The sequence below is a fragment of the Talpa europaea genome (assembly GCF_964194135.1).
Source record: "Talpa europaea genome assembly, chromosome: X".
In the NCBI taxonomy this organism is placed as follows: Eukaryota; Metazoa; Chordata; class Mammalia; order Eulipotyphla; family Talpidae; genus Talpa; species Talpa europaea.
Window position 1 is genome coordinate 66,542,220 of NC_140081.1, and position 122,062 is coordinate 66,664,281.

The 122,062-nt window shown below is 47.6% G+C and overlaps 1 protein-coding gene across 1 annotated transcript; it reads left to right on the top strand.

The window, feature by feature from the left end:
- Window positions 1–61,165: 61,165 nt before the first annotated feature.
- On the top strand, window positions 61,166–120,673 carry FRMPD3 (FERM and PDZ domain containing 3; the record flags this gene model as incomplete). Its single annotated transcript, XM_084259096.1, has 14 exons — window positions 61,166–61,316; window positions 64,367–64,469; window positions 68,006–68,051; window positions 76,948–77,052; window positions 81,758–81,865; window positions 84,916–85,047; window positions 86,435–86,554; window positions 92,091–92,227; window positions 92,515–92,641; window positions 94,739–94,828; window positions 96,445–96,624; window positions 105,763–105,907; window positions 115,238–116,059; window positions 117,561–120,673. Exons 1-14 carry the CDS (start codon window positions 61,169–61,171, stop codon window positions 120,671–120,673), a joined length of 5,376 nt encoding a protein of 1,791 aa, XP_084115222.1. The 5' UTR covers window positions 61,166–61,168.
- Window positions 120,674–122,062: the final 1,389 nt, after the last annotated feature.

The following is a 122,062-nucleotide window of genomic DNA, read 5'->3' on the forward strand; positions in this document are numbered from 1 at the left end:
TGTCTAAAAATCACATGGTAGGGGGACACTTGTTAAAGTGTAGGTTCTTGGGTTCCACCCACCTGTGCATATGATTTAGTAGATCTGGGAGCTGTTGTCAAGGAATATGCATTTTAACAAGCTCCCCCAAGTGACTCAGACCTACTCGGGCTGCTTGAGAAACACAGCCCCTCATGGACCTTCCACTCTAACCAAATTTCTTTCCTTCCATCTTTGGTATATATATTTTTTTACATCTATGCTTGTTCATACCATTCTGCTTACCAGGAATGCCTATGCCCTTCTCCTCTCCCATACCACTATGCCTGTCCTTCAACTCTACATCCAAACTCATCTCCTCTATGAAGTCTTCTCTCATCATTCTAGACTGCAGTGATCTCTCTCCCTCCTCTCAACCACTCATGTACTTACCTTCTCTAAGAATACATTTAGCACGTTGTTGATACACCCCACTATTACTGCTTGAGTCATTAATTCATATAATCTTCACATACAAATGTGTTTTCTTATGTGTATGTCTTGTCTACATACACATAGTAGGTATCCAATAAGCATTTGTTGCACTGGATCAAATGCTTGTTGATTCAGATTAGAGAGGAAGTGTATCATATCTCCTGAACATCTGTCTCATAAACATGTATCAAACATCCAGTATGTACAAGGCGCTGTGTTAGTTGCTAGACTGAATATAAAGACTCTCTTGTCTTCCTCAGTTATCTTTGCATTTACAGTGCCTACTATGTATAAGAAACCTTAGATATTTGTTTTATTTATTCAACAAAAAAATGAGTAAGTGAAGAGATGAAGTTCAGACTGGAATAAATTGAGTACGGTTGTAGGGCAGCGGTGTCATATAGAAATGAAATGGAGGTGGAAGGTAAAGCTAAGAAGGTATTCTGGGATATAGTGGATGACTGCTGTTTTGGTTTTTAGTATGAACATTTCTCAAAAAATAGAAAAAGAGTATATTAACCTCATATACCCATTATCTACGTTAAGTAGTTATCAGGACATTAGCATATTTATTTAATCCACCCTATTTTTTTTTCCTTTGCTCCAGTACAATAAAATATAAGCATCAGTCATGTCGTTTCACCCCAGTATTTCTTGGTGCATGTCTAAAAAAGTGGATGTTTCCACATATGACCACAGTGCCATTAACACATCAAAGAGAAATAACAATAATGCTTTTGTGGTATCTGTTACCCAGTCCATAATGAAATGTTCTCAATTGTCTCAAAACATGATTTACCAAGTTGACTTATTAGAATCAAGATCCACACATTACATCTCATTGCTATGTCCCCTCTCTTTGTCTTAGTCAAGAGCTCAAGTTAGGTATTCTGTCCCCCATTCAGGCCCCTCCATCTATTTGCTTCTTATTGTTGTTTAGCTTGTTCCACTATCCCCTGTATCTCCTGTAAAGGGAAGTTAGCTCTAGTCTTGATTAGATCCAGGCTCATTTTTCATTCTCCTTCCCCTTTGGCAGATTGATTAAATGGGGGCCATCGTGGAGATATGAAGACCACATAGGAGGTTTTTAAAAGAGCTGGGGGAAGGAGAAAGGAGAGGGATGGATGGATTTGGGAGGTAGAAGAAACTGGACTGACCTACCAATTGGATGGTAGGGTGAGGAGAGAAAATCACAACTGATTCTGAGGCTTTGAGCTGAGTAATGGGTGTAGGGGAAGAGTAGTGCTACCATCCAATGTGAAGCATGGATTTTTAATGAGAGCAGCAGAAATCATGGTTAGATTAAATGAGGAATTTTCAGTAATAAGCTACCTCTGTTTTTCCCAGATATCTTTCCCAGAAAACTTTTGATTAATGATACAACTAGAAATTTGGGTCCTCCAGATAAAATTCAGAAAGGGATTCCTTATTTTTTGTTAACTTCCAAATAATTAAATGGCCAGCCCCAGAGCCTTGGGAGGAGGGATGGTATGTACACCAATGATTACAGAAAAGATAGTACTGGTAGCCGTTGTGCGCATCACTGCCCACTGGCCATTGCATCATGGGAATCAGTCTCCAGTCCAGGATGGAGGACTGGAGGATGCCAGAGCATAGGCTTTCTGTGGACCCAGTCAATGTGCACAGCTCAAGACCCAAGTTCTTCCTTGGTGTTCCATGAAGTCTTCATCTCACACCTACTTCTTCATCCAGTATGGAGACTGCAGCCTCTTAGACGCTCAGTGGACCGTGGCAACAGTGATCTGCCAAAGTCAGCCTCCCCAGGATATTCACTGGGCTCTGAGAAAATTCAGCACAAACTTGCTTCAACTGTTGAATCAGATCCGGTGAGAACTACTCTCAGTTCCTTCCTATAGTATTCTCATTCATAAAACCTTCTCTCCTACCTTCTTCTCCCAGTTCATCTTTCTGCATGCTTTCCCTTCTGCTCCCCCCTCCCTGCTCTGACTCTTCAGCATACATTTATTCTCTCGAGTTAATCAAACACTGGCCCCTGCAGCCCGTTGTGTCTCAAATTGATCACTTAAGCAGCATTATTGATCGCCCGAAAGCCTTGGGAGGCGGGAGTATACTGAAAGCTAGAGATCCGAAGGCCGATTGGCTGGCTAAGCCTCTCTGACTGGCCTCAGCTCCTCAACAACCTGAAACATCGGCTCCTCAACAACCTGAAACATCTTTTGCGAATGGGGAGGGAAGGAGCAGAGGAGATCCTCATAGAGCCTTCATTCATCCCTTCCTTCCTTCCTTCTGGATCTATGGAGTGATGCTAGGTCTAGCCCCATGGTAAATCTTACAGTAGGAAGGGGAAAACACAGACCCTGCTCTTTAGAAATTCACAATTTAACAAGAGAATAATGCGTATTTCTATGAAGCAACTTAAGAATAATACAGTTTGGGAAAAAATTACATAGCACATTATGCGCTCTAAACAGAAGCACTGTAGGATTCGGGACACAGAGAGTGAGCACTGTGGGCTGCAGAGGAGGGAGAAGCCTTCCCAGAAGAGCTTGAACTTGAGTTACATTTGGAATAATGGGAGAGAATGAGATTGCTGACTAGAAAAGGAGCCGGTTTCCAAGGGGGAGGCGCAGTTTGGAGAAAAGGCAGAGAGAGGGTCATGGTGTGACCCCTGAGAGCGAAGGGGTGTGATCAGAGGAAAGTGTGGATGCGGACGTGCAGTGAGGAAACAGGAGTTACTGGGCAGTGGGTCCCGAGATTTGCAATTTCTATGATGTCAGAATGGGGAATTTGGATCCGGGGCAATGTTGGAGGACTATGGGACAGGCACACAAGTGTTCGGGGATGGCTTGTGGTGTGATAAGAAGCCAGCTGGGTTGGCGTTTGGAGGGATCGGAACCAGTGTATAAGCCATTGCAGCAGTCCGCGTGACCCGTGATTGGGGTGGTGGCAGTGAGCGTCGCACGGAAGATCAGACCCAAAGGCATTTACATTGGCAAGACTGGAAACTACCAAGGAGATGCTCTGCACTTGTTTCAGCCACCCCCGTCTCTGAGCCTTGATGCTGACACATTCTTTACCCCTTTCCTTCAAAGCCTTCAAGGGGCAAAACTTCACTGGAGAGACAGTGACAACAGGATAATCGGCTGGTCAGTTTGGGAAGGGGGAGAGTACCGACCCCAAGTAAAATTGATTTGCCCCTGGGCGTTCAGTGCCAGGAAGGCGTCATGGACATGGCTGCAGAATAGAGGGTCTAAAGGACATCTGAGCTGGCGTGCTCCCCAACAGGGAAGCTGGAGGCAAGGACTCGCTGTTTCAAGGCCCAAAGAGCTCTAAGACTGAGAGCAAGGAGACATCTGCCCATTTTCCTGGTAGAATCAGTTTGAAAACTCCTCTCAGCACTTGGGATTGTCCCAGTGGAGGTTACACCTGTGCCAGGGCATGGCAAGAACTGCCATGGCACTTTAATGCCGGCTGGAGCCCTGTTGTTACAGCTGGTATGAGGGAAAGAGTGAGGAGTCCACAGGCGGGTGGGAGACTGATGGTAGAGACCTCTGCTTGCTCATTTGCTTCCCCCACCTGTTCTCCCTTCCCTGCCCAGCCTGCTGAGTTTTAGTCCCGGTGAGGTCTGGGCCAAGTCCTGCATCCCAGGGTGGGAGAAGAGTAGAGAACTGAAGATACGGGGTATTTGTGAGATTTTAGCCCCCTTCCTCTTACTGGTTCTTTTTGTGGGAGGGATTGATTCCTTCTAAAGAGTGTCAGTCTGTCCAGGCTTGGGGCTCCTAATTACCCAGGGAGCTCAGCACTGGGGGCAGGACCACCCAAACAGGCTTCTCATTGCTTGTGATCCAATCCTACTGGGAAAACAGATGAACAGATGGCTAGACTGGTGGATGACACACACACACACACACACACACACACACACTCTCTCTCTCTCTCTCTCTCTCTCTCACACACACACACACACACAGCATAGGCTGTCCAGTGGCAATCTCCAACATTTCCCTGCCAAAGATACCAGTTCTGACTTCTGTCCAATGCTCTGCTGGCTGGTTTGAGTTAGGGGTGGTAGTCAGGGAGGAAGGTGGCTGAGAAGTGTGCAGGTAGGTATCTTGAGTGGAAATGCTGACAGATGTGGGAGACTGGCAAGAGGGTGTCAGTCACGCACTGGTGTGGCTGTCCCATTACTATTTTTCACATGGAAAAGCCCTTCTGAAGGTGGAAAGAAAGGGGTGTGGTGGTATAGCTGACTTAGGAGACAACCAGGTAAGTGGCAAGACCCCTCTCAGTTGGAAATCCTGCTGCAATCTGCACTTACTGTTTTCTCCCAAGTTTTGTTCCTTCACTGATACATTTCCCCCCCGTAGCAGTTACTCTCTTCTAACCAGACCCAAGGAAGGCAGAGGCAGATGTTTTTCCAGTTGACATAGGGGGGAACTGAGATATCTGATTATTGTTTAATGGGACTTGCCTCCCATCCTGTATCATGATGGCCAGCAGTCTGGATCTTGTTTTTATGGGCTGAAAACCAGCCCATAACAGGACTGGCGAGGGCGCTGTGTGCTGCACCGGTTCCGCAGCCACCGTTGGTGAAATCACAGAGATTGCAGATATGATTAATAAAGCCAGTGTTGTTCCATATTCATCTCTTCACCTACAGTCGAGCTGCAATCTTTCTAATATGGAGGGAAATCACTCACAGACAGAAAAAGGAGGGGGGATTTTTAAACAGACCCACCAGTCTGCTGTTGCCACACAATTTAGAGTCTGTCACCTGCAAAGTCCAAATCAGAATTGGCTGTTGGGTCTGCTTTTTTTCCCTTTTTTTTTTTTTTTCTGCCTCTCTAGAGGTTTCTACACTCAGTCTAAATACAGCTTGTTCTGCTTTAGAATTCTGGGTGATTGCTGGAAATGATAAAGGCTGGCCTTTAACCTGAGCTCCAGTTCCATTTCATTATTACCGTTAAGGACGGTTTCTCTTTGGAGTTTACCATCACTTTAAATTCACCACAGTGAAAGCCAAACTCTGGGTCTGCTCTCCAGCCTCACTCTCATAGCTGATCTCCTGCCCCCAGCACTTCCCAGGATCCCTGTCTCTAGCAGTGACACCCTCCCACTGGCAATAGCCCAGGGGCTGAGCCTGGGAATCACTCATCCCTTCCCACCACCCTGTCTCGGCAATGCTTTGCTCATGAGAGCCTCATGGAGTCATGCCTTCCTGCCCATGCCACTGCCACCATCAAGGCCCATACTCTCATGAGCTCACACCTGGATCTCTGCAGCAGCCTCCTAACTGGTCTCCTCACCCAGCCCCCTGCCTCCACCAAGTGATCCTTCAATGCTGCTGCCAAAGGAATCTCCTTAAAACATCTTTCATCATGTCACTTCCCTGCTCAAGAGCCTCTAATAGCTCCTTTTTGCTTACTATATCAAATAGAAACTCCTCTCCCTGGTATTCGAGGCCTGCCTTCCACAACAGCTGAACTTCGCCATGTATCTGGAGATAGGTGGAATCCCTCTGATTTATTTCTTCCTGACCCTCAAACCTCTCTAGTCTCCTTACTCTCTCTGCTCTGCTGTACCCCAGTCAGAGTTTAGCCCTCTCTCTGCATTCACCTTCTTGCTGTTCCCCAGTTTGCTGTGGTCCCCTTTTCTCCACCTCTGCAAATCCTTCCGTATCATCCTCTGACAAGCTCAAGTCCAGCGTGTGCTGGGAAGCCTTTCCCCATCATTCTAGCCTTTGTTGGGCTTTTTTTAAATTATAAAATTTCCCTGATTGTCTATAATATAGTAGAAAATTTTGAGCATACAGAAAAGATAGGGGAAAAATGAGTCACCCACAATTCCCCCTCTTCCAATTTTGGGTTCCAAATGGATTTTTCTGTAATTTAACCCTGGATTACACTGTTTTGTGTTGCTGTGACTTCCTGTATGTGTACCTTCTCCTCAGCTAGGGGGGTGAGCTTTTCAGGGACCTCAGATCCATGTGTCATGCAGCGCCATGCCAAATGCTAGTGTGGTCGTCCTCTTCACTGCCCTTCCCATGGGCCCCTTGTGGGACTCAACAAACATTGATTAGCGGAAAGAGGGGAGATTAGCTGTACATCATCCAGTCTCCCCACCTCCCACAATGCCCTGGCATTCCACTGCCTCTGATGACACAACCCCCTTGTGTAGTGCTCACTCCCCACCCCCTCAGGCAACCTGTGGCTTTGAGGTGGGAGCCTAAATTAATTCACTCGTGGCCAGAATGACCTTTTCCTAATACTTTGGCATTAACTGGCAAGAATCAACAGTTGCCCCCTCTGTCTGTCATAGCAAATCAAAATCTCTCATCCTGCCCTTCAAAGACCATCTGTCAATTCACTTTTCTTCCCTTTCTCCTCTCACCAAGGTTTCCCATCTCGGGAAGATCTCATGGTTTCCCTAATCAACCCCTTCCCTGAGCCAAGGCAACCAGTGTGCCATATCCTCAAAAACTGACTTCCCTGACGTAAGGGTGCCCACGAGGAGAGTATGTACTACCTACCATCCCCCTTGCTCAGTTCTAGACAGCCCAGCCTAGTCCCTCAACCTTGTGTCTTCCCTGTTTCTCTCAACCCCTGAGGTTCAGGACCCCATCAACGTCAGATTCACGGTACCATCTTCTCGGCCCTTGGGTAATCATTTAGCCTGAAAATACTGCTGCTGGCTATTACGTTATTGCAGCGGAGTGTTCCCAGCTCCTTTCCACCTGGGTTCCGTGAACAGCACAGGACAGGGTGCATGCTCTAAAGTCGGCCTTCGCCCTTACTCTAGTTCATGGTTTTGAAGTACAGTTTCAACACTTCTGAATCGGAAATGCTGCTTACAGTCCGCGGTGCTTTGCAGTTTAGTTGGTAGCAACTTTTCTTTCTCAGGGAATCCTAAGAAAATGTTGCCTCTAACATCTCATTAGTGAAAGGCAGCACGGTAAGTCGGCGCTGGCCGTCAAGGCTAGGTTCTTGGGAACTGCGAATTTAAGTGAAAGATAGAAGAGGCAAGGAAGTCCTCCCATACTGTCTTTCAGTGTGGGCCAGGGCTTTTGCTGGTTTCTTTGTTTTTAATCTCTTTAAAGTGATAACAGAAATAACATTGAACAAAAGGACATTATTCGGGGACCAGTTATATTCAGTTACTTCCCCTCTCAGGATGGTTGTTGTGAGGAGCCAAAGATAATGTTTATATAGCATGAAGCACAGGGCCTGACACTTTGGTGGAGGCTCAATAAATATCAGCTGTTGTAATTCCCCAACTTTATAAACTATAAACCCCTCAAGGGCAGGGGCCTGTTTTTCTCCCCCTTTTCTAGCAGGTGTGACTTGAAGGGTGGAAAAGGTTCCCTTTCCAAAAATAACTCCTTTATTAGACTGCCAAAGAGTGGAAATTTCAACATTAATCACTCCTTTGAGTTAAGGCATTATCTCCTGAAGACCTCTGTTAAAATGCAAATATGTCACTGGGGAAGGTAACGCATTAATTCATTAGCATTCATGATCCCATTAGTGCAGATTAGTTTATCAGATTAACTAGCTGGTGCCGAGTCAGCCCTAGTAAGGGGGCTGCTAGGATGGATGACAGGAGGTGGCAATGGGGGAATGAGAGGCCAGGCAGTCAGGAGCTCATGGCCGCTTCACATCTGCTCTTGCCTCTGGGAGTTGATTTGTCAGCAAGATTGTGACTCTGGTCTCTGCTAAGCTAGGAAGGCTCTCTGTGACAGACACACAAACTCATGGAGGGAGGAGTGTGAGCTTGGGGGGATGGTCCTTGTGGATCATCTGGTTCAGCCCCCCTCAGTTAATGGGAGGCATTTGCTGCCTCCTAAGGTAGCCCATTACGTGGCTGAACAAGTTGAAGTACAAGTCTTGGCAACGGAGCTGGAAGCAGTCTTTCACTATATCCTTTTCTCCCTCTTCCTTTTGGCAGACACGTTCAAATATCTGAATATAGACATCACTCAGGTCTGCCTTTTGACTTTCGTTTTACTTTGGCTAAGTTGCTACCCAGTTTGCTCAGTGACGTCTTCTCCCACCCCTCTGGTTCTTGTCAGGTTGGTCAAGCAATCAAATTAACGTCAGGCAGATTAGTAGGAGAAAAGAGCAAATATAATTACATACATATGGAGAATCTACAGGGATGTAATTTCTTAAGTGGGGTCAAAATGAGGGTTGTTATCCTGGGCTAAGGAATGGGACAGGGACCAGGGGCTTCAGGAGGAGAAGAGGGGGACTTACATGACCAAAGGACCCGGTGCTCTGTAATTACATCTTTGCCCAGCCAGTAGAAGGGTTATTTCTGGCAGTAACCCAAAATCTGGGTAATACCCCCCAATTCTCATTTTTCTAGATAATTAACAGGGTGGTAAAAGACTTCTCTTGAGCCTGCTGGGCTCAACTGACCTCAACTTGAAATTATCCACATGCTAAAGTGACATGTCTTGGGGCCTCCCTGGTGGTGCAAGGGATACATGTGAGCACTATGAAGAAATCCGCAGCCACTGCAGCATGAGTTTGATCCCTGGCCAGGGAACTACCCATATGGTACAGCAGACCTCTGCTGTCTTGCCCACTACTGCTCCCCTCAGCAGTGTATTGCAGTCGATCCACCTGTTCTGCTTCCCACTCCAGCTCTGGTGAATCCTCTCACCACCCCCCACCTCTGGCCTGTACCCCAGTTCTTGTATGCATAAATAAAATAAAATCTTTTTTAAAAAAAACAAAAAGCAAAGTGACATGTCTTGGGAAGGCCTGGTCTGGACATCTTGGGGAGTCCTACCTTCAGCAGTTGCATGTCTTCCCCAGGGTTTATAACTTTCAACAGAGATCAGGACCTAGAAAAGGCCTTTTGACCTTATAGCATCTGAATTGCTCTCCTTTGCTAACACTCTTAATTTGTGATGCTGCCTCTTTGGGGTCCTGTACAGAACTGAATGCCTGGGGCACTCCACCCAGCACAAGGACAGTCGACACGATGCTTTTGTAAGCACCTTGCATGGCACTGCTCTCATCTTTGGAGACCTCTTAGTTCAGTAGACAAAAATGCCTCATTCTCAGGTAGCTGCCCTCACCATGACTAAGTCTTTTTACTCCAAAGAGCAGTTTGCTGCCCTCCTCGGCTCATACAAAGAGAGGTAGTAGAGGTCCCTTATGGGGACCTGTCTGGGCAGGCTACTTAGTAGGCAGCAGAAGGGCAGTGTGACTGGGCACAGCCCTTGAAATGCCCCCATTTTCCCACTTCTGTGTTCTGTAGAGAAATGGTTGGTTCACACACCAACCACAGTGTGAGAGAGAGGCCGGGTGCTCACGGCTAGTCCTGCTTGATGCAGCAACACAGAGGGCTTTAGGAGATGGAGTTTGGGGCACTTGTGGTATCAGAAGAGAATGAGGTCAGATGCTTCAGGAAGAACCAGCTGTTCAACAGTGTGTCAACATGAGAAATAGACAAGTTTGGGGGAGACAGGCTCCCCTCTCTTCTCTCCATAGCACTCACCCAGAGACAGCATACAATGACTTAAGTATTAAAGGCCTTTCAGATGGTATGGCGTTAGAACAGGTCAGTCTGTAAGAGACAATCACCTTGAAAGTGTGACCTAAGACAGCCATACCAACAGGGGCCTCTGGCCCAAAAATCACTCCTCTGTTATCTGGTGGTTGACCCAGTCTTAGCATCACTATTTCTGCTTCATGGTCAGCATGCCTGACTGTCCCACCACCGTTGTCTCTCCTTTAGGTACAGGTATTAAAGACTGGGATGAATGTGCAATTGTGTTCTCCGAGAGGGAAAATACATCAAATAAAACACTAGTCCTGTAAGCTGCTGGACAAAAGGAAAAAAAAAAAAAAAAGATTCCTCACCAAGGCCAAATAAACCTTGAGAAATGCTATGTCACCCTCTTAACTCTTCACAGTGCACGTTATTAGCATATTAAAGGCACTGAGAAGTCCCTCTGTAGAGCAACTTGCTGACATAGCTTAATGCTTCCCAGCACAGATCACCATCCTTCTCTTTCTCCTCAAATGTGATCTATTAGCATCCATTCAACAGCTTTGGAGAATGCAACTTTCAGCCATGGCCCACTGTTTCGTACCGGGATGCACAGAAACCTTGATGCGCCCAAGGTCTTATAGAAAGGGAACAGGAATGGGTGAGACTCCGGGGACAGGGAGAAAGCACTGAGAGTCTGAGAGAGGGGACCTCAAATGGCAGTGAAAGGAGATCAGCTCTGCCAGCCCAGAGCTTGCCCCTAACCGGCCATGGTAGATGCTGTGCTCTCATCTCTGAGCCACCAGTGAGCAGAGCAGAGCCGCTTTGACCAGGCCAGGGCCTGCAAGGCCATTTGTGGTCATTGGCTTCTCAGCTGGGGTCTTTCCACTTCCATTCCTTACCTGCTGCTCTGCGTTCCCTCCCTGGGCCTCCGGCACAGGTTGATCCCTTTCACTGGGGTCTTGTTCTTTCCTCTCACCTTCAGAGGGAATGAGGAAGCTTTGGAGTTTTCTGCTGCCAAAGAGAGGAATGAGAGGATGGAGTAGGGATAAAGGGAAGGCAAGGAAAAGAATGTGGTCTCTCCTGCAGGATCAGGGCAAGCCTGTATTGTCTCTTGCAGGCAGCACAATCTGGCCTTTCTGTAGCCATCTCTGGGCCTTGGAAGGTAACAAAGATCCCTGTGGAAGCAGAGAATACTCCCATCTTTCTCTAAGAGAATCTAGGAGCTGGAGCTGAGGGTTAGAAAGACAGGCGGGGTACCCTGTGGGAACCAGAGGATCAGAACCGAGAGGAAGTCCAGCTGATACCTGTTGAGATTGTCTCAGGTTGGAGAACGAGGAAGCAGGTGGGCATGAATGTGCACAGAGAAGGTACACTGATCAGACATGTGTAATGCACATGCCTGTGTGTGTGACGGTAACATGAAAGGTTGTTGACTCTCCCCAAATGAGGAGGTGCAGGCAACACCTGGACTTTTGCAGGGGAGCACACCTGGATGACGGAAGTGGCTTGTCAGAAGGGAAAAGGGATAATAACTCAGTAATGCAATAGGCCTTTCATCATCAATGAAGCAGAGGACATGGGGCTGGGCCATTTCCTTCCAACACAGGGTGCAGGAGCATGAGTAAGCGTGGGTATGTGCAGGCACCTCAGAGGAAAAACCCTGCACAAGACCTCTCAGTGGATCTGTTTGAACTCCCACCCCCTCCCCCAGTGACCTACAGTCTGGGAAGGGTTTGCTGGTACTAGACCCCCCCACCAAAGATCTGATCTTGTCTACTTTGAATGCCTCTAATTCCAATGACTCAACCTCCTCACTAGGCAGTTTATTCTGCCACCTAACTGCATTAAGGTTAGGAAATGGACTATTTTCCTCTCACTAGATTCTTTCTATTTTTAGATATGAAGACCCCAGGCTCCTGTGCTCGCTCACTCGCTTGTTGCTCGTTCTCTCTCTCTCTCCCTTTTTCTCTCCCTCTCTCCTTTCCTCTCCTCTCCTCTCCAGAGCCACCCCCCCCCCAAAGAGTGCTTTTAGCTTCAAAATGTCCTAATCACCTTGCAGTTTGGCTACCAGAGGCCCCCTCCTGATCCAGGACCCAGATTTCCTTTTTCCTAACATATGTGGGCTTCAGCTTTTGCCTGTCTGTACGGCCCCTTCCTTTCAGCTTCTCTCCTTTTGATTTCTCTGTACCTTCTCCTCTGCAATGACTCTCTCTGCTTGCCAGAAACTGCAGAAAACCTGCCAAATTCCCCACCCCCTCTTCAGGCCTCCTTAGATCTCCCTATTAGAAAGTTCCAGACTACTATGTTATGCAGGTAAGAAAGAAAAAAAAGCCCACCCCATGCTACATCTCCCTATCCCTGGCAGCCTAGTAAAACGGGGGGGTTGTGTTAAATGGAGACACGAAGACCGTGAGGCAGGAGGTCCCAACAATTTGACTCCGCAGGTGTGTTCTCAGGCTTCATTCATGTCCGGTGTTATGCTGGATGCTGCGGGACACTGAATGCCATGACATGGGCCTTGCCCATGGGACATTTGTTCTCTAGCTAGGGAAAAACACACAAACGAACTTCCAGGTGGAACATCTCTTTCATTCAATCAACAAATATTCAATGAGTACCAGTTTTTGGTGCCAGAGAATAATGGCGAACAGGACAGACAAAAGCTCTGCCACTGTGGAGCATACGTGTTTATAAAGCAAACAGATACATCATCACGACTTGTATTGGCAAGTGCCAGCAAGGAAACAAGGAGCCTGGTTGGAGTGTGACAAAGAGCTACTTTAACAGGGCCAGTTCTCTGCAGATGTGACATTTGACTTGTGAATTGACTGGCCTGAGGACTGTCCACACGGTGTGCCTCAGACACAGAAATGGCACGGGCAGGAGGAAACAGGAAAGACTTTTGAGAGCAGATTTTTTTTTAAATTTTTTTAGGAGATGGAATTTGGCTGGATACAGTGCATAGCACAGATCTTTGGTCACTACCTTTGCTGCCTTGGCCTCATGCTGGCAAAACTCAAGCGCGCTTTCACTAGGGTTAAGAACGTGACGTGTTCTCGTTGAAATCTGAGGTGACCACTGTAAGAGGAAGGATTTCTCCTGATGATCTGACTCTAAAACCCTTTCTATATATACCCAACCTAGTAAATTCTAAGAAATATTGAGACTTCTAAGTAGGACAAAATCAGGAAGTTAGTTTATGGATTTGGAGGGGCTGGGGGACTAGGGCATTATTTTTGCTAGAAATACAAGTTGCACTGTGGAGAAGAGAGAAATGAGTAGGGTGGGGTCACATTATAGTAAAGGCCCTAAAGAAGACTCTGGGCCTGATTCAGTAGGCAGCGGCAAACTACTGTCAGGTGTTGAGTGTGGAAATGAAAGGCAGACAAAAAAGGGAAGAAAGGAAAGGTCTAGATGCTTTCTGGTAACTAGACTCTCTCCTCCTACCCAATACATGTGGGCTCCCCTTGAGGAACATGGGTCTGAGCACGGGTTTAAATCCCAGCTCTGGGGCCTCCCTGATGGTGCAGGGATTAAGCACCACACTATGAAGCAATTCGCAGCCTCTGCAGCTCCATCCCCGACCAGCCAGGGAGCAACCCACATGGTGCAGCAGACCTCTCCTGACTCGCCTGCTGCTCCCCTCAGCAGTGTATTTCAATCAGCCTGCCTGTTCTGTTCCCCACTCTGTCTCTGGTGGATCCTCTCACCCCCCTTCCCCACAACTCTGGCCTGTATCCCAGCTCTTGTATGCATAAATAAATAAATCTTTAAAATAAATAAATAAATAAATCCCAGCTCTGCCACTTATGACTCTGAACGTGGATGAGTTGTTTACCTCCTCTGTGCCGCAGTTTCCTTCTCTCTCGAATGTGGTTATTGCTAGGATTCAATGAGTTAATCATTATAAAGTGCTTAGAATAGTGCCTGATGTTAAATTAGCATTTGTAAACTTTTAGGTACCATTATCTAAGGAGGAAATGGATATGAGGGGGTAGAATCTGGATACCACCATAAATCCTGAATCATTTTAGTCCCAGTTTGATTATCTAGATATTCTGAGAAGTTGTGAGCATTGCCTGGGCTCAGACCCAGTGTATACAAAGTAAGGGTGGATCTCTGCCCCTGCATTAGCCGTCTAGCAGCATCTAAAACCTCTACTGTTTCTTAGTGGCAATCTAGAGACAGGCATTTTCAACCGAGCGAGGTATCTTGTTTTCAGTTTTTAAAAAATGAACATTAAAAAAAAAATGAACATTAGGTCATCAGCCATTGTCACCTGGAATAAAGCAGAGCTTCGAGGGAATGGAACACAGGAGGGTATATTAGTTTTCTATTGCTGTGTAACATATGATCCCCGAACTTAGCCATTCAAAACAGCAAACGTTTATCATAGTACATTTTCTGTGGATCAGAAGTCTGGGTGCAGCTGAGTTAGGTGGTTGTGGCTCAAGGCCACTCATGAGACTGCGGTCAAGCTGTAGGTCAGGCTTGCAGTAATTGCAGATTCAACTGGGGCTGAAGGCTCTGTTTCCAGACTCGCTTCAGTACTTTCAGTTCCTGCCATGGCACATGGGCCTCTCCATTAGGCTGCCCACAACATGGCAGCTTACTTCCTCTACTATGATTGATGAGAGAGACGCACACAGGGAGAGGGGGGAGCAGAGAGAGAAAGACACAGACACTAAGGGCAGGCCAGCCCAAGGTAGAAGCCACAGTCTTTTTATAACCTTTTCTTAAATATTATGTCCCATCACTTGTTAGGTCTGCACACCCTCGGCGGGAGGGAATACAAAAGGTGTGAATATCAGGAGGTGGAGATTGGGCCTCCCCAGTGGCGCAGCAGGTTGAGTGCCACTCTGCGAAGCTGTTCCCAGCCTCTGCAGCACTGGTTTGATTCCCCACCGGCCAGGGAGAGACCACATGGCGTGGCAGACCTCTACTGCCCCACCCACTGCTCCCCTCAGCAGTGTCTTCGGTCGTTCTGCCCCCACTCTGTCTCTGGTGAATTCTCTCACCCTCCCACGCTTCTGGTCTGTATCCCAGTTCTTGTATATATAAATAAATAAATAAATAAATATTTTTTTTAAAAAGGAGGTGGAGATTATTGTGGGCCATTTAGGGACTGTCTTCTGTAGATGGTTAAGATTGATGGTAGGAGGTAAAAATGCGCTAGTGATGTGGAAACTTGGAATACCCTGACTAATTGGGGTCATCATAAATAGCTGCTGGACTTGGTGATTGCCAAAGATGTTGGTTACCAAAGGGGCAAAGACAAGAACCAAAAGGTAGGGTGGATGATACCTCAGGTGTTTGATCCACATTTGGAGTTGCCAAATATCTGGGAACCCTCCTCAGCCCCAGGCCCAAATTTCTGCAGAAGTATCAGCCTCTCTTGCCCCTACCCACAGGCCCAGCCCATTTGGGCGTGGCCAGGGAGAAAGGAAGGAGCTGGGGAGAGGCCCGGGGAAGCCCAATGGCAGCAGAAGCAAGAGAGGGGAATGCAGGTTCAGCAACCGCATTTGTTTGCAGTTGGGAAAATTGTTAATTTTAGCTTCACACAAGGGGCTGAAGCAGGAGGGTTTGTCATTTCTGCTGAGCTAGCCCTTGGCTGCCTCCCACAGGCCATTGCCGCCTTGTCAGCTCCAAGACTGTTTGCAGGGTGGTGAGCTTGGCTAGCTAGCAGTAAAGAAAGGCTGCTTGGGCAATGGGTTCTGTTGGGCCTAATGGGTCTCAGTCCTTGGGTAAAGGGTCCCAGCCAGACCTAGGCAAAACAGTGCTGTGGGCCAGCAACTGCCTACTGGCATCTTCTCCCTTTTATCACCCTTCTGTTCCCATCCTGGCCTACCACTTCCTGATTTTGTGGCCTAGGGCAAGTTGCACCTTCATTTCCTCCCCTGCAAAATGGAGATACATAGTCTCTAGCTTACAGGGTTGTTCTGAGGAATCGGTGGCTCATGTAGGTAAAGCACCAATAAATGGCAGCTGCTATTGTTTATATGCCAAGCTCTGACTCGGGGCACCCAGCCCAAATCAGGCAGGTATCTGTCAGTGCCAGGACCCTGCTTCCCCAGCCAATTGGAAAAACTTTCTGAGAGTGAACGTTTGGGTCTTTGTGTGGATTTACATGGGTTAGGCATTATCATAATCGCCAGTTTATATAAGTAGAAACTGAGGCTTAGAGAGGTAAAACGAATTGCTCAGGGGCACACAGCTAATAACAAGTGGCAAAGCTGAAACCTAACCCAGATCCCTCATAGTCCCAATTCTGCCTTTCTTCTACTCTACCCATACTTGGTTGGCCCTGAACATTATTTCAGGATGGCATCTTGGCTAGACAGCAGGGTCAGAGGCTTGCTACAAAGATAGAAGGCTTTGGGTCCAGATCATACGACCTCTTGCAACCCTACAAACTTGACCTTGAAGTACAGTTTCTACCCCATCTTCACATGGCTGAGCCAGGAGTAGAGGTTCTAATTTGTGTAATGACAGTTTTCCACCCTCAGCACCCATATACACACATACTTTAATATCAAATAACCAGTGTCCTTTCAAACACATTTCTGAGATCAAGAAACAGGCAAGCAGGCATAGAGGGAGTATTTGAAGACTTACTCAAAATGCTAAGCTCTGAGAGCACTGTCATCCTTGCAGATGCAGTTCCCCTCTCCTAGTTACCAAGGGAAACCCCAGCAGGTCCCTGCAGCAGGACCTGGGCATCTGGCCTGGCCATAACTTGCCCTAGCTTCACGGCTCAGGGCAGACTCTCCTTTATCTACAAATAACTGCAGAGAAGGAAGAACTCATGTAACCCTTGGCGCTTGAAGCAAGGAATTAAGAATGGAGAAGCTTTCACAATTGTGGTTCCTCGGGAGAAAGGGAAGATGAGAAATGTGCAGATCTCAAAGCTAGAAGGAGAATAAAAGAAGACAAAGCGCAAGGATTGAAAGAAAAACTAAGGGAAAGAGAAGAGGAAATCAAGGAAGAGGAGTTTGAGAGACATGAAGGAATGGAGGAACGAAATAAGGACAAATACTGAAAGGGTGGGCCTCAGAATTGTCATAGAGGAAGAGCATGGGGACAGCAATCTCATGGATAGAGGGTTGAAGAACTGTGTCTGGGAGCTGCCGTTGCACATGGCCTCTACTGAGTTTGAATATTTCTTAGGGGTAGCTTGCAGGAAGCAACTACTTGTTAGAGCTTAATGAGAATGGATGGTTCTTCCTTTAGCCACCCATGGCATCCTGCCACTACCGGGCAACATTTATAAAGTGCCTACTGTGTGCTGGAGGAGATGAGATTGAACCAAATCAAATAGCAGGAAGTAAAGAAAGAGAAAAAAAAATAAAAAAGGTTCGTGGAGTCTGCAACAGGTTCAAGTACCCTTAAGGGAATAGGCAGGCAGGGGTAGTGCGGGAGGCGTTTGTTCAGAAGCCTAAGGACAACAAGCTGACTAAATGAATGCCTGGTATTTGAGATTCCCCAAAGACGAGTATATTCCAGAACCTTATTTTAGAGGACTATCAGTCCCACCTCTACCAACAGCAGGGCCAGCTCTGAATTTAGTGTAAGGACTCCCCAAAGAGGAGTATATTCCAGAATCTTGCTTTGGAGAACTATCAGACCCACCTCTACCAATAGCAGGGCCAGCTCTGAATTTAAAGTAAGGACACCAAATGTGTGTTTGTGTGTGTGCATATGTGCAAGCACACGTGCCAGAGGGGAAGATTTTTCTGCTATACAGCGGCATTGCACATCCATGGGTAACACACACGTGTGTGAGGGGAATTATGTTCTCTCTCTGCTATCTTGATACCAGTGGGCCTTCCTTTGGCCTGTGAAGGCCAATTTAACACCAGCTCTCTCTCCTCTGCGAACGCCCTTCAAATGTCTGTTCTACTCTGTGGAAGAGGAGCCCTAGCTGGGAATGTGTTTTTGTTTCCTGTGGTTCCTTTTTCCTCTGCCCCAATCTTAGCCTGAGATGCTATTTCCTCCACAACATCCAAAGGGAGAAGCAATCATTGGTTTGAGAAGAATCTCTGAGCCAATGAAATGCCAGCTCAGCCATTGTTTCCAGATGCCTAGAAGAGAATTAGCCATAGATGGAGCAAAACCTCTGCTGACTGGAATATTTAGGAATGGGCAAATAATCATGCAGTTTTCTGGTGAATTGAGAGTTTTCATTTTTGAAATTCTCTCTAAAGTAGGAGGCCTCCTTCTTGCCTTAGAATGTAAAGCCCTATGAAATAGATGTTTAGCATCACAGGATGATGGTATGGGAGAGCAGTCAGAACACTAAATTCTAGAAGTTGGAGGATGTGGGTTCCACTCCCAATGCTGCCATACTCAAGTGTCACTTCGGGCGAAGATTTATCCTTTCTGAGCCTTACCCTCTCATCTGTAAAATGGAGTGGTGTCATTTTTATAGGATGGAGAAAATATAGGTGACAATGTGCACTGAAACCAGACTATCCCCTGGAAGTAACTTCCGTGAATTATTACCTTATGCAGGATTATTTTATTATCCTTTGCCTCTTTCTCAAAACAACTGAATGAAAAAAAAATGTATATAACCAATGGATGTGTCGGAAGATTGGATTTTTGTTGACTGAAATTTCACCATTTGTCCCATTTCCTCACCAGAATGTTAGTTAACCCCTACAAACACTGTATCTGCCCCAAGCCACCTGAACCCCCTCACTCCCAGTTTAGTTCCAAGCACCTTACAGTGCCTAGTCACGCTTGGTGCTGGTGCCAGTGTCCATGCCTTGGTTGCTCCACTGCTGGGCCAGGCTGCAGTTTCGGACAGGATCCTTGCTCTGAGACTCATGGGCAAGCACAGGACCTTGGCAATCAGTGAGTGCTTAATGCATAGTAGCTGCTGGTTGTGGTATATTCTTGGGGGCTACCCAGTGTCCACGGAAGACAGTAGGAAAGAACAGACTGTTTCCAGCTCCTGGGTGATAGCTGGAGTTGTTTGCAGAATTTTCGCAAGAGGAATAAGAGGAGCTGAGAGGGACCTTACAGATGAGGAAAAGAAAGTCAGAGGTTCCGAAATCAGGTAACACACTGGGGACTTACGTTCTCTCTCCTGAACAGATAGAGAAAAGGGAAGCAAAGGAGCAAAAGCTGAAGAAGTTTGTGGTCATCAGGGCTCAATCCCCTCCCTCTACCCATTAGCCGAAATTGCTTTACCTGGTCAGGCTTAGGGTTTAGGATAGAGGAGGGAGTAGCCTCCAGGGTAGGAGTCCACTAGGTGATGGACTTGGGGTGTTTTGGGGAAACTTGGGCCCGTGATGGAGGAGACCAGGGATGAATGGGGTACCCATACTAGAAGGACAGCCAGAGGGTATCTAGCCAGAGGCTGCAGCAGGAGGTGGTAATGGTGATGTGTGCTGCTCCTTCATGATTTGCAGCCCACGCCTCAATTTTGCCCAGGGATTAACAGAGACAGAATGCAAGCCTTGCCCTGGGGAATCCTTTTGGTGCCCCAGTAAAGAGGCTGAGCCAGGAGAGTGCCCAGGGTCATTGGCATCCTGGCTTTGTGATTCTGCAGACAAAACTGAGCACCTGGGCTGGGGCGTGGGGGTTGCAGCACCTACTGCAGAGAGAGTATGGGGAGAGAGGCCAGGCACCTGGCTCACCCAGGATAGGACTGTCATATAGAAATACTCCCATCTGGATAGTTCTAGAGAAGCAAGTCTGGGTAATGATAAACTATGAATTTTATGCATGAGCTGAACATTGAAAAACTTCAGCCCCAAGCTCCCGGCTAGCATCTGAGCCAAATCCCACTCGCACCGCATTTAATCAGCTTCCTGACAGATCCCAGTAAAAGGGAGATGAATTTACGAGATTGATTAGCTAATACCCAAGTGTTATGCTTACTCCATGATCCAAGAACACCAGTCTGGGGCCTCTAGACTTCCTGCTGCTCAGGTTCAGCAACTGCTAAGATGGCAGGTGGGTCTGGGGACAGCCCCCTGGGGAGGGGAGTAGGATGAACTATTCCTGTTCTCAAGCTCCTCCCCACCCTGGGACTCCCCAGTCTATAATGCATCCAAATCTTGGGAGTTATTCTCCTCTTTGCCCTCCACCCCCATTATGGCCTCAGCCAGTTTATTACTCATCTTCACCTCGTGCCAAGGATGCTTTCTCCTTGTCTCTATAAATCCAAAGCATGCCAGTCCTTCAAGATCCACCTGGAGAAACACCTCTTCTAGGAAGCCTTCCCTGATCGTCAAAGCCCTAGATGAGTTTTTCCTCTTTCCAATTGTAAAGGCTGAGGATTATTCAAAACACACATAATCATAGGTGTAGGGTCAGGACGGGACACTGAGCAGGTTTTCTGATCCAGCAGACCAGGTAAAGGAGGAGAGTCCTGGAGCCCTAGTTGCTTTTCAGGCTTTTATTGGGATTACCAGGTACATGGCAGGTAGGGGTGCTGGGGAACCGGGAGGCTGGCAGGCCTCCCAGCCCCCAGCAAGTCTTCACTCTGGGCTCTCCGGCCTTCTCTCACGTTCTCTCGGCTTCTGCTCTTTCTTGGCTTCTGCTGGCGTCCCCATGACGCCGCCCTTATAAACTCAGTCTCTTAGCTCAGGTGTACCCACTCCAGGTGCCTGCCATCAGGCATGCATTCAGGACCACGGGGTTCCCTCATCTATCCTAATGGCGGGAGGGCAGAAAAGCCTGATACTTTTTCCTTACCCTACAATAGGCCATGGTTAGCGCAAAACCAGAATTTAGGTAGTGCCACCCATGGCTACTTATAAATGCTAGATTTAGTTAACCACAAAAGTAATGCATGCTCATTATGACTAGTCAACAAAAATCCAGAGACTCAAGGAAAAAATTAATCTCCCTCTCAAACCCCTCTAACCCCATCCCCTGAGAAAACCATTATCACTAGTCTCTCTGATCACACAGACATATATACCCAGCCCCTTTTACTGGTAATGAAACTGAGGCCCAGAGTGGTTTGGTAACTTTTCCGAGATCACACAGCTGGCTAGTGTCTGAACTAAGGGTAGGAACCCAGGTATCCAGATTTCCAGTTCCCCGGACATTGCTGATGTGGTTAGTTGCCTCCTACGAGAGTCTTGTCTCCCCAAGTGAATTATAAGCTCCAGTGAGGGTTAAGAAAAAGAAAAAACAACACACAGAAAACCATGTGTTCTCTCTTGCATTTCCCACAACACCTAGCACAATTTCGAGCATCTGGTCCAGGATGTTTACTAAATGTTTGTCTCTTCGTTTTAAATCCTTTCTGAAACAAGACACAGTATAAATAAAGAAAAAGAAAATGTTTGACTCAGTGCCTGGTTGCGCTAGACTGCAAAGCCAAGCCATGCAATCATACAGAAATTGATTGTTCAGATGGCTGGGGAAGAAAGCAGCCGAAAACTCAAGTGATTGGTGACTCTGTTCAGATATCTGGAGGCAGAGACAAATGGGGGCACTAAGGAGCCCAAATGCCTCAGAGTCTCATGCTCTGAGTGGAGCTAACCAGAGCTGAGAACCCAGTTTGGGGTGGGTGGGAGCAGTGCTGGAGGCAGGGTGAGATTCCTGGGTCCCTCATTTCCTGTGGTACCTGTCACTTCCTGAGGCCAGTGGCCACAAAGGGTGCTAGGATCCTGCACGTGGTGATAAAGGTCCCCTTGGCTGGGGCCAGGTACATACGGTTCCTTTTGTGTTTGGAGTCTGGAGAACCTACTTTGTGGCCTTTTCACTCCTTTGTGGAGTCAGTAATGGAATTTGAATGGATTGATTTGATGCATTTGTTTATTGCTCTTCAGGTGGAGGGTAGAAAAGGCTGTCACCCCACCCCCAATGTCTCCCTGTCTGAGGGAGCCGGGAAGGGATTGAGAGTGGCATCTGTTATACTAGCTGATCTGGAGGCAGAACCCTTTAGAAAATCATAAACACTAATTGAATTTTAGAGCTGAAACAAATTTTCAAGATCATCTAATAAGGTTATCGATGCCTCACATTTATATAGCACTTCAGAGTTTATGAAATGCCTAGATGTGATTCATTCCCCTTACTTTACATGGAGAACCCTTTCATTATTTAAGAAGACCCTGGCAACTGGACAATAGATTGTTGTTAATTGCCTTCAGTGGGAGAAGGGCATTGTGGTTATGTGGGAATGTTCTAATTTTCAGGAGCTGAAGGATAAAGTATTTAGGGGTGAAATGTCATGCTGTTTGAAATTTTAAAATGGTACAGAATTTTTAAAAATATAAGAAGGACCTGGGGAGATGGGCAGTTGTCCAGAGCTTCTGTTTCGGCTGATGAGACTGTTGTGGGGATGGATGGCGGTGGGGGCTGCACAACAACGTGTATGTACTTAAAAATGGTTCAAATGGCACCTTTCACGTGATGATGTTTTACCACAGTGAAATTGTATATAACCATGCACACAGAGCTAGAAATGACAAAAATATTAATAAGCGTTGTGCCTAGGTGAGGAATATAAAGGTGATTATCATGGTATTCTTCAGGCCACTTTTTTTTTTCTTTTTTGTCTGTATATTTGAAAATACTCATAATAGAACATAGGGAATAAAAAAAAACTCTAAATGTGAACAGGCTTATGGAGAAATGGGCTCATGGCTATCTGATTTAGCCAAAGATTGTTGCAAAGTGAATCGTGGGCCCCAAGGGCATGTGGAAAGTGGGGACACATGTTGAAGAAGAGGCAATATGGTGCGACTTTGTTGGTCAGTTGACAGGTAGATGGCAGAGCTGAAGCAGTTCCTTGGGGTGGGTGATAAGAAAGTTGGGTTCTTAGGTTGCAACATGACACAACTCATGCTTAGGAGCAGCTCAAGAACTCTGAGTTACTCAGAGGCTGGCTGCCCAGTCTGTGCCTCACACCTCTCACAGGCCATGGCGAAGCTTGTGAGTCTTCCATGAATGAATGAAACAAAGAAATAGAAGTTGGCAAAATTGTCATCAGTTTATTTTAGTTGACTTTGTGCCACCTAACTTAACTCTTGAAATCTCATCAAACTGTACATCTTCTAAGGGTGTTGAGGATAGGGAGTCAAAAGGGCTCACCCTTATGGCTTGGTGGTTCAAGGTTTGGTGGGTGACAGAAGTCAAAAGGAAAGACCCATGATTCTTCTACCCACTGTGTTCTGGTGACCTTTGAACCTTTGCTGATGGGAGGGGAAGAGGAGGGTTCTTGCCCAGTGCTGATGCCATCCAGATTTTCTTGCCTGACATATGAAGTTGTCATTCACGTTAAGCCAGCAGGGCCTCAGGGTCAATTCCCAACACAGAAAATGGAGCCATCTGGGTGGGGTCCACCCCCTCCCACCATCCAAGGAGTTATAATTTGTGGGGATCACTTTATCCCTGCTGTTGCTTCTCTAGACCTGTCCAATTTCAGTCCCACCAGGGCCTCATCTCTCCTCAGCAGACAAAAGGCTTGACTGACCCTCCCAGTACACAAGGGAAAGGGACTGCAACATAATTTGCATTTTCCTTTGGCCAGCATTTGCCTGGTGTCTACATTAATCACCATAAGGGATAAATGCCACCAAGAGAATGGCAAGAGAGAGAAAGAATTTGAGCAAGCAGTGAGGCCTAAAGGGAGGGAAGCAAAATGTTTTGGAACACAGCTGGCCAGAACGAATCCTTGGTGACCTCTCACTTCATCTCCCTCAGCCTTTTGAAGATTAGACCTCCCTCCAAGTCATATTTGAGCGCCATGTTCCAAAATAATGGTGTCTGGGGCTAAAAGAAATCAGGCTGTGAGTGAGCTCTGATGCAATGTGGTCATAACAAATGAACGCAGGTGGGGGATAGGACAGACTAAGATAACATAGAATGTTTGAGTTTATTTACTAGGTCAATTTCCTTCTTTGTTTTACCCATAAGGAAACTGAGACTTGACACGGGGAAGGGACTTACCCAAGGCCACCCAGCTAATTAGTCCCAGCACAGTCACTGGATCCTAATCTAATCCTTTTTTTTTAATCAAAAGACCCATTATGCTGGCAAGCAAAACCTCCACGAGCTGAGATGTCTTTCATCTCTCTCAAACATCTTTGCAAGGTGGCAGTGACAGAAACCCAGGTTTGCCCCTCCTCCCTTCCTGTCTTACCATAGCAAGGTGGCCCTGTTCTGGAGTCAGGCCAAGCTCCAGTAGGTCCTCGCTGTGTCTTCAGCCTGCTTCCCCTCCCTCTCCTTTGTCAGCAGAGGCTTACTGGAAAGGCCACTCGGAAATGAAGATAATGTCAGTGAAGGGCTTGTCAGTAGGTAGCCGCTGGCTGACTACAGTCTCGGCCATCTCTCCTCTTACCTCCAACTCTGCCCATAGAGGTTACCAGCTTGGCCATGTCCCAGTTTCCAGGGCCACAAGATTCTCTGTTGTGTTGCTGGGGGTGGGAGGGGCTGGGGAACAAACCTTGGGGTGGGAGTAGTATAGTCTTTTCAAAGTCACAGAGCCTCAGGACAGGAAGGGACCTTAATCTGCCCCCAGTGTATAAATGGGAAAACTGAGGATCGCTGCAACAATAAGTAAGCCTAGTTTCCACCTTAGAGCAGAGCATGAGGAAACAGGATCCCCAAAGAGTGTACTTGCACGGGGGCATAGCCCCTACTGGCCAGGGTAGTTAAGTGGGGGTCCTTGAGGAGAGGAGTCTAAAGAAGTTGGGGGATGCAAAAGACCTGTGTATTACATTCATGACCAAATAAAGCACAATGAAAACAAAAGGTTGGAAGAGGAAAAAGCACCTCTCTTCCCACCTTACAATATAGCTTCCCACTGGTCTGGTGCCCCAGTTGGGTCACCATTGTCCCTGTCCAGAGACCCAGCCCTTTCCTTGCTTTTAAAATAATGATGGCATTTGAGCAAACAGTGCAGTCTCCTTGCACCCCAGTTATCTCCAAACAACGAGAGTTATTTGCTGCATTAGGATTACTGTGTATAGTTGTACAAGTTGTGCACTACATAAAGGTGCTTGGTCAAGGGGCTAATCGGGGGGGGGGGGATCCAACCCACGCTCTGCTCCCCAAACCACGTGCCATGCTACAAGACTAAGTCCACCTGGACAAATACATTTTTTATCTGACATACTATAGCTTTCATGGGCTGTGTTCATCCAGAGGCAGTAGCTTTTATGAAGCTTTTGTATGCAAGGACACTGAATAGACTACCTGCAGCTCTGGCTGCCATCCATAGGCTCCTGAGTTTGCCACTGAGGCTCTCCTCTACCCTGTGCACCTCGCTGGCCCCAGGGTTTTTGTTCTTGCCAGCTACCTTCTGAGCCCGAGGGCAGGAAATCCAGAGGGGCAGGTCTTGGGGGCCTGGGCCCCAACTCTCAAAAACCCCCATATTTCTGAACTCTCAGTCGTGCATTTCCTGCAACTGTGTTGTTCTGTTCACCTGTCATGCTCACATGGATCATTCTAGTCTCCTTCTTGAAAGGACTAGACGTCTTGGATGCCTGTTCCCTTCCTGGGAGTGTAGTGCCAACTGTTTGTCTGAATCGTGACTCTGACTGCTGTGTCCCCTGTTTTCTGTGCCCTGCCCTCCCAGCTGCCCCTCTGTAGTCAGCTGCCGCAGCCAGAACACATCCCCTAGGCCTGTGGGGCCCTAATGCGGGGGTGGGATGGCTGGGGGTGGGGCTGGCTTGGAGGAGCATTCCAGCTCCCTGGCTCCCTGCCTGCTTATCTGGATGGAGGCCTCCTGTTGGCTCTTTCACTGCAAAAGAGTGTATGTGTGGGGTAGGCCGGGAGGAAGACAGTGGCTATGGGCTTTCTGCTAGAGAGCTTTGTCATATCCACACAGTGCCCTGTCAAGATGCCACCAGACACCCAGCTAGTCCTCTTGGGCTGCAGAGCGGGGCTGCAGCAGGGCCAGCAGCAGACCCTAGACCCCTGTGCGGTGTGAGGGGCAGGGGGCAGGTTAGTGCTTGGGTTCTACTAGCTTCTCTGGCCATGCCTAAAGCACCCTTCCCCCCACTTTCTAACTGCATAGACCCAAGGCTTCCAAATGAGCTCAGTGGGCCCTCCCAGAGGCCAGCGGATTATGGTGGCATATGGGCCTGAAGCAAACTGTCCGACAGAGTGCTGCTGGGGAAGAAAGGGGCCTCAGGTCAGGGCCTTTTGGGCCAGACAGAGAGGAGGCAACCAGTGAGGGAGACAGAGGGGAGCTGGGTCCCCTAAACCTCTTCACTCTGAAAGAGAGGCCAGCATCTTCTCAGCTGAGCCCCTTCAAGTGAAGACTAGCAAAAGCCCTTGAATCAAGAAGAATGTGAATGGAACAGCTAAGCGGTTTCCCTCTCCACCTCCTCCCTCCTCTCCAAGTCCCTGAGCTAGAAGGAGCCAGACAGTGGAAGAAGGGGCGGGGAGAGAAAGCAGAAGGCCTGCCATCAATCTCCAGCCCTGACAAGTTGCGTCATCACCATCGCAGTTTCCAGCTGGCTCCCTTGGGGCAGGGGGGAGGGGAGCTGGGTGTGGGTCCGGGCCTGCCAGAGAAGGGGGAGGGAGACCCCAAGCTGTCCCAGAACTGGATCTTAGAGCCAGGATCAGGGCCAGGGCAGAGAAGACTGGGTGCCCATCTAGGAGTTCAGAGAGGCCCAGTCAGCTGGTCTTCTGGGAGCTTACAACCAGGGCAAGTCCAACTCCAGATGAATACCAGACAGGGAGCCAACATTCGTAGTGTCCAATAACAGCCACTCTACTGCTCCCTGGGAATAGAAGGCGCCAGTTTTCCTGTTGCACCACCCTCCACCTCTCACTTCCCAGAGCTCGTTCCATTCCCCAGAGGTGGGTATAAATCCCAGGGGACAGGGTTCAGTTAGTGGGAAGGCCAAAGATCTGGAGGGGTTATAAAGAACAAGGAACCCCAGGATTCCATTTATTCTGGAAGAAATGTCTGCTTCCCAGTTCTTTGAACTCTTTTGGAAGGAGTTACACACCCTGGAAGAATGTTCCAATTTAGTCACGCCAGTGGGCTTACGCCAACCAAGCAGTTTGGTGAGGGGGAAGGATAGGGGAGGCTCCCTGGAATGGAAGAGCTTCTCAGACCATGGAGCTTGGGTTCCTCTGCTGGTGAGACAGTTCTTTGTCAGGAATCCTGTTTAGTACTGGTGGATCTCTGCAGGGACTTAATTGGGCTTTTCTTGGGATGGGGGGGGGGAGCAGGACCAGAGGGGAAAGGCTGAGGCAGAGGAAAGAGTTCCCAAAGGAGCACCTCCCAACCTCTGAGAAGGATCCTGGATCAAATTAAATGTTTAGTCCTGTTCAGATGTGGCCATTTAAATTTTGTTCAATAATGATAGAAAATAGGTGGGTTTTTCCCCCTGGGTTTCATTGGTTTACTAGGTTTTAAAAAGCACCCTCATTCTGTGTTCAATAAGGGAGGAATTTGAGTTCTGTGAAGGAAGGGTACAACAGGTTAACAGGTTTTATTCAGATTTAGTGTTTGCATTCTTCTCAGTTCAAGCTCCCACCCCTGCGTAAGCTGCAGTGTTGGGGAATTTTGGTTGCAGGTCAGGTGCTGGGACTACCACCCACTGGTCACCTCTGGGACCTCACCTTACCTCATCCCCCTCCAGCCAGGCTTTTGTCCCAGTGCCCCAGGGCAGGGGTTGGGTGGGGCTGGGGGGACAGGGGAAAGAGATCTGTCCCTCTTTGGTTCCATCCTGCTGAGTGGTTTTCCCACCAGAGAGTATTCATTTGTCATATTTAGCTTCAGGAGATGTGACAGGAGGATCCACCCCTGAGGCCAGGGCCTATAAAATCCAGGGAATTGGCACCCGCAGTCTGCCATTCTCTGCCTTTGCCTTCCCTGGCAGTGGTTAAACTGCTGCTAAAATGCTGACTCCTGCCTTGTCCATGACGGAGTGAGCTTTTACCAGAGTAGCTTGGCCTCTCAAGCTTTTGTGACTCAGAGCTGCATAAGACGCTGGAGGGGGAAAGAACTAGAAGGACCAGTGGAACAGCGGGAAGGAAGGACCAGTGACTGAATATTAGAAGAGCCCCAAGAGGCTAGGGTAGGCCTGACCCTTTCCTGGGTATCAGCTCCAATCACCCCTGAAGATCGGGCCTGGCTGTTACAGATAGTTCTCAGACACAGATCTCTGGTAATCACCCTCATGGATAGTCACCTCTCCACAGGTCCCTTCCACCATAAAATACGTTTTCTGTGCTTTGCCATCATCCCTGAAATTCGTTGCTGTGGGCCAAGACGTTGTCCTCTGAAGACCCTTGTTAAATATATACCTTTTTCTTTTATCTGAGAAAAGTTTCCATATATTGAATGCATTGGCTTTTACCTGTCAAAAACAAGTTCATAAAGAACTGGGATCCAGGGCAAAAAAAATGGTTGATGGGAAGAGGAGAGGATGTTTTTGCAACAAGGTGAAGCATAATGGGCCAGCTGGGTTAGGAGAGCTGGGCAGGTGAGGGGGAGTAGAGACACCTGGAACCAGTTACCCTGTAACTCCCCCATGTCACTGGTTTTCCTTGGCCTATGGATGGAAACAAGTTTCCTCCAAAATACGCACCCTCCCAGACCTCTGCATGCCCAGGGATGGATTCCGTTTTCAACCCTACCTCAGGCTGCAAGGGCCTGGTCTTCTGGAAAGAATTTCATCTGGACCAGAGGTTCTAAACCTTGGCTTCCTATCAGAGTCACTTGGGGAGCTTCTAAGAAGACTTGATGACTGGCCCTGCCCCAGACTAATTACATTATAATCTCTGGGGAGAAGACCCCAGGGGCACCTCAGGAATTTCAAAATCCCCTGAGGTGATTCTGATATTATTAGCCTGCCTTAGGAAGTAGCTGTAGACTTTACATTTGTTGCACCCTTTCATGTCAACCACAATATGGAGCTGGGCTCTCTCCCTCAATACCACTTGCCCAAGGAATTGTTTGTAGAAAGCTCTGGCAGCAGCCAAATAACTTAAAATGTAAGGTAAGGACTGCTGGACCTAAGGAATCCATGGTCATTTTGTCAGTCAGGCTCTAGCCTCCCATCAGGCTCTATGATTTTCCTCTCTCTCCTCTATCTACCCCTCTGTCCTCTGCTTCCCCACAACTGCAAAGTTCTTTTTGTTTTCACCACCCAACTTGATGCTTGCTCCTCCATTGCCTTGGTTCCTGCCAACCCATGCTGTCAAGGCAAGCAGCTTATCAAAACTGTTTCCTAAGGACAGCCCCGGTTCTCTCCAAAGAGCAGTTCTGGTACCAGCTGGTGAGATGATTGAAATTTCACCCCACATCCACGTGATTTTGACAAAGACTCTGAATGGCCTCATCATTGTGTCTCCACTGGCTCCGAGAACCATCACAGACACATGCTTTGCTATTTCTGTCCAAAGAAGCAAGGCCCACATCTTGCCGGGGAGGCCCAAAGTTGGCAAAGCATTTGGAAAGTGGCTGTCTGTGTATCCACTTGGGAGAGTCTTTGTGTACTTGTGGGTGTCTAGCCCTTATGGCTAATATTCAAATTTGGCCCATTTGCAGACTGAGAGGACTCTCCCAAGTACAGAGAAAAAATGACCTTGATTCATGACAAATACATCTGTATTTGTCCTGTTGCTACAAAACTACTCTGAAATGAAATGGGACATCTTGCCCTGTGGCTATTTATTGAGCACCACCATATGCCAGCCACTGGGCTGCTCTGGATTTGGGTGGTGACCCAAACCTGTGTGCCAGGTACTTAGATCCTAGGTATTAATAAACTTTTTTTAAAAAAAAAAAAACTCTTCTTGAACTAAAAGGTACTGTTTTTAACAAGAACAACAACAACATTTTAGTTCTCAGTCAGGAATTTCTGTGCACTGGAAATTCTTCTCAGAAAACAGGTGTGTGTTTGTATATGGGCTGAACAAATTACTTCCCCTTTTTGTATGAACTGGTAATGTTTGCAAGTTTTTTTTAAAAAAAGATTTATTTTTATTTATTTATGCATACAAAAATGGGGGAGAAGGCCAGGGGTACGGGAGGTGAGAGGATTCACCAGAGACAGAGTGGGGAGCAGAACAGGCAGATCTACTGAAATACACTGCTGAGGGGAGCAGCAGGCGAGGCAGGAGAGGTCTGCTGCACCATGTGGGTCACCTCCCCAGCCAGGGATCGAACTCATGCCGCAGTGGCTGGCTATGGCTTGATAGTGCTGAGACTTAACCCGTTGTGCCACTAGGGAGGCCCAATGTTTGCAAGCTTCTCATGGGCCTTTCTGTGATTTTCAGACTAGATTGTGAGGGTATATTGACTCCTGAAACTTAACTTACCAGAGTTCTCTCAAGATCTCAGACCCTGGATCCCTAGTATCTAACAGTGATCTGGGTAACAGCGATTGGTGCATACAATGCACTGGCACTGGGCTTGCTACTTCCCAAGCACTATCTCATTTCATCCTCATGACAGCGTAGCAAGTAGACTTATTTCCCCATTTCAAAACTGCAAAAACTGCTTACCTACTATTCAGTAGGAAAGTCAGGATTTAAAGCAAGAACTAACTGATTCTAGAGCCTTTCAGAGCTCACCACCTCCTGATGCCAAAGGGCTGAGGGAAAGCGAACTCCTTCATCATCAGTAGCAACAGCATCATCAACAGCATCATCACTATCGTCACTGTCACGGTCACAGTCATTGTTATCCTGGCATATCAACGATCGTTTGTCAAGCACTCTCTTTGTGCCAAGCAACTGCACTGAAATGCTTTAAAAATAATAAAGAGAACGATATTAATGCCATTTATCAGTTATTGAATTCTTATTATATGTCAGGTACCGTCCTAAGCATCTTACAAGAATTACCCTAATCATTCTTTCATGTCACTGTGAGATAGATCCTATGCTTAATCCTATTTTAGAGCGGAGAAAACTGAGGTTTAGACGAGATAATTTACCCCATGGCCTCATAACTACTGAGCAGCAGAACTGGGATGTTGGCCTCTGACTCCAGAAACTGAACTCTGATTCTGCACCACCTCCCCAGTCCAGGGTTCCTGTCTCTCCCTTTGTCCAGTGTGGTAAGCACTGTCTGCCACTGGCTTCTGATCGTTAGAGAGCTCCCATGGGTCATTTGCTATTTAGGACAGGGGCTGTAGTCTCAGGCTACCATGGGCACAAGCAGATTCCCTCTTACATGAAGTGACAACCCAGACCCTTTCCGTCTGGCCACCAATGCCATGAACATGAGAAATCTGCCCGGAGAGGGCCTCCAGACCGAGCCGTTTGTACAGCAGAACTTCGGGACATACACAGCTGAGCCTTGCATAGGCAGAGGCCACGTGAACAAGATAGCTGTTCTCTGCATGTTTTCTTCATCCTCATTCTATAGGGGAGAATTTTATAGAGCATATATTCTCTTTTCATTGCACCTCCGGGATACCCTGCACACAGTCCTCTCTGATGCCTTTCTTCCTCTTCACCCCAGCTGACCCCCGAGTCTATCTACTTACCTCCTATCTACTTTCAGTGTTATTTGCTCATCATCTCATTTCATTCCTCTTTCAAAAATGCCTGTTCCTCTCTGCTCCAAATCTCTTCATTTTTCCCTGCTTTCATTTTGGCTCAAGCCACATTAAGGTTATAAAGCACTTTGGAAAGTAGCAAGGATAGCAGGATGGTAAATAGAGTTGTATGGCATTGTGCTGTCATTGAGCGTGGAGTCTTTGAAAACCAATGGCAATTCTCAGCCCTGGAATACCTCTGTCTCTCCGGACCTATTAACTAGCCCCAGATGAGGTCTGTGGCTGTGACCAAAATGTATGCTTCTCAGATGATGCCAAGTCACTCCAGGTAGAGTGGAATTGGCTTGAACAGCATTTCCCAAATTGGCTTCTACAGCACCCTGAGTGGGAGGGATTAGTAGGTACCATGGGGAGAAAAAGGTTTCTGGGTACAAATGAGTTTGACAAATGACGGGTTAGGTAAGCTAAACTTGGCTACAGGGTTTCACAGAGCCCTTCATAAACTAATGAGGATCATGAATCTCCAGGAGGACATTTAGAGCCTTGTCACTCTTCCAAAGTATGGTCTAAGGATGGGCAGCGTGGACGTCACCTGGGAGCTTGCTGGAAATGCAAACTCTCGGGCCTCCATCTCAGATTTTCTGAGTTAGAATCAGAATTTAATGAGATCCTCAGGTGATATACATGCATGTTAAATTTTGAGAAACACTGATTTTGAGTACCCAATATTTCTCAAACTGTTTTGCATATGGAACCTCTTACAAGACTCATGTTCCCTGTAAGATACTTTGGGGGAAGTATAAAGGCTAGAAAGCCTTTCCTGGGGAATTTCTAATCATCTAGAGACTCAATGGAAAGACATCAGCCAAAAGCAACGTGTACAAATCCGCAGCGGTGGCTGAGGTGGGGTCGATTAATCATACATTTTCCAGGTACTTGTTTTATAGAATTTTCAAGTCTTCCGAGTCTTGTGTCACTAAAAGTCTTTCCTTACCCTCCCGCTCCCAATTAGCTCATTTCCTGGGGGCATTTCTAAGCAGTGCCATGCCTGTGCTTCTTGGCCTGTTCTCTGGCCGAGATCAACCTGTTTGTTTCTTAAACCCAGCAGCTTCTCCAGGGTACTCAAGCTTGGGATCTGAGACTCTAAAGAATGTTGTGTGGTCCCCTGCTGTAGAACATTAGAAAGGCAATTTTCTAGAAGCTGGGCACCTTCTCAGTCCAGTGTGTTCTGTTCTGTTAAGCTGTCGTTGTTTTTCTTTTAGGCCTTTAAGCTATTATGGCAAACATCAAAATAACACTTGCTATTTCGTATTCACATCTTGCGACTCATTTGGGGGCATTGTTAATATTTTATAAGAAAATTCTCATTTTTTCCATTCACATTTGTGATTTTCAAGTGTGTTGCATTGCATTCATAAACATGATTTTTATTAAGTCTCAGAGCCCAATTTTTTTCTCGTCAGAGAAACACATCCTCAATTTTATGTTAAAAGTTAAATGGAATATAGACTTTGATATGCGAAATTTTGATTTGCAAGAAACTTTTCTATGATGCAAGCCTTCTCTACAGTCAGATGCTATCATGCCCAGGCTCCAGTTAGGACATAGGTGAAGCTCTCACCAAGGTTTCTTGGAGGCTAGCATTAAGCCCCTTGTCAGTGCCCACCTTATGTGGCTAACCAGGATTGTCTCCTGAGGATCCAGAAAGAGGAGGTGACACATGAAGTAGAGGTGTGTACAAACTGAAGAAGACAGGCACCACTAGGCCCCTCCAACTGGAAGGGCTGCCAAGCCGTGGTTGCTCACTCTGGCATTCTCACTTCTGCCACACCCATACCTGAGCAGAAGCAAAAGAGTAGAGAGGGAAGAGCCTATGGGGACACCTCCTCATACTGGTTCAAAAGATCCAAGGCTTCTTTGGAATTTTCTATCTACTTCATGATGCTGGAAATGCTACTATGGAGAGCCCCATCAGTCTTCAAGCTAAGTGCAAGCCCACCTGGAAAAGATAACATGGATGCCAATGACCCCTAACCTTTCTAAGTATCAGTACCCATTTGGAATGTTAAAATTTTAGGATACTCCCCACCATAGTGATTCTACTCGAATGTTTGTCTATTTAAGAATTTTGGTTGGCAGTGTGGTGGGGGTGGGGCAAGAGTTCCACAGGCCTTTCAGGGGACTCAAGACATCAAGATGGTTCTTAATAGTTAAATCATAAAGAATGAAAAAGAGAAGCTACTTTTCTTGAGCAACTACTATAGATAAGGAAATTGAGGCTCAGAGGAGTGGGTGACTTACCCAAAGAAAGGCACACAGTTAGTAAGGGGCAGAAGTGGGAGGCAAGCCCAGATCTGTGGGACTCCCAAATTGTGTTCTTTATTCCTCAGGCGGGGAGACTGGCTTTGATGGCAGAGGACATCGTAAAGGCCCTGAATTCTGAGGAGGCAAATGGCCTCCTGTGGAGGCAAAAAGAATGTCTAGGGGGTTTAGGAATGACAGACGTTGGCCTCATCATTTGGCCTAGAGCTGGCCCTGTGAGTCAACTGACGTGGCCCTTGCAGCCCACTTGGAGATATAATGACAGAGCCTATTCATGAATCTACCTCTGCACACCTAACTGTTCATATAGCCTCACAGACAAATGGTTCCAGCAACGCTGGCCTCCCTCACAGTCCTTTGTCACTCTAGGCACACTCCATGCACGGGTCTTTGCCAATGCTATTCCTTGTGATTGACAGGGTCTTCCCCCAGATGACTATAGGGCTCACATCCTCCCTTCCTTCCTGCCTTTGCTCAGTTGTCACTTTGGCAAGACTTTCCCTGATCACCCCATTTAAAATTACAGCTACTCACCCCCAAACCTGTGTCTCCTTCCTTGCTTCATTTTTCTCTACAGCACTTATTCTCTAAAATATCATGTAACTTTACCTGTTCGTTTGTTTATTGTCACTGCAATGCAAGTACCATGAGGACAGGGGCTTTTACCCATTTTCTTCACTGAAGTCTCCCCAGAATTGGGCACATAGTAGGAACTCCATATTGTTTAATGAATGTTTAAATAGGCAGATAGCTTGAGACACACTTCCCATGCCAGTCTCATCCATAAAGAAATGCAGTCCCTTCGAGATGAAACAGAGGGGAGAATGAGAGGGTGAGAGAATGAGAGCCTTTGTAGGTGAGAGGACATGAGTTGGGAGTATGCAATGCACAAAATGTCCCCTTCCCTATTTGGATAAAGCCAAGGATTCATATCCTGGACCCTTCTTGACAGCAATTTTATCCTTAGCATTTTTCATTGACTGAGAAACACAATGACCACAAATTAATATGAATCTGTGTGCTATCTTAAAACGAATGTTGTTAATCATTATGCCATCTGCCAAACATTTGGAAAATAGCGGTATATATATATATATATATATATATATATATATATATATATATAAGATGTTTGGGGACAGTGCTTAAATGCCTAGTCTCTGGCATCTGTCAGCCAGGGTTTGAATTGCAGCATTGCCAGTTACTACCTGTATGATCTTAAACCTTTGCCTCTGTTGTTATCTGCAAAAAGGGACTAATGATGGTATGAAGCTCACAGAATTGTTACATGTGTTCAATAAGCTATTGCATGTTGTGTTTCTGTAAAGTGTCTGGCACCCAGTAAATGCCCCAGCAATGGGAGCAGTTCTCATCATCATCATTATCACCACCATCATTGTGGGTTTTTGATTGATATAGCCACAGATAGTGCTTCAGAGTGTATGAATGTGTCCGGGTTTGTGTTCCTGGGCTTACAGTTGTGGGGGCCAGTGCAGTGGACACTAAGCCAAAGGACTGGAGTTGGTGGCTGGGTGAAGAGAGGCACGGGCATAGTGAGAAGGGCAGTGTAGAGAAGAGGAAGAGTGGCTACAGGCACCATCTTGAAATGGTGGCTCAATATCACCATTTGATATTCAGAGAGGAAACCAGCAGCTGCAAAAGAGACTTTGCAATGTTTCTGAAATCCTGACTTAGCTAAAGATTGTTCAGGAAAACAGATAAAGATAATTATTACTGAATGGCCGTGGTAGAAGTTTCAAGTGTTTTATCACCCCCGTGTGTTAGCTCCTTGAGAATGGTGAGGCTGCTCTGATCATCACTCTGTCTAGCCTGGCATTCCAGAGAATTCTGAGTTCCAGATGGTAGCCAATTAGCAGCAAGTTGGGTCTGGGTGGTCTGGACATTCTCTCTGCAGTATTTCCCTGCTCCTCCTCTGCCCCCAAAATGGGGGCTCCAGAAAGCTGTTTTTGAGACAATCTAGGGGTCTGTAGTACCAAGAGCAAGCAGCTGAGGCCCTGGGGAGAGCTGAGCTGGAAGCCACCACAGGTAGCCAGGTACTCCCCTTCATGGCCCTGTGTTGCTGTGCCCTGCAAAGCAGGAAACACAGAGAAGATAAACGAAAGGGATTCAGTGAGCTCGGGGTGGTTCAAGAGATCAAACAAGAAGGAGGTCAAGGATGGATCTCGATGTGACCATCCCTGAGGCTTAACATTATTAGACAGGAACCAGTCCACCCATGGAGAAAGCACACAAGCTGTGCCCATAGATAGGCTGGATGATTTGATGAGGGAGTTGAGTACGTTCTGTGATTTTTTTTGTTTTGCTCAAATGGGCAATAGAGCCAATTAAACTTCACCTTCCCAGGGAAGAAACAGGGAACCCCAGCTTTTGCCTTTATTTTAGGAAGCTGATCAAAATAAACTCCAGTGTCACTTGGCAATATGCCACAAGGAGGCATCTTCCTGACCTCAGGTAGAAAGCTCAAACTCTAGTGCAAATCAGGGATTTTTGTCCTCAAACCAAGACTCTTAAATAAAAGTTCTGTCAGTCCTAAGCAAATTGGCTGGGACCCCTTCCCATTTCTCCGGGAAGCCTTGTCTTCATTCTTGACACCACACAAATGGACCATTTGTAACTGTCCAGTCCCTTTCTGGTCCTAATGGGGAGTTCTGCTCTGGGGCCTCATTTGCATACACAAATGCAGACTGGCATCTGTCAGCTTAGCACCTCAAGCCAAAGAGCTGCAACAGCAATGGGCAACCTTCTGGGCAAATACCCTGGATATTGGATTCAAAAATGACAGTGTCAAATTGGGGCTAATTTGCATAGGCTTATCAGGTTAATTACTACAATGTCTCCAGGAACTTGAAAATCCTTGAATTCTTATGCAACCAGAATGTTCAAAGTCTGTTGCTATGAAACTTGGAGTGTAAATTACCATGAATACCATTAATCTGTTCACTAGGAGGTTAATTTGCAATTTGTTGGCAAATCACATGTGGGTCTTATAGCAAGAGTGTGGGTGGTGTTTTTGTGCCAACGTGTGGCCCCGCCTATGTCTCTCGATGTGTGTGTGTGTGTGTGTGTGTGTGTGTTCGCGCATGCGCGCACACACGCAAGCACGTGCACACATAGCATTCATTGTGGTATTGTATTTGGGACTCTATAGGAGCTCACATTGTAAGTTTTATTCACTGCTCTCTGGATCTTACCTGGTTCTTCTGGCACTTCTGGGGTCCTAAGGCATGTGTTCTCAGGGTGGGAGGGCTGCTGTGCTGAATAGTTCTCGGCCCAGTGCCAGCTTACAAGACATTCATTAGTTCCTCCTGAGACAGGATCTCAAAGTTGTCCATTAATGCTTTAGAATCATCGGGTTTTTCTGATAGATGCTCTTTCCTGTTAATGGCTCTCAAGTTGTTTTTGTATGCAGGCAGATTGCTCTTGGCACCTGGAACTCAGATTGCCTAGAGGAAGCCAGGCAGGGAAGTTGCACTGGGGTAGAAGTTGGTGATAAGACCACATTGGGTGGGAGTGGGAGGAGGAAGACTGCTGAGCAGGGTTGGAGGGGCTTCCAAGTTTGTCCTGTGTTATTGTTAATGGAGGGTAACAGGGTCGATGATATAATCCTCACCCCAGCTGTTATAGCCTGCTCTCCCATAAGAGACTCGTACTTATAACAAAGTGAAAAAAATCCCTTCCTGAGTTAGGGGACAGGCTGTGGGGTATGTGACTGAAGGGATGTTCGAACCTCGCTTACCCAGAAATAGCTCCCTAGCTAGCCTCCCAGGTTGGAATCCCCTTGGGATGGAGGCACTGAAGCCTCAGATGTGTTGTCCGGGAAGGAAGGCCTAGGGGGAGGACAGCCTGAAGGGAATGGGTACATGAAACATTTTAATTCTTATGCTCAAGAGGTATTCCCCCAAAAAAATTCTCGAGGCTTTGGGGGTACCCTGAACAACCTGCAGAATGGAAGCATGTGGGTCCTTCACAGTGAGGACCTGTTCAAAGGTGGAAGGGCATACTGGAAGTTGGGAAAGTTTCCAAAACCTGTCACCCCCACCTACCCTAGTAGTAAGCCTCAGAATTAGGCCTGGGAGGGACACGGAATTTGTGATATTAGTTTGAAGAACTGGGGAAGGGGGTAGGGACATGCAGAAGCTAATTTAGGAGGTCTGCCCTAGAAAATGTGGCTGCTAGGATGTCCTCTTGAATGTTTCTCTTCCCCATACCCCCTTCCTCTCTGTTCATGCAGCCAGTATTTACTGAGTACCTATTCTTGTGCTGGACACTGGGGATTCAGTGGACAGGACCTATGTCCTGCCCTGCCCCCAATAAGCTTACAGTCTAGTAAAGGGTAGATTTTTCAGTTTAACTCTGCCTGGGGAGGCAGATGAGTCTCAGGCGGTTTTATACAGAGGGTGACTCAAACTGAGTCCAGAAGGGTGAGTTAGGGATTACAGGGTACATAAGGAGGCAGAAGGCATTCTGGGTAAAGAAAGAGCTATGGTCCCCATAAGCAAGGCAAGACTGCCTTTTCCCTAGAGTAGGAAATGCCATCTTCCCTAACGACACTCAGAGCATGCATGATTGGCTCTAGAAGGAGACCATTTCATTGGGAAGTAGGATCTGTAAGATTCACCTTCCCTTGGAACATCAAGCCATCACAAGGGTACTTCAGTATCCTACAGTATTATTTCAGGCTTAAACTTTCAGACAAAACCATATGTTAAAGGCGAGGATATGACAAAAAAGGTAACTGATATGAAGAATAATGATAATAGGTAATATTTGTTGAGTCCTTCCTCTAAACCAGATGCTGTTATATACATACATACATACATACATGTACTCCCCTACTGCTCATGTACTGTTGTCATTATACCCATTTCACAGCTAAGGACCAGGACACTAGACCTAGAAGGTTCACTCAGTCCTTCACTGCCAGGGCCCTCTGGAGCTTCATTTCTCCTTCCTAACTCCTGGTCTGCCTCCAGGGGCCAGAGGCCACCTATAGTCCCAGCCACCTACAAATGCCCTGCTGACTGAGACACTCCAGAAAAGAGAAAATCCAGGTCAGGCCGGGGTGTCCAGTCTACCTTCCCCCACATTAAGCAGGCGGTGGAGAGGAATGGGGAGGAGGAATCATGTGCTCAGAGGTCTGTAGGGGTCAGGCTCAAAAGAGTAAATGTATTCACTAGGGCAAGATCAGATATTGGCCCAAAAAATGTTTCATTATCCCCTTTATTATTCTTTTAATAAAAACAGCAACACAACAGTACCAGAACAATATTAAATGGCAACTGACACTTGGCCTCCTGATGAGGGTATGAAAGGCACAGTGAAGACTGGGTGACCTGGAGAGCATTTCCCTCAACTGAAAGGGGCACTACTGTGTAGTTATCTGGTCATTGTTGGCTTGGTCTATAAGGCCCAAGATTTCCAGGGAGGATTTTTCAAGAGAAGCCAGGAATCCTGATGCTTATGTGAAATCTGAGGATTTTTCAGTGCTATCAATGAATTAAAAAAAAATTTTGATATCACGGTACAGGCCAAGCGAAATATACTTCTGGGCCTCCCTGGTGGCACAAGGGGTTAAGCACCACACTATGAAGCAATCCGCAGCCTCTGCCACACGAGTTCAATTCCTAGCCGGCCAGGGAGCAACCCACATGGCACAGCAGACCTCTCCTGTCTCACCCGCTGCTCCCCTCAGCAGTGTATTTCAGTCAATCTGCCTGTTCTGTTCCCCACTCTGTCTCATGAATCCTCTCACCCCCTGCAACTCTGGCCTGTACCCCAGCTCTTATATGCATAAATAAATAAATCTTTAAAAAAATACTTCTTTACTAATTGGTGGCCTTTGGGCAAGTAATTCATTAACTTCTTGAACCTCAGTTTCCTATTATGTAAAATGGGGGTAATATTAATACCTGCTGCAGAGGGAGAGTATGAGGATTCAATGTGTTAAAGTAAGTGAAATGCCTGTCACATAGTAAGTGATAACTATTAGGATGATTATTATTCCCAGGGGTTTCAGACTTTTACCTGAGCAGTATTCCTTTCTAGATGATTGATGTCAAAATCTCTGTCCTTCACCTCCAGAGAGACCCCAAACCCTTACTAAGGGGAATTCAGCTCCACCTTTGCCGGCAGAAGACGCTAAGGATGTGTGTACACAGCAGCTGACCAGCACTTGTACATGTGGAGGGGGTGCACTTCTGTACACCCCCCTCTCACACAGGAAATTAAGTGCCTCCTGATTTACAAAGTCAGTCCAGGCCTAGGACCATGCTGAGAAAGCCTGCAGAGGGATTCCCTTCAAATAGAAAGGGGGAAACTGAGGCAGGGAAGCTAGGCCACCGTTCGCATCCTACTATTCTGTCTTCAGTTCTTCCTGGAGACTCAAAATTTTTAAGAGAGCTCTTTGCTGCTAAAACTTTAGTACTCTCATCTCTTGTTTTTTCATCTTCCTTTCAAGGAGTGGTTCTCACCCCTGGCTGCACATTAGAATCACCTGGGTGGCTTTTCAAAAATACCAATGCAGGGTCCTGACTTTCAGAGATCTGTGTCCCCTCACACAGTCATAAGCAAAATTGTGTATGAGGGTGTGTGCATCCCCACACTTTTCTGGGGACTTGGTTGAGGCCTCCCATGGCAGTGCTGAAGGTGAATGACATAAGCACGTGGGGTCTTAGGGGAAAGAGCTTGGTTTTAGGCCCACTTGGCCATCATATAGTGTCTGTCCATGCAGGCAGGCCTTCTGACCTCAAGGAGCCCCGGTTTCTGATTTCCTCACCAATCCAACAGAGATCAGCAATCACCGCTTTATTTCCTGCTTTATTTCCTCCTGCGGTTGTGAGGATATACTGAACTACTAAAGCCTCTACAAGAAAGGCCTTTGAAAAAGCCCAACCCCCTCTCCACAGGGAAGGGCCCATTATTACAAGGTTAAGGAGGGTGTGGGTGTGGAGGTAACAGAGGCAGCAGGGAGCAGCACTACACATCCAGAAAAGGCCACGCATGTTAACAAAGCAGCTCTCAAATGAGAGCAAATTAATACTGGCCCAGCAAGAACAGAACATTCGCACTGCAGGGGCTAAGCACCCATTGGAGCACATAGGCCTTGGCAGGGAGAAAGATGTGGAATACTGGAGGGAAGGAAGACAGGGGATAAGTGAGGGGGGTTTCAATGCTGGGGAGTCTTGCTGTGGCGAAGAGCAGAAGGGAAGGGGTCCGAAGAGCAGAAGGGAAGGGGTCCGTTACAAAGTAGGGAAAGAAAATGGTGGCAGGTACCCCAGGCAGGTCTGGGGAGCAGCCAGGAGCACCTGACAACCCCTATGTGGGTAGAAGGGGGTGGGGGGCCCACTGAGAGATATAGAATCAGTATCCATTAAGGTACTAGCTGGAAGGGTGTCCCCCCAACTGCAGCACAGTTGACTTCATTCTCTGGCAACAAGATCCAGACCATGGGGCAGAGGGTCAAGGGCAGCTGCTGCTAATTACAAAACAGGCACCCACCCCAACCCCTGCTGCCTTCTTATTCGCCCATCTGTGAAACAACCCCGGGCCCATCTGACTCAGAGGCAGGGGATGGGGCATACCTCAATTCAGAAAGACCTTGACAAATCTTCCAGAGAAATGGCCTAGGTGGGAAGTGGGGCTTGGCTACTCCCCTAGACTAGGGTGATACGAAAATTACTGTATTGCTTATAGGACTCAGGCACTGACCAGGCAGAATAAACAGCCCAGAGCTCTAGGGCAGTGTTCTAGAGGGCCCCTGCTGGGCCAGGCATTAACCCTTTAGTTGCTGCATCCAAAGTAGGTTGTGGGGGCGCAGGGCTGTCAGGACAGTCAACTCCGGGCTTGAGGCAGCAGCTGTGTACCATCCATGACGGCAGGAATGGAAGGTTTGAGTACGTGTAATGGCAGTATAGGTGTTCACCTTGGAGTGTCAGCCTTGATCCTGGGGTATCAGGAATCAATCCTGAAGGGCAGAGAGGGGTCGCAGGCAGAAAGCCATCACTGTGAATCTGAGGGTCCTATCCGCAAGACAGAGTGGAGGGCAATGAATAGTTTCTCCCTTTGCTCCCTACCAAAGGTGGGGTAGACCCGGGCTACACTGTTGAATACCAGCTCCAGGCCCATGCCCATTGTGCCAGCCCTTCATCCCTGGCTGATGCCTGTGCGTGCACAGTGCCATGCCCACTGTCCCTGAATGGGGGCCCACTCTGGAGGGAACATTGCTCTATTTCAGGGCCAGATAGCTTAGAACATGAACCTTTTAGAACTGAAAGAGACCCTGGAAATTAGCTAATCTGGGTTTTTTTGTTTGTTTGTTTATTTGTTTGTTTATTTCTTATGGGGAAACTGAGACCTAGAAAGAGAAAGTATAGAGCCACAGTATTAATGCCTAATTAATGCCAGAGCTGGAATGAGCTGCAAGGTGTCCCTGTTCCCAGCCTGGTGTGTTTCCTATTGCCGTCTTTGCTATTATTCCAAGTCTTCATTATAGTCAAGGGGAAATGCCAGAATATCCTCAGGGCCAGCTTTACACATAGGTAAACATGATGTGATCAAATATGTTTCCTCAACTGCCTGTCATTGAGCCTGAAATTTCACCATCGGTGATTCATTCCTTTGGATCTTGAAGCTTTCTGGCCTTTTAGGGGGCAATTGATGAGGTGGGGGAGGGTATTGATAATCACCAAAAGCAGAAAGGCTTTGCAAATTGGACTCAGGTTATATAGCTGGAGGGGAGCCGTGGCAGCTGGCGTAGGGAAGAGGTAGGCCGAGGAGGGGTCATGGGAATTCAGGACAAGACTCTGAATCCAGGGCCCAGGCCACCCTGACAGGGCAAGGATGGAATATTTGATACACCCACACCGGAAACTCCTGTCACACCTGGCTTGGGCGGTCAGGAAACATTCCCCCAGGAGACTGTACTGTGACCAGGAGGCCTGAATCACTGTTGTGTGGCCCACGCTGGGAAGAAGGGCGAGAGAATGAAGGATAACATCAGGCTGTCTGAAGTGGCTGCAGGGGCACTTTATTAAGAGGAGCAGCCTGGGTGAGATGGATGTGACAACGGAATCTATGGAGACATTGAGAGGAGCCTGAGCCAGAAGAGGGATGGGCTTCTGGGCTGCCAAAGGAGGTTCAGGGTGGACGTGCTGGCCCAGGGTACCTTGGGCCATAGCTGGGGTCCCTTCTACCACTACCTCTAAGTTCCATTCCAGTTCAGCCCCAAAGCTGTGCAGTACAGCTGTGGGTTTGACCAGCCATGGTGTCCAGTTTTCTGAGTATCTTCCTATTCGGTGTCAACTCTAGTTTTATATCCAAGGGACTTCAGGGTGACACTCTGGTAGCAAAGAGCAGAGGAAGGAAGGAAACCAGGAGATTTGTCTGGAAACTGTTTGCCTGGCAAGACCCTGTGTTTCCTTAGCGTGTGTATTTATTTAGGGTAGCAGAGAGTAGACGAGAGTGCTTCTGGAGATTTGCAGCTGCATTTTCACAGCAAGCATAGTATTATAATTCAGATTGTAGGTATACTTGCCGGGGAGAGGGGAGGGGTGCTGGCAGGGGTGAATCTTCCCAGTGGCTCTACTAGTTCTGCTGTAGATCTCAGCTAGCCTGACTGAACCCAGGGCGCCAAAATAAATAAGTGTCCACCCTCAAAGCCACCTTCTGCCTTCCAACATGAGTCATGTGCTTCCTCAAGGGGTGTCTCCGGGAACTTGAAGTGGTTTCTACCCAGATGGGCTCAGATGGGGATGGGGGGGGAGGGGAGAAGTAGGGGGGAAGGTTCTGTTGCAAAGAATTAGAAACCGAGAGAGCCAAGACTGTCTTCTGGTTCCATTCGAGTCCCCCAAACAATCTCCCGGCTTAAGACCAGGTCATCACTAACCCAAGTGCCATGGACACTGCTCAGGGCAGACGATATTTCACAGAGCAGAGGCTCCTGCCCAGGTGTGGGATCAGTGAATCAGGGAAGATGGAATTCAGTGCAATCAATTTGGGAGAGGCAGCCAGGATTTCTTTTAAGCTTTACTTCCCAGCAGCCCCCTCCCACCTTGGAGACAGACTAATCCCTGACATTTGTCTAGTGGCTTTATACTTTTCAAATCTCTTTCACATCCATTATCTCCACTGAGCCTCGCAAACACCCCAGCGAAGTCGAGTGGGGAGGTGTTCTGATCCCTGTTTGACCAACAAGAAAACTGAGGTCCCAAAAGGAGACATGACTCAGCCAGGATCACACAATTGTTTAGTCAGTGAATGAGGACTTCGAATGTGTTTCCTAACTTCCAGCCCTGTGTGCTTTTCCTTGACGGTGTGGACACATAGTAGACAGGTGCTAATAAATAGTCACTAAATGAATGGATAAGCCAGGGCAAGGCAGGGAGGAATACAAGTTCCAAAACTGTTCTTTTTTTTTTTTAATGATCAGAATAGAAGGGCAGCAATGCTGTATTGTTTCATCATTGTGACCAGGAAGGAAGGAGTGAGAAATCTTTCCCATTTCACAGGTGTCACTGCCAACACCAGGAGAGTAAGGAAGCACCCACAGAGAAGCCACAGGGCTTAATCTCCAGCCAAGACTGCCTTCTACTCTACCTTTAGCGGAACAGGTGGTGGGGGTCTCACCTCACACCAGGACCAAGAAGGAGTGGGACTCAGTCCTGGGGGGAACAACACCTTTTCCATGCTCGCTGCAAGCCCATCTCCCCATGTTCCCACCAGAGACTCACCAGGTTTTGCTGTGGGAGGGATTCTGAGGGCACTGGGTGCTTGCTCCTTTAGGATATCTGCACCAACACCACCACCAACCCCCGCCCCCACCACACACACCTTTGATCCTTCTAACATAACCTGGATCTCACAGGCTTGGTGCCTGACTGTGGATGGCACCTGGACAGAGGCTTCCTCCTCATATCTCTTCTGTCCTCATATTCTTCTGTCTCTGCAAGGTTGACACATAGTAGGGAAACTAAGTTAAAGAGGAGTGACCACCACCCCTGGCACTGGGTCCTGCCTTCCAGGCCCCTACCCCCACCTCTCCAGCCCCACCAGCAAGCTGACCCAGAGTTGCCGTGGTCCCTTAGCCCACTCACACAGTGAGGGAACAGGAGGTAGACTGCAGTGTCATGAAGTGGCTTCCAGGCAGGCAGCAGCGTTCTTGAGACCCCTCTGGTCTGGAATCTTGGCCCTGCTGCTGCTTAATACTAGCTTGTGTATGGGGGGTTGTTTGCTTGCTCCTCTGCACCTCGGTTTTCTTTTCTGTACAATGGGGAGGAAGCTGGATTGAGGAAATAGATATTAAAGCACAGTGGCCGCACTTAGGAAGTGCTGGCCCTGCGGCAGCTGTCCTTCCAGCCTCCTTTCCCGGCTCCCCCGCTCTCCCCAGGACCCCGCCTGGGGGGGAGGGGGCAGGGCAGGGGAGGGAGGGCTCCTCGGAGCGCTGGAAGCAGCAGACGCCGTGTTTACCAGCTGCTCACTAGCTAGTTCGCCACCTCAGCCGCGGCTCTGGGGCCGAGCCAGTCGCCTCCTTCTTTAGATTCTGGTCACAGCAGGAGCTGGGTTTCTAAGGCAGGCGTGATCTCTCTCTTCCTACGGACGCCGCTGCTGCTGCCGCCGCTACCGTCGGTGCTGGGCACAGCCGGGGGCAGCGCGAGGAGAAGGCGAGAGGTTGCCCGGGCCGGACAGCCGCCCTGCCCCGGCCAGGCGAGGTCCACGACAGTAAGTACCACGCTGGGTGCAGCCGGCTCGCCTGGGCAAGGGCCAGAAATCGGGTGCCTGGCCTTTGAAGCTGAGGTCTTGGGTGGGTGGGGAAGTCGGCAGCCCAGTGCTAGGGTCCTTGGCAGCCCTCACAATGACTCGGAGTGGCTCTGGCATGGGCCCCCGGTCCCGGGTGCGCGCCCGCTCGGGTGCCCGCAGTCGATGGATGGAGTTGGCATGCCGGCATCCGAAACCCGCCCCCCCAACCCCCTGGAGACGTTCGGGCATCGTGCTGCCTGTGGACCCCCTTCTCGGCACCTGTGAGGAAATTGGAAAGCAAGATGCACCGGGCTGGGGGTTGGGACACGGTGGAGAAGTGGCGGCTGAGCGGGAAGTTTTCGGGCTGGAGGTGGTGGGGGAGGGAGAGAAGAAGCGGAGAGAGCGAGAATCCGGGTAGCAACCACCGCGGGACAATCCCTCCGGGGGGGGGGGGGGGGGGGCTCAGGGCCACCCTCCCCACCAGACGACCGGGGCTTGCCGGTTTCCAGGTTCTGTAGCAAGCGCAGTCTGGGGGCGCCCCAGGTCACAAAATGCAAGCGCGGGGTTTCTAGGTGCCTTTTCTCCAGCGCCTTGGTTTCCCCAAGGCCCTGCACCCCAGCAGGCCTGCCCTTGCCGGACCTAGGCATTCGCACAGCATCGCTGGGCCCAAGCCTGCCCTACCAGGTGGTGCCTTACCTGTAGAAACCTTGGCAAGTGGGAGTTGCGGCACCTACCCATTGCTTCTTATGAGCTGTGTAAAAAAAAAAATTCAGGAGGGGATTCTGCGATCATCAAGGCTAGCCACTCAGGCCCCCTCCCAGAGATCTCCCTTCTGCTCTGATGAGCATAGTAGCTGCTGTTGCTCTGTGCCTAGCATTGTGCCAAGCCCTTTAGAGGTAAGGACAGTAGCCCACATTCTGCATTTTTCATGTGCCAAGCACAGCCATAAAGTGCTTTTACATGTATTATCTTACTTAACCTTCACAGCAACTTTATGAGGTAAATACTAATATTATCCCCATTTCACAGATGAGGTAATCGAGGCACAGAGAGGTGGACAAGCCCAAGGTCCCACAGCTAGGGAAATTCAGAGCTGGAATTCTCACCCAGTCTTACTTCAGTACCCACACTGTTAACCACTACAAATTTGATGAGAAGTTGGCTTTAATGAAGTCGTAAAATAGTGTTGGTTTTCCTCACAGCAAAGCTTATTTGTTGTGCTGATCTGAAGTCAGGGCCCAAGGTCTAAAGAGATTTGAATTAGTTTTCAAATCACCCCCATTACTTTCTGTAGAGAAAGGCAAACCAAGTGGGCTATAACAGGACCGCAGATCCTATTAGTAGGTGGCTAAAAATAACAACAATAATTACTAATAGCTATTACTGATGGAGCACTTACTTTTTGCCAACACTTTATGTATATATTTAATCTTCATGCAAGTACTTTGAAATAGGTACTATCTGTGTAGGAACTGAAGTTCACGAGGTTAAGTCACTTGCCAGAGTTGGCATTCCAGATCCATTGCCTCCAAAGCACAGGTTGGAACTAATCTTTGGCAAATTTGTGCCAGAGACAGAGCTTCTCCCATTGCCTTCCCCTGCCAGGCTCCTGGAACTGTCCCTTCTCCTCCCAGGTCAGTTGCCCAGCGCTCTGTCCTGTCCTCTCCTTTCCCCAGCCCCTTCTTTGCATGAAAGGGATTGTGCTGGTTGGCAGGAAAAGGGCCTCCTAGTGAACTTGGAGCGCCCTGCATGGAGCTGGGTTTTGTTGTACTAAATGCCATGCCTGTAACATCAATAAGTTGTTCTGCTTTATAAGTTTTATTAATTAGACAAGTGTCTGGTCTGCTGGCTTGAAGTTGTTAATTCGACGTTATGGCTCAATCTGAGTACCTCTCTTAGGAATTATTTTTCTAAAAAGTTTTTAGAGCCTTACTGGCCTTGCTCAGCAAAGCCATCTTCCTACCTCCTGGGAAGGGAGAATGAGCTTGTTTCTTGGCCAAGGCTTCCGCAGCCCATATTTGATACTTGGGTATAATATCTCTGTGCCTATCAATACTTGGCCCTCCTTCCCCTAAGATGGCCCCTGTGACCTGAACTGAATGTGGCCACATATCCCAGATGTGTATCACATCTGGTCCTACAGTGCAGTTGCTTTAACTTCCAATCGCTGACCCTGGCCCATTCACAGAGCTGGTCTCCCAGGGACCATCTTCGATGTGGTAGTAAAGGGGCAAGTGAGCCTCGTGACTGCAGTCTCCATTGCTGTGGCTGTATCTCAGTGCAGCTGCTGACGGTCCACCCTTTCTGCCTCTGTGCATCGGAAGGAGGGGCCTTCCATGTGTAGCTTTGGGGTAGTACATAGGACACTTGGCTGGTAACCCCAATGCTGGGCTGTGTCCCTATTTGTCTCTCTGGCCTCTTCTGAGTGTACTACATATTTTCAGAAGTAGTCTTCTCATTTCTGCCACCAGAGATTAAAGATTCCCTTCAGTTTTGCCTGAATTTGTTCTGATTTCTTCACTTAATTGCAGTGACTTAAATATCTAGAGGTTTCCCTCTTTACTGAATCTCCCTTATTATTCATTTGCTGTGATTTGACATTCCTTTCCTGGAATGCCCTTCTCTGTCTTGTTCATCTGCTGAAATCCTATTCACCTTCACTGTTCAGATAGGGGGATCTTCTGGGATTCGTGGGGAGTGGGGAACAGACCCTCCTCTGAGATGTCCCCATAGTATCTTCTGCTGCCCCTTGTCACACCATGGTTTTATATTTGTTTACATGCCTGTCCCCACCTCAGACTGCAATCTCCCTAAAGGGACCGCCTGTGCCTAATCAATCCCCAGTACCCAGCACTGGACCGGGCATAGTAGGTGCCCAGTGAATTTTGCTTGCATGTATGAATGAATGCATAAGTGCATGTTATCTAAAAGCTGGCAGAGGGAGCCTCTGACTCTCAGCCAGGGTCTCCACTATAGCCCCCTTATAAGAAGGGATGTGGGAGCAGAGCTTGCATTATTCTGCAGTAATATTCTGCAGAGTCCCAACTATGGATCTTCGTCACTGAAAAAACTACAAATGCACTCTGTAATGCCAAAACCTAAATGCTTGCCAAAGGGCTTTTTTGATTAATAGAACATTCTGGGTAATGGAGGGTTAGGCCCCCTCCAAAATCATTTTTCCTCACCCTTTTTGGTTCTTTCTACAATGCACGGGTTTGCCTTTCTACCTCCGTGAGTCAAATCTGAGGTCCCCTGGTGAATCTGTGTTGCCCAGTACAGAGCCTATGGGTTCTTAGGATTCCTGAGGATTCAGTCTCCCCCAACCCTGGTGGCAGAATAGAGTGCAGTCTCCTCTCCACCCCCACCCAAAGACAAGTGCAAGGGCCCCCTAAGCTTTGCAATTTTCCTGCCATTCACCTCCAGGAAACGGACAGGGGGTAGTTCACCCCTCTCCCCCAAGTACCACCATATTTTTAGATGGATGGTTCACCAACCCCCTCTCTTTTTCTGATCCCATAGGATCTTTCCCTTTCTTTAGGAAAGACCTTATAATTCCTTCCTCTTTCTCAGTCGGAAGAGGCAGTTAGGGAGACTAAAAGGTGTCTCGTTGTCCTGAAGCTGTAGTTGGCATCTTCTGGATGTCTCCAGACGGCATGACCCGAGTTTGCCAGGCCTCTGCTCACATAACCTCTTTTTTGAGTTGCTTCTTGGCCTGATTTCGGCCCTGCCCCCACCCCGTGCTCCTGGATGGACAGATTGGAGATGGCACACAGAGGGAGAAGCCAGAGGTTGCTCCTGTTTGCTCCCTTACAGGAGGTCAGCCTGGCGCCTGCCGGGCATGGTGCCTGGGCTTCATATACCACCTGCATCATCTCAGCCTCACAGGGGCAGATGGCATCTAGGCAAAGCAGCCAGATAGATATGCTTTTCTCAGTCCAGCTACAGCTAGACTGGACTGCCTCTCTCACAAAGTCCCCAAGGGGGCACTGGGGAGAGGGCCTTATACCCCAGCAGAACTGGACATGAAGGAGTAGGGGAGGGAGGAAGGATGGCAAGGTTTACTCACTGTCTATCTGGGTAGGCTCCAGCTTCTTATTGCTAGGCTCGTCTTTTCCCAGCAGCCCCTCCTCTACTCAGGCTGTGGTCTTCAGGCCTCCTGCCAATACCCCCTGCTCCCTTCTGTCTCTGAGCCTGTTCTCCATGCCCTCCCTCTCTCCTTGCCCAAACCTGGCCCCCTCCTGTAGTACCCAGCTGCAGTCTTCCTCTAGAAGCCTCTCTCCCTGCTGCTTCCAGAAATCCGCAGGGGGTGGACAAGGGTGAAGTGTATAACTTCCAGGGGTCCTTGCCAATTCTGAGATCTCTGGCTGTTTGACCAGAGTTAGGGGTTAGGGACATCTTAGGCTGGTGGCCCAGACCATCAATGTCCGGTGACCTCACAGAGAGGAGGGAGACGGCACAGCCAGCCAGCCAGCCAAGTAGGCTTTCCTTTGCCTTCGGGAGGCTCTTCTGGGAGCCCTGTGCTGTGGGCACCTGCCAAGCACCTGCCCCCCAGAGGGGTACTCTTTGAGCCCTGGATCTTTGGCTGCTGGAGGCAGCTACTTATTGGGATGTTCCCAGCCGCTCCTGCCCACACCTGCTCCCCCTATCTGGCCTCCAAGCCTTGTTTACAGTTCAGCCCTTGGCAGACAAGAGGCTAGGAGCCAAGAGCAGAGAGATCTCTATGGCCAGGGACCCTCTCTTGGCTTCTCATTCTGTGCCAGAGCTCTGCAGCCCAGCCTGGCCTCAGAGAGATGTGTTCACTTGAGGGGAAGAATTCAGGCCTGCTGCTCCCTTCCCTGCCAACTCCACTTTTCCCATCATGACCATTCCTTCCCACCTTCTGGAATCCTCTCCCCTTCCTATTTTCTCCCCTTGATCTCAATCTCTTTCACGAGAATAATACAGCCTGAGGTGGCTGAGGAATTGGCCCACATCAGGTCAGTGTCCTGGGTCTCTTCCTTAGGCCGTGTCAGATTTGCCCATCTGTGGAATGGAGAGGTGCCATTTCCTGTCAGCATGGCATTTTAATAGCAGTGGCCCTCCAGGAAAAGCTTGATCACCCAAAGTCCGATACCAGGAGGCTCTCATTATCAGGTGGCCCTTTTACAGTCGCAGGAGCCCTGGGGTAAAGCTGGGGGAAGCTCAAGGGCACTGGGAGAGCAGGCAGCTCTGGAGTGGGCCTCTAAAAAGTAATGCAAACCAGAGGTGGCAGGCACATGTTCTCTGGAGGGCCTGCCTTGCCCATGACTGTGCTTTCTCCTTCACTGCCACCGAGGCCCTCCTCTCATCTCATTTCTGCACTTCTGTTTTTCTCTGCCTCTCCTTATCCCTCCCTCCTGCTGTCTGGCCCCCTTTCTGCTCAGCTGTCTTCCCCTCTATTCCTCATCAGTCAATCTCTGTCTCTGCCTTCCTCAGAAATATTAGGTGTGGTACATGGAAGGTGGGGGCTGGGGTGCCCAGGGCTCATTGGAGTGACATGACAGCTCCTTCAAGCTCCCGTGAATATTTCATAGCTCTAGTTCCCCCTCACTGCCTTTGCCAGTGACAGGTGAGTGGGGGCTAAAATATAAGGATCTCCCCACTAACTCCGCCACAGCTCAGTGGCAGCAGCTTCAGACCTTATGACCCACAGTGCCATATGGCATCAGCCTCACATCTGGCACAGCCCTCACATCTGTCACCTCCCCAGCAGGGAGAGTTTAAGTGCGTGTCTGGGCCTATTAGACAACATGTCTGAGTCTACTGGATGTGTAGCCTCTGGAGGGAGAAGTAGGGAGAAGTAGGGAGCGGTGGGGGGTTTGTGAGCGGATTCTTTGCAGTGTCCTCTCAGAAACACTGGGGTTGGTGTTTTCTGGGGTGACTCTAGGCTCCTAGGTATTTGTGAAAGGAAAAATGGCGGCCCTGGTCTCTCTACCTGCTCCCTCTTGACCTGCTAGAACAGGTGATAGGTGTTTCCATTCCAACCCACTGGAGGAAAGTAACTGTTTGGAAACTAGAAAGGAATCCAGACACCAACAGGTTTTCCAGAAGATGCTTGTCCAAGCTCAGTGGAAGAGGAAGTTGCAGGGCCTTAAAGACTTGGAGGGAAAAAAAGGAGGCAATCCTAGGAAAGCAACCAGATTGTTTACCCAGAGACTCTTAGGAGTAGAAAGGACTATACAGAGTTATCCCTCCCAGTCTCCACCCCCCAACTTAGCCTCCAGCTGTTCTGAAAGGAAACTTATTTTTCCTTTGAAGAAATATTCCTTCCCTAAGAAGGAATCACCATTAGACTTCCCTACCCCGGCATCCTCAAAAGGAATGGGGCCATGCTGACTCCTGTTTCTTCTTAGATTGACCCCCTCCTTGTACTCTTCCTTTTCTTTCTCTCCCTAACTTTAACTTTGGCCAGAGATGTTGAAGGGTTTCTCCCATGGTCTAGACTCCCCATTAGCAACCCAACTTTCCCATACGTAGACAGAACCAATAGCTATTTGATAATGAAATATATGGAACAGCCAGAGGATCCTCATCTGTATCTTCAAAATCACACCTATCTACACATCCATCGATCCATTTAAAAAATATCTATTAAGCACCTACTATATGCAGGTACCATACTAGGAGATGGAGAAAACAAAAGAGATAGAATTTCTATTGTTGTGGGATTACATTACTTACGGGATATATTGTTACAGACAAATAATCATATAAATGCATCTATAATTGCAGATGCTGACAAATCTCATGAAGGAAACAAACAGGTTTCAGTAAAAGGGATAACAAGCAGAGTTATCCTCTCTGAGGAGGTAACATTCAAATGGCGACTTGAAGAATGAAAGATCAGCCATGTGAAGAATTAAGAAAGAGGTTTCCAGAAATGAAGACAATCAGGTGGGGAGGCCTTGAAGTTGAATTGAACTTGAGATGATCAGAAACCGAAAGGCCAAGTGAGGCCAGGCTATACTAGGGCAGAGTAAGAGTAGCATGAAAAGGGCTTGTCAGGGAGGGCTGGAGAGCCACACAGGACCTTGTAGGCTGTGAAAAAGCATTTAGGTGTTATTTACATGCAGTTGGAAATACCTTCAGGGTTTTAAGCGGAGGAGTGATAAGATCTGATTCGCACTTCCGCAATATCTGTAGAGTCAGACTTGAAGGGGGCAGCAGTGGCTACAGGGAGACCAGCACAGAGCAATCTGGGAGAGAGATGGTGATGGCTTAAACTGGGTGACAGCTGTGGAGATGGAAAGAGTTGGCCAGATTCTGAAGGTGAGGATAAGGGAAAGGGACAGACAGACTCAAGAATGACTCTGAGGTTTCTGGCTTGAGTCATTGAAACGATGTGGGTGCCACGTTCTGAAATGAGGTAGGCATCGCTTCTCGGCCTTTTGGCTCAGATCAAGTGAAATGAGGTAGGCAGAGGGAGGCCTAAATGTGAAAAGGAAGAAATCAAGAGTTCAGCTTTGGACATGTTACTTTTGAGATTCCTGTAAGACATAAAAGTGGAGCCTTCAGAGTAGAGAGTTGGAGAGGAGAATTGGGAGCTCTCAGAGAGATGAGGATAGAATGCAGATTTGGGAGCTGTCTGCATACAGATGTGTATGGAAAGCCAGGGGACTGATGAGATCACCTTGGGAAAGAGAGTAGAGGCTAAGTTGGGAAGAAATGCTGTACCTAGTGACTAAATAGAAGAAGAAAAGTCCACAAATGGGACTAAGAAAAGGCAGAGAGTTCACTGGAGACTAAGAAGAGAATCATAGCAGCTAAGAAAAGAGAACATTTCAGGAAGAAGGGAGAGTTCAACTAGGCACAAAGCTGGGAAGTAAGGGGTCGAGTAAGATGAGGACTGAGAGACGACCTGGAAGGCCTTTGGTGATCTTAACAAGAGCACCTCTGGACTGGCAGATAAGGGAGCCAGAGTATAATGGATTGAGGAGCAAGTTGGAGATGAAGTGGAGACAATATTGTGTAGGAAACTCTTGAACGTTTTTGCTGTGGAAGGGGAGCAGGAAATGAGGACAATGTGAAGGGATTGTGGAGAAAGAAGTGGTTTCTGTTTGCTTTCTTAATGATAGATGATTTCTATCAGCATGCTAGCACAATTCTGGAGAGGTGTACAGATGAAAGATTTAGGGAGGAAAGTGAATGCCCAAAGCAGCAAAAACCTCAAAGAGACGACAGGTACTCAAGCATAAACAAAGAGATCTACCATTGATAGAAGAAAAGAAACATCCTCCATTTTAATAGGAGGATAAGAGAACTCATGGATACAGATGCAGACAGGATGGTGTGTAGATTTGATGGTAAGACGAGGGAGTTTTCATTTGATGGCTTCTGCTTTCTCGGTAACATATGGGATAAGGTCATCAGCTGAAACTTGCTGGGGCAAATGAGAAGGTGAGGAAAATGGAGGGGAGAGCTATGAAATAGTCATTTTCATGAGTGAGATGTGAGAAAGTGGTTCTGTTGAAAACCCATACCAGGTTTGTGATTGAATTTAAAGTGAAAGTCATCTACCCAATGGTGTGGTTTTTCTCCAGCTGCCTTCAGCTACTCAAATACTGACATGGAGAATGTGTGTGTGTGTGTGTGTGTGAGTTCATCAAGTTGTAAGAATTTGCGAAGCAAGTGTAACAAAGGGAGAGAAAGGTAGGGAATTGAAGGTGTCTGCAGGAAAATGAACCTAGTGATAGACCCGGTGCTCTAATCGAGACATGAAGGGAGATTAAGATAAGGAGGTGCTTGAAGGAGAGTATAAAAAAAATGAATAAGTAGGGGGAAGGCCTCTCTGAGGAAGTAACATTTAAGCTGAGACCCAAGGATGAAGAATGGACTCTTCGTAGAATAAAGACAGATTTCCAGGGAAAGAACATTGGAAGTGGGATGTGACTAGGTGCTCAAGATGCATTCCTATTATTCCTGCATTCCTCGAATCCTTGTCGGGTCAGCCCTGGAGTCCATGCGGAAGTGAAGTGGCAGGATAGGTGGGATAGCAGAGTGCGGGCTGACAGCGAAGGAGACTGGGGAGGTGCGGCAACATCTGCTGCTAGATGACGACCCAAAGTCTAGGGGTGGCAATGGAGTGAGTGGCTGAGCAAAGTGTGGAAGTTGTTGTTGGAGGCCCCCTCTCACCAGGTGGATGCCAAATTCACTATTGATGAGATCAAGAACTGGAGCAGGCACACCCAATAGAACGGCTGATATGAAAATAATAGAAAATATTTCTTATAATAAGAAATAATAACAAGTGTTGGCAAAGAGGTGGAGACGTAAGAACCCTAGTGAAAAATGGTGCTGTCACTGTGGAAAATGGTATAGCGGTTCCTCAAAAAATTACGCCTAGAATTCCTATGTGATCCAGCCATCCCACTTCTGGGGTTAGACACGAAAGAATTGAAAGCAGGGACTCCCATAGATATTTTACACCCGCGTTCATAGCAACATTATTCACAACAGTCAAGAGGTAGAAAAACACAAGTGTCTGTTGACAGATGAGGAAAATGTCATACACATACACAATGGAATATTATTCGGATGTCAAAAGGAAGAAAATTCTGACACATCTTTAACATGGATGAACCTTGATGACATTAATGCTATGTGAAGGAGGCCAGTCAGAAAAGGACAAATATTACATGATTCTACCAATATGAGGTTCCTAGAAGAGTCAGATTCATAGAGACAGGCAAAAAAAAAAATCATTGCTCAGGACTAGGGGGAGGTGGGAGTGGGGAGTTGGTCTTCAGTGGTCCAGAGTTACAGTTTGGGGTGATGAGAAGTTCTGGATATGGATGGTGAGGATGGTTGCAGAACAAGTGGATACACTTAAGGCCACTGAGCCATAAAAATGGTCCATTTTTACGTTATGTATGTTTCACCACAATAAAAAAAGAGAGAAAGATCACATGTGAGTGGAAACTAAAGTCCTCGGTCAGACTGGGCGCTTACCCAGGAAGTCAAAGATAACAATGAGGAGGGAGAAAGTCAGAGATGTGGGCGGCAGGCATGTCCTCAGAGGAGCAGGATTTTTTGCAGAAGGAAGGAGGAGGAACGGCCTGGAGGCAGAGTTGGCAAGCCAGGCCGCCGCCTACTCCACCTGCAGGCCCTGAAGGTCGTGAGCTTTGAGAGGGAAAATAAAACCAGCTTCCACTCGAGAGGACTGGTGGGCAATTAATGTCCTCAAGGAATAAACCAGGCCTCCACTGGGAAATAAGATGAAGGGCACTTTCAGACGATATGTCAATATTAAGGGAGATAGGGGAGTTTGCTATTGACTGGGGGTTCCACAGGGCACAGCGGCAGGGTCTGAAGGGAAGAGAAGGGTGGCATTGGGGTATGAACAGACCACTGTTGGGATGGGCTCTGAGGGATGATCAGAGGACTGAGGGCTTCTGTCTGGTGGTGAGTGATGTTAACAGGCATGTCAGGCCTTGTGGGGTGACTGTCCTCTGGGAAGGTAGACTTAGAGGCATGTAGGAAGTCAGATCAGGGCTGGGGTCTCCAGCACGTCCCCTCCGATGTGGTGGCTTCAAGGAGGGAGTCTATTCTGACAGATAGCACTGGGCTAACCCTCAGTTCACCTCAGAGGAACAGTCTGCTGATTCCTCCCACGGGGTCAGCTTATTGCCTCCTGGGCAGCTGCCAACCACAGGTCGTTGGCAGAAATGGTGTAGGAAATTGGCTCTGAAGTCAGGTCAGACCTGGGCTGCCATTGTGGTTCTCCCACAGTGCAGATCCAGTGTGTGCCCTGAAGCTGCTTAGTGATCCTCCCCAAATCTCAGTTTCCCAATCTGCAAAATGGCAATAATATGGCCTACTGGTGGGTTGTTGTGGGGCTGGAGTGAGGTAACACGTGGACAGTGCCTGGTGTCTAGCAAGGTCGTAATGAATGGCAGTCGTTGTTGTTTTCCATACTGTTCTCTCTTCCAGAATCTTCCTCACCTCGTTCTCAGATGTCTCAAACTCCAGACTGTTCTTCTGCTAACAAAACTCTTCAGCAGTGCCCCACCCAGCCAGATTTTTCTCTCCTTTTCCCTATCAGCAGCTTTCTCTGTCTTGCTTCATATACATTTAGAACCCTCCCTATTCTCTCACGGGGTAAATCACTACAGTCAGCGAGCCTGTCATTTGCAAGAATTTATGTGTCCTTTCTGCAAGGTAGTATTTGTGTTTTGACTGGGACCTTCAATGCTATTACCTGGCTGAACGAAAGCACCAGAGTCCTTCCCACCTGATCGTGGCTCTCCTATGGCTTGAGCATGGCGTTCTCACCTACCCTTGCTTCTCAGATTGTGGTCTGTGAATCAGTGGAGTGGTACCACCCAGGAATTTGTTAGAAACTCAGTCCTTACTCCAGACCTACTGTGTCAGGATCATTTTTTCTGTCCCCCCGGATGATGCATAGACACTTGCAAGTTTGGTCAGCGCTGCTAGGATCAGGAGTAGCTAGTCTCAGCGAGGGCTTCTTTACAGAAGAAGGGTTTGCATCCAAGCTCCTTGTCAGAGGCCATTCCAGAGCCCTGGGGATGGAGCTCCCATCTCTGCCACCAGCAGAAGATGACATCTCTGGGGGCCCAGCTGCCATGCTGGATCCTCTGGAGCTTCCTGGAGAGTCAGGCTCCCGTGATTGAAATCATAGGGCTAATTGGCCCCACATGGCTCCAAATCTTGCCAGTTGTGAGGGGGAATGACAAGACTCCCCAAGGAGCCAACCAAATGTAAAGAAAAAAGAGCCAAAGGCAAGGAGGGAGGGGGAACTTGAAGCTGATGCCTGGGACTCTAGCTGCTAGAATTTCTGTCCTTTATGCCCACTAGGCAGGGGCCAAAGCATCAGCTCCAGATCCATCCGTCTCAGTTCACCTGTCCTTTCACCATGTCCTGCCTAGCAACAGTCATCAACTTGAGCTTCAGTTCCTGGACCCTCTTTGGATGGCGACAGAAGATCCTTTTAGCCGCTAGAGCCGGGCACCCACAGGGAGCCAGGCTGTCTGAGAGTCGTCTGCCTGGAAAGCCAGGGGACGGAATACCTTGTTGGACTGCCTCTTCCAAGCCAGGAGTTGATGGGGCAGGTCATGGATTGTATGAAGCCAATGAAATTTATTTCAGCCACCCCAAATAATGCTACCAGTTATATCGCCACCTCTACATCTGTGTGCTACTTTTAACCTTCCAAAGTGCTTCTGTAGCCATGATCTCATTTCATTCTCCCAACAATGCTGAGAGGCAGGTTAATTAGGATGTAGGCCAGCCATCCAGACCCGGCCAGGAGTCTGGAGTGGGGCGATGAAGACTGAATAGCCAGCAGGTTCAGGACCCCGAGGGGATGTAGGGAGGCTGCCAGGATGGTGAGCCCTGTCTGAGAGATCTGGGCCCTTACTGTGCTTCCAGCTGCTTTGGGACTCAACTTCAATCACCTACCTTGGAGGCTGGGATGGAGGAAGTGTGGTACCTAGCTTATTTGACAGGACAGTTAGAGGAGATAATGGATGTGAAAGCCTTTCGCAGATGAAGTAATGCATCTAAGAATGAAAAGTGTTGTTAGCATAAGGCAGAAGAGAGAGATGAGGTCTTTACCTGGGTCACTGATTAGAGAGGTCAAGTCTGGCACAGGATGCAGTGTTCCCTTTGGGCTTCTTGGGTAAAAAGGGGGCAGAATGGATGAAGGCATTGTGTGCTTTGGGGCAAAAAACAGAAGCAAAGCGCAGGCCCCAGAAACAAAGCTGGGGAGGGTAAAGGGACCATAAACACTGGCTGCTTCATAATTTTGTTCAGGGTTGCCCTGTTTGAAGGGACCAGAAGCCAAACATCTTTCAAAGTCAAATTGCCTATCCCCCGCCCAAGAGGGCTGTCACGTGATCCATGGACAGCTGAGCTCCTGTCATCCATCACTGCTTGCCTTCAGTGTCACTCCCAAATCTCCTGGCACTTAGCAAATTTCAGAGGGACTGAGCTGCAGACACTGGAAGATGCAAACCCCAGAAGAGAAAAGACAAGTTGCATTATAAAATGGTCTTCTACCTGCTAATGGAGGGGGTTCTTTCCTGACCACAGATGGCTGAGAAGACCCAGATAGTGTGAGGACAGGGGTACTTACAGAATTAGGGGAGCATCTAGTTGGGGGTAAGTAGTCCCACTCAGTTAGGAACAACTCACAATCTAGGGACTAATGTGCTCCAGTCATACCTGGAGAGGAACCCGTGGCTATGGGAGAAAGAGCTGGGTCCCCTGCAGGAAGATGGCACTGCCCATAGACCAAACTTGGCTTCTCATCCTTCCCATCCCTTTCCAGGCCATACCACCCAGTTCCCACCTCAGCCTCCTGCCCCTTTCCGGAACCTCTACCCCTCTCTCAGAACCCCTCTTTGGACCCTAATACTATCCTCGGTTACCACTTAAATCCCTTGTTCACTGTACACCTGTCTTTTGTACCCCCCCCCTAGAGTGGAGGTTCTTTGTGGGCAGAGACCCATAACTTCTCTTGTGTCCCCGGAGGCTCTGACCGCTGAGTAGGCACTCAATAAATACTTGTTGATGGCTTAATATGAGTCAAAACAGTAAAGCAAAACACTTGTGTCACAAAAAGCTTTCGGCTCATTGGCTCCTCTGGCTCCAGGAATGTCTATATTCATCGGTATTGGTGGTGCCTGAAGGCCCAGTGGAGACTGAAGTGTCCCCCGGCTTCGAATAAAGAAAAAGGCGGCGAAGTGGAGGCTGAGGTGGCCAGGACACTCTGGGTTCAGGGACACAACAGAGCGCTTCTCCGTGCACCTGGATCTGCCTTGCTGGCTCCCTGCTCCCCACGCCACAGACTAGCCCTCCGGCTTACCCTGACTGGCCCCCTGTCTGTCGGAAGTGAGCTGGCATCCTGTCATCCCAGGAAGAAGGCCCTGGTAGTGCTGAGGAGGTCTGGTGATGGAGACAAAGGGCTCATTCCAAAGCAGCCCTGGGGGCAAGGCACACCCCAGGGCTGCAGAAATCTTCTCTGGCTACCTCAAGGCTGAGCTCCTGCCTGCCACCAAGAGTAGAAGCACCAGCCTGAGGCCACCTTCACTGAGCCCCTGTCCTGGCGGAGTGCCTGTCCAGGTCACCGGTCAGCCGTGTTCCAGCTTCTGAGAGACTTTCCATTAAACGTTTGTCTTACCAGTGTGGGAGGGAAGGAGCCAGTTTCTGAATTCACCTTCAGGAGGCTTGACTTCATCCTAGCAGCCCTTTTGGGCTCCCTAAGCGACAACAGACCCCAAACCAGCTTGGGTGCAGCCAGAGTCGATGTGGCTGGGTCACGTGAGCAGTGGTCATCTATGATAGAGACAAGCCCAGGACTGTGGCGTCTCTTTGATATATAATTACTCTAAATCTCCCCCCACATAAATAGTCCTAGAGCTCCTCTCTAATTACTGAATTTGTGTCCTAATAAACATCCTAATTGCCTGAAACCATTTGCTACCGAGGAATTTGGTATTCTCCGCTAGTCAACAACATTCTCATAGTGTCAGAACCTCCCACTTCTTTTAAAACCCTTATACTAGTTTGATTAATTAGCTCCTGGCCTTCTGTACTTTGTTCTGAGGGGCCCTGCCTGGAACCTTAATTTTCAGAACATACACACTGAGCCTGGAGAATAAGCCCCAGCTATGAGGCTGGAGCCAGGGGGCAGAGAGATGCCAAGCCAGAGAGCTAAGGCTCCGGGCCCCTCTCTTCCACCTGCCCTGCCTTGCCTGTGGGCCAGTCATTCATCTCTTTACCTCCTTCCCTGCCCCTGGCGCCCAGTGCCCTCACAAGCCCCAGGCTCCCCTCCTTTTCACCTCCGGGCTGTTCATTGAAATACTGAGCTCAGCCCCATCTCCGCCCCCAGTACGCCTCTCCCTGGCCCGTGCTGTGGGCCTTTATAAAGTCCTGTGTAATTGCTAAGCTTCAGTACCTCAAGTTGTGGGCACCAGGAGAACCATCTGGTCTGCCTCCCAGGTGTTGGGCCAGCGATTTCTCTTCTCCCGGCTCATCTGGGATTCAGGTCTGTGGGTAGCCACAGAACACAGCTCCCCTTCTTGCCCACAGGAGCCATTTCCCAGGTGTCCCGTTAACTGAAAGAAGTTGGCATTGTCTACAATTGTGTAAGGTAATGGTCCTCAACATTAGCACATTTGTTTATATATGCCATCTCCATTGTTTATTTTTATATATAACCCAAGGGATATTAAAGTTTAAAATTGCACAAGGACTTCATGAAGATGCTCTAAATTCTGAAATGACTTCACATTCCTTCCCCACTAATGTGCTTGTTTTGTGCTCTGTTCCCTTAGGGTTTGGGTTTCCCTTAGGGAGTTAATAACCAATTCGAGGGGGTCATACCAATTAACCATTGGAATAACACGTTTGCTTTCAGGTGCCTGCTAGCGCCCCAATTTCTTGGAGGAAAAGACTGAGTCTGAATGACAGCCTCAGTGGCGCCAGTCTCCTCTGTTGGCTCTGGCCCTGTAGCCAAGTGGCTTTTCCTTCCTAGACTCCCCTTTCTCCAATCTGAAATGTGAGACGGTCGTCACCTCTGCAGGTTCCAAAGGATGTAGGAAGCTAAGCTCGTGAACTCCTGGGTGCCAGGGCCGACACCCTGATGGGTGTCCCTCACCACTGGTTCTGAGGCTTAGGTGCCTTTGCGTCTTGTTTTGCTCCCATCTTCCCCCTCCCCCAGTCATGTGATGCAGGAAGAGAGCGCAAATGCTATGGAATGTGAGCAGCTGCCAGCAGAGACGCTGCGACAAGTGACCATTCACCGAGACCCTATATATGGCTTTGGCTTCGTGGCCGGCAGTGAGAGGCCTGTGGTGGTGCGATCTGTGAGGCCAGGTAGGTGCCCCTCAGAGCGTCCCCCTGGCCCTGGCTCTTATCCCCCAACACCCACACATCTTCCCAGAGAGCAGAGCTCCCGAGTACACAGTGTTGCCCACGACTTCATGAAGAGTGGGTGAAGACTTGCCAGCCAATAACTGTGAGGGAGCTGGTCTTTTAAGACTGAGCACCACAAACCATGGAGGTGGCTTGGGGCCAAGCCAGAGGCCGCCGTTCATGGTTTGGTAGGGTCTGGGTCTTAATAAGGCTTCCCTTTGAGTAGAACCTTCATGGAAGAGCCGTGCTGCCTTGAATGAGAAATACCTATTCAGTTCAATTCAACAAGTATTTATAGATTGCCTACTCTAAGCCTATCCAGGTTGGCGGGGAGTTCAAGACACAGTTCCTAGCCCCAAGAATCTAACCAGCAGACAGTGGAGAGTGGAACATGCTCATGAAATAGCTCAGCCATTGAAGACTGGAATCAGGATCCAGTGAGGGGTATGAGAAGGGGGGTGGGTGAGGAGAATGAAGTCTCTGAATACACAGTGGCAGGAACAACAGCTGCCCTTGACAAGTACCTACATCATCTTGTTTAACCCCCACAGCCAAACCTGTAAGGTAAGTGATCTCCCATTTTATGAATGAGGAAACTGAGGCATAGAGGGAATGACTCGTGCAGGGTCACTGAGGTAGAATGCAGTAGAAGCAGAGCCAGGATTTGCGTCTGACGTTGGCTAGCGTGGGAAGCGCGGTTTGAATGGGACCACGTGGGAGGGCACCAGCCAAAGGCCCACCTGAACCGTGGCAGCATCATGAATGAATGGGGAAAGGACTGAAGCATTGTTTTGTTCCAGATCTGTTAGGCAGTGACAGAAAAGACAGACGGAAAGGAGCTTTATTCCTGATTTGCTGGGCCTGAGGCTTTAGATGTTTACAACAGTTTCTCGCTCAGTCAAGAGGAGCAGCCGGAGTACAAACTGGTCTTGCAGAAATTTGATGAATTTTGCAATCCTCAAAGGAAAAGAAAAAAGAGCTTTTGTGAGCTCACTCTTCAACTAGAGGGCATAGAGAAAACAACATTTCAGTACAGGAGTTTGTGGCCGACCTAAGGCTCCAGAGCCAGTCATGCAGTTTGGCAAAAGGTTTTTGAGTCTCTGATCAGAAAGCAAATTTGTCTTGGGAAAGAGGCACCAGATAAAATTTTGTCACAGGCCACCATGAGCCCCTGCTTCAGCTCCACAGGAGACAGCATTCACAGGGCCCTAGGAAGCCCCCAGGCCTACACTAGGGGTTCAGCTGCAAGCACTATAAGAATGAAGAGGGAGGGCTGGAGGAGAGGAAAGAAGGAACCCTGCAGGTGAGAGCCACATAAAGCCCCGGGGCTGGCAGGCACAGCCCTGTAAAGACAGGCTGATCTGCAGAACTGCGTTCAGCCCAGGTGGCTCCGGAATGCAAAGGGCTTGTTTGGTTCTGCTTTGATATTCTAGGAAAAGACACGATGTATCCTAGAGAGGAACATTATGCTTGAGCAAGCCAGCAAACCATTCCGTGAAAGCAGCAGTAGTAGTAGATCAATGTGACCACTGCCATGACAGAGCCAAGGCTCGAGACGGAGGCTGAGTTCCATGAGGAGCTCTTCCATTAAAAGGGAAGGGATAGTGGGAAGAGAAAAAATAGTGACCTCCGCCTAGAAATCAGCATCGGGGCAGGACTAGATCGAAGGAATGTAGTGAGTTGAAGGAATTGTCTACCATTTATCTGATTCCTGCCAACATCAATAAGCTGTCTGAAGTGTTGTCCATTCATCTCACTTCTCTCAACATCCTTATGTCATATGGGCACTGTTATTTTCCCATTTTACAGATGAGGAAAGACACACTCACTGAGATGAAATGTGTCTTCCGAGGTCATGCTAGAGAATTGCAGCTATGGGATTAGAGGCTAGGTCTAGCTGGCTGCAGACAACCTCTTCACCACCAGGCTCTCCTCGCCTGAAGTCACTGTCCTGTCCACAGACGAGTGGGTTGAGAGCCACTGCACTTCAAGTGGTGAATCCTGCTGACTCAGCTGGCACAGCCTTGGCAACACACTCCAGAGCCATCAAGCTGTATTCAAGTAGCATTGTTGCTTTCTGTCCACGTTCTTGGAATTGGGGCAGCATACTTCTTTGCAGAGAGAGGGGGCAATTGGCATATGACCCATTAAAGTGGACACAGCAAGGGTCAAGGACGGTGTGAGAGTGGAACATGTCATGAAATATTTCTTTTGGGTCTCAATTAGACTGGCTCTGACCTCTCCTTCTCCCTGAATCTCTGGAAAGCTTTTCTCCAAATAAATCGTTACCAAACACAAGAGGTAGTGTATACACTCCATGGCACTCCTCTACCCCACCCTTTGCCCCAGCCAAGAAGGTAGGGCCCTCAGACAGGTCTGCTCTCTTAACCTGGACAGTAGACGTGGGAAGAAGAGAGGCAGATTGCTGACAGCCCTCGATTGAGGGTCTGTGCCTTCTTCCCTTCGTGTATTGGAGGGCAGCATCTCAGTGTGGGGAATAAAGTAAACACTTGAGGTCTTTTAGTCAATCCCCCTGAGATGCCTAGATCATTCCAGACCAGTGAATTATGTTTCAGTAAGAAAATTCCTCCCCCTCCCTTCATTCCCTGCAGCACCTCCAGCACTCTGGAAGTCATTCTTTGTGCCTAAGCAGATCCCTCCTAGTGAAATGGAAGTCTGTTCCTCTTCAGAACCAAGCCAGCCGGGTGCGCTTTAAGCTCATCTGAGGACCAGACCTGGCCTTGGGGTCTTTTGCTACCACACCACTCCCAGACAGAGGAGGTCCACTCCATTCTCCTTCAGTTCTCTGCCCCACAGCTGCCATTGGCAGCCGTGGCCAAGAGCTCCACCAGCGCTCCTGCTCCTCCAGCACCCCACTCCGCCTGCACCTGCACCTTGTCCTGCAACCCTCAACGCACTTCAGCTCCCACTGGCACTGGTAACTCCAGCCCAGGCCTGTGCTTTCCCAGAAGTGGCTCTAAGCCCTCACTCCTCTCTCCTCTCCTCTGCAGGAGGCCCCTCTGAGGACAAGCTCCTGGCTGGTGACCAGATTGTGGCTATTAATGAGGAAGACGTGAGTGAAGCCCCCAGGGAGAGGTTCATAGAACTCATCAGGTAACAGGGGCCTCTTGGGCCTTGGCAGGGAGCTGAGCAGTACCCCTTCCACTGTCCCACGGGGCTACCACTGTCCTCCCTGACCCTAAGAGAGGCGCCCTTGCAGGCAGAGCAGCCTAGTCAGGGCTCCTGGCTACCCAGGACTTCAGGGGCCAGCCCTCCAGGATCCCCGGGGGCCTTCTCCACATTCTGGGTTAGTCTTCTGCAGCCAAGTAAGCCCACAGGAGGCTGCTGTGAAAGCCTCACCTCACCTCCCTCTACCCAACTACCCCCCTCACCCAGACCCTTTGGATTTTGACTTACTGTGCAGTAGGACAGACCAAGTAACCGATGAGAACCAAGCAAGCCATTAAAGGAACACTGAGAGAAGCACAGTGTGAGAAAGACAGAGTTTCCTGCCTTTCCACAGCCACACCCCAAAATCCCAAGGAGAAGCACATCCAAATTCCTGGCCAGAGGGCTAAGGACAGGAACCTGCCATCGTAGATTTTGCTTATGGTGTGTGTGACACAGCCGCCTAGATGGGGGCAGGTGAGAGAAGGACAGGAGTGTACAGGCACCACCACCACCTGTACATGGGGGTAATCACACTGACATCATTTCCCCTCCCTTACCACTGTACCCCACACATGCACACCATCCACAACATGCACCCCCACACACACACACTCCCATCTATACCACACGCACGCCATGCGTACCACACACACAACACATGCACACATACATACACACCACCCACAACATGCACACTATACACACACATTGTGCATACCACACACGAACACCACCACCTATACCATAGACACACCATGCATACCACACACACCATACCTATCACACATACCACACATGCAAGTATAACATCTACAACATGCATACCACACACACCATCTCTACCTTACTCATACCATGCATACTACACACCATGCATATCACACCACACATACCACAAATGCACACACAATATCTACAACATGCACACCACATACCACATGCACCATGCATATCATACCACACACCACAGGTGCACACACATCCACAACATGCACACCACATACACACCATACACACACATGCATACACACCGTCTATACCATACACATTACATACCTTCATACACCATACCTATCACACACACACACCATACACATGCACACACCCCATGGATATCACACCACAAATGCACACACACCACTCACAACACATAAGCCATGCATACCACACACATGCACACACATGCCATCTATACCACACACACCATGCACACCACACCCACACTATATACAAACCCCACCATGCATATCATGATACCACACATACTATGTATACCACATATCACATAGACACACAGTATGCAAAGTACACACACAGCTACCTCATACACACACACACCACCTGTACACTCCCTTGCATAGATGTGTTGATAAAGAATGAGAGAATGAGAAGATAGAAATAAAGGCTCTAGATTCCATGGTCTAGTTTGGGGGACCTTGACTATCTCCAACAAATGAAACCATGGGCGCTATCTCTCCTGCTCCCTCTGCTTCTTGTAGTCTGTTTCATCTCCTTCAGCCCCTCTTGATTTGAAGTGATTCCATCTCACTAGTCTGTCTTGTTCTCCACCTGCCCCCAGAGTGCCTCCCTCTCCTTCACAGGCAGACTTAGCACCCTGTTTACGCAACAGTACCTCCCACTAGCCCTGGCGGGGTTGAGTGTTCCTTTCTGAGGTCCAGAGCATGTCTTTCTTCCATGCTTCCCACCAAGTTCTGTATCTTGGAATGTGTCTGATCCCTAATAACCTTTAGTTTGTCTCCTCCAAGTTCAATTGTCCATTGCATTCTCCCACCCTTCACCACCACAGTAATATGGGTGCATTCTTTCAGCCCCGCAGTGTGTGTTGGGGTACTTTTAACCTAACTTCTCAGAAGTCTTTGCTTCTAGTAGATTATCTTTGAACCTTAGAACAAGGTAGCCCAATTTTGTGAGGGAGTCCAGAGCTCTTCAGGGTCAAGACAGAATTCACTCTTTTGATAAGCTCAGGGGTGAATGAGTTATTCATTTATTCATTCAATCAATATTTATTATCAGGTATCTAATACACACCAGGCACTGTTCTAAGCACTGAATATATAGCAGTGAATAAGACAGAAAATGCCTGCTCATTGCTATTTACATTATAAGCAATAACTATGATACATAAGTGATGGCACCGTATACTAGCAGGTGATGAATGTTATTGAATAGAAAATGGATGAAGGTAAAGAGGATCAGATGCTGGGTGTAGGGTATAGAGTGCAACTTCAAATAGCATGCCAGTGTCAGCCGCATTGAGAAGGTAACATTTGAAGAAAAACTTAAAGGAAGTGAGGGTTTTGGAGACAGAGAAGAGCCAGTGAAAAGACCCTAGGGCAGGAATGTGTCTGACATGTTTGGGAAGAGGAGATGCCAGTGTGTGGAGTGGAATAGATAAGGTAGGGGGAGAGTAGTAGCCGTTCTAAGGACTTTGGCTTTGTTTTGCCAAAGTGGGGAGACCTGGCAGGGGCTGGAGCAGATGAGTCACATGATCTGGCTTATACTCTGCCCCAGCCCTATTCAAGAGTCAGGTTTTTCCCTAGTGTTTTCCTTGGAACACAACTCTTTCCTCTCCTTGGGTGCTTCCCAGCTCCTGGGACTGATTCATCCCTGGATTTCACATCACTGAGTATGGAAAATGATCACATAGGAGCAGGGGGTCTTGGCCTTTCTTGAATACCCAGTATCAAGGACATTTTGTCTCTTGCGTATCCTTATTCCAGAAACATCTGAAAGATATCAGCAAGGAGAGGGCAAGCTCCTTCAAGGCAAACTCCTTCCATTTTTTGAGTTCTTTCAAAGGATTGTGTGTTCCTGGGAGAGATTTTCATACCTCACAACCTGTTTGATCATTAGCATAATTCTTGTCAATTTTGAAACTCTTCTGAATACTTGCTATCTGGAGAGGTTTGACTTCCATCTGTTGCTCCCCAGTTCTCATTTTTTGGTCCTTCAATTAAAAAAAAATCTGCTGAGTATGAGTCATGGTGACCAAATGACCTCCTTTGGGTTTTTCCTCTGAATTTCTCCTCTTGCTTAAATACCAAATTGCCAATAATCGTGGTACATGCTTCCCAGGACTTTGACTGTGTGCCCTTTGAGTTCCATAATTTAGGCCTTTAGTTTTCCTTGAGAATTTTCTAGTCTACAAATAAAATTGCTCCAATGATTTGGTGATTTCTACAGAGAGAATGTGAGAAGGAATATAAAAAGAAGTTCTGAAAAATGACAACCCCAGTGGTAATGGTAATACTGTCTAGCAGCTGACTGTGTGAACCTTTATGAATGGTTTATATCAGTCACCACATGGAGGTGAGACCATGATGCAAATATTCAGATTGCCCTCTGGCCTAATCCATATACCTGAATGCAGCCCAGGGAAAATTCTGGTGTTGCTTCTTGTGCTAGATGAATACCTAGTGCATGATACACTACTGTCTTATTCCCTCTTCTCTCTGTAGGAGTGCTAAGGAATTCATCGTTCTTACAGTTCTGCACACTCATCAGGTGAGTGAGCCTTTTTGTCACCCGCCCTTCTTCCTAACTGAGACGAGAGGACATCATATTGGAAAGGGACATTGACTGGACAAGAGGTGGGGGGAGAGACTATGACCAAGAAATTGTGAGCCAAGGAGTGAATTCAAAGAATAATTTCTGAACATCTTGTGTACTCTCATATCCAAGGCTTGAGAGTTTTGAAGGGCCATGCAGTACTATGTTCTGCCCTGTGCCCTCTGCTTTACTCTACTTGCACCACCCATGATCCCTGTTCCAGAGATAATTTCTACCTCTTTTTTGCTGTGCTCCATCAAAAATTACTTTACAGTGTCCAACTCCCATACAGTTTTTGTGAAAGGTAGGGTGCTAATCTTGTTCATTCATTCGCACAGCTATTTACTAAATGGATGAAAATGTAAGCAATCCAATACCATAGGTAAGGACTTTAATATAAAGTTGTTAAAGAGGTACAGTTGGACGAACAGGTTCATCTTTGTTCTGGTACAGTCACTAACAGGCTATATGACCTTTGGTGAGTCATTTTCCTTTTCTGAACCTATATTCCACATTAGTAAATTGAAGGGTTTAGACTAGAATAATGTTCCCCAAACTTGCCTAATAATAATCAAGACTGCTTATTTAAAATGAAGATCTTGAGGGGAATGAGGCAAGGGGAAAAAAAAAGTGAAGATCTCCAGGCCTCTCTCCTCAAGAATTGGAATCAGAAGACCCAGTGTCCATTACTCAGTTATAACCTTCTAGAAATTTTAATTCAAATGTGCAAACTCAGGTGCAAAACTTCATGGGCAAAACGTGGAACCCTCCTTCCACCTCCAGCCTATCTGTACCTTCCCAATGTCCCCATTACACCACAGAACTGATGTCCAAACCCCATTCCATAGCCACAGGAGAGGTCACAACAGTTGGGGTTGGATACATGAAGTCAGGGGAGTCATCCTGGAGGAAGCTGCACCTGAGTTCGACCTTGAAGGAGGGATGGGCTGGGCTTTCCTAGACAGAGAAGGTGGGAAAGATTTTCCAGAGAGACGACATTTCTTTACAAAGCCAGGGATATTGCACAGGTGCATAGCACAGGTTCACCAGTCAGAGGGGTGGGATTCAAATCAAGCTCTGGCATTAACTGCCTCTCCTCAAGAACCCAGACTTCTTCTATGTCATTGTGAACCACACACACCCACAAATGCACATGCATACCACAAGCACATGGGCACTTGTGCATGCTCACTCCCAAAGTGCTAGGCCTTTCTCAAAAGAAATTCTGCTCAATCACAATTCCCCTGCCTCTGAGCATGCAAGCCTCACCCCTCGGTGGACATAACAGCCCCTCTGTCCCTGTGTGCTGTTGCCTAACGGGCACTTGAGCATCAGTCTTCACTCCTCAATCTTTTGTCGTGAATGTGGCCACCCGTTCTCCCCTAAAAACATGCTTGTGTGGTTATAATTTACAGCCTCTGCTCGGAGACCCATTGTGGGTAACTTTGTTAGTTAGGTCGCCTCAAATCTCTGTTCCTTGTAGAATCCTTCCATGACTGCCTTTCTAAGATAGCATCAACCTGTCATTGTCTCCTAATACTGCTTAATTTTTCCACCAGAATAAATTTTTAAACATAATTTAGTTATTTGAAAATAATTATAGATTCATAGAAAGTCACAAAGCTAATGTGGAGACATCTTTGTATACCCTTTGCTCTATTTCTCCCGAGTTCCATCTTGCATAACTACAGTATCATCTCCAAAGCAGGACCTTGATGTGTGTGTATAGTTCAAAGTCAATCGGTCACCTGTGTGTGTTCATGTAGCCACCAACACAGTCAAGATACTGGATATTTCTATCACTGAAAAAACCCAAACGTAACCCTTTTATAACCACACACACCTCCCTCCTAACCCCAAGTCCTGTAAAGCACGAATGCATTCTCCTTACCTGCATTTTCGTAATTTCCAGAATATTTTAATAAGAGAATATAGAATGTAATCTTTGGGGATTTTTTTCCCCACTCGGCATACTGCCATTGAGATACCCAGGTTGTTAGATGTATCAATAGTTTATTCCCTTTTATTACTGAGCAGTATTCCATGGTATTTATGGTTTGGATGTACCACAGTTTTAGTCATCCACCCATTTAAAAACATCTGGTTTGAGGCTAGATTTTGGCTAATACAAATACAGCTTCCATAAACATCCATGTGCAGGACAAGTGCCCAAGAGTGCAATTGCTCAGTCATATATTAAGTGCATGTTTAGTTTATTAAGAAACTGCCAGGCTATTTTTCCAAAGTGGCTGTACCATTTTACAAATTCCAGTGAAATACCATGTTTAGATATATTTATTATCTAGCCCATTAGAATGTCAGTCCCACAAGGGTAGGGACTGTGTTTTGTTCACTGTTCTATGTCCAGCACCTAGTACAGAGTAGACACTCCATGAATATTTGTTGAAGGAATAAGGGAAACACAACTTCCATCCATCAGAGCAATCTAAACTCAAGTGTCCAAACTTAGACGCAGAATGAATAATGCTCCTGAACTCTTTCCCAACTTCCCCATCCCAGGGCCCCCATCTCTCCCTCTCCCTCATCTCCTAGTTCTGTTGCCTTTTCCTGGCCCATCCTAAGACCCTTTTGCTATAGCCAGGCTGCTCTCTTTCCATTTTTGTACAATTATTAGTTCTTACCGCCCTGTGGACTTCTGTCCTTATACAAACTCACATCTCATCTAATACATGTCTGTTTCCTTTAAGATCTGGCTTGAGATGCCTGTCTTCCAAATACCTTTGACTAACCTCAGTAGGACATTTTCATCCATTCATTCACTCATTCATTCATTCATCAAACACTTATTGAATGGCTACTATTTTAGGTGCTTTTCTAGGCTGGGAATATAGCAGTGCACAGGCCAGATAGGGTCCCTACCCTCACTGAACTTAAATTCTAGTTATTGGTCTTGTGCTGTCTAAACTCTTAGAGCAAAGAAATGAGCATGTACACACAGGGGTGACAGTCAAAACAATTAACAACCTGTATAGTTGGGGTTAGCCAGTCAAAACATAAAACAGCCATAGACACTGGAGCAGAGTCTTGGAGCCCCCTAATTGCACCAGGTGTTAACCCTTTAGTTGATAATTTGCAAAGAGGTACTTGGGGAGAGGTCAGGCAGCACCCAGGAAGTTTAGGGTGGTGACTGCTTAGCAGTCAGTGTGAAAGACTCCCTCAACATTTTATAATAGGTATGACCAGAGCAGCATATTCCAACTTTACGTCAGCCTTGCGCACGCACACAGTCGATCTTGATTACCTATAGATTCCACACTTGCAAATTCACCTACTCCCTAAAATGTATTTGTAACACAAAAATCAAAACTCATAGTGCTTTTCTGATCATTTGCGGCCATGCACAGAGCTTGAAAATTTTGAATTGCCCAATGTACCTATTCCCAACTGAGTCCCAAAAATGTGACGAAGGTCTGCTTCTTGTTGCAGCTGTCATACAGAGGTGTCCCAAGGATGGAAACAGTAGGGGGCAGTGCAGTGTAGTGTAAGAAGCTTCATCTCTGGGGCCAATTGGAAGGGGTTGGAATCTCAACTCTGACACCAGTTACTGGAATGGCCTAAGGCAAATCACTAAAAACTTCAAAACCTTATTTTCTCCTGGTGTAATAAAGAAACTAGAACCCACCAGATGAGTTTAGAATTTAAGATAATAATCTATGTGAGATACACACGTACTCCCCTCGGAACAACTCTTCAGTATTCATTAGTTCAGTGTTCCAGATGACTTTGCAGAACATAACTACCATTACAAGAGTCTACTGAGATCTTCTCTCTGAACTGTAGTGAAGGTTTCTTGAAGACCTCCAGCGTGTATTCGGTGATATAGCCCCTGCATCACACACCCATTACTGTGTCTTCAGCAGGCTCTTGGCATTTCATGGCCTTGCAGAGACTGGTGCCTTTTAACCAAACTCTTGTCACATTATAAAGCTTGATTACCTCTTCTTCCAAACATCAATTTCCTGATCATTCCAGGATGCAGCCCAGGAATCTGTATTTTTCATAGCAACCACGGGTGATTGTGATGTTCCGAAGAATTTGGGACACATTGGAATAGTAATCTGTAAGGATCCTTCCAGCCCCTATATTCTCTGTCTGCTAATGGTCTAACACAGTGTTTCTAGATCCTGCCAATACAGTAAAACCATCTGTGAAGCTCTTAAGATTATTGCCTGGGTTCCATCCCTGACCAGTTAAATTAGAAACTCTGGGGAGGGAGCACAGGGATTGGTCTTTTGAAAGGGTTGCCCAAATAATTTTTATGTACCAATCAAGAACTACTGACCTAATATGTAGTCTCTTTCAGATAATATTTTTCATTTCAAGGACTGACTTTGACCATTGCGGGATATTTTAGGAAGTCATGGGGTCTTTTCCCAGGGCCTCTCAAACTATATTGCATTGATAACCACATATGAAGCCTACATTTAAGCAAGGGTGTTCCTTAATCTTTGACCAACATTCCTCATGATTCAATGCATATTAATCTTGGTACCCTTAGACCTTGATACACAGTATGTCCTCAATAAGTATTTTTAAATAAGTAAAGTACTGGGTTGTGACCAAGAATGGCCCCGATACAGAAAGCAGTCCCTTCCAGTGAAATTCTACTTTTCTGATTCTGAAAACTTAGCCTATACCTAAAAAGTCTGAATCCCCTCTACCTGGAGCCACCTGCCCCAAAACAAGAAGCTGACACAATGGGAACTAATGCAGAAAACTGACTTTCCACAGAGCTTCTCGGATGTATAGTACTTGGCAGATGGTATCTGCTCAAACCATCTTTACTGAATTGATGAATTAATTTTATTACCCTAGGCAGTCAATTACTATTTCTTATTCTGTGCCTACTCTGTGCTTGGTGCTAGGGGCAGACATAGTGATATAAAATGCCATCTCTTCCTTTACAACCTGGTTGAAGAGATGAGTGATGGCAGTGTGGATTAACAAGGAGTACTATAGGAAATCCAGAAAAGGGAATGGAGGAGTTGGGGAAGGTAGAATTTCAAGGTAAAATTTGTTCTAGGGTTTAGAAGCAGCCTTTCGAGGAGCCGAGAGACAATTGGGGGGGGGCCTCCCTGGTGGCACAAGAGGTTAAAATGCAACTTATGAAGCAATCCGCAGCCTCTACAGCACGGAGTTCGATCCACGGCCGGCCAGGGAGCAACCCACATGGCGCAGCAGACCTCTCCTGTCTCGCCTGCTGCTCCCCTCAGCAGCATATTTCAGTCAATCTGCCTGTTCTGTTCCCCACTCTGTCTCTGGTGAATCCTCTCATCCCCCACACCTCTGGCCTGTACCCCAGCTCTTGTATGCATAATCTTTTTTTTTTAATTAAAAAAAAGATAGACATGGTAACCCTGAAGTGCATGGATGGGAAGAGACAACATAAGAAGGTGGGCACAGAAGTGATAAGAAACTCTGTGTCTAGGGAGCCACCCTCATAGGTGAGAAATGAGGGGCATGAGTGACATGGGTGGGCTTGGAAGCTGGAAAGAGATCGTAGTCACCTTTAGGCATGCCAAGTGCAAGAAGGATGGCTCCTGGGGTCCTGTATCAGCCTTCTGGTGGAATCAAGATGGCCCTACCATTGTCTCAGGCTCGCACAGTGGTTGCTATGGAAATTGATTGTAAGTAGGCTCAGGTGTCAAAGACAACAAGCCAGCAGAAAGAATCAGGAGGCTGGCATCAGAGTTTCAGAGACCTGAGCTCCATCCCCTTAAAATCCACTTTGTGGTTATCAAAATGGGGTCCTATCATGCACCAAAATGTTTGGCCATATACCCAACTTTGGCCAAGACATGACTGAACACAGCCCCAAAAATCTGTACTAATAGATCCACCAAATTTAAAAATGGTCAAAAAAGCCACCAGCTGCTGAATTCAGTCCTGAGGGAGAGGCAGGCTCTCTCATCTATTGCTTATTCCACCGAACTGCTGGCTTCATATTTACTTCAAGGGGCTTGCAGTGGCCCCGGAGGTACTTAGCAATTCTAGTCCCGTGTTTCAAGCCAAAATTCATTTTAGCCAGAAAGGGTGCCTGTTGCAAAATGAGACTCCCAGATGCTTAGAGGGAAAATGGGGTCAGTGAAGAGCTCAGATATCCCAGCTTTAAGGTGCTCAATTAATCTATGCTTAATGGTTTAGGATATTTTCAACAATATAAATCCCTAGGTCCTACCCCTAGCCTCACAGACATTTTGACTTCTAAAGTCTGGTGGGGGTCTAGAAATCTGGGTTTTGACAAGCACTCCCCTCTGTTTCTTATCAGGCCAGTTTTAGAAACAGTGAGTGAGTGTGTGCTAATGAGTTAGTGCAAAGGTTGGCAAGGCTTTTCTGTAAAAGGCTGTATAGTAAATATTGTAGTCTTTGTCGACCACACATGGTAGCAGAGAAAACGGCCATAAACAATACGTAAATGAAGATCATGACTGTATCTGATAAAGCTTTATTCCCAAAAATAGGGGCCATAGTCGACTGGCTCCTTAAGCATGTTCCTTGCTTTTCCCCGGTACCACATTTGCATTTTGACCACGTCCTTCCCAATTTTCCATATTTTAATTCAAATAAGTCACCTTAATAGGCCCCATAGCTGAGTTTTGAGGACGTTTTGGGATTGGGAGACCTCTGACAGCCCCTTGTGTTGCACTGAAAAGCAGGCATCACCTGTGTCTAAGCACAAGGCTAGATGTGACTCCGTGACATTTGGCAGAGACCAGCTGGCAATGAGTGAGTCACCATCAACGATTAAGGCTGGAGACTGAGAATAGGATGGAGTCTTAGAGACCAGCAGGACAAGGGTCAATGAGGAATGAGGCACAAACAAGCTGAAAATAACTCTAAATCAGACACCGGAAATGATTTTTACCCCTGAAAAGATTGGCAATTCCGTTTCCTCCTTCATGACTCTGTTCCTATAAATATCGGAATCTTTTGTTTATAGTGGAATCTCTAGGACAGGCTCTAATCTTGCACTCTTGATAGAGAGAACAAGGAGTCCATCCCCTACGCGTATGTGAATACATAAAAGATAGCAGTTGGGGTCCTTCCTATGTTCAGATCCATTAATAGGACCAATGTAGAACCAGATCCAGAATCAGTGGATGAAAGACAAGAATGGACTTCCACCTTTAGACTCAGGAAATCTGGATTCTGGTTTCAGTTCCACTACCATACGTGATACTTTGAGTAGATCATATCCTCTTCCCAGGCTTCTGTTCCACATATAAAAATGAAGAGTGAGTGGACTCTGTGGCCCATTCAGGTCTCTAGAGATGCTTTGTTCCACATAGTGCAGAGGGGCCTCCAGTTGCAGGTGATACAGAAAAAGGAGTGGGTGACTGTCGGAGAGAATGAAGATTTCACCTGCCTCCTGTTTCTGGCACCTCGGGTAGAAATTTGGACTATTGTGGACATGGAGTCAAGCTGCCTGAACATGCTATAGATCTTTCTAGCTTTCCCCGTTCCTTTGCTCCTGCCACAGCCTGAAGCCCTACCCAGGATTTGAACACCAGGCTGGGACACACACAGAGACATTTCTTGACTCCCATGAATAAACAATTATGTAATCACTTTTTTGCAACAATCTCTAGCCCTGGATTTCATTGTGCTTTATTGTCTGCTGCCCACAAACTGTCCCCAACTCTCAGGATGAGACCACTAAGGTGCCTTCAACTCAGTGCTTGTCTAATAGGACTGCACTTTGAAGCCATACTGATTTCAAAAAGATGAGTATTTTTTTTAATTTATTTATGCATACAAGAACTGGGGTGCAGGCCAGAGGTGTAGGGGGTGAGAGAATTCACCAGAGACAGAGTGGGGAGCAGAACAGGCAGATCTACTGAGATACACTGCTGAGGGGTGCAGCGGGCAAGACAGGAGAGGTCTGCTATGCCATGTGGATAGCTCCCTGGCCTGGGATCGAACTCCTGAGGCAGTGCCTGGTAATACCTTCATAGTGCTGAGGCTTAACCCCTTGCAGCACCAGAGAGGCCCCTGGTCTGACTTCTTGCTGAATCCCTGATCACCTGAAACTGGTGCCTGATGCATAGTAGTTTCTCCCTCCATTATCATTTGAATAAATAAATGCCCTCAAAGACCTGCAGGGGGTAGGAGGAGGGCCTTCCCAGAATTCCTGCATTTCCGGGCTAGGGGCTAAACTCCAGCATATGCTAACCATGTGTCCTACTGACTTTGTGGGAGTGTTTTTAAGAACTAGAGAGCCTAGTTCATCCTTGGGGCATTTCTTATAGAATTGGATGAATGAAGTGGTGGAGAGCCCAGAACCAGAAAGCCAGGAGACCTGGGTAAAAATCCCCAATGTCTCTGTTTCTTAACAGTGTAGAAATTGTGGATAAATCTTGAAGCACTAAGCCTCTCTTCTCCCACATCTAAAATATTATTTTTACGATCCTCCTTCCTAGGGGCAGGATATATCTGAAATGAATAAGATCATTTCTGTAAGTCCTTTGAGATGCTTGTATTCAGATGTAATAAAAACTACCATTTAGATATATCTCACATTAAGAAAACCAAATATATAAAATTTCAGTGTATGTTGTTGCTAAAGAATTTTTGCAAACTCCCCTAGGCCTAGAGCATTAATAATGGGATCAATTTACCCAAATTCATTTCATAACCAACTTTTTCAGAACATAACAATCATGCAAGGAAGCACTTAGCACAGCCTTGCACCTAGGAGGGAATCAATATTTATTGGCTTATTGATCAGTAAGGCAGAGGCTACCTGTACTGAGATATCTTAACTCTGACATGGCAAAGGTCAGGTTTTTGCCAGGGATGGAGAACTGACCAGCCCTCTGTTCTTTTCCAGTCCCCCAAATCTGCCTTCATCAGTGCTGCTAAGAAGGCCAAGCTGAGATCCAATCCAGTGAAGGTCCGATTTTCTGAGCAGGTGGCAGTTGGAGAAACAGATGCAGTAAGTACAGCTTCAGCTCTTATTCCTCTGCCCTTGGTGAGTCCAGCCTGGCCGTGTAGGTCTCCCTTTGGTGTGGTTGTGTTATAGGGCAGGAAGAGGGGCACCCCAGACCCCACAAAACTGCCTACTCTAAATGGGTTCTGCCATTTGCCGCATTAACACAAAACATGAGACTTTAATGGGAAGGAACTTTAATACAATTAGTAAACAATACAGGAAAGGCAAAGAATCTAGTTTTTAAATCAAACACCCAAAGTTACCCGTCCCCCCGTGGGTAAAACTCCATCCAAATGGGATCGGCCCAGAGCAAGGCCCCAAAGCCTGCCCCAAGTCCAAAGCATCTTCCAGTGGGGACCCACAGAAAAGGGTCAGAAACAACCAGACAAGCCCGGAAGGAGAAGAGCAAAATCAAAATCAAGATAAAAGCTGTCATTGTCACCTCCCCACGGGTCTCACCCACATCTGTGTCCCCCAGTCCATGACTAAAAGACAAGCGCAGTTTTTTTACGTGTCTCTAGGCTCCAAGAGCCTCCACCAGGTCTCCTTCTGGCTCCATCCTGCTTCCTTCCTCAGTCTCCTCTGCAGCTTCTTCTCTCCCTGCTCAGCTCCACCCTCCTTTTGGGTGGGGCAGGAAACCTGGAACCTTCCTCTTTTTGGGGGACCACCCTGTTACAATTGTTCATCTGCTGCTCCTCAGAGTGAACAACATTATGAAGGACTTGGAGGGGGAGGACCCCAGGGTCCAGGGAGGGTAGTGAGTGAGGGGAGGCATCCACAGGGGCCCTGGGCATAGTCTGGGGGAAGGGATATGTATCAGTTCACCCAACACAGTGGCCTAAGCTCAGCACACGTGCTCTGTAAACATCTTTTGGCTACTTGATAGAAGCAGGAAGGAAGTAGTGGTTTTCTGAAGATCTGGAGGAAGAGTGGCTGGTATAATTGAGCTCTCTGGAACAATTGAGCTGTTCACATTGAAGTGATCCTACAACTCCACATTTTACTAGAGGAGATCATGCAGCAGTGTGTGAAGCAGCCTAGGGGAAATGATACAGGTACTCATGAAGTCATGGAACTTTTATTAGGCACCTGCTGTGCTCCTAACCCCACAGCAAATGCAGAATAAATACCTACTTTCTGCCACTGCATTCCTCTCTGTGATGTTGGGGGCGACAAGTGGTTCAGATGGAGACAACAGGGACTCCACTGCCCGGTGGCATAGCTTCGAGGGGCAGGTGATGTTTGTCAGTCCATGCCATGAAACTGCCAACATAGGGGGTCATGGCCAGCTGCAGTGTTTCTCACTGCTTTGTGGGATTTACATGAGCCGAGCTGTCTCCTCCAGATGAGCAAATAAGAAGAGGTGGGCGGAGAGCAGAAAGATAAGTGTTCAGCACTCATAGATTGTGGCCAGAGTGCCCTTGGAATCCAAGGAAGTTGGTGATGTCCCAGTAGGGTGGGGGATGTGGGAGGGTAGGCAGATCTGACAGGCACTGGTGTGCTTTTGCAGCCTATGACGGATGTTTGTGGGGTTTGTGCACTGAGGCACAGCTGCAATTGAGAGAAGCTAGCAGACATAGTGTAAGCAGGAAATCAGTGGGGGTGGGGTGTCAGGCACCTCTATAGTTTGTTGAGGTAGGATAGGGATAGAGCGAGGCTGTCTTCCATCTCTACTTCCGTGACCTTCCCCAATCTAGGCCCATGCCCTTCCTCTTATCCATTCCTCTTCCAGGAAGGTTCTGGAGCCCATGGGACTACTGGGGGGCCCCCACTAGGTAAACCATTTGAATAATTCATTGGGGTTTGGGCTTCAAGTCAGTCTGGCAGAAGAGGTTGGAGAGCAGCAGGCATTGGTGGGCACAGAGGAAAGTGAGCAGCATGGAGTCCCTGCAGATCAGGTGAAGTAGACCCTGAGGTCCCAGTCACTAAGGGAACATTTGTGTCCTGCACCCTTGAAAATCCAGAGGAAATGTGACTTGAATTTGGAAAGTACAGACAGGCGCCCCCATCCCATCTCCACATTGCAGAGTAAGTCACCAAGGCGGGCCACCCAGGGAACAGCCATCCAGCTACCTCCCCCCTTCTTCCCCTCCTTCTCCTCCCTTCCCCACTCTGCCCTTCCTCACAGGCCTCACACACAGCCCTCACTCCAGACCAATCTGACCGCAAATGCCACAGAATAGCTAAGACCCACCAGGGCCTCTTCTCTCGCTCCTGGACAGGCCACCAGGTGAGGCTCTTGTCTGAGAGACAAATATCAGTCCTCCACACTTGCTGTACCCAGGAAATTACCTGATGTCCCAACAGCGCCCCCACCCTGCCCCCACCAGCAGCTTCGATGATAGCAGTGTCACCCGTGGTAGGCACCTGGCGGAGTCCAGGCCCAGGTGATCCCAGGCCGTCCTATCATCCCTCTCCCTTGTGTTCCAGGCCTTTATTAAGCAGCCAGTGCAAAAATAAATCCTGTGGGCGTGCCTTGCCAACTCTATTTTTAAGCAAAATCAATTAAGTAATTATCTGAGTCCAACCCAGTGTGCTAAATAAAACCTGCCACCGCTGAGCGTCATCAGTCTGGGGATCCGGGGCCTCTGGGCTTGGCAAGAGCAAGGCATCTCTGGATCGGGGAGAGAATCAGCGAGTCATGCTTTTGCAACTATATATCCTATTTCTTCCCCACTGTGCCTTGACTCCTGACTCCCCACTGCTGCCAACTGCACCCCGACCCAGGTGGACTTGCTCGATTCTGTTTTCACACTTTCTCCCTGACAGTCTCTGGATCTGTCGGACGTCTGTACACACCGTCGCCTTCAAAATCTAAATCCAGTTCACCTCACAAGGATAGCTTCACTGCCTTATTTTTATAGCATATTCTGTTTTTTATTGAGGTGACATTGCATTATAACATCATATATGTTTCAGATGTATATCACTGAAAATCAACATGTGTCGATACTACATTAAGTTCACCTCTAAAAGTCCGGTTCTATCCATCACCCTACAGTCAACCCCCTTCTCCCTGAAACCTTATCTTATAACTGTTTGGTTGCTTGGTTTTATAATTGTTCTTCAGTGGACTCATGTGCATGTGCCAGTGTCACTACCACAAGAGTGTAAGACCAGACCCAAATCCTCTCTTTTTACCTTTTTTTTTTTTTTTTAGGATTTATTTATTTATGCATACAAGAACTGGGCAACAGGCCAGAGGTGCCGGGGGGGGGGGGTGAGAGAATTCACCAGAGACAGAGTGGGGAGCAGGACAGGTGGATCTACTGAAATACACTGCTGAGTGGAGCAGCAAGCAAGTCAGGAGAGGTCTGCGCATCATGTGGGTATCTCCCTGGGCGGGGATTGAACTCGTGCTGCAGTGGCTGTAGATAGCTTCACAGTGCTGTGCTCAACCCCTTGCTCCACCATGGAGCCCTCTTTTTACCTTGTCCTCATGGGCTTAATATTGTGCTGGGCAAGCAGGAATGACTGAATGAATGCCCACCAAATTAAGGAATTGGCCATCTTATATAACTTCTCAGTTCCTGTAGAGCTCTAGACATTGGCCCAGGGAAATGGTTGAAGTCTCCTGATGAGTGTAATCATTCAAGTAGGCACATATTAAGCACGTAGTACTCATTTTGTCTGCAGCCATTTATTGAGCACCAAGTGTGTGCCAGGAACTCTGCTCAATATCAGGACTACAAATATTGACTAGGACATTGTTGTGCTCTGAGTTCACCATTTGATTATGAAAGACAAACATTCTTCAAAAATATCCTAAGAGCACTGAGAAAGGGATGTAGAAGTTGCTATAGGAACACATGAGAACACCAGGTCTGATGACCTGGCAATATTAACCTAATGGCTTAACAGCATTCATATTTAACCTGGGTTTGGAAAGATAGGAGTTTGCTAAGGTGAGAAAGAGAACAGTAAGAAGAATAGTCTTTATTTAATGATTATTTATTGAGACTTTACCATACACCACTCTATAAATAAACGAGTGCCTGAACCGGAGAAACTTTTGCTAAAGAATCATCAGGTGTTCAGAAATGGGCATTGCTGATGTTCGTAAATCAGGCCCAGTGCGCCTATTTGGCATGCTATTGGCATTTAGTGTGTCAGGGTCAGAGATGCTACGTGTCCTAAGGGAAAGAGATAGACCTGGATGCCGTACTGCCAAAGGTATACAGGCATGAGAGATCAGCATAGGTACCAGGAATGGCAAGACATGACTCTGGGGAGGCAGGCGGGCCAGGTCAGAAAGGGTGCCATGAGGGAGGGCCTAGCAGAACATTGGCATGGGTGTGGACATGACCGTGGTGTATGAGGCCCTGGTGAGATGGGAGGTGTCAGGAGATAAGAGCAGGTGAGTGAATCAGGCTCCTCGGGAGACTCCCATCCACCCTTACTGTGTGGAGGTTACTATGGGTCAAGCAACGCTCTAGACTCTAGAGCCTTGAGCCACAGTAAATGCAGGTAGGCCGTGACATCGACAGAAGGGTCAACTTTTGACACAGCCTGACATCTTTTTGGAGATTTTGGTTCTGGCCTTCATGCAATGTTATTACACATTTTCCTTTCCTATTCTCTGTCCTTCCATGCCATTGGCTCCTTTGTCTCCTTCACTAGCTCCTTTCTCTTCCTTTCTACACCCCTCTTCTGACCTCCCTCCTCCTAAATGCTCCCCTTTTCTTATTCTTTCCCTGTCTTTTCACAGAAAATGATGAAAAAGGAAGCCCTTCTCCTCATCCCCAATGTCCTGAAGGTTTTCTTAGAAAATGGGCAGATCAAATCTTTCACATTTGACGGCCGGACCACTGTTAAGGTAGATACAGTGTCTCCTCTCTCGGGTCAGCGTTGTCCTCTCCACAGCTATATACGTACCTGCAGGTCCCTGGGGTCCTCTGAGTCTGCACATAGACCCTCACTGTCCAACATGGTGGTCTTTGATCTCCTTTGATCTCCTGCAGCACCAGGCTGCAAAAACACATCGTCCTTGGATGGGGTGGGGTGTGGGAGATTTGCACTTGTGTGTGAGTACATGTGTGCACACACTTGCACGCGCACACACATGCACACACACATGCATAAGGGCACCTCTGCTTGTGAAGTGCTTTGCATCCATGTTACATGGAGTCATTCAAGATTCTGAGGAGCTAAGCAGTGTGAAGATCATTAAACCATTTATAAAGTAAAAGTGATTTATATTGATACAATAACACCTACGCAAATTTACACACAGAAATCAACAAACACAGTCTCTCAGGAGATTAGCTTAGCCACGCAGTGTTTTTTAAGTAACAACCAGATCTCAAGCACTGAACCAAGATTTGAAAAGCCCAACAACAGCCCCGTTGGCTGTTCCTTGAACGGAAAGAGCAATTACCAAGCTGCAGTTCTTAATGACTCAGGCAGGTACCTAAAAGTTGGTTCTCCTGATCCTGAGGAAGAGAGGCAGTGATACTACTAACCCACAGGTTCACTCTGCTCTGAGACAGAAATATTTGCTCCTGCTCCCTCTAGACTCTCTGTGGAAAGAGACTGCCATCCCAGAATGAATGGTTTCATGCAACTGAGCTGCCTAGACTGCCAGGCAGCTAAAACACCTGCCAAGAAACCCACCTTGACTTACAGGTGTCCTGAGATAACTCGACTGGGGCCAAGACAACCCTCTGAAATAAAAGAGAAACTTTTGGGCCAGGAAACTTTCAGCAAGAGGAGTTATCAAAAGCTCAGAATGGCCTTGCCAGTGCTCTTAGCTAGGGTCGCCACTGCCCCATCCCAGATGGTTTTGGCGAATTTCTCCAGATATTTTGGGTCACCCCAATGATTTGGCATGCTACTGGAATTTAGTGTCTCAGGGTCAGAGATGCTAACTGTCAGAGGGAGCAGGACAGTCCCTGAATGAAGAATTATCCTGCCCAAAGTGTCAGTCACACCTACGTTGCAAAACACTGGTGCCATGTTAATTGAACCCAGTGTCTATGGAAAGCCCTAGCCTGGGTGGGCTCCCCCAGGGGACACAAGACCAAAACACACTCATCAGGGTGCCCTGGGATGATCTCTGGGTTATTGAAGGTGTCAGTCTATATACAGGCGGGTCATTGAAATGGAGCTAGGCCACCTACAGGTGCCCAAATGGCCCTCCTACATGTGGATAGCTCTGTGTCATGATCCTCCTTAGTGTTTATCCATAGGTCAATGTGTCTGTTGCAGATCTGTCTCCACATTGGAGCACCCCCTACTCCCGCTTTCCCCTTGAAGGCTTCTCTAATCATTCTCCCACCTCACAACAGCAGCGCCATTGTTGCTTCCAGGTAGCAGCCCCGGCCTTCCAGGACAGCAGCGTCCCTGGGCTCATGAACTCATCCTGATTTCAGGGAGAGTGTTCGGGCTGTTCACTGGAACTTGGATAGGCTGCCAAACCATTTGTCCCACAGAGGTACCTGCGTGAATTGACAGCCTGGCACAGAGGCTGTTACACTTGTAACACCAGTTGGCAATCACCGGCTTGGCTGTCCACAATCCCAATGCAGCCGAACTGCAAAGAAAACCTCATTTGTCCCTGCCAGAGCTTCAGCAACACTGGCGTCTCTGTGACTGCTTGAATAATACAAAGAGATACTCTCAAGTACCCACCAATTTCCAGCCTAACATTTGAATGGCTAAGCATCTTTTAATGTTCACTGAGGGGCTTGTTTGGCTTCCCTGGCTGTGAGAGAAGGCGCCTACCCAAGCCCACTTCTTTTTTTTTTTTTTTTAGAGATTTATTAATTTATGCATGCAAGAACTGGGGTACAGGCCAGAGGTGCGGGGAGGGTGAGAGGATTCACCAGAGACAGAGTGGGGAGCAGAACAGGCGGATGTACTGAAATGCACTGCTGAGGGGATCAGCAGGCGAGACATGAGAGGTCTGTTGCACCATGTAGGTCAGCTCCCTGGCCAGGTATGGAACTCATGCTGCAGTGGCTACAGATTGCTTCATAGTGCTGAGAGTTCATTCCTTTGTGCCACCAGGGAGGCCCCCCCAAGCCCACTTCTTTCCAGCCTCTGGGGACTGTGGAGAGCTGACTCCAGGAACACTCTTACACTGGAGCCCAGCAGATGCCAAAGTCACAGCAAATAGATGGCAGGAGTCTCAGAACTGACATTTGGGCAGCCCCCACGGATGTGTTTCCAGACACCCTAACATTAAAAGTAGGGCAGCAGAGCAGACGGAGCCCCCGAGTAGTCAGATTTATGACTGCACACAAAACACGTGATATAGTTCCTCTGCACGGACACATTTTTCAAGTTGCTAAATTGATCGTCTCTAAAAGCCAGCTACCATCAAAATTGAACATTTTGCCAGTAACTCAAGTCATTCGATTTAGATTATGAATCCAGAAATAGTCTTCTTTTTAATCATATCATTGTGGCTTCTGCTTTTGTTAATGTCTAAGTAAGGAGTTGACAAACCAGAGTGAATGTTCTGACTGACTGGAGAAGGTGAGGGAAGAAACCAACACAAATGCAACACAAAAACCTAAATCAGACACAAATGCACTTCCTGAGCACTCAGGAAATAATTTGTTGAGTGGAAGGAGGGCAGGAGGGCCATGACTTCTTGCTTTTGGTCTGGCCAGGCCAAGTTCAGAAACACTTCCCTCCACCCCCTGCACCTTTGATGTTCCCCCAGGCTAGCACCTCATCATGGAGCACAGCCTGGGCTACCACAAAGGCCAGTGTCTCTGTCTTGTCTGACCTGCTTTCCCAGCCTCAGCCTTCACCCCCAGATCATCTTGCTTGGTGTCAGTCCCCTTCTACCATGTTGACTACTTAGAAGAGCCTAGAGATGAATGGTTCTCCCTCTCAAGGCTCTTTTCTCTTGCACAGGATGTGATGGTGACATTACAGGACCGTCTTTCCCTGAGGTACATCGAGCATTTTGCTCTTGTCCTTGAGTATGCTGGGCCAGAGCAGAACCACAAGTTCCTGCTTCTCCAGGACAAGCAGCCCCTGGCTTATGTAAGTATTTCCTTTCTCTTAGCGTGATAGCTTGCATGTGGCCTCTACAACAGAAGAGGACACAAGGCACTCTCTGGAAAATTCATAGTCATATGTTCAGCCAGTTCCCAGAAGTCAATAGCTCTCAACCAAGATCTGTACTACCCATCTCCAGAGGGCTTTTGGCAATGTCTCTTATAGCCAAAGAAGAGCATGAAGATTGTTAGCCTGGGTCCCTAGTGGGAAAATTATGGGGTGGTGTTTCACTGCCTGCCACTCGAATGCTGAGTTGAAGGGCAGTGTCAACTCTCCTATCTCCTGAACGCCCTGCCTGCTAAACTTTTCTGCCTCTGTCATGGAATTCAGCCTTGGCTGAAGCCTGTAATATGGAATGGTCAGCAAATGGAGTCTCGTGAGTCCCATGAGGCTAGGGCATATATGGGATGAGAATGGGCTGAATGGGGCCAAGACTGGGCTTCATACTATCCACATAAATCTCCAAGGTAGAGGAAGAGAAAGCATCTTCTCATTCTTGCCTTTGCCATATGGACAAAAGCTGGGAAAATTCAGCATTGCTGGATAGTATTTCACCAATGGCAAAGTGCCAAGAAGAGTCAAAGAGGCTTGTCAGTATTCCCAGAAAGGGAGGGAGAGTAGAAGAGGGGTGGTTGGGAAGAAATACCTAAATGGAAGCAAAACAAAACCCAAAACTCAGACACAAGAAAATGAAAGGATCTTAGGGAAGAAGCATTCTTCAAGTTTAGCTCTCAGTAAAATGTAGTCCAGAGACTCACAGCTTCCCACCTATGAAGGGAAGGTTGTTAGTGCTCTGTCTAGAGAGAAGTCCAAGAACCTCCCTGCCCCTCAAGAGAGCTTTTAGATCCAGTTGGTCTTTTGTTCCAATGTCTTTATGAAAAATCTCAAACAGACAGAAGTCAGGAGAATTACATAATGAACCTTCATTACCCATCACAACTTCAGCAGCTACCAACACATTGCCAACTTGTTTCACCTATACTTTCAAATGGGATTTTAAATCTTGGAGTTGGCTTCTAATCAACAACTTGCTCTGCTTGAGTCTATCTACAAGGTAAAGGCATTAGCTCTCCAGCAAGGAACGAGTTAAGAGAAGTTCCCAGAAGCCCTCTCTTCCTACCTAGTGTCTTGGGCCTTAGAACTAGTTGTTGATAAAGGCCATGTCCTGAATAAGTGATTTGAAAATTCTAGTCACCTTGGGTCAGAAAGGTAGAAAATCCCTGACTCTTCATCAGTTTCCTCTAAGGTAACCAGAATCACCAGGCCGGAGATAGAGTGGAAAACTGCAGCCTCACTCTAGCCCAAGGTCAGACTTGAAGAGACACTGAGCTGGCTTCCGCCACCCCAGCCACTAATTCCAGATCTCTTTCAGGTGGTGCAGCGCACGCACTATCAAGGAATGAAATGCCTCTTCCGAATAAGCTTCTTTCCCAAAGACCCTGTGGAGCTGCTTCGTCGGGATCCTGCTGCTTTTGAGTACCTGTATATCCAGGTAGAGTCTGGCTTGGGGATACATAGACAGCTACCCAATGGACAAACAGGCAGGCAGTCTGTTCTGCCATCACAATGAAGTTACTGTGTGAGTCACTCCAACCTGCAAATAGCTCTAAAGGCCCTTTCCTTTTCTGTTACCTTTGTAGACCATGGCCAAGTGTGTCGGCCTGGTCACCTGAGCTGACCATGGTTCAAAGTCCTGTCTGTTTGTCCAGAAAAATCTCATCAGCTTTCAGAAACAAGCAACCTCAGTAATGCTGTCATCCTCACAGGATCCCCAGGTTTAACAAATGCATGTGGATAACAGAGGTTCCCAACCCCCAGTACCAAGCTTCAGTCAGGTGATTCCCAATTCAGTTGATCCAGAAACATTTGTGGGCATTCACACTGGGCCGGGTACTGTCCTAGGTACTGGCAGTGAGGGCTGAATAAAGAATTGTCTCAGTTTCTAACGCTCATAGATACATGCACATACAAAAGACAGTGTTACAGGTACTGCAATGATGGCAGGGTACAACCCAGGAAGCAGGTTTCCAACTCTCCATGGGAGGGCGATGATGAAGGCTTCACAGAGGAAGTGATTCATGCACTCTTCACTTTGAAGGATGAGTGGAAGTTTGCTGTGTGCAGAGATGGAATGGCGCAGGCACCTTCTAGGCAAAGGGACTTGCATCTACAAAGACTTGGTGGCATGAAACAGCACAACAGGATGAGAGAACTGTGGGTAATTTATTACAACTAGAGTGCAGAATGTAAAAAGCAGGAGCAAGTGCAATGGGAGAGACAGGAAGCAAGTGGCGAAAGGCTCGGTAGGTCACGGCAAGCACAGGCCTAAAAGTGATCCAGGCCAATGGTTCTCGAAGTGCGGTCCCTGGATCAGCAGCATTAGCATCAAACAGGAACTTGTTAGAGATGCAAATTCTTGGGCTCCTACTCAGTACTATTGAATCAGAAACTGGGGGTAGGGCCTAACAATCTGTGTTTTCACATGCCCCTCCAGGGGATTCGATACCCATAGATGGTGTTTGGGAACCACTGCATTAGGGCAGTAGTTCTCAACCTTAGCTGCCCCTTAGATTTATCAAAGAAGCTTTGAAAAAAATGTACTACTCCCCCCCCCCCAAGACCAAATAAATGAAAATCTGTGGGAGTGGGGTCCAAACACATATTTCTAAAAATTTCCTCAGGTGCTTCTAAGGCATAGCCAAGTTAAAAAAAAATATGCTATAGGGTAGCAACACAAATGTTAAAAGGAAAATAGTCTAGTCAGATGAGCAGTTTCCAAAGATTCCATAGAGCTAAGGAAGTACACCAGCTAAGGAGCTATTGCAGTAATCCAGGGGAAGGAGAATGGGGCTGGAAGCAGGACCATGGTGGCAGGGGTGGGATGGAATTCAAGTATATTTAAAGGGTATATAGTAGATGGGCTTTGAGGGCTTTGACTTGGTGAGTATCTGGTAGAAGTGATGCCACTCCCCCAGTTAGAGAATATAGGCAATGGAATGGGTTTGGAGAAAGATGAGTTCATTTGGGAAGATGTTATGTTTTAGGTACCTACAGGACTTACAGAGCACTTGATTGGAGGCGGGGGGCTCAAATCTCTGATGGTGACACCTGGATGTCCCTTCTGCCCTTTCTCACACCCTAAAATGTTAGGAACAGTTCTCAAACAGCTTCAAATTCCTTTACCAGTTTAGTTCTCCTTTCGTTTATCCTAAATTTCTTCAAGCTTCCAGAAATTGACTCGGTTTAAGTATTTTGGAATTTTGGGGACAAGACCATGTCCACTCTTTGTGATGATATGGACTTCAGCTGTACTTCTTTTTTATATTGAACAGCTTTATTGACAAATTGCATCATATTATAAACTGCACATATTTAAAGTGTACAATTGGATAAGTTTTGGCATGTTTATGCCCATGAAACCATCATCACAATCAAGATGTTGAACAAATCTAACACGCCCACCTCAGGCACCTTTATAATTTGTCCCCCTCATCTCCAGGCACCTAATAACTTACTTACTGTCACCATAGATTAGTTTTGTCTTCTAGAGTTTTATTATATAAGAAAAATCAAACAGTAAATGCACTTATTTTGGTTTGGCTTCTCTTACTCAGAATTTTGAGATCCATACAAAATGTGTATCAGTACTTCATTCCCTTTTTATTGAAATTTGATCAACTTATACCATTATTGTAGTTTCAGATGAACAACATAATGACTGACATTTCTGTGCATTGCAAAATGACCTTCACAATAAATATGTTTGCCATCTTTTCTTAGCAACTTTCAAATGCACAATACCATTGCACTGCCTATAGTCCCCATAGTAGTTTATTCTTTTTTATTGTGGAGTAGTATTCCACGGTATGGAGTTATCGAAATTTGTTTATCAGTTCACCTGCTGATGGACATTTGTGTTGTTTCTGGGTTTTGGCTACTACAAGTAAAACTTCTATGAACATTTATGTACAAGTCTTTGTATAACATATGCTTTTTTTTTTTTCTCTTGGGTAAATACCTAAGCATGGAATGATTTGAACATAAGTTAGATCTATCTTTAATATTTTTTTTAAATTGATAAGTCTTTTTTAAAATTTATTTATTTATGCATGTAAGAACTGGAGTACAGGCTAGAGGTGCAGGGCAGGGGGTGGTGAAAGGATTCACCAGAGACAGAGTGGGTAACAGAACAGGCAGACTGACTAAAATACGCTGCTGAGGGGAGCATCGCGAGAGACAGGAGAGGTCTGCTGTGCCATGTGGGTACTCCCTGGCCGGCCGGGGATCAAACTCATGCTTCAGAGGCTGTGGGTAGTTTCACAGTGCTGTGCTTATTAACCTCTTGCACCACCAGGGAGGCCCTATATTTAGTTTTTTTAAAGAAATCTCAGTGCTTTTTTCCAAAGTAGCTATATAGTTTTACATTCCCACCAGCCATGTATGATATACTTCATGGCCTCATCCACTCTGGATATTGTCAATATTTTTTTTCAGTCATTCTAACAGTGTGCAGTGGTATCTGAGTGTGGTTTTCATTTGCATTTCTCAGTGACTAATGATATTGAAGATCTTCTTGTGTGCTAATTTGCCAAGGTGTTTCTTTTTTTTTATATATATAGAGGCATGTTTTTTATTTAGTTATTTGTTTGTTTGTTTTGTTTGTTTATACATGCACTGAGTACAGTCAGAAGCGAGGGAGGGTGAGAGAATTCACCAGAGCCAGAGCGGGAGGCAGAGCAGGCAGAAGGACCGAAGTACACTGCTGAGGGGAGCAGCGGGCGGCAGGAAAGGTCTGCGCGCCATGCGGGACCCTCCTCCGGTGGCCGGGCAGCAGCTGGGGATCGAACTGGTGCCGCAGAGGCCGCGGGCAGCTTCGCAACCCAGTGCTCAACCGCTGCACCACCGGGGAGGCCCAAGGTGTTTCTTTTTTTTGGTGAAGTATCTATTCAAGTCTTCTGACTACTTTTTAAATTGGGGTTGCTTCTCTTCTTACTATTGAATTTTAAGCATTCTAGATGCTAGTTGTTTGTTGGATATATTATTTGCACTATTTCTCCCAGTGTCTGACTTGTCTTTTCAGTCTCTAAATGGTGTCTCTCATAGAGCAAGAGTTTGAATTTTGATGAAGTCCAATTTGCCAATTTATTCTTTCATGGATTGTGCCTGTGGTGTCATATCTCTAACAAGATCTCTAATGCAAGATCATAAAGACTTTTATCCCTTTTTTTCTAAAGTTTTTATCTTTTTAGGTTTTACATTTAAGTCTGTGATTCATTTTTTTGAGTTAACTTTTATATGTAGTGCAAGTTATTGATCAATGTTCCTTTTTTTATATGACTGTCCAATTGTCCCAGCACCATTTTTGAAAAACCTATCTTTTCTCCACTGAATTGCTTTTGCATCTGTGTAAAAAAAAAAAAAATGAGTTTCTATATGTGTGGGCCTATTTGTTTATTCCATTCCATTGATCTACTTGTTTGTCTTTATGCCACCTTCACACTCTTTTAATTATAGTAGCTTTATAATAAGTCTTAAAATCAGGCAGTGTTTCTCCTCCAACTTTGTTCTTCTTTCTCAGAGTTGTTTTAGCTAGCCTAGGTCTTTTGCATTACCATGTGAATTTTAGCTTTTAAGTTTCTACCAAAAATCTGCTGTGATTCTGGTTGGGATTGTGTTGAATGTGTAGATTGATTTAGGGAGAATTGACATCTTAAGAATATTGAGTCTTCCACCCATGAACACAGTGTGTGTCTACATTTATTTTGGTCTTCTTTAGTTTTTTCTCAGCAATGTTATCTAGTTTTTAATGTACAAGTCTTTGAAATATTTTGATAGATTTGTCCCCTTTTTTATGCTATTGGGAATGGTTTTGATTTTAAATTTCCATTTCTAATTGTTTGTTACAAGCATGTAGGAATACAATTGGCTTTTTTTTTAAGATTTATTTATTTATGCATAGAAGAGCTGGGGTACAGGCCAAAGATGTGGGGGGTGAGAGGATCCACCAGAGACAGAGTGGGGAACAGGACAGGCAGGCTGACTGAAATACACTGCTGAGGGAGCAACGGCGAATCAGGAGAGGTCTGCTGCACCATGTGGGTTTCTCCCAGGCCGGCTGGGGATTGAACTCGTGCTGCAGAGGCTGTGGATTGCTTCATAGTGCGGTGCTTAACCCCTTGTGCCACCAGGGAGGCCCTACAATTGGTTTATTTTATAATTTTACATCCTGTAAACTTGCTAACTCATTAATGGTAGTAGTTTTTCATTTTGTGTAGATTCCATTGGATTTTCTACATACACGATCGTTTATGAAGTACTCCTTTTCCACTCTCTCCTACGCTGTAGTAATACCACTGTGGCTCCCTAGTCCCTTAGCTCATCCTGGTTCTACCTCAACAAAATGACAACTGGTCTAATCAAAACGGAATCATTGATGGCTGGGATTTTGAGCTCAGGGTTTGGGGACTGTCAGATCTTTGGCCAGTAGTTTGAGGGAACCCCCTTTAGGATAGGATAGCAATCCCCAAGGAACAGAATATCTACCTCATCTCTGAATCCATTTTTTACCCGAGGCTTCTACACCAGAGCTGGATGGAGAGCCCCTCCCAATGTCTTTCTTCCTTTGTTCCCATCTGAGCTAGTAGAGGAGTCTTGTGTAGTGAGGGGTTGAGCATAGGCCCCCAAGAAAATATGGGGCGGGAGGGTCTCTTGCAGCAGGAGGAAAGAGAGCATCAGCATGTCTCAGCAGTGACCTTGACATTCTGCTCCTTGTGCCTTGCCATTGTGTGCCTGTCTCTGAGAAGGTTATCCATTGTCTGCTGAATGAAATTATTAGTGTCTCTGAGACCCGAGGTTCCTCTGTTGTCCCTTCTCCAAGGGCAGAGCCTTCCTTTTCCCCTTGATCTAGAGTGTCTCACTGACACTACGTTTCCTTTCTGGGAAGCAAGGGAGTAGATCAGGGCTGAGGAAGATGGGGTTGGAAGCTATGTCTTCTTTAACTGATGGGTTTGCACTGCACTCTCTCACAGAGTCGAAATGATGTTATCCGAGAACGCTTTGGAATGGACCCCAAGCCAGAGATGCTTTTGGGCCTAGCTGCTCTCCACATCTATATCACTGTCTCAGCCACTCGACCTAGTCAGAAGATCTCGCTCAAGAATGTGGAGTGAGTTGTGCCGGGGCCCTTCAAGAAGGGGGTAAATAGCTGCATAGGGAGAAAATACAGTTGTTGAGTTGTACTGAAATTTTCAGGAAGATAGGCCTGGGATGGGAGTGAGAATTGGAGTTCCTTACACCTAGACCATGAACTACAGCTTCTACCAGGGAACTGTGGCCAGTGTAATTCTCCTGTCCTATCCCTCTCTCTTTTTCTCCCAGACTCCATTTTACCATCTTCCTTTCTCTTTCCACTTTGATTCGCTCTCTAATTTCTTACTTTTCTTCTGCTTTTAGGAAGGAGTGGGGCCTGGAACCCTTTCTTCCCCCCTCCCTCCTGCAGGGCATCAAAGAAAAGAATCTCCGGAAATCTCTCTCTCAGCAACTGAAGGCCCACCAAACACATCCTTCCAGCGGCACCAAGGTACCCGGATAAGTCACTGAGCACCCTGCTCTGGCACCAGTAGCCAAGGGGGAGGGGGACAGCCTGGTTTCTCAGCAGGTCTGGTCTTCTAGGGACCCTCCCCTCTGTTTTTGACTCAGGGACACATCCAACTTGGCCAGATATGGGGGCTAATTGTAGAAGAGGGCTTTCCCTAAATCTAAGCACAAGCACCACACCCCCACAGGAGGACAGCTAATAACCAATCACTAAGTGAGCCTAGGGTCCTCAAAACAAAGGAGCCAAAATGCAGGAGGAGAAAATTCTCAGGTGCTTTAACCAATTTAGTCAGAGCACCTGCCGTGTGGAAAGCACTGGATCCCGGGGAGACACATGTTTTCCATGGAAATGACTGCACTCTCACTCATTAACTTTCTAATTCATCCATCAGTCCCTGTATAGGGGATTCTGGGAGATAAAAGCCCAGCCCAGCAGGACAAGGCCTGACCTAGAGAATGGGTCACTGGGCATCAGGCCATGAACTCAGGACCGTGCTGTGCTCCACTGCACATTATAAGGCTCACATCCCCTTACCGTCTGAGGGACTCCCACTTGCTGCTCCCCCAGTCCTGCAGGCCCTTCTCAGGCTTATAAGGCTCACTCTGCTTGTGCTTTCCGCCCTGGAGGCAGAAGGGTGGTGAGAGACACTGGCTTCGGCATGCAGATGTAGACACAGGACACGGTTGCCCCCCTCGTCTCCACCCATTCCAGATTCCTTGCATTACCAACTAGCTTGTCTTTTAAGATGCAAATTTCCCCAGAGAGTTAAGCCCTCCCTACCTTGCTGTGCATATTTAATCAGATAGTTTTCTTCCCAGCGGAGAGCATGTGTGCTCCCAACCGGCTCTTCAGCAAATATATTTTTGAGGTTCCCCAGGTCTCAGGTTGGAGGTACAAAGATGAAGAAAGCCTGGTCGCCACCCTCCAGCAGGCACAGGCTAAACGGGGAAACACAAGGCAGTGTGACAGGTGTGGCTGCTCTGAAAGCAGGGAGGAGGAAGGCCCAGCCCAGCCAGAGGGAGGCGGGAAAGGCCCAGAATTGGTAGTTGCCTGCCGCAGCTGCCTTGCAGGGCAGACAGATAGGACTTTGTCTCGATGATACTTTCCAGGTAGGGAGTCTCGTCTTTGCAAAGGCCAGAAATATGAGAGAATATGGTGCATGGAAAGAAACGGGAATCGTTCAGCCTAAGCAAGTTCGGAGAGTGCAAGGAATGTACCTGGGCTATGAGTGGGGGAGCAAGAGACGACACCAGAGAGGTGGATAGGAGCCAACTCTGCTATCCAAAAGAAGGGGTGTGCCTTATCCCTCAATATAACAGGACACCATTGAAGGGTTTAAGCAGGCATATGATATGATTAAATTTATCTTCTAGGGTGTTCCCTCTAACAGCAGTGTAGAGGGGTTGAGAGAAAGGAGTGTCAGTAAGGGAGGTGACTTGACTGCCATCCTGACACAGGTGGGAGACATTGAGGCAATGACCGTGGGGCTAGAGAAGGGGGTGGATAGGTTGGAGGGGGAGTTGGCAGATAGAATCAAGATGGTGAGCTCCAGTGAGATGAGTGGGATACCACTGTGACTCGTAGGTTTCTGGCTCAAAAGCCCAGAAATGGCGGTACCACTGCTGGGGACTTTTCTATGAGGGGAATACTAGAGAAGGGCAGGCTTGGGACTCAGGGGTACCCAGGATTAAAAGTATTGAATGGGACTCAACGGCCAGTACCTAGAAGTAGCTACACAAGTGGCTACAGAAGATCTCAGGAGAGAAGTATAGCTGGGCTGGGGTGTCAGCGACGGGGAAAAGTATTGGAATTGTATCAAGAACAAAATGAGTAAACTGGATATTTACGGAACAAGGATCTAGAGGTCGGAGAAGGGTTTAGAAAGGAAGATGGGATGTGAAAGGCAAGAGCTGTCCAAATTGTAAGCTTCCTGCAGTTGTTCTGAGGGTCGCCTCATACGCCCACACTGTGGCTTGCTGACTAGTCCGACTAAGACGTTGCAACTCTTTCCTGAGAATGTGGGTTTGCTCTCTGGTGCACTTCAGGCATCTCATATTTCTGGATGGGTTGTTTCCACAGGGCTCCGCCATTCAGGCAAAGCTCCAGTATCTTCGAATTCTGAATGAACTTCCGACCTTCACAGGCGTTTTGTTCAACACTGTGGGCCTGGTCAGTGAGGGCAGTGTTGGGGCGGGGGGCAGTCCTTTGTGGGTGTTTGTCCTTGGGTTTGGGAGGGCAGGAGGGACTCCATTACAGCTTTAGGGTGGCTTTCTCGGCCAGCATTTTTCTGGAGGCTTCCATTCCTCTTTCCCCTTCTTCTCCCTCACCCAGCCCATGGTGCTCTGGTCTGCTTCTGGTAAAATGGTAAAGGAGGCAACATTTGTTTTCAGTCCCCCTTCCCCTATTTCAAGGGTCAGCAAACTTTTTCCCCTCAAGGCCCAGGTGGTAAACATGTTAGGCTTTGCAGGCGGGCCACGCAGATCTCTGTTTCAACCACTCAACCCTACCATTGTCACACGCAGGCAGCTGGAGACAATGCTTAAACAAATAAGTGTGGCTGTGTTCCAATATCTTTTTATTTATGAACGCCGAAATTTGAATTTCATGTGATTTTCACGTGTCACAAAACATGGTTCTTTTGAATTTTTTCCCAACCATTTACAAATGTTAAAACATTCTTAGTATGTGGGCCTCACAGAAACCTATGGAGGGCCAGAGTTTGTCAACCCTAGCTCTACTTCATTGCCCTTCCCCATACCCCCCCACTGTACACTTCCACCTGGCTGCCCGGGCCTCTCTTGCAGCCATACCCCTTTCTGGTGGGGCCCAGCTGCTCCCCCAAGACTGTGCTCCAGGCATGCTTACCCTAGTGAGCCACGGTGAAAGGAAATGCAAATCATCTTGCTGACTGGATCCAGGTGCTTCTCAGGCTGTGGGCCACACTGACCAAAAGCCGCTTATCAAAGTGTCTAGAACAGATGGAAGAGATTCCTCAGGCTGATGCTAATGACAGGGAATGGGCCTGCAGAGGCTTCAGACTCCATGGCTCCAAAGAACCTGTCAGGCCCACTTAAGGGAATCCAGTCCGTCAGGACAGAGGTAGCCTTTTACATACTGGGATTTGAGGATCAGCAGTGGCACAACCCCTGGCACTGCTGAGATTTTTCTAAGCCATCCCTTTGTCTGGGACTGCTGAAGTACCTTTTACAGGGTAAATATCTTCTTAGGGTGGAAAATAGCCCATTAAGTTCCTAATCAACCTTACCACCTTAGGCTGAGTTACTTTGTCAGTATAGCTTTTGGCACTGGGTGAAAAGTACAAGTTTGAGTGGTATTGGTGAAGGGGTGCAGGTGGTAAAGACCAAACACAGAATACCACCCGTTCAGGCAAAGCACTAGGTGGGGGCCTTGAATGGCCTATAGCAACAAATGGCAAGTCCCTGAGGCTCAAGAGAAAGAGGGTGCTGTGAAGGTACCCAAACCAAGCTCACCTACTTCATGCTTTTGCTAGAGTGAAATCTGCTGCTGCCCACTTCACTCAACCAGCTGCTGAGGCTGTGGTGTCCACTCAGACTGATGATGATGATCCAGGGCACTACTCAGGGAATGGGGTTCCCGGACCAATTTCCCTTGAGGTTGTCTCCCGCCCTGGCATTGAGCCCCAGATGTTTCCAGACCTCTCGACAGATCCAGTTCAATGCCTATTCTCTATTTCCTCCTGCTGCCTCCTCTTCCCACCTCCTCTGCCCTTCCTGCTGTGAATGCCTGCCACACTTGGGTACCAGGATGAGAAGCAGTCGGCCACCACTCTTCTGGTGGGACCCCGTCACGGCATCAGCCATGTTATTGACCTCAAAACCAACCTCACCACTGTGCTGTCCGAGTTCAGCAAGATCAGCAAGATCCAGCTGTTCCGGGAGAACCAGGGCGTGGCCCGGGTGGAGACCAGCATCATGGATGCCAAGGTAATCCGGCTTTAAGGGGATGCTTTTCTCTAGGGAGAGACCTTGGGTCCAGAGGAAGAAGTCAATCTGAGGGAGTTTAAACCTGTTTGAACCAGTGCAAGGGGAGGATTAGAAGTGGGAAATGTCCCATCAACTGGTCTTCAGCAGAGGGCAGGGAAATTGAACAGCATGGAGTTAGCCCTCTGCCATCACTTCCCAATCTTTCTCGTGCCGTAGCATGCATAGAATATCACATTCATGTGGATCATTGGGGTAAATGAACCAGCCCCAGACACTTCAGCCACCCCAGGCCCCACCTGGCTGCCACCCCACAGGGGCCAAAGTGATATGAACGCACCAGTTGGGGACCCCTGCCCACCATAGGCATGCACGCTTGGAATCATGGAGATGAGGATCAAGGGGCCTGGGATGATGGGGAACTGGCAGAACCTAGTCCCCATTTTACTCCTCCGATTCAGCTATTCCCGAACCTTAGAACCTTTGCCCTAGATTGGCTCCTTCAGACTGGCAAGCAGCTGTCACCTGTGCAGAGTCTGGCAGCCATGATCAGCCACCCCCTCCACCACTCTCCTGTTTGAATAGTTACTAGTGGGGGCGGGGAGTGGGGGTGGCTGGGAGGCTGGCCTGCCAACTGGCAGAGGCTGTTTGAGGAGGTACAACTTTCCTTTCTTAAAGGATTTCCCACGGGGAGATATTGTTAGCAGATTAAGAGGTGGAATGTTTGCTGTTTCTAGAAGAGCAAATTATTTACTTTATTTTTGTCTTTGTGAAGCCCAGAGAGTTTTAATATGTTAATCTTTCCACCAGTGAGTCACAGGATTCCCATTGGCTTAGGAACATGCTCAGAGCTGATGCTTAATTGGCTTGTGGCCACTTCCTTAACCAATGATCGCTGCCCTACTCAGATGTTGTTGGGTAAAAAGCCAAAAGGACGGGTAGGGAAGGGAGAGGAAGGTCAAGATGCAGGGGAGCTGTGGCTTCTTGCAAAATGAAGTTTAAAACAGAGATACAGCTCTCCAACTAAGTCACTTTCTATGCCTACAAGTGATTTTCAACATTGGCTGCACAATAGAATTTCCTTGAGAGCTTTTAAAATACACAGAGGCCTGGCTCCTCCTCCCAAAGAATGTGATTAAATCGACTGAAGTGGGGATCCTGAGCATCGGGATTTCTTTCTCAGTTCCGCAGGTGATTCTGTAGTAAGCCAGGTTTGAAAACCACTCATCTCTCAGACCAGACATCTGGGAGAGGGGTGAGTAAGGAGCACCATCCTCATTTTTGAGGCGCAGTCTAGCCATAGTTATGGGCACGAATACTGCTGTGGAGGGGCTACACTCTTATTGTGGAAACTAGACTCACAAAGACATGTGACCGACCTCAATAACACATCAGGGCATGCATGGAGCTCTGGGATCAGACCAGAACCAAATCCCAGCAATGCCACTTCCTAGCTGTGTGGCCTTGAAAAAGTGTCTTAAGGTCTCCGACACTGATTTCAACTGCAAAATGTAGTGCCTCACTCAAAAGGTTGTTTTCCAGGGTTAAATGAGAAAATCTATGTAAAATGTGTTTGCGCACTATCTGACACTTAGTAAGTACTAAAAAATTGAGAGCTATTATATCTTTAAAAGCAAAACAGCAATGAAGAAAAGTGAATATGAAGTAAATTTTGTAGGTAAATCTGGTATAGAATATGGAACAAAAGGACAGGAAGGGGTTAACCAGAACTGGCTTCCCACAAGAGTCTTTTAATCTGGATCCTGAAGTGGTAGGCACAGATTAGCAGAGAGAAGTGGGATGTGTTCACAGGCAGAGAACAAGCATGGAAGAAAGCAAACCATATGTGCAGGCTGATAAACATCATTTGCCTGACTGGAGGGAAAAATGAGGAAGGGGCTTGGAGAGACTGGGGGTGGGCGAAGCAAACTAGTTGAAAGTTTCAAAGGCTGGTCCAAGAGGTTAAGGTTCAGTGTGATAGAATAGTGGGAATCCGCTGAAGGCCTGTCAGGACAGCAATGACAGAAGGAAAGCTAACTTGGACCCGTGTGCAAGGTGGATGGAGCAAGACTACTGGGAAGCCAGGGAGATTAGTGAGAGGAGCATGGTGCTGGTGCAGGAGTGAATTGATAAGGCAGGGCCTGAGCCAGAGAGACAGCAGTGGTGACGAAAGAGTCAGAGTGAATGTGAAGTGTGTGGGGGAATCATTGAATGTGCACGCCATGTCCCCACACACATCCCCCTTGCACGTACAAAGCACATGTCTTGCCATACCTAAGCCTTGTGGGCTGCTGCCTGTTTCCCGAGTGCACTGAAGAACAGTGCTATGCACACAACACTCAGAGGTTCGCCTCTCGGGTGCGTAGAGAGGTGAGAGACTACAGTATGGAATAAATGGGAGATCATATTGGTGATGGGGAAGGGGAGGGCAAGAGGAAAGCTGCACTTCACTGAGTAGGAAACAGCAATTTGGTTATGTGGATGACGCCCCCATCCAGTGGTGGATAGTTCAGGTCTGCCTTACTTGAAGCAGCCGATTAAATGTATGTGAAAAACCACAGTGGTTGTCCACTTTATACTTCAGTGTTTCTACCTGTGAAGAGATTTCTCATTGTGGTGGGCAGAATCATGCCCACCACTGGTCCAAAGATGCCTATGTCCTACTCTCTAGATCCTGTTAATATGGTGTTATATGGCAAGAGGAAATTAAAGTTGCAGGTGGAATTACAATTACAAATCATCTGATCTTAAAATAGGGAGATTAACCTGGATGATCCAGGTGGGCTCATGTAATCACAAGGGTCCTTATAAGTGGAGGAGGGAGGCAGAAAGAAGGTCAATATATCATGTGAGAAGGACTCAGCCTTGAAGATGGAGGAAGGGGCCACGAGCCAAGGTATGCAGCAGCCTGCGGAAGCTCAAAAGGCAAGAAAATTCATTCTCCCCTAGAGCAAAAGCCCCAGAAGGCACACAGCACTGCATCCCCTTGATTTTTAACCCCACTGGGCCGGTGAGAGACTCATATCAGAATTCAGACCTCCAGAACTGTAAGAAAATAAATATGTATTGTTTAAGCCACTGAGTTTGTGGTAATTTGTTGCAAAAGTAACCAAAAACTAATGTATCATCAGATTTGGTCAAGCAGGAAGCTCTCATACACCACCTTAAGATATGACTTGATAAGTGTTCTGCTCATACCCAAATTTTGTTATGCGAAATCAGATTCATCTGTAATCGGGTGCTTGCTAGTTCTAAGTCAGTACCTTATGAAGCGGATAGGGAGATATTCAGCAGAGGCAGGATCAATGATACAGCAGTGGGAAGAAAAGAGAAAGATTATGGGGAAAAAAAGATGTAGATTCCCATTTGAGGTGGGAGAGACAAAGATGGGGGTGGGGAGCTTGTCTCCTGCCCTCAAGCTTACCAGCTTGTAGGAGAGAAAGAAGTAGATGAATATGTTGCATACCAAAGGAGGAACCATAGGAGAGGTACCAGTCATGAGTACAGAGGAGAGCAAAATTAATTCTGACTAGGGTTAAAGGAAGCTTCCTGGAGGCATTTTATGTTAGTAGTGTCTGTGGTTACTGTGCAATGCCTTTCTCTAATAGATGTGAACAATCGAAGGGATGGATTGTGGAGGACGGGGTCTGGGATACTCCCTACAAGAGAATGGCTTCCTGGGCTTGGAGGGATTCTATCTTTAGTGTCAGTGACAAACTCCACCCAGAGGAGTTGACAAATGCTACAAAATCAGGACTTCAGAGATCTGGTCGTTAAATGCTTACTGGCAAGCTGCTGCATAGGGAACATTAAAAAAAGACGAAATTTCCCTAACAAGGAACATAGAATTTAGAAAGCAGATTTGGCCCATTTCCCCCAAGATATGCCACTTCGATCTGGGAATATTCTAGAAGGATTCAGCAAAACTAAGATTATTCACTTAAAACAGTAGCTCTCAGCTCTGACTGCACATTAGTATGGAGATTTAAAAACCACAGCCTGCCTGGCCTTTCCTCTCAGACCATTTACACCAGAGTGTGAGGGGGTGAGACTGGAGTAGACAAGTTTTTCATTTCTCAGGGGATTCTAATAATGTACTGGGCCTACGAACCACTGCCTTAAAGTGATATTCTGCCCTGCCCCCTAATTAGGCCCAAGCAGTCTTTCCCAATGCTGTGGAGGCTTGCACCCTTGCTCCTGAAGACCCCTGGATTTCTATCTTTTTCTTGTTTTTAGGGATGTATAGAATGAGCTGAGACGACCCTAGGGCCCCTCCATTCCCTAGTTGTCATCCCAAAGTGTGGGGTGCCTTCAAACTCCCAGAACACTCTGGGGAGGAGGTGGACTGGCGTGTGTCAAATTGATCCTGTTGTCCCTACTTAGGGCTAGCTGTGCTTCCAACTCCATTCTCCTTTTCCATGTGAAGATGGCCTGAGCGTATTCACAGTTTTCCCTCAGCTTACTTGCTCTTAGAGGAGAGAACATGTGGTAATATTCAAATATCTGTTTTCCAAGAGACACCAGTCTGGTGCTGCAACACCACTGGGTCATTACCATACCCCATTACCACAGAAGCACACGGAGGGGGGAGAAACCATCATGGGAATGTCCCAAGGGATCTCTTGTGGCCCAGTGTGTCTCCTATTTTCGTGTTTGAGTTTTATTGCTCTAGTGCTTTCTGTAGGGACAAGCATTACATTAGACGTCATGATCATTAAAATCCTATTTAAAATAAAATGTTTTTGAAGATTTCTAAGAAAACCTATCCAACCTCTTTGCTTGCCTGCCTCTGATTTGATTTTTACCCCTGCTGGGAAAAAGCACATCTGTGCTCCTTTTGCAAGCTGTATTTGGCCCGTGCTGGGGCCCAATTAGTTGACTGTGTGGGGGGTGCAAAGGAAAAGCTCCTGTGTGCTGTGCTGAGCCAGCTGGGGTTATCATTGGCCCTCTCTGTGCACAGGATTTTGCTTCTGTGCTGCTTTATTACTGACCTCAGGCCATATTTGGGTAAGAATAAAAGGGGAAACTGAGTGAATGCAGACATTAGTCACTCAACCTCCAAACCATACATTCACCAGCCGAACAGCCAGGCAGGCAGCTCTAACCAACAGATCAGAATGTCAGGCTGTTGGACGTTCTGCCTGTCCTGCAGCCAGCTTTTCATCCAGGACATCAGACAGTCAGACTGCCCTGCAGCCAGCTAGTCCAGCCATCTGTCCATCAGCCAGACAGCCAGTCACCCTGTACTTTGATCAAATGGTCCCTCATTGTATTTGTCAGCCAACACCATTCCCTCGAAGCTCTCTCTAGTTTCAGAAACCAAATGAGTCACCCATGCACACATTTCACAACCACCACCCACATTCCAGTTAAGGACAATCTATGTTTTGATGACTCTACGTTTTATTCTAGACTAGATTACAAGCTCCATGAGAGCAGGAGCTGTGTTGGCCGTGTTCTGGGGTTAATGCATGCCTCTCTCAGTGAGTGAGCTATCCAGCAGCTACCTCGCAAGTGTGTGGCAGCTTGCTGAGTGGACAGAGTGGGGTGCAGGGACATTTGAGCCAGAGGGAAGAGCATAGGTTAGGGTATGGCAGGATAGAGAACATAATATCTCTGGCAGAATGGGGATGATGTGTCATTGCTGGAGCATAAGGCAAGGGGCAGTGTTTGGAGGAGGCAGAGCTAGCAGGAGATATGGTTGGGACAGAAGATTGGGTCCAGGTCCTGAAGGGCTTTGTGTGATATTGGAAGGCAGTTGGGTTTGAGGTGATGAGCTATTGAAGATATTTCATGACAGGAAAAGTCGTGTTTTAGAAAGGTCCTTTGGTAGCAAGATGGAGATGAAGTGAGTTGAAACTGGAGGCATGGAGACCAATCAGGAGGCTACTGGAGGTGCTGAGGTTAGTGTGTCCCCTCCTTTTCTTTATCATAAGCAAATGCCACAATTTGTATATCAAAAAGGAGGCAGCTTGTAAGCAGAGGCAACAGGACACAGCAGCTGAGGTACTCAGTGTCTCAGGACACTTGTCACCCATTCACATACACCCAAGAAGTTTTGGTCTTGGAGGAAGATGATGAGGTCCTGAGATAAAGCAATGGCAGCCGGGACCACTATGATATCTATGAAAGCTCCTGAGGCAAGCCTGGCACAGCTCGGGCCCTCATGGTGGTGGCAGCTATCCACGCACAGACCTACAGGTATCCTCCTGCCGTTAGTGACAGAAGGTGAGGCAGAAAGGGGTATCTGACTCTCCCCCCATTCCATTCCCCTTCTGTTCCTACTTTGTTATACACAAGTTTGACCATTCCGTTGTGACAGAAGCACCCATTAACTGGAGGTGTAAATACCTCCTCTGCCCCATCCTAATGATGACCAAAGGTGGCATCTCATCCTCGCTCCCTTTCTCACTCGGGTACGGAGGTTCCTGGTCTTCCTCATGGTATGGTGTGAGCGCCATAGGGCATCGCTAGCTCATGGCCTGTGGGGCAGAATCCAGATGCCTTACAAAGACAGGCAGTGTGATTGCATATACAGTAATTGTTTGGGTTTTTTTTTTTTTTTGCATATACAGTAACTATTAAACGATTATTCAAGACAGGACTTGATCCAGCTCCAGATTGTGTGCTATAGACACAGCACGGTATGAGTTCTGAAATAGGAAAAGAGTTCAAGAGGGAATTAGAGTGAAGATTATGGAATCCCCAGCAGAGAGGTGAAAGTCGATGCCTTAGCAGAGAAGAACCTGGGGTTGAGGACAGAGCCCGGAGCATGTATGGGGGTGGGGGGGAAGTTGTGCAGGAGGAGCCTGTGAAAGGAAGATGGAGATGGTGAGAGCTTACAGAACCAGATCACAGGGTCACCTCACAGAAACAGAAGCCAAGAGAAAAATTTCCGGAGAGGAGGGGGATTACTGTTGGCAAGTGAAACAAGCTGAGAGGCGTGAAAAAGGATATAAACTATTGTATTTAGCTCACAAGAGACTTCACTTCTGGATCAGATGGCAAAGTCTGGGGTCTGAAACTTGATCCCATACCTGTTTCTGTACATAAAATTTTAATCGAATACCATCATATCCATGCATTTAGCTTCCAGGTTAATCTATGACTGACTTTACCCTATGTGGCCTAGTTGTAACAGTCTTTATGACGCACGGGCCTAAAATATTTACTATCGAGCCCTTTACTAAAAATGATTGTCCATCTCTGATCTATATGAACTACAAACTATTCAACTCAAGTATTATGTTGGGGTTTGGGGAGATAGCAAAGGAAACTGGGGCACCTTTAGCTAAAAGCTGAGTTGGTTTGGATTTAGAATTGTTCCCAAGGTAACCATCCAGCCATAGAACGCTGATAGAATTGGTGGCAAGTTCAATCAGATCTTCACGATGTCCCTTCCTTTTACTGCCCTAGCCTCCTCTCAGCTGCACCATGAAGTAGCTTCCTCACTGCTCGGAGAAGGACTCACTCCCTCCTCTTCATTCTCTCAGCTCTTCATGCCTGGTCTGAGAACCCCAAAACGGCAAGGTGACCCTCAGTTCCAGGGCTCCCCATTCAGCCAGTCTTCACTGAACTCTATCTGAAGGCTGCTTCTATCCCTGGGAGGAGGCTCCCATTGATGACTTTAGTGACCAACACTTATCTTCAAGCTATGCTTTTATTTTGTTTGTTTCTTTTTTATTTTTTTTTTAAGATTTTCTTTATGCATACAGAACTGGGGTGCAGGCCAGAGGTGCAGGGGGTGAGAGGATTCACCAGAGACAGAGTGGGGAACAGAACAGGCAGACTGACTGAAATACACTGCTGAGGGGAGCAGCAGGCAAGTCAGGAGAGGTCTGCTGTGCCATGGGGGTAGCTCCCTGGCTGACCGGGGATTGAACTCATGCTGCGGTGGCTGCGGATAGCTTCATAGGTTGAGTCTTAACCCCTTGCGCCACCAGGGAGGCCCTGTTTGTTTGTTTCTTAAAAACCTCAGTAGTATTTATTTATTGAGGTAACATTGGCTTCAACACTCTATGATCTAGGGGAATAGGTTTATACTTCCTCAGATGTATGTATGTTACCATACCACACCCACCACCAAGGCACCCACAGCCTTTACCATAACCAATGCCCCCCACTCCGCCTTGGTACAAACATTCACCTTCCCCTCCCTTCTAGTATAAACCACACTTTTAAAAATATAGTACAGACACTGAGAAGGTTTCCTCAAAATGTGCTAATTTTTTCCCCCATATTTTAGTTCCAAGTCTCTGAAGTTTGGTCAATCAGGTAACCCCAGGATAAATTTGATTTAGGGTTAGGAACACAAGTCAATAGAGTATGCTAGTACTTCCCAAAATTGGTTTTTAAAAATGAGAGTCCCACTACTGTGAGATATTCTATATGAAAATAGACTTTTTTTGGTCAAATATTTTGGAAAAGTTGGAATACTAAAGCCGCCCTCTTAGATTTTCACAGTGCACGTTTGTATATGAAAAGGTCTGTGCGTTCCCACAAGTGCAAATTGCTGCAAGCTTTGTTTAACCCATTGCTTCACACATGTATCTGGCCAAGGAACTCTTAAAGAGCACCAATGAATGCCACATGGACACTTGAGGAAATAGAGGAAAGAGAGGGAGCAAGAGGCCTGAGCAGGGCCACAGACCAGAAAGATCAACCCAGAATTCTGTTTGATTGCATGTGTCACCCGTGTCTGGGGAGCTGTTCTGGATGTTGTGAGGAGTTATGGAAATGAGCAGGAGATAGTTTGTATGCTCCAGGCACTCCTCAAGGGCATTCCCTAGTTTAGCCTAAATTTTGGGGTTCAACCAGCTGGCCCCTACACCTGCTGAAACCTGACAAACACAAACACAGCCACATAGCAGTCAAGTGATGTTAGGTAATTTTAGACTTTTTCAGTAAAGATGGTTCATTAAATCTGTAATTAAAGGTTGATTTAGTTTTGATACCTGGGTAAGAGTTTACTATAAATAAATTCTCAAATCAGAAGGAAATTCCTTGTCAGGCCACGTGCCTATGTTTGGTTTAGAAGAGTAACTCCTTTACTATGCAAGTCATCTTTTCACTTTCACCCTCCTGGAAATGCACCTGCTTCCCTCCTTCCTGTGTCCTCATGTTTCTTCCCATCCCCTCCAGCCTCTGGTGCTGTTGATGGAGTGGCCCGAAGCCACCAACTTTGCCTGCCTGATTGCTGGGTACTGCCGCCTCCTGCTGGATTCCAGGAAGATGGTCTTCTCCAGGCCCACCAGCCAGCCTCTTCCACCTCCAATGATCAAGGCAGGTAGGGCTCAGCCTCGGTTTTTGGTGTGTCAGAGGCCCTTTAGAGCCTGGAGACTTGGAGGGAGGAACTCTGCTGCTTTAGTCCTCATCCCCTTCTTCCAGGGCCTAGTTTACCAGGAGCTGGTGCTAGACCACAACAAAACTTACCTGTCCAAACCCGTGGGAAAGGCAGCAGGCCTTCAGATGGGCCTGTCCCACAGAGGAGACCTGTGACAACACATTGTGATTGAGTCAGTGAACAAATGAAAGATGAAAATAAAAATAGCAAGCAAGTAATAGAATAGAACCAATTAAAGGATCACATTGGCTCTAAGGTAAGACTTTAGAGGTACATTGATCTAGGAGAGATGCAAGTGTGTTCAGACTTAGTTGAAGTGGAGTTGAAAATAAACACAAAACCTTTCTTTCATATATCTTCAGTAAGAGGCTGTGGAAGGCTGGGGCAGGAAAGGCCATGCAGGCCCAGAGTACAGTCCAATAGGAGGCTTAGAGATAGGAGGGGGCCTTCACTAAGGACAAAGTCAAATGTTGCCCCCAAACAGAAGGCTTCCCAGTTAGGCAACTCCCTGCAGCCACCCATTGGCTCTGTCCTGGTGATGACACAAACAGGGCCTTGGGAGAGCCATCCCAGTCCATTTACTGCTGCCTCGAACCAAAGTGAGAGAACAAGGGGGAGATCCCAGGGGTACTCCCCATATTAGGCATAAAGCTTAGGGACACACAAGTGCTCTCCCGCCCGCCCCATGCTGTGACTCCAATCATCATGGGCAGGGCTGAGAACACCCAGTAGCTGCCTTGTTCTATGCTGAAGACTCCGTGCACTTGCCTCGCCACTTGACTATTTCTTCTCTTCTCAAGACTATCTGGGATTGCAACATGGTCACACCTGATCTAGATGAAGAAGTTCTAGAATAGGGACACTACTGATGACCCAACTCCTACAGGACCCTGTGCCCTCATCCACCACCCTCTTAACTTCTTTGTCTGTTTATCACCAGTATCATGTTGATCTCTCACCACATTGTGCACAGGAATTAGAAGGAATCCACCAAACACAGATTTGGGAAAGCATTAGTGGCCCTAAGTCACATGATGGGGGCCCCACAGAGAGAAGCAAAGGAACTGACCACGAATAAGGATCCAGGGGGGCCGAGCCATCCTATGTCTCCAGGTGAAGGGCTCCAAAGTGTGCTGTCAAACCAATGTGTAGCCAGATCATGGCAAAGCAGCATTAGCATGGCCAGGGTCACCTCTCTGTGATCATACCCAAGTAAATTATACCTCTTACTGAGCAGGATACAGAGGGAGGGAGGGAAAGAGGAAGGTAGAGAGAAGAGCCAGAAACCAGCCCAGGACCAGATGTGGAAGTGAGGGTCATGGGGTGGGGGCAGGGCATCCACTTTCAGAAGACTCTGGGGAAGTGGCACTGTAGTCCATCCTTACTGCCAAAGGGTTTCTTTCATTCCTTCAGCACCCTGGCCAGTGCTGTCCTTAAGTATCCCCCTTGCTGTGGGGCTGGTGTACCAACTGAGGGAGGAAACAGGTGTGTCCTGTCTGTCTCACTGAACACATTGCATGTTGCATCTCTGTCACTTTTCCAAAGGCAAGTCAATTTCATTAGATTCACTTGAAAAGGAAGGTGGCTTGTATAAATGCTGAGCTTGATTTAGAGCCCCTCCCTGATTCCTGAGAGCCCCCTTAGCCTGCAGTGTTCGGGGCTCAGACCGCCTCTAGCACCGGCCCTCTCTGTCCATACAAAAACCAAATGGACCACCGTTGTTTCCCCACTCTTCGTAATGCTTCACCTCCGCAGGGGCTTCAGTCCATGCCTGTGCCCAGGACCTTTTGGGCTATTGGATGCAAAGTCAATAGCAGCCACGGAGTGTCCTTGCCAGGTGGGACAGGGTGAGCCTCACCGCTCTGCCTCCCAAGGGTTGGTGTGCACATCTTATCCCGCAGCCCCAAGGAAAGGAAAGGGGGGCCGTTAGCAGCACCCACAGAGCTCTCCACCCAAGTTACAGTACAGGGCCACCAGTTTCTGGTACAAAGTTGAAATCTGTTTCCTCTATCAGCCCCAATTTTCATCCCAGAACAGAAGTCCCGCTGCTGAGCAGGCATCCTGCCAATCTCATCTAGGCTTTTCCCTCAGTGGCCAAAGCTCCGGCCCACACAGGGCGTGATCTCTGGCCCACTCTCTGTTCTTGTTCCACAGCAGCTTCTGGCTGCCAGCTAGCCCAGCTCGATGCTCAGCCAACTGGGCCCACAGGATGTTGTTATACCAGTAACTGGAAAGGAGAAAGCTTCACCTCTTCTTTAAGATCCAGAAAAATGGAAAATGACGTCGTGGAAGGGAAGGGATGACCTCTTAGGCTTTATCAGTAGTTTCCTCAAGTAGTTATTTTGCTCATTCGCTCAATGGTTTTTTTTAAAAAAAGATTTATTTATTTATGCATACAAAAGCTGGGATGTAGGCCAGAGGGGTGGGGTGGGGGGGGTGAGAGGATTCACCAGAGACAGAGCAGGGAACAGAACAGGCAGACTGACTGAAAACACTGCTGAAGGGAGCAGTGGGTGACACAGGAGAGGTCCGCTGTGCCATGTGGGTAGCTACCAGGCCGGCCAGGGATCAAACTTGTGCTGCAGAGGCTGTGGATAGCTTCACAGAGCTGTGTTTAAGCCCTTGCGCCAGCAGGGAGGCCCCTTTCAATGACTGTTTCTCAAGTACTCGTTATGGGCCGGGCACTGCGGATAGAGCCATGAATAACAGACCTGGTCCTTGCCTTCATAGAGCTTACACTCTGGGCCGGTGGGAGGCGGGGGCGGTACAGCAGACAACTAAAGGGGTAATACCAGTGCAGTAATTACCTTTGCATTCATAGAGGGGATATTCAGCTGACACAACAAACAGCACCAGGCTAGAGAACACAGCTTAGGGAAAGACTGAGACAAAAGCCAGTTTTCCGTCTGTACTAAGTTGGTGGGAAATCCAGAGGCAACTGCCATCTCTCTCCATCCTTGAGCTCCCTGTATCCTGGAGGAATACAGGAAAAAAGGCTTTGGGAGCCCTAACTGGGGCCACAGTTGGAGGAACTCACTCTACATTCTCTAACGTGGTAAAAAACAGTTTGGTCTAATGAACTGAATATTCATGTTAATCGCTTATATATATATATATATATATATATATATATATATATATATATATATCCCATACATGGCTTACCAATTTTCATGTAGTTAAAACTCAGCAACATGTACAGAGTACTAAAGCTAGACGGAACCTAACAGTCTCTTTTTGTTGATGATTCAGAAAGAACATGAGCTTCTTGAATGGCCTCTAGGTCTTCATTAGGACTAGTAATGATCATCGGACTGTAGAATACAGCAAGGCCAAGTGATAGAAATAGCTGCTTGAATCCGTGTTGTGCTGACTCTGTGTATATATATACATACACACACACACACACACACACATATATATACACACACTCGTGTAAATATTTATATATGTGTATATATGTATGTGTATATACATGTATATATATATACATATTGTATATTATATATGTCATATATATGTGAACTGCATTTATTTTGGAACATAGTTCCAGTTGGATCACCATCCTGTTCTTTGCAAGCATTTTTTTAAAGTCAATCTTCTGAGTGGCTGAGTACAGAGGGATAGCTCTCCCTGGGGTGAGCTGATAAGCAATTTATAGCAGATTTGCAATCTGGGAGACGTGCTGTCCCAGCCATCAACTGACCGCACCTGGTGCTGCTGGCACTTCCAACCTTCAGGTTGGAGGGGATTTGGCTTTTCCAGGTACATTTTCTCTTCTGCACATCCCCGTGCTGCTCCTCTGATCTGGAAATCACAACACGAGTGGTAGACTATACATTACCTGTGCCTTGACAAGTCTGGTTGAGAGGCATTTCCACCTTGCAGGGAGGGAAGCCACTGTTAGACCTGGCCCTAGTCTGTGACGACTCACCATCTGCTTGTTGGACATGCCCCTGGGAGCCACCTCTGATGGCAATTTATTGCCAGGCTGATTGCACTTATTGTTCAGCTGTCTCGTAGGTAGTTAGTACCTGATGCATGGCCCAGACCTGCGGACAATGCCTGAGACTAGAGGCCTCTTCAACAGATAGTTCGCACTCCCAGTTCAGTGTTCCGCTAGACCACCTCTTCCCTGAGTCTCCAAGAGCCATACAAACTCTTCTGCAGCTGAGCTAGAGTTCACACATACAGCCTCTGAGGCCTGAATTGGACCCACTCAATAAGGTATGGTCACTTTATATTTAGAGGGGCAACATGGTCTATGGAAAACTCGAGGGCTTGGGACCTGAAGTCAGAGAGACGGGGTCCGGTACCTGCTCTGCTGTAGCTATATGATCATGAGCTAGTTCCATAAACTCAGTCTCAGTTTCCTCATCTGTAAACTAAGGATAATAATATAATAGTACCTAGCTCAAGGGATTTGATAAGCTTATATGTGATAAACCCCATATAGTCCTTCCACAGTAAAGTGTACATTTCTGGTCTTTTTATAATGATTGAGAGTTTATCATGGGCCCAGTGTGTTGCTATTATTTTTATAACTAAACAACTTCATTTAGATATAATTTCCAAGCTATAAAATTTGCCCATTTATAGTTACTCAGTGTTGAGTATACTCAACGTATTCACAAAGTTGTGCAATCCTAGCCACAATTTAATTTTAGAACATTTCACCCCTTCTAAAACAAACTCTGCACCCATTAACACTCGTTCCACCATTTCCCTCCCTCCTAACTACCACTCAGCCCTTAACCACTAATCAAATTTCTCCCTCTACAGCTTTGCCTATTCTAGTTATTTTGGATAAATCGATTCATACAATCTGTGGTCGTTTTGTAGCTCGCTTTTTCACTTAGCATAATGTTTTCAAGTGCCATTCATGTTGTGGCATATATCAGGACTTTGTTTCATTCTATTGACTGGTAATATTCCATTGTATGGATAGACTACATTTTGTTTCTCCATTTATCAGTTGATGGACATTAAGGTTATTTCCACCTTTGGGTTATTATGAATAATGATAATATAAATATTCACGTGCAAATTTTTGTCAGGTCATATATTTCCATTTCTCTTCAATATATTCCTAGGAGTGGAATTGTTGGTCAAATGATAACTGTATGTTTAATTTTGAGAACTGCCAGAGGTTTTCCAAAGTGACTGCACCATTTAACAATCCCAATGAGGAGGGTTACAATTTCACCATATCCTCACCAACACTTCTCAGTGTTCACCTTTTCTATGACATCCATTGCTGTAGGTCTTAAGAGATACCTGTTGGTTTCAATTTGCATCATCATGACTGATAATATTGAGCATCGTTTTATATGCTTGTTAGCCCTGTGCATATTTTCTTTGGTAAAATATCTATTCAAATCTTTTGCCCATTTTAACTTGATTATTTGGTCATAAATATGAGGGTTTATTGCTGGATTCTCAATTATTTTCCATTGATATTTATGTTTTATTGGTATGTCAATACCACACTATCTTGATTACTATTGCTTTGTAGTAAGTTTTGAAACTGAGAAATAAATCTTCCTACTTTGTTCTTCCTTTTTATGATTGTTTTCATTATTCTGGTTCCCTTGTGATTCCACATGAAGTTTTTAATTAACTTGTAGATTTCTACAGAGTCAGCTAGGATTTTGAATGGGGACTGTGTTGAATCTGTAGATCAACTTTGGAAGTATTGCCATCTCAACTGTATTAAGTCTACTAAGCCATGAACAGAGAATATATTTCCCTTTATTTAAAACTTTAATTTTTCACAAATGTTTTATAGTTTTAGTGAACAAGTATTATACTTCTATTAAATTTGTAACTAAGTAATTCTTTTTGATGCCATTATAAATAGAATTTTCATTATGATTATTCATTGCTAGTATATAAAAATATAATTTCTTTTTATACTCAGCTTTTATCTTGCAACATTGCTGAGCTTGCTTATTAGTTCTAATAGTTTTTTGGTAGACTCCTTATGATTTTCTATATATAAGATCATGTCATCTGCATAAAAAAGATAGTTTTGCTTCTTCCGTTCCAATTTAGATGCTGTATATTTCATTTTGACTGCTTAATTGTCCTGGTTATAACTTCCAGTTACAGAGTTGAGCAGAAGTGATGAAAACAGAAATCCTGAATGTCTCCTCATCTCAGGGGAAAAGCTTTTAGTATTTCACACTCAACTCTTTCATAAGTAACTTTTATCATGTTGAGAACATTCCCTTTTATTCTAGAGTGCTGATTTTTATCATGAAAAGGTGCTACCTTTTGTCAAATGATTTTTATGTGTTTCCTGAGATACTCATGTTGTCTCTGTCCTCTATTCTGTTAATGTGGTGTAGTGTGTTGATTTTTGGATTTTAAACTAACTTTGTGATCCTACAATAAATCCATCTGGTCATTGCCTATAATTCTTTTTGTAAGTTGCTGGATTGAGATTGCTACTATTTTGTTGAGGAATTTTGTATCTCTGTTCATAAGAAGTATTTGTCTGTAGTTTTCTTGTGATGTCTTCATCTGGCTTTGGTATCAGAGTAATGTTGGCCTCATAGAATGAGAAGTGTTCCCTCCTCTTGATGTTGGAAGGGTTTGTGAAGAATTGGTACACATGCTATATGCTTCTTGGAGCATTTAGCAAATTCATCATTGAAGCCATGTGGGCCAGATTTTCATGGGTGGGGGGCAGGAAGGAGAGGATTTTTCATTACTCATTCAAGTTCTTTTCCTGGTATTGCCTTATTCAGATTTTCTGTCTTCTTGAGTCAGTTTTGTAGTCTCTGTATTTCTGGGAATTTTTTCATTTTCTTTAGGTTATTAAATTTTTGGCATAAACTTATTTATAATATTCTCTTATAATTGATTCTATGTCCGTAGATTTAGTACTGATATCCTTCTTCTGTTCCTGATTTTAGTAAAGTGAATATTCTTTTTTGTTGCTTGGTTTATACAGCTAAATGTCTTTTTTTAATCTTTTCAAACAACCACTGTTAGTTTCATTGATTTTTCTCTACTGTTTTTCTATGCTCTATAGTTTCTTTCTTTCTGCTTGCTTTGAGTTTAGTTTGCTTTCATTTAATGTTTGTGTTTTTTTTTTTAATTTTTTTTTAACTCAAGCAATGACTGGTCTTTTTAAGGACATTTTTAAAAAAGATTTATTTATTTATTTATACATGCACTGGGTACAGTCAGAAGCGCAGGAGGGTGAGAGAATTCACCAGAGCCAGAGCGGGGAGCAGAGCAGGCAGAAGGACCGAAGTACACTGCTGAGGGGAGCAGCGGGAACAGCAGGAGAGGTCTGTGCACTATGTGGTACCCTCCCGGAGGCCAGGGATTGAACTGGTGCTGCAGAGGCTGTGGGCAGCTTCGCAGCCCAGCACTCAACTGCTGCACCACCAGGGGAGTCCCCATTTCATGTTTCTTAAGGTGAAAGATTAGGTTATTGATGTGAAACCTTTCCTCTTTTCGAATGTAGGTGTTTATAGCTATAAATTTCCCTCTAAACACTACTTTAGCTAGATCCCATAGTTTTACTATTCTGTATCTGTATTTTCATTCATCTCAATGTATTTTCCAATGTCCTTTTTGATTTTTTCTTTGACCGACTGGTTATTTGGGAATGTTTTGATTTCTATGTATTTGTGAATTTCCCAAATTTCTTTGTTATTGCTCTCTAATTTAATTCTGTTGTGTTTAAAAATCAATTCTGTATAATTTAATTAATTTTAAGTTTATTGAGGCTTATTTTATGACTCAAAATATGGTCCATCCTGGAGAACGTTCCAGATGTACTTGAGACTAATGCATATTCTGGTGTTGCTAGGTCGCATGTCCAATAGATTTCTGTTAAGTCTAGTTGGTTTACAGTGTTCTTCTGGTTCTCCGTTTCCTTGTTAATCTTCTGCTTAGTTGTTCTGTCCATTGAGAGTGGGGATCGAGGTCTCCAACTATTGCTATTGAACTGTTTCTCTTTTCAGTTCATTTTTTTGCTTCATGCATTTGGGGACTCTGTTGTCCATTACTATGCTTATGCAAAAAGCAGTACTGACACATTAACCCTGTCAAACTGGAATTAGAAAGGTGTTTTGAAGTTTTGTTTCCTAGCATCTTGATCACCATGATGAACATTAAGGAAATGATTAAAAACATGGGCTTTCCAATTCCTCAGACCTGGAGTCAAATCCATCCTACCACCTGTGATATTTGTGACCTTGGGCAAGTCACATAAGCAGCTGGACCTGTTTCTTCCTTAGTAGAATGGGGATAATAATAACACCTACCACATTGGTTTGTTGTGAGGATTCAGTGTGATCATATGTGGTGATCTTCACCTAAGTTAGTGCTTGTTTGTCATCTGTTTATCTGCTGATAGCAAAATGAGCCTGCATTGTCTAAAGTATGTTCTCACAGATAACATGGGGTCCCAAAACAGACTGAGAAAAGCCATTCAGAGATGAAGCATTTGCTACGAATAATTTCCAGATGCACATACCTACCATATAAAAGCTGTTGGCTAATACATTTTTGCCATGCTTCTGAGTAGCAGATTAACTGGCCTTGCATGAATACAGAGAGGTAACATGATTTGAAGAAGTCTAAGCATGCTCCCCGCACCCTCCTCTCACATATGCATATCCCAGCATATCTCCAAGACACTTAACAATATCAGGAATTCTACTAGTATAAGTTTATTCTTTTAGGGTCCCTCTATTGACAGTCCTTTTTGAAATGTGAACTCTTGGGCATTATATGTAGCCTCTTTTATACTTTCCCATTAAAACACTAGTAACTTGATAGATTTAGTTCCTTCTGCTAGGAGAGACCCAATGTAACACACACGCAGCAGAGCAATGTGGAGTAACAAGGCACTGAAAAGGGTGAGAATAAGGGTAGGAGCCAGGGCAGTTCCAAGGGAGACATAAAACACGTAGGCTTACAGCTGACTCTTGACCAGATAGAGCCAAGTAAATATCCAGTTGTGCCCAGATACCAATGTGTTCACCCGCACCCAACACCACCCCATGCCTTTTTCTACTTCAGAGGTGATGAGGCTATCTACTTCTGGCCATTCCATTCTATTCACTCTACTTTAAGGGTCAGTAGTGACATGGCTCATTGACTCCCTTCCCCTAATCTCTAGCGCCAGGTAATGCTCTCTCTCCCTCAGTACCTGCCTTACAACTGTGGGCCAGAAACCATAGGTGCCAAAGGAGCTCAGCCTACTCCTCAACACCAGGGCTCATCTGTTGATTCTCTTTCTGGGTTTAGATTACATGCACAGCGCCCACCGCCCTGTCACTGGGGGCCACCTGGGGAAAAAGGAGAGTAGTTATGTGGGCAGCGTGGGCACCAGCCCCAGGAAATCGAGCCGCTGCACGCCCCCGCCTGCCGACTCTGAGCTTGTCAGCTTTTGCTACCTCCACATGCGTGAACAAAGGAAGGAACAGGAAAGCCGGACAGATGTCAACGAGAACTTAATCTTCTTTGAGGAGACCAGGCCCCGGACCAAATCTGACCCCACGTCCAAAAGCTCTGGCCAAGGTTATGATGTGGTCCCCGATGACTTTGATGTAGCCAGCCTAGACCACGAGCCTTGTGCCAGCAGGGCCCGGTCCTACACCTTGGACAATTCCCTTGGGGCTGAAGCCCTGAATTTCTACTGTGACTCTTGCAAAGCCAAACTCCAGGAGCAGCTGGGCCCTCGCAAAAGTGGGAGGCCTGGCTCCTCTCGTGACAATATGATAGACTTAATGTCCCTCCCACCCCCTGGGAGTGAAGAGGAGGAAGAGGAGGAAGATGAGAGCACTTCTTTGTTGCCTGCAATTGCTGCCCCACCTCCTGGTTTCCGAGACAACAGTTCTGATGAGGATGACCCCAAACGCCGGGCCGTCCAGAGCCAGGAGCAAGGACGCCACCTGCGCGGACTCCTGTATGATGAGATTCCAGTGACACTGATTGACAGTGTGCAGACCCGGACAGTCCGAGATCATGCCCAGGAGCTAGATGATGCCCTGGTGTCTACTCTGCAGGCTCTGGAAGCCCTGGCAGCCTCAGAGGATGGACCCCATCCCCCACCCCCACAGACTGCAGGTAACAGCACATTCCTCCTCTTTCTTGACTCCCCTTGCCTATCTTGGCCAAGCAGGTCCAGCAGGGGACATTGCTTCTTCCCAAGCAGAGGTCAGTCTTGGTGGTATGTCATGACAGCGAATGGCCAGAGGCAGTTTAGGTAGGGTCCGGGGAGCAGTGACACTGTGGCAGGGATCAACTCCTCAGCTTAGCTAGAGCTCTGGCTTTTGCCATTCCATGTCTTGGAAATGTTTTTCAGTTGGACCCCAGGATTGGGGCCATGACAAGCTATGGAGCCAGGCCAGGATGTAGGATCAGAATGATATTGTGGAGATATAGAAGACAGGCAAAGAACATCCAGCATGCACATGACTGGAAGGAAAAACAACCACCTAACTGCCTAGTGACCTGGGATCGGGACCCGAGGGCCATCATTACTCCGGCCTGAGGTCTTCATCCTGCCTACGAGGCAAGGCTCTGCATCAGACACACTTGAGTCCTGGCGTCTTTACTTACCATCAGTGTGATCTTCAGCAAGGCACTTACTCTCTCTGAGCCTCACTTTTGGCACCTTAAATGGGTTTGGTAAGAGCAGTCCCATTACATAGGGTTGTTGTGAAGATTAAGTGAGATCATTCATGCTAAGCACTTAAGCACTGCCTGGCCCATGTAAGGACTCAGTGAGCGGTAGCTGTTATTACTGATTATTTAGTGAGGAAAGCTTACAGCCTGCATACTGTTCCTCTTACAGACACACACGTCCATCTTGTAGACACACAGGTCAGACATGCACCCGTCATCACTCCTACATACCCCTGTACACATGGAAACCTTAAAAAGAAGTCAATGATGCAGAAACAGAAAAGGAGTAGCGAGGAATAGGGGGCTCTGATGAGGCATGTGAGGCAGGGGAAAGTGTGGACAGTGAATGAAGAGATTGGGGTGAGAGGGAGCCTGACTGACTAGGGGGAGCACCAACCTCTTTGATGTGCAGACCCCACACGTTCAGCCTCTGGGGCTGGCACTTTTTCCCAGCGCTTGCTGCTCCCAGGCATGAGGCTGGTGTGGCGGCCAGAGAGAGGAGAAGCTGAGCTAAATGGCCTCAGCTGTGAGGACTGTAGGCCGGCTTGGCCAGATAGAGAGGGACTTCTCTTTGCCAGCCCTCTTCAGGATAATTAACGAAAATATCCTAGTTGTTGAATCTAAAAATAGTGATGATTAGCATGTTGTTTTGCATGTGATTTGCATGTTAATTTGCCATCAAACTACCCAGATCTCCTCTCTGCCTCTTTTGCTTCCCTTTCGAATTCCAGCCCTTCATAACCCTTTCTCCTAGCTTGCCCCTCCCTTCCATCCCAGCCCCTGTCAGCCCTGCAGTCATAGTTTTACCCCTTCCTGTGCAGGTCTGGCTGGTTTTCCCAGGCTTGAAATACTGCTGGCTGACCTTGACCACCGTAGTCTCTATGTATGTCTGGAAATGGACTTGGTCTTAGTAAGTGCAGCCCTGTCTCTGTTCTTCCAGGTCTGATTGTGCTGGCCACAATCACCCCTGAATCATCGTTGGACTCAGGCCATGAAACCAACTCTTCAGAGCTCACAGACATGTCAGAGATGATGTCTGCCATGAAGCAGCACCAGAACACTACTTACTTCCTGGCCCAGCACCTCAACAAGGATAGCCTCCTGGCCCGCAAGGACCTGCCCTTCCGGATCCAGAGCTGCGCAGCCCAGGCTGTTCTCACAGCCCCTTACTCTCTCGGGCGCCCAGATCCCAACCCATCCCTCCAACCAGCAGTCCCAGGCCAAAGTCCTGGCCCCCCTGGCGCTCGGAGGAAGCTGTTGCAGTCAGAGGCTCAGCCACAGAGAGAGCGAACGTACGCCCTGGCGGTGCACCCGGCACTGTCCCCGCAGCTCAGTGAGCAGAAGAACCTGAGCCTGCTGTCCCCAGTTCCTGAGGACAAAGGGCCTGGCCACACTCGTGGAGGCATGGAGATGTCACTGAGGGCGACCACACCATCCCTCAGTGAAGAGCAGGTCTCTGAGCTGAGGGAGAACCTGCCCAAGGAAGTCAGGTTGAGCCCCAAGCTTATCCTGGACCCAAAGGGCAGTGTGACCCCGGCCATCATCTCAGCCGCCCTACAGCAGGTGGTTCACACTAAGAGTCTAGCCACCCCTGGCGGTGCCTTAGGGACACCCCCCAGCAGTGGGGAGAGAAGACTGGAGGCCAGTGTGGGGAGGCCTGAGGTCAGCATGGGAAGACCAGAAGTTAGCGTGATGAGTGGCAGTACTAAGAATCTTAAGTTCAAAATGAGCCCTGGTGCTCCAGAGACCTCTAGGAATTCCCAACAGCAGCTGAGCCCAGAGATCTCTTCCTGCTCCAGAGCACCCACAAGCAGCCGGGCTGACAGCCTGCACCTCTCCCCTCAAGAAGACAGGCTGCCTGCCCAAAGTTTCCCCCCCAAAAGCTATCTTGCACGAGCAAGTCGAGAGTCAGTGAGCAAGCAAGCGATAGGGGAGGTGGTAGGCAAGGGTGGGCCAGAGGGTACTAAGCCTGCCCTACATAAGCAGGGCACTGTCTCTAGCCAGGGGGAGAAGGGGCAGCTGGAGATCACGCCCCAAGGCAGCAAGCTTGAGGAGACCAGCCTGGTCCCCCGAGCCAGCTACCCCATGGCTCTGCAGAGCCCCAGCTGCCAGCCACGAGGCCACAGCCCCAGCTGCCAGCCACGAGGCCACAGCCCCAGCTGCCAGCCCCGTGGACACAGCCCCAGCAATCAGTCCCGAGGTCAGAGTCCCAGCTGCCAACCTCGAGGTCAGAGCCCATTGAGGCCTCAGGTCACCAGCCGGCAGGTGAGCACGATGCCCTCCAGGAAGCTTGAAACAACCCTGGATGGAGCCCACTCGGCCTCGGAAGGCCCCACAAAGCCCAAATCATCCCGAGGGCCTTTCCGACTTCGCAATTTGTTCTCTGCCACTTTCCCCACCCGCCAGAAGAAGGAGACCGATGAGCGGCAGGCACAGCTACAGAAGGTAAAGCAGTATGAACTGGAGTTCCTGGAGGAACTTCTAAAGCCTCCAAGCCAGGGGGAACTGCCAAGCACCGAGTACCTGCAACCCCCAGCACCTGGCCGCTGTGGCTGCCAGCTCCGCAGCAGCCCCGTGCAACAGGGGCCTGGCATGTCCCGCGAGCAGAGGCGCAGCTGTGATTGCAAGCGTATCTGCCGGGGGGGCCGCCCTCAGGCCCCCCAGACGCCAGTGCCCAGTCTCCGGGGGCGGGAGAAGGACAGGGTTCCCCCTACCCAGAGGCAGCCAGAGGCTGGCCCAGCCTTGAGCCTCAGCAGCCCCATCAATGTCAGGCGCATCCGCTCCACCAGCCTGGAATCCCGAGAGTGTCGATCGGACCCTGAGAGTGGTATATCATGCCTGACCACGTGTGCCTCGGGGGGCGAGTGTCTGGGAGCTCCCAACTACAGGAAACTGATGCGCCGCTACAGTATCGGTGAGCTGGACCAGGGTGACAGGGCCTCGCTGACCTCGGATGTCTACCCACACCCACCCCTGGGCATGCTGCCCCGGGAGGCCAAGGAGGTAGAGGCGGGCCTCCCCCTAGGCTTGGGTACCAAAAGCAAGTCTCCGGAGTCACCCACCCTAGGAGATCCCTCCTATGTCCAGGTTGCCCCTGAGACCAAAGGCCCCAGACCAATGGCTGTGTTCTCACTGCCGGAAGAGGTGTACCGGAAGCCCGCCGAGCTGGACGACGAGAGCGAGAGCAGCAAGTGCTGTTCCATCCGCTATTGCTTCTACTACCGCAAGTGCGACATGGCTGACGATGCCAGCGACGGCAAGGACGAGCTCTCCTACTCCATCCCCATGAAGATTCTGCCTGGCATGAAGCTGGATGAGCAGGTAGTGCCTGTGGTGAGCAGGACCCTGCAGGTACTGGACGCCGCCACCTGCAGCAGCAGCAGCCCCGAGGCGGCCCGCACCCAGGAGATTGACCTGCGGGCATCCACCTTTGAGGGGAGCCTGGCAAAGATCAATGCCCTGCGGGCCCACGCCTATGGCCTGCCCGATGGCTTCCTGGCCGCCCGACTGGATACCAACGAGCTGCTGACAGTCCTGCGGCAGTGTGTGGCTAGCCCCGAGGCCCGTGCCCCCAAGCCCTATGTCTCCCAGATCTCTGAGTACAAGCTTGAACTGGCTCTCAAATTCAAGGAGCTCCGGGCCTCTTGCCGCCGCGTGGCCAACGTGGACAAGAGCCCGACTCACATGCTGGCAGCCATCACAGGCAGCTTCCAGGTGCTGAGCAGCCTCATTGAGACCTTCGTGCGGCTGGTGTTCATCGTGCGCTCCGAGGCCCAGCGCCAAGAGCTGCTGGCCAAGGTAGAAGAGGTGGTGAGGAACTACACCTTCCTGCTGCGCGCAGCCGAGGAGTCTACTGCCCGGAACCTTAACCAGCAGCAGCAGCAGCAGCAGCAGCAGCAGCAGCAGCAGCAGCAGCAGCAGCAGCAGCAGCAGCAGCAGCAGCAGCAGGCAGCAGCTGCTATAGGGGCAGCCCCTGGGCACCCACCAGGCTCCCCAACTTCGGCGACTGTTATGAGCACATTCACCCGCTCCTTAAAAACCCTTATTAAGTAGGGCGTCTGCCCAGGCCTGCCCCCTTCCCCAACACGGCCCCAGGTTTGAGCTTTGTGGTCCTTGCATCTTGTGGTGAGTGTATGTGTCTGCTCGGCCAGTCAGGGTCCGAGAGCCTTCAGTGTCCAGGGAGTGCAGCTCCCTGGGCTGAGGCTGTCCCTGAGGGCTCCAGGCCGCCACCGCCCTGGGTATCCTTGCCCCTTCCCTGGCCTCTGGGCGTCACTGTGAGGGCAAAAGCCCCTTGTCACTACGCCCGCCCCCGAGCTGTATTTTATCCCTTCTTTGGGACTGAGAGGTGACATCAAGCTCACTTCCTGTTCCTTGTGCGGGGATTGGGGAGCTGGGCCTGAAGCAAGCAGGGCCATGGGTCTTGAGCTCCTCCTGGCATCTGCTCCCCTCCAGGGACCAGTGGCAACAGCAGCAGGCCACAGCACCGAGCAGAGGGGAGAGGGCACTCAGCCCAGCTGTGCCCACCCACCCTGGGCTCACCCTCGCCTGTCAGTAGCCACCCCAGAGGGTCTGTGCCCACGTGGTAGGTTTGCAGAAAACGGCCACGCGGGGCTGTCTGTGGCCGGCCCAATAGGCTGGCAGCCTCGGGGGCCCTCACCCCCCAGGCCCGGTAGCTCCACACCAGCCATCCCCAAAGTGCTCTGCCTGTCGCTTGACGGGCAGGGCGGCTCAGTCCACTAGGGAGCAAGTATCTGGGATCATCCCACTTGTCCTGGGTAAGGTACCTGGTGAAAATTTCTGCCCTGGGGAGACTCAGTGCAGACCTCAGAGCCCGCCCGGCCCAGCCCGGCCCAGCGCAGGGCTGTCCCTGCAGGCGTGCGGCTCGTCTCTCAACATCTCTCTACCAGACAGACTGTCCTTAGGAGTTCGACGTAGCTTTGGATCGGGGAAGGGGGGAGGGGGGAGGGGGGAGGGGAGGGGCTGGGGTGTCGACGACTATATCTTAAACTTCTGGAAGCTAGCGTGATATGTTTATCCTGAGTATATGCTTTTGGCTGTGTATTGACCCTGTGGATTTGTCTCTTAAGAAAAGAAGCTGAGCGCCTTATCCGGTGCAGCCCTGCACCTCTCTCTCTCCGGAGTCATCTGGAAGGGAATTCACACTGTTTAGCATCCTCCTTGACACACATCTACTGCTGCCACCACCGCCCCCCTGTAACCTTCCTGGGAGTGAAGACACGGAGTCCCTACCGATGGTCCCACCGTAGGGAACAAAGAAAGCCAATGTTTCTTCTGTATAGATTGCTTCTCGTCCACCTCTCCATCCCGCCCGCCTCCCATATGCTTGTGCCCTGTGTCTGCCTCTCTGTCACCGGGACGTGAGAGGCCGCGTGAAATCTCATTCTTATGTGAGTTTTATAAAGATGTACACTGTGCTTAACC